General features: G+C 38.9%; 2 protein-coding genes across 4 annotated transcripts; one reads left to right on the top strand and one right to left on the bottom strand.

Moving 5' to 3' along the window:
• The first annotated feature begins 950 nt into the window (after positions 1-950).
• On the top strand, positions 951-12,535 carry LOC130149091 (von Willebrand factor D and EGF domain-containing protein-like). 2 transcript variants are annotated; one of them, XM_056338373.1, is made up of 5 exons: positions 951-2,937; positions 6,493-6,588; positions 9,678-9,782; positions 10,188-10,283; positions 12,095-12,535. In XM_056338373.1, the coding sequence occupies exons 1-5, from the start codon at positions 2,784-2,786 to the stop codon at positions 12,202-12,204; spliced, it is 561 nt and encodes a 186-aa protein (XP_056194348.1). In that variant the 5' UTR covers positions 951-2,783; the 3' UTR covers positions 12,205-12,535. The 2 variants fall into 2 exon arrangements, with proteins under 2 accessions (XP_056194348.1, XP_056194347.1); XM_056338372.1 differs by lacking the exon at positions 951-2,937 and adding an exon at positions 3,406-3,705.
• Positions 12,536-16,227: 3,692 nt separating this feature from the next.
• VWDE (von Willebrand factor D and EGF domains) lies at positions 16,228-60,326 on the bottom strand. Of its 2 annotated transcripts, XM_056338267.1 has the most exons (31): positions 60,194-60,326; positions 54,927-55,111; positions 51,874-52,105; positions 49,820-49,885; positions 48,855-49,114; positions 47,277-47,366; positions 45,801-45,945; positions 44,938-45,152; positions 44,533-44,606; positions 42,258-42,531; positions 40,640-40,848; positions 39,212-40,197; positions 37,867-38,003; positions 34,800-34,955; positions 34,103-34,207; positions 33,628-33,742; positions 29,749-29,999; positions 29,412-29,631; positions 28,731-28,868; positions 28,071-28,133; positions 25,872-26,552; positions 25,449-25,544; positions 25,255-25,350; positions 24,633-24,728; positions 22,843-22,938; positions 22,423-22,518; positions 21,849-21,944; positions 21,654-21,749; positions 20,286-20,381; positions 19,633-19,736; positions 16,228-18,107 (listed from the first exon to the last, which is right to left on the bottom strand). In XM_056338267.1, the coding sequence occupies exons 1-31, from the start codon at positions 60,279-60,281 to the stop codon at positions 18,087-18,089; spliced, it is 5,583 nt and encodes a 1,860-aa protein (XP_056194242.1). In that variant the 5' UTR covers positions 60,282-60,326; the 3' UTR covers positions 16,228-18,086. The 2 variants fall into 2 exon arrangements, with proteins under 2 accessions (XP_056194242.1, XP_056194241.1); XM_056338266.1 differs by lacking the exons at positions 54,927-55,111; positions 60,194-60,326 and having other exon boundaries at positions 51,874-53,930.
• Positions 60,327-121,896: the final 61,570 nt, after the last annotated feature.

The raw sequence follows: 121,896 nt of genomic DNA, 5'->3' as shown, positions 1-121,896 counted from the left end.
TGATGGTTCATCTACACATGGTAGAATGGAAATAAAATTATGCTGAAAAGTACTCATAAATGTGTGTGCTATTGTTTATCAGTGTAGCATCACAAAACTTCAGCTCTGGATCACATGTTATTAGAGGTACTTAAGCACAGCACCGAGTCCAGCTCTAAGAGTGCAGCTATGGTTGTGTCAGAGCTTGGAACCGCACATGCTGCACAGTGCTAGGAAAGAAGTTAGCTCTATACACCTCCTAACATTACCCCCTACCCCAGTAAATCTACTTGATTAATGACATACTGACATTTTATTAGATTATTGTGCATCACCACTGCACAAGCACCCTCTAAAATTTCATATCCAAATTTCTAGGCTTATTATTTTCTTGAAGTCACTACTTTTCAGAGCAGGTTGTGCTGTATTACGCTGGCTGGCTCATAAAATCCCATGGCATGTGAAGATCTGAGCTTGTACTTCTTGCATGTTTTTCACACTGTAATGAAATGTCTTTGAAATAGGCAAGAGACACATGCACATGCTCTAGGGTGGCCAGCCATGGGGTATTCCCATAGGGTTGTGGGAGAGCCACTCCTTGCACCTGCTTTCTTACATGGAGCAGAAGTCCAGACTCCAGGTGAGTATCCTTACTCCCACAATATAACACCAAGTACCTTAGCTCTGATTATAATGCAGGTTTCATTTCTTTCCTGTCTTCTCTGAACTAGACAGTGGTCCCCCTCAAGAAGCTATTGCATATTGCTGTCTATGATACAGCTAGACAGTATGGCAGAAGGATGTTGGCACTCCTTCCTCTACTGTTTCAAGAAGCAAAAAATGAACCTAATCATGTCTGCATTGTTTTGGGTTTAGTTTGAAACTAAGTATCAAATATAACCATTATGACATGAATGAATGAATGATGTGAATTCTGTCTCTCTACTTAGCAACTCCATTAACTGCTGTCTTTTTTTTTTTGTCTTTTTTTTTTTAAAATCAGATTACACTTCTAAGGCTAAAGCATGTCGGATGCCTGGAAGCATTTCTGTTTTCAGTGAGAACCTCTGTTAACATGACACAACCCCTTTAAAATGCAGACATGCACTCAGCGAATTTGATAAGCCCTGAGATGAATTTAGATGCACAAAGATGGTGAAGCAGCCTAATCCTTCCTACAGAAGATAATGTTTAAACAAATTTATTTCATTCAATGAAACACCTGAACAAGCTTATTTAATATAGTCTTTGCATTTAATTATCTCTGCTGAGGGGTACTTGCCATATTTCAAAATATGATTATTTTCTTTTGTATTAATTATTTTAAGATCCTCAAAGGAAACCTGGTGAGAAATAAAAAAAGGGCTCTTAATTAACCTGAGCCACCAGAAGTCATCTTTTTGGAATAGGGAAGCTGAGATATCGGACTGAAAATAAATAGTACTTTAAAAATCAGGCTCTCTACATGAATAATGAAGAAGAGCTGCTAAAACCTGAAAAGAATTCTGTATGAATGAATTGTTGCTAGGCATTAATATCAAAGGCACACTTACACATTAAACTGTCTGGTGGAGAAAAGACAAAAATAGAAAAAAATAATTCTGAGACTAACTCAATACAGTGAAAATTATTGGCAGAAGTCAAGGAAGTGTAAAATTATGATACACCCAGAGAAAAATACAGCCCAGAGTCAGCATCTCAGTTCTTTTCTTCTCTCCTTTTGCTCTTGTGGGGTTAGCATAAAGGAAGCTATTCCTTTTGAAAAGAATTTATTCCCCAATATATTTCTGGCAAGCAGTTTTACCATGAGTGCTCTCACTGCTCAATCCAATTACCCTCGTGCTTGCAGCGGGGAATACTGTACACGAAAACAGGAGACCCTGTTCTCCCTGCCACAAATAGAACTGCAACAGGGCTTGGATGTTTTTACTCTAGATAGCAAACTAACAGACTATGGCAACCTATATATGAGTAACTAGATCACTGCTTTTTTTGCAGCATCAGTATTACATGAAAGGATATTTGCAACATGGGTTTGCACAGAATGAATGTAATTGTATGTATGTATCATCTGAAAGCGGCTTTGTACCTAGGCACAAGCAAGAGGGGAATTGTGCCCATTGCAGGCAATTGTTTAGTATTGCACTTCTAGGCTTCTCTTGTTTAACCATTTAACATGTTGCTGTGCTCCTCCAAAGGCTAAAGAACTTGAAAGGATCACATTATGTGCACACCTTTGCAAGAAGCCAGACAGCACCTCAGTAGGTGTGAAAAGGGATCAAAGCCAGTTTTCCAACAGAAGTACTTTTGCCTTTTATTCTATCAGGCAATTACACAAATTTTAATTTCCAGTCAAAGTGAATGCAGTTACCAGATCATACTACCTAGACAACAAATCAAACTGTTTTGTGCCATTCGTAAAATTAATTCAAAGTCAGCTCTCACCATTGAAGACAGCTTTGTTTTTTCCTTAGTTTTTCAAAAGGCACGAGGTTTACTTCACTTTTCTGCAGACACTTTGTATAGGTATTTATATTACCCTTTTGTCACTACTGGTCAATCAAGCACACCTGAAAAAATTCCCTGGGGCTCGGCTTTGGCATGGGAAGTGTGTGTTTTCTCTGGGAAACATTTAAAATTATAGGAAATGCTTTTGAAAGATGGGAAATAATGAGGGGAAAGGTGTTTTCGTGTTTTCTGATCCTCTGTGTTTGTGTTCTTGCAACTGATTATATTTTCACAAGCGAACTGAAATATATTGCTGTTTTACTTGCCACAGAATTGGATTGAGGCCATTCCCAGCGATGGCATGCTGGACGAGGTGGCAGCATGAAATCCATACTCCTCCCGTTCGCCCATCTGCAAAGCTGCAGTGGGTTCAGCACATCACCTCACTCTCGCATCACCCTTCCAACACTGTCAAGATATTGACATCGCGTGGTGACTTCAAAGATGAAGGTGAATTGGACTCAGTTTGTGAGGTCGCAGGGAGGGAGGGCGGGCAGCTACAGGGCCAGAGCCCTGCAGCCCAGGCAGCGGGTGGCAGGGCCCTCGGGCGGCAGGGCCCACAGCTCGGCTGCACCCACGGCAGCCACCTGGGCCTAGGCCCGGTCCGTGCCCGGCTGGTGGCGGGTCCTCCGCCTGCCGCAGGCTCCGGGCCGGGCTGCGCCCTTCAGAGCCCCCGGGCCCCGTTCGGTTCAGGCGCTGCGGGCGGCCGGGTCCCTGCCCGCACCCGGGTAACCCGCTGGCTGTCACGGACACCCGGGAGGGGCTTCAACCCGCCGTGACCGCAGGGCGCGGGGGGCGGCGAGGCGAGGCGGGGGGAGGCCGCGCCGCAGCGGGGGTGGAGGAGGAGTGGAAGAGCACCGAGAGGGGAAAAGCGCGGGGGGCGTGAAGGAGCGGGGGGTGAAAGGGGAGTGCGCGGAGAGGAGGCGGCGGCGGGGAGCGGAGCGGGGCGGCGGCGAGCTGCCCGAGCCAGCGGGTGAGGCGGCCGGGCCATGGCGCGGCGGGACGGCGGCGGGCTGCCCCGCCTGCTGCTCTGCCTGGCGCTGTGCGGGCTGCTGCGCGGCGCCCAGGCTGGCGCCCTGCCCGCCCGCGGGGCGCCCCGGCCCTTCGGCGCGGCCCCGCCGGCGGCCTGCAGCCCGCGCTGCCAGCACGGCGGCCTCTGCCTCGGCAACGGCACCTGCCTCTGCTCCAAGGGCTACGAGGGCGAGCTCTGCCAGCACGGTAACGGCCCGGCCTCGCACCGCGGCGCCAGGCGGTGCCAGTGGGCGGGAAGGCGGGGGCGGGTTGCGGTGGCATCCCCCCGGCGGGGCGGTGGCGGGCCAGGGGCGGCCGCTCCGCACCTCGCCTCGCCTCGCCTCGCCGCGGGGGACAGGCGGGGAGCGCCCTGCCCGGCGTCGCCTGCCCGCGGCTGTGGGGGTCTCTGCGCTCCGGTGGCCCCTGGGGTCGCGTCTGTGCCTGAGCAGGCGTGGGCGCCATGCTGTGCCAGCCTTCCTGCGAGTGCTCCCTCTGGGAGGTCTGAGGGGCTGGGGTCGGGAGCAGTGAGAGAGGGGAGTGGCTGGGTGCCTGGCAGGACGTAAATAAGGTGCGGTGGGGGAAAGGGGATAAAGACACCCAGGTTCTGGCGAGGCAATGGCAGCAAACTGGTAGCGCACACATCTCCTTCATGAAGACACTCACGTAGGTGGGTTGCCCCAGCCGTTGGAAGTGGCCGCGGTGTCAGTAGATACAGCGCTTTACCAGTTGAGGGTGGGGTAAATGTCAGCTTGTTGGACAGGCTTTTGCATCCACTTCCTTGTATAATTTTTCCTGTGCACGTTTAAATACTTGCCTGAGTGAGGAATGGTGCTTTGAGAGGCTTGACAGCTTTCCAAGCCTCAGCAATGTTAAACTGGTATTTTCTAGGTGCTATTAGTGAGAATAGTGCTAATGAAAAGATCAAAAAAGTGTGTATAAAGTAGGTTATTTTCTGGATCTTTTGTTGGAGTACATTGTGCTTGTAAAAATACTGGAATTTACTTCCTACCTGACCCACAGAGTCATCTGTACATCCCATTTCCATGGTAGGAGGCGTAAAGGTAGGGAACTGAAATCTCTTCCTGGTAATGTTCAACGAGAGACAAAGTATTTTTGAAAGTATCCCAATATGCAGAAGTAAACACTGGGGAGAAGAGTTTAGGTTTAAACACTGTTTAATGTAACATGTCTGATTTCTAATTCCTTTTTTTCAGAAGTGGCTATTGTGGCTATTAATTGCTAAAATTCACTCAATATCAGGAGTTCTTTTGCTTGACATGTTGTCCTGTGCGAAGAGGTGATATAATCTGTACAATATTTGTTCTAGTTTTCAATGCCTTTCATTTAAAATGTGATTTATTTTTTTAAACTCTGAAATGGGATGCTGAAAATTTCATTCAGCACTGTAATCATTCATGAAGTATTGTTTTATTTAGAAGCTAAGGCTAGCAGGTGGTGACAAATGATGTGTAGCTAATGTGCTGTGCATTGGGGATGAGTAACTGCTGTATGCACTGTTCCAAACAACTGTTGGATCCTAGACATTTTGGGGCTTAGGGGAGATGTGAAAGACTGTTGGAGATGCAGATCCATTTTTGAATTAGAGAGGTGAACTGTCTGGAATTGTTAAGGGAACCGCTGAATGCTCGCTCTGATAAGGTCATCAATGTAGAAAAAGATTTGGGTAGATGAAGTTTCATCCCTTGTTCTGTCAAGAAAACTGAACTGGAGACTATGTGAAGTAACAGTTTTTCTTAAATTGAGAGCTCTCGTATGGCATTTCCAATGAACTGAAAGCATCTGGTAAAACAGTTATGCAGAGCTGAGTGCTGAATGGTTCTTTCATACATCTGTGTCCTGTATTTGCATGCAAATACTCATTCTCCAGATACTAATGTGAAAAATCCTCTGTTCTTCAGTTGGGTTGTTTGAGAGTGCTGTAAGATTAGGAGGGCAAAATCAGTGTTCCTCACTGCTCGTCTTTTCCCTTTTCTTCCCTGTTTCAGACTTCTTACCCATCCAGTCAACGATAAGCAATGTGGTGAGAGAACGCATCTCATATCTGCAGTTAGTTCAGATGAGGCTCTGAAACACGTGGGTCTCTAAAATCTGTATGCAAATAAACAAAAGACACCAGGGGTGATTCAGGAATTACTTATGAGTGGCAAGGAGGTCTATTTATTACCAATCTGACTGAACTTACCCAGAATTCTGCAAAATGAAGATTTTTATTTGTGCCTTATCCAACCTGTCCAGGCTGTCAGTAATGAAAAAGTTGCAGAATTTGTGATGATCATAGGTGCTTTTCTCCCAACAGATAATTACAGTTATGACAAAAGTTACAATTATCTTAGATGGTTTCTGAACAAACACTGTTTATTTCAGAATAAATAATATTTCAGAATAAATAATCTGAGAGGGCAGATGAGACAAAAAAAAGAGGGTGGAGGAGAAGGAGGTGGTGACTGACTTCTGGAGACATTTTAGAGAAGCGATATGAGGAAATGAGCATTTAGTTTTACTGGAGACGTATGCAGGAATCCAGTAGAGCGTGAAGTCTAGTATTTCATCTTAAGAATAGAAGATACCCCTCAAGTTGCAACATTTTTTTATTAAATCGTTTCTTCTTATCACTTCTTTCCTCACCTGTCATTTCTTGACTTGTTATCAAAAACTTCTTTGGCAGTCCAGCTTTCTTCCTTTGTTCTTTTTTAATATGACTCGCTTTGCTGCCTGTTCCATCTGGGGTCCAAAAGCTTCCTTAGTTTTGAGTGGTTAAAAGCTTAAAATAGTGGAGCGCTCTCTGTGCAGGGAAACAAACCTTTTCACCTGACTGGTGATGTAGGATGGCAGGGCAGATACATCTTAGGAAATGTGAAGACAAACTGAGTACTCGGAGACTAACATAACGTGAATTTCTTATGTACTTAAGTAGTAATTTTGTTAAGCTTCACCAATATTGATCCAAACTTTGTTTGTTTTCTGTCTTAACAGCAACATGTTATCCAAAATGCAAAAACGGTGGGGAGTGCCTCAGACCTGGGAAATGCAGATGTCCACCTGGCTATGGGGGTAGATACTGTCATAAAGGTGAGTAAGACCCAAACAAATGATAGCTTGGAAAGACAAGGAGTTTGAAAACAGGCAAAATTAATTTGGAACTTCTCAAGTCCAAGATCTAATGCAGTTTGAAATAATGACCTTAAATCCTTAGACCTCTGATCTTGCTGTCAAAAAATGCATGGCCTGGAGGATCTGCATACTTGCAGGAGAATGGGGTGAAGTATATGTACTGAAATGTGTTGTGAGAATCTAGAGAATTCTGTCCCTTGTAAAATACCTTGTTTATGTTACATAAATATTCTGTTTAGCTCTATAACAAACACTTAAGATAATTTAATGACATTAATTTTATAGAGACGTATTTCTACATTAGGTGTTTGGAACTTGTGTAGTATTTGCAAGATGGTGATATTGAGGGCAAGTCGCTAAAGATAAGCATGGCAATGTATTGTTGATAGGTAATGGGAGATGGAGATGAGAAGTGGCACCAATTCTTACGGTTTTATGAAGTGTATTGAATATATGCATGGACTGGAAGAGACAATCTAAGAAAACGTTACATTGTTATGAACTGATCAGGCTACTGATGATAACTTGAGTTCTGGGATAAAAGAAGAAAACTTGAAATAGTTTTGGGGGAAAACGATATCCTTGGGTAGGCAAGATATCCTCAGAGAGTGAAGGAAAATAAAGCATTGCTTTTGTTTCAGAAGAAAAGCCTTGCACTTAAAAAATTCTAGAAGTTCTTTTTGAAAAGATGTTGGTAAATTAGTCGGGCAGTCGTCAGCGTACTAAGAACCTAATAAGCATTCAGTCTGACTGGTCACAGCAGCCAACAACATCTCACAGAATTCTCTGTTTATTCTTGGTGTTTATTCTGCAGGCATTTTCTTTATTTCCTTCAAATATGAAATAGCTACAAGAGTTTACTTGGAGTGTAACTTAATGAGTACTTGGGGAAGGAACTCGGCTACCTTCTGCAGCTCCCTGGAGTCTTGTTGTTAGGTTGTCTGGTGTTTGGCAGGGTTTTTTTGTTTCTTTATTTGTTTCATTTTTTTAATAAAGCTGTATTTGGTGTTTTAGGAAGAAAGAATGTAACATGGTAACATCTGTCTAAGTCTGCAGAAACTTAAACTGTATCTCTGGCTTATTAACTGGACTGAATGGGAATTCAGCTGCCAGTGATAACAATTTGATATCGATATTGCTAACATTATAAAGGAATAAAAAAGATGAGGAAGTGTCTTCTAATGAAGATCTGTATAACACAGTACTGTTGTGTAATGCCTTGGGAAATAACTATGCATTTTGAGTAGGCATAACAGTGTTGACAGCAGTGAGGTAAACTGGAGCATGGGTCAGCATCATTTTCCAGAAAAAGGATTATTTATTTTTTTTTAATCTCTTAAAGGCCATCTGAAAGTGTAGGTTTCTGGGGTCTTGACAGGGAGCTTGACATTCTGAGAAGAGCCTGAATCAGAATAAGGCGAGAAGTACTACTTAAATAGAAAAAGCAGAGCGAGGATTCAGTTTACGCAAATACTACAGTCTAGACTTGGATTTGTATCTGAGTAAAAATCCGACTTGTGCTTTTTACCATGTTATCCCTGTAAGGCAAAGGATGTGCTTGTGCTGACCTTTAAGGTGGACTACCGTGGCGTGTGGAGCCTGGATATACAAAATTGCAGCATGGTGCAATATGCTATTGCAGAATCGCACAGAATCACAGAATGGGTGAAGCTGGAAGGGACCTCTGGAGGTCATCTTGTCCAATCCCTTTGCTCAAGCTGGGCTAGCTAGAGCCAGTTGCCATGGTCCGTGTCCAGACAGCTTTTGAATATCTCCAAGGATGGAGACTCCACAACTTCCCAGGCCAACCTGTGTTTGGTCACCCTCACTGTGAAGCCATGCTGACTATTCCTGATGATTTTCTTGTCCTTAGTATGCCTGGAAATGGTTTCCAGGACCACTTGTTCCATTATCTTACCAGAGATTGAGGTGAGGCTGGCTGATCTGTAGTTCCCCGGCTCCTCCTTGCCCTTCCTGAAGATTGGAGTGATATTTGCTTCCCTTCAGTCTTCAGGCACTTCCCCCTGTCACCACAATCGATGCAATATAATCAATATTAAACACATTAAGTTATACCATGTGACAAAGAAATATGCCAACAGGCTTTGAAGAGCTTTTCTAGCTGTACTGGAGTTCACTTGCGTGTCCTTGCAAGTTCAGCATTTGTGTCAAATCCTCAGCTGAATCATGAGCTGAAATCATATTCAAAGACTGTGGTAGAACAGAGATTTGGACTTTTTTCTACCAAGTATCAAGCAGACATCCCAACTGTCCATCATTCTAATGAAGGATAGTTGTTTCTCTTCAGTGCGGTGAAGGTAGTGTGTACATTTACATTCATGCTTGTGAAAGGATGCGTTTGATTGTACAGAACAGTGATTATGCCATGTTTCCAAGATGGTGTGCACCACGGTTGAATACCAATCATATGTCTGGTATAAATAATGCTTTGTTAATGAGTCCTTCAGGGCTTCAATGCATAGAACAATTCTGGAATGAGGAGGCTGACTTACGTAGTTGGCCTTTGGGGGAAGACACCACTCAACCTGGCTGTAGTTATGGGTTTGTTTGTCAAGGCAATATCCCCTTCTCTTCTTCCTCTTGTTATGTGTAGGTCCTGTCAGGTAAGGAACTGCATGAATCCTTGACCACATGTTACTGGCTCACCAGCTATGATTTGGCAAGATTGATAAGAATATGTATGTTAGTAGTTACTGTGGTGCGGCTGTTGAACAGTTGGTTCACAGTTGGGGAGGGGAGGAGCTATGCCATAGTGATAATTATGTTTGTTTGTTGGTACTCTCAGGCTAAATGCTCAAAAAGTTAAGATCTTTAATCTTAACTGCATTTTGAGTTGGCATTTGCAGACACGGTTTTGTCATCCTCGCTCGCTCCTTACAGAACTGTGCCTTGCTCTGAATAGTTGAAATTTTAGTCTTTGCAGATGTGATAGAACAAGTAGTTGATGGTAGACCAGCTGTTTAAAGATAATTATTTGATATCCTATGCTGCTTCTGAAATGTGCTGCGTATGCTGTTCTTCCGCAGTAAGCTGTGAAGGAGGCTGTCAAAATGGTGGGGAATGCATCTCTGTCAATGGAGTTGTGAAGTGCCTTTGTGCTTCTGGCTGGACAGGATCAAGATGCCAAGAAGGTGGGTATCTACATTCATGAAAATATTGATTAAAAAATATAACTTAAGTTACAAAAACATTTTAAAAGTATTAAGAGGCTAATAACTATGGAAAAGTCATTGTAGGTCCTTCGTTTCTGTAGTAATACATTATTGGTAAACACTCAGATAAAATACTGTGAAATTATTTTGCATTAAACTGTACATCTGTTAACATTTAAACCAAAATTCTTAACAGTACACAGTTATTTTTTTCCATTTCCATGGCCCTGGAAATGCCTTCAGAGTTATACCAGTTGAGTATCTAACCTGGAAGAAAATGTGTTTTGCCATTTTAATTTGTATCATCCTGAATCTTTCATTCTGTCAGGATTCTTTAATATCAGTTTTATAAATCCTGCTGACTTACCCATTCTTTTCTTCTAGCAATTTGTCCTCAAGGTTGCCGGAATAATGGAGCTTGTGTGGCTCCTGGGATTTGTAGCTGTCCAGCTGGATGGGTCGGTGGAGCATGTCACTTAGGTAAATGACTTCTGACATTTTTTGTTTATCCTGTTCTCTAGTTGTTTGATTTACCAGTACAGCGTTCAGATCTTCGGTGCCTAACAAAGCTGCTAGGCAAGTATCTTAGAATAATAAAGAGAGCTGCTTCTGCATACTGAGGGTCTTACAAGTATGCGTAAGTAGTAGGTGGCTTTTCAATTTGGTCAGAAAGACAGAACTTGTCCACTTCAGATAAATTCAGATTTTGGTTGTCACCAAATTCATTACTTGGTATGTCTTGTGAAATATTTTCTATAAATCAACACCCTGGTATAAACACCTGAAAATGGCCATTACAGAAACACTATCACTTCTTACGTGGGTTACAAGCTTCATTAAATTTTATGGGCATGGGAGACTGAAACTTGCTTCTCACTTTGGGGATAAGTTGGCAGAATCAACTCCAGGTGCTCTTAAAAGAGTAAGAGGAAACTGGCTATAGTCAGGATTAGTACTGACTGACACTCTTGCTGAACAACCACATGCATTTTCCCAAATTTTGATTCACAAAAGCAGATGATGGTTACATACAAAAACTGTAAGGTACCCTTCTCTGGCAGGTCCCTGTATGCTCAAACAGCACTGCCCTGGTCCTAAAGCAATAATCCTAAAACTGTAAAAAGAGAAGGTTTTTGTTTGCTTTCTGGGAGACTGAGAGAAAGCTCATTTAAACATTGTTTGTGAATGGGATATCGTGGGTGAAATCCTGTGCATTTGAAAATTTTATGTGGCTGTGGGAATCTAGATCAGCTGGTGTTAGTTCTTCTGCAATATATATGGTCAAGCAAAGAATAACAAATAATCACAGAATGGTCAGAATTGGAAGGGACCTCTGGAGACAATCTAGTCCAACCCCCTGCTAAAGCAGGTTCTCCTAGAGCAGGTTGCGTGGATCACATCCAAGTGGGTTTTGAATGTCTCCAGAGGAGACTCCACAACTTCTTTTTGCAGCCTGTCCAGTGCTTTGTCACCCTCAAACTAAAAAGTTTTTCCTCACATTCAGACGGAAGTTGCTGTGTTACAGTTTGTGCCTGTTGCCCCTTGTACTTTTAGCATTCCTATTTGACCAGCAAAATGCTTACCTTTTGTGTTCATCGGTGTATTGAGATAGAGGGTGGTATTAAAAGGTAAGTGTGGGAGATGCAGAGGAACTTAAAAATGCTTAGCTTCATTCCCTGCACTAGCAATAATGGTAGAAGTGTTCAGGTTCTTAGTGTCAAAATAATCACTGTTACTGAATTAACTAGATCTGCGTCCAGTTTGACTTCTCTTGGTGCAGATGCTCATGAGCAAATTGCAGGCCCTGGCTTGTTAACTGAACTGGTATGTAGCTAGGGGACAACTAAAGCTGTGCCCACTCCTCTGCCCTTCTTGTGGGGGAGCGGAAGGGCACTGTGTGAACAATAGCTAGTGTTTGGTAGCTGTTTCCTCATGGATATGGATCCAAGAGCCGTCTGGAGTAAGTTTCAGCAGGAATTTTTATTGTTCCCTCACTTTCATTGAGACATCCATCTCAAAAACAGCCTGTGCCTTAAACAACAACAGAAATGATAGTATTTTAAAAGGGGAATGAAGCATGAATAAGACTAGACATGCTGTGGCTGTATTCCAGTGAAGGCCACGATGCCATAAATTGAGAGGCATTGCTTTTCAGTTCTTCCATTATGCTTTTATTTATACCGTCCCAGTGTGGTCACCAGGGAACAATTCTGCTAGCACAGTGAGACAAAGAAGAAAAATGAGCCTGTGTTGTGCTGCAGACATAGCATGTATCTGGTCTCTCATTTCAGCTGTATGTAAACTACCTTGTCAACATGGAGGAAAATGCATAGCTCCAAACGTGTGCAGATGTCGACTGCCGTACTCTGGTGTACAGTGTACAAAGAAAAGGAAGGAATGAAGCAACTTCCGCAAAGATAAGCTGCTTTTGCTTCATGTAGCTCTTCCTACAGAGATGAAGTTTGCAGCTGTGGGGAACCTTAAAACAAACATGGTAACTAATTGATTTCAGATAGCTTTTTGTTTTCAGTATATTAAGTAAATGTTTTTCTGTATTGAAGAAAAGTATTGCTGATGACACAGCTGTTGTAAGTGTCCAAGTATGTGTAGTGTATGGCACATTTTCTTCTGTTAGCATTTTCTTTTCTTTGTAAGCAGAAGTGTTATGTCTTGGTTGATACAGCTGACCTTGAAATGAAATTTGCTCTTCAAATAAAGTACTTCAGAATAGATCTGTGCTCTTTTTGATTTTTTTTTTTTTCCCCCTTTGACTAGAATTACTGCGCTATATCAATTATGTGTTTTTAAAAAGCACATGAAACAAAACATCCTTAATTCAGATCATCAGAAGTGGATGTTGGCTCAAGTATAGTGTGCCTTCAAGAAGATTACACACTTGCAAGAGGAAACTTGCAGCGTTTGCATCTTTCTGGAACATCAGCAAACTACAAAGTGTCTTATTAAAATCCTGGTTATTGCTTTATGTATGCTTCCTGCCCCTCCCCCCCAATCAGATTTGGATTGCGATCAGTTAAGCAATATTAAAAAACAACCAAACCACACAGTACTTGTTCAGACAGTTCTGCTGTTACTTTCTAAAATCTTAATCCATAGTGATACTCAAGAGAGTCCTTATCTTGACTACTTCTGCAATTGTATCATCCGATCATCTATCAGCTTCCAGTTATTTCTTTTTCTTACCCCAGTAAGATAGGGAAATGTGTTTATGTCCCTTCTGGAGATGGAGACCTTGATGATTCATTCCTATACAAGGTTGTGTTGTTACAGGAGCAATATAATGGGAGGCTACAGGCTGGCAGTGAGGAAAAGCCGTGCCTGTCACAAATCACCTGTGTGGAGGATGCTGAGGCTTGTCTTCTGGGCATGTTCCAGTTTGGCCTCGTTTAGGTTTTGCAGCCTTTTGCAGATTGGACTGAGACTCCTACGCTCATTGTTCCATGTCTCGTTTATGCTGTTTCTGGAATGCTATAGTTGAGGAAGGTTTTGCCAAAACATGGAAGTTCAATCAGTCAACTTTCTGAATGATGCTCAGATCAATTTTTTTGAGAGACGGATATTAATTGTATTCTAGGTGGTACTGGAAATTTTGGTGGGAAAATTTTAACTATGCATTACTTTAATCTGTTTGCTAATGCGTTATTTTAGTCCGTTTGATGGAGTAACATTGTATGCGTGTGTGAGCTCCCTTACCAGAACACGCAGCTTTCACAGGCAGTGACTCACACGGACACATTTCTCCAGGGATTACAAACCACCAAGCATTCACAAGCAGCAAAGAAATGGGGTCTTCTCAGTTATCAACCTTCTCTAGAAGAGAGAACCCAAGCATACAGGGGGCAAAAGATGACAAGTAGTATATAGTACAGGAGAGTCCCATTTTCTGTTACGAGCAATTGTTGCCCTGTGAGGCTGAGAAGCCTTCCTCTGCCCTTGCTTTGGAGGGCTATTGCACTTTGGTTCAGATGGAACCTGCTATGGATAGGTGGTGTGCAGGTTTTGTTGCTAGGGGTGGGGGACTGAGTGAGAAGCATGTCTGCGTTTTGTGCTGCTTTTGCTGTGATACACGGGGTATTTCAGGCATGCCGGTGAAAAATGTGGTTTGCATGCATGGAACAAGATTTCTTCAACAGTTCCAGAGTAGGCTTTGTTATGATGGCATTCTGTGTCACAGCTCACTACAATAATCGTGCCATAATTTAGAAATTCAGGAGTTAAGTTGAATGCTTTAGATTACATACTCGTTGCAGGAAAGCAAATGGAAAATAATTAATTGCCTCAGACCCAAGATTTCAGAGTAAATGAGCAGAATTATGTAAATGCAAAGAGGCATATTATCTTTGTTCCTGAAAAGCCTGACTTCTACTAATAAAGCCAAAAGTGACAATAACGGTGATTAGAAGCCAAAAGAGATATTAGCAGTTAGGAGCATGAGACCAGGAGTAGTCAGTGAGAGAGACCTGTAATTGGTGGTTTTGAGAAGGCCAGAACAAATGCTAATTTAAATAGTTCTCTGTTTAGAAATGATTGAAGTAAGCAAGCAGTAATTTGAGGGCACACAGAATGTGAAGGCTATTTTAGAAATACTGCTTGAATGTGGCACCATCTACTGGCTACAGGGGTTTTTGTTGGGGTTTCTTGTTTTTAAGAAATACCATTTAAATCTCTGCAATATTGTAAGTGAGTTTAAAAGTGCATTTTCTAGTAGTTATTTTAAAATAGAACAGTCTCAGAATGTGTTACTAATGACAATCCAGGTCCTCAAATTACTGCTTGAACAGTTCCACATATATTTACTAAAAGATCTGTCAGTATTCCTTGTCCTTTGTGTTTCCCACTTATTGGAAGATTGAATGTACCAGTTATAGCTTGCAATTTCTGGAGCTGCCTTCCTGTGACAAGCTAGTTAAAGGTCAAGAAAAACACTACGGAACAGGTTACCTCCCTTATTTGTTAGAGCTAACTCTGATCTTCACTAAAAACAACTGGAAAAATTGTAGGTGTCGCGCACTGGTTGTGTGTTTGATATTCCATCTTTTTAGAGCATGTGTGGAAAGGTGAGGAGTGTTTCTTCTTTTTAATTTACCTATATGCACATTTTATCATTTATATTTTCTCTTCAGTTACTTGGTTTATCTGTAAAATATCCTGTATTAGCTAAAGTGAGCTGTGGGTGGAAGCTGAGTTAAATGACCTGACATTGTCATACGATACCTTTATACAAGAGAAACAACGCAAACATCTTTAGCCATTAGTAACACTTTCTAACCGCTACATTTGGTTTTATATACGTACCCAGGTGTTGTCTTATAGAGAATTGAAACTTTGGATTGTCCCATTTGGGCAAGTAATGGAACGGATATAGCTAATTTGTCGAGTAGCTTAAGCTTTTATACAGATTTACTTTAGGGCTTGCACTGATTCTTCTTCGTGGGTTTGCTTTTGGTAGATGGAAATGTTAACCTGCTTTCTATTATCAGCTATGAGAATATATAATTAACTTCTGTAAAAAAAAAGCCTTGCACAGGAGGCCCACTGTTTTGTTGTGTGGTGTTTTCTTTTTTTAAATCACAGCTAATGTGGATGTAAATGTAGGAAACTGAATCCTTGCAAAAATCTGTGGCATCTTCTGCGATAGGAGTCCTTCCTTCTGAAAACATTCAACTGTGTTTCAGAGAGCTTTTTGAGATCATGGGCAAACATCAGTCTGCACTTGGGAGGATTTCTGCTGGCCTGCAGAACAGCTTTAGTGCAAGCAGGTAATAAATGGATGATGTACATACATACCTTCCAGGACTGTTTAGTATTTCAAGAAATCATGCAAGAAAATTCAGTGAGGATACCTGTATCCTGTATAACGTGCTAAGAATCACTGTAAGATCTTCAGTTTGGCACAAGTTGCCCTTTGTTCCATCAGAGTGGAACCATGGCAACTCCTGCAGTATGCAACCCTTCCCCCCCTTCCAAATCCCCTCACTCTTTTGGCCCTAATTTCAGATTGCAATTTGAGAACAGCTTCCTTAACCTGTGTGCACAAGCCCTCTATATGCTTCTGCCTCTAGTTAAACTGAGCGATTTTACTGCATTGTTGCAATGTGCTTTCCAATTACAGTGAACTGTTTCATGTATATGATGGACAATCTAGTAACAAAATAGTTTCACCTGATCACATAATTACTGGGCAGTTCTGAAGTACCTGCCTGTGTTTATGCGTGTGCTGGTAATTTTTCTGCTTCACCTGTTTGCTGAAAAATAGCACAGCTTAGAGCATTTTTAACTACTGTAGCAAAACTGTGGCAATGCCTTTGTTTGCAAAACTTCTGTTTGGAAAATGTAAAAGAAACGATTTCTGCCTTTATAGCCACTGAAAGTAAATGGGAAACAACGATTAAAAAAACCTCCTTTATTCAGCCTGAAATCCTAGAAAGGCACATGTATATTGATTCAATTTTGTGAATGGAGGGTTGCACAAACTCATTAACCAAAGTACTATTAACAGTGTTCCTGGCAGATGTCACCTCTCCTCTGGCACAATACCTCTGTAACTGACAAGCGGAAGGGGGGTTACAACAGTCTGAGATTCAGATACCGGGGTGTTTGCACTTTAAAGCCATTTTCAGAACCTTCTGTATTCAAAGCATCATCCTGAGGCATCCATTCCAATAGCTAGTCAGGTTTTGTTCACAGAGATCTTTTCAGAGTTGTGAGAAAGGAAACTGTTCCAAGTGGAATAGGTTTTAAATAACAGCCTTATCTTCTGGGAACTGTTCTATCAGCCACTTTGATACTTGATTGAAAGAAACTATAGAAACACGGAAACTTAAAATGCAAGCAGAAAATTGAAAACATTTTTTACAGTTTTTAAATCCATCATTCTGGAATGATGCTGAGCTCTCAAAATGCCAGCTAACTTGGCAAAATAGCTTAAAAGGGCTATCAAAAGGTGAGGCAGAATATAGGCACAGAGCTGCTAGCAGCTATGATTTGGCAATCAGCATCCCCACAGTGGCAGCAAATGGTAAAATGAGCTCTGTTTTCTTCCCATTTGGAATCAGTGTATGCAAATTGAATATTGCTCAGGAGAACAGAAAGTCATGACGTTTATTTTTGGTTTTAAAAAAACCAAAACAAAATAGTAAACTTCAATGGGTTAGCTAAAGAGACATTTGTATCTATTACCAGAGCTCAGCTGGTTGCAGCAGGAACTGAAATGTCTTTTGCAGCTCTAGGGGAAGAAGATGGTGGTGCTCTGTAGGAAATTTCAGAAAAACTGGAATTTTATTTGTTCAAAAACTATCTGGCAGCTGGTATGTGCTAACAGTTCACTGGAGCAATAGGTAACAGAAAAAAACTCCTATGACACTTCTACAAATACTTTCTGATTTGATATATACAGATGGCATGATGTACAGCAAATTCCTCCTCTTATTAGTTCCTATTTTAAGATTCAGCACGGTTAAAAGCATTTCTAAATTTCTCTAAGAGACTCAGGGACAAAATGTCCTCATATTACTGAATGCCATATCAGAACAGGGCACATAAAAGTCTTACAGACACAGGAATCGTTCAGTAGCTGGTGACTCAGCTAAGTGAGCGTAAGTAATGGGGAACTCTGAACAGGGGAGTCGGTATCTGGCTCCAGGCTACTACGGTTTGCCATGGATAAACCTGAATTATTCTGCACCTGGGTGACCGTTAACAGGACGTGCGACCTTGCCTCTGTTGGTAGTAGCCAAGCCTTGATTTAGGTTCCCCTCCTTCCTCACTCATAACTTGTCATTAGAACAGACCGATGCAAAGACAAAGAAGAAAAAAAGTTCTGCTTTTTCTTCTGTATGCAGCCAATGTTTAAATGTTTAAAAACAGAAGGTACTATTCACAAATGCTGCCTTCTCTCCTAGCCACTTGGCAGCTATTACAGTCTTGTTCCCACAAAGGAAATCTCATAGTCCAGCTGACTACATCAACAAACTGCAGAATTCTGAGTTTGCTCATTCATCAAATCTCTGAGCTCCATGAAGTACCAGAAGCTGTGGGGCTTGTGCATGAGGTAGCAAAAAATTACAAAAATATACATACATTTTAATGACTACAAGACTGTAGTTTTGAAGCCCATCAAAATTCATGGCTGTAATACACATCTTTTAAAATAACGCTTCTGGATATTCCTTTCATTTAAATAAACTCTGTAATTGCCTTCAACCCTTCTGCGATTTTCAAGTCTCATACGTCCATGCAGCACTGCAGATTAATTGATACACTTCTTCAACCATGATGCCTTTGTACCTTGGAGGAAAAAAAAAATATGTAAAAACAGACTTTAATGATGCAGCCTGTTTTTATGATAAAGTTTAAGAAACAATTTTATTGAATCTCTGCTTTCCTGATATGCAGAAACACAGTATTAAGTTGAGCTTGTACATATAGCTTGTTTATTTAAGAAAATGAGCCATTTTGTTCAGTGTATGATACACCACTGCCTAACTGATCAACAATATATTTTCTAGATTAAAAATACAGTAATACTTTTGTGGGATATTTTGTAAACATTTGAATAAAATAATTTCCTTTCTTTAGACTGCATTTTGGAAATCCATATTGCAAACATTATAGTCCTACCATCACAGGATATGTAGTTTTCTATTTTCAAAATGTGTATGAGATTTATTATTTCAATTTCTTAAACATACTGCTCTATCTCTAGCAAGTTATCTGCTCTCTGACCACAAATAGTATCAGCATTGTATATAGGACTTGCTAAACTAGAAAAAAGATCGGAACTCCGAGCACTTTTCAACTATTGCTGTCTTCCCTGGTTTTGACCCATTTCTTACTAAAAATGCCTGCACGTCTAGCAGTCACATTATAGGTTTTACATTATACATAACGTGGCAAAGTACTAAAAAGAAAGGAAAGATGAGACGGACAGAATACACTAGTTTGGCTGCAGCAGGAGACCAAATAACTAAATTGTTTTTAAAAGAAACCACAGCACAGGTGTAAACGGTGGCGTGTAATTGAAGACGAATGTAAAGGAACAGCACCACCATGCAGTACTAAAATCAGCTAGGCTACACCCCAACTCCACCAAAGAAATTCTGCTGGCACAAGAAAAGCGTCTAAATATGTTGACATTAAAAGAAGAGAAACATCACAGATGATGCGAGAAGAGCAGAATGCTTTCTACCTCAGCCATCACAAAAAAGTTAGTTGTAATGAAATGTTGAATTAGATCACTTCAGTGAGTGACCGCCAGCACTCAAGCAAAGGAATACAGCAGATTACTGACAAAACAGAGAAATGGCCAGCATTCACTATAATGCAAAAAAGCAAAGCTACTCCCAAAGTTAAACTTGGGGATACAGAACGTTTGTATGCAACAGGGATGAACTGAATGACAACTGTAGTTAGTTGAAAAAAATCAGGGCTTGACTCAATGCAAGCTAAAAAAGTCAGCAGTGGGATACGCTTCCCTAAAATGGGTCCAGATGCTGGAGAACAGTGGATGTTATGAAAAGTATAGTTATTAACTCCTGCTGCTGCTACTTAGGGAACAGCAAGAGAATAATGAGCTTAATCTGAAACAAAGGAAATTTACATTAGGTGTTGAGAACAATTCTATAAGTATCACAGCCTGTAAATTGCTAGAATAGCTCTTAGGAATTTTATGAATTTTCCCACGCTGAAGGCTGAAATGAAGAAATTGGACAAACGCATTTGGTTATTTCATGCTGCTTCATTGGACAAGAATGGACTAGATAATGAGTCCCAAATCGCTGTATCTGTGATGGTGTCTTGACTTTACGTGTACCTGAATTTTCTTCCCACAGAGGACTCCAGTATAACCAGGACGACAAGAGCATATGTTAGGCGATACACACTTGCCTCCAAACAGGCACTTCTGGTTGCACACCGCTAAAACAAGAAAGGAACAATGCGGCTTTATTCATGAGAACAACCTGGTGAAGGAAAAGTGGCTATCTCTATATACTTCTTCTTGCTTATAAGAGCTGAGAACTTGTTAGGTATTTTCGCAGGGCAACAGCCCTCTGTCTAAGGGGACTTCAGTCACGTGGAACCAATGCTGTTCTTACGCCTATCCCATCCCTCTTTGACGTGGTTTTAACAGGGGAACATGCCGAGGGCATGAATGAGACTGAGCAAGGGACAGGAGCGAGGTGGTTTTTAACTCACTGTACTATTTCGAGCTACTGCTATGGCCTCTCAGGACTTTTGCAGCAACATGTGGTGCTACAGCAAGCCACTGCACATGGCCGTGGGCCCAGACTACTCTTGTATTCTGCAGGGCTTCAGGACAGGCAGAACAATCCCTGCTCTTTTATCCTGCTTTTGACGTAGATTTAGGTTAAAATACAACCAAGTATAGGACTTCTAGGCATTATGCACGGCTGAAGCATTCTTAACTGTGCTGAAGCAAGAGGTTTCAGGTCACATCATTCTTACGTGTTTGGCACTGGATTCCTTCCCACTGCGGAGGACAATGGCACGTACTTGGTCCAATACACTCCCCACCATTCTTACATTCCTGCAGACAGATTGCTGCACAAACGTCATTACCAAGTTTGGTTATATCCCAAGGGATTACTTTTACTTAGTATTTACATTTCAGGATGCCCATGAGAGGCTGAGTGCTTTCCATACACGGGTCACATCATTTTCACTGAAAATCCATCTAAGATCAACAGGGTATTAAAGAAGAGAGGCAACCAGAAACAAAAACCCCTACAGCCAACACAGATCTGATGCACTGCAGATTGCTACAGAAGCCTGAAACACTGAAATAAGTCAGCACCACTAAATAGCTCCGCTAAAATCTTTTTTTTTTTTTCCAAATTTACCTTTCTAAAACCCATACCTTAGTGAGAGAACTTTTGTCTGTCATGCAACTTAACACATGGTAAATCAACTCATGAGTATTTAATCCAAAGTTAATTTCTATGACCCACTTTTCTGCACATTTCTCCCTGCTTATTAAGCCATAATCTAAATCGCTATTATTTCTCATTGGTTAACTGACTATGATAATGAAATCTCTCTTCAACAGTGTCCAAAAATATCTCACCCTGTCAATATGGGTGATTTTTTTTTTCAATAAAACTTTCCAATAATTACAGAAACTAATACAGAGAAAATTGTTTTTCCTCTGTGCCATTAGAGAGCTGATTTGCCATATCAGTATCTGAGCCTCGGGTGGGTACTATGACAGACACTAACACTTTGTCTATTGGATTTCTACCACCCATCCTCATGCTGATTTTCATGCAGACTGTGCTTTCATCCATGCTGCCACATTTTATTTATGTACCATCAATATCTTCATTAAGATAGTGTGACCCACAGCTGTGCTACCATCAGTCCTATCTCTACCTTTCCTAAAGAGCTTGTGCACATTGCATCTTCTAGTCCGATCATTTCCCACTCTTTCCAGTTTTCCAATCCTTCACTGTACTTCTTTTTCTATTATATCTGCTTTTATGTCCTACAGCACAAATTGAAACTTTTTCACTTCATTGACTCAGCTCTTTGCAGAAATAGATGTTTCTTATTTAGACAAGAATTAAGAAAGAAACAAGTACTATTTGCTACACAAGAATTTAAAATATTTTGGCCTCATTATTTAGTCTAAGAAATGCATGGTATTAGTTCTCCATCCTGAATTTTGCTGCCAAGTTATAGACCATTATTTTTTAAACGTGTGTATATTCTTGAGGTTTTTGGCACTAACGTCGTATTACTTGTGTGGACAGAGTTGTTGTTTACTCACGTTTTACTTCTAAGGTATGGTTCTCCTGTTAACTACAAGATACTTACGAGTGTTACATCTTTTTCCTCTCCATCCTGAAGGACAAGAGCAAACATTTGGCCCTACGCACCTTCCTCCATTCATGCACCTTGGCTCACAGATACCTTAAAATCAAAAACATCTGCTATTTAATACATTTAACTGATTACAGAATAATTTATTGCTTACTTTCTGATGCTAGAGGGATTTTAACACTGGCTTACTTTTTTCACATCTTCTGCCTGTGTACCCATCACGACAAGCGCAGACATTATTTCTCATGCAATGACCACCATTCTTACATGGGGGGCTGCAGACAGCTAAAAGATACAAACAGGAGGAAAAGGCTGTAGTTTGCATTCTGTTTGACTTAGCAATATACTCAGAGGAAACGAGTGCAACACTAAAATTCTGACAGCTTACATACACATTCAGCACTATCAGGCCTTTCTCATAAAAATCATTGGTGCCTGCATCAATAGTAAAAGACAAAATCAGCTAAAAAGGGGTCAAGGTTAGCAACTGTATGTGTACACAAGTATCCAGGCTACACAGTATACAATGTAAGTGGCTGAACACTGCTCAAACGTTGAATGGAAAACAAGCCAAATTTTGAGTCTCCCTTCTCCTGGGACGTTCACTGAATCAGTCATTAAAATCTAAAAAAAATAACGTAATCTCTGTTTTGCACCACTTCTCAGGTACATGACTTGATTGTGAATTTTGTGGCTTAAGATAACAATGTTTTCTCACAGATTTCCTCATAATGGCAGCTGGGGTGGGAAGAAAAAAAATTACCATTCTGACACTGGGCACCAAAGAATCCATGTGGACAGAGGCAAACATCTGGCTTAGTGCAGGTACCACCATTGAGACACACAGGGTCACACATTGCTGCAGAAAGAGAGTCAGGAACAGTGGGAAGAATGACATCCAAATAAAGTCTGTAAAATACATGCTTCTGTTGTGAGGACAGGAAAACACCTAAGATAACTGTGGCTAAACCGCACCATTCACATAAAATCTCTACCCAGAATTTTAGGATCAGTATTAGACTTCCTAGAGGGGCTGCTGGCAGAAGAACCAACATGCGGAGACAAAAGGGAGGGCAGGGGCAGCCACACATTGCTGCTGCCTGAGCCATGTGATTCCAAATTTCAAACTACGGAAGGTCCTACGGACACTCTCCCAGGAACATGGAAGTTGCCAGAGTGTTACCTGTACTGCATGTAGGTCCATACCACCCAGGTTTACACTGGCAGATGTCTGGAGTAAGACACTCACCACCATTTTCACAGTGTCTGTTGCAAACCACTACCAACCAAGAAGTTGGGCAAAAACAAAGGGGGAGGAGAGAGAGAGAAAGAGATACATTACAAATTATGCTCCATTCATTTTTCAGTTCTTTCCCAAATATTAACACTGGAAATAACACACAATTCCATTAGTTGAAGAGGAAATGCTGAATCCAGTCTCAAAGCCATAAAAAGCTAGCACCAGGCTACACAGGTAAATAAAATGTCTTTCCATGTAATTATCCATGGTCAGCATTAAAAATCTAGAAAATTTCAAATAAATTCTTAAAAAACATGGGAATTTCAATACTAAGAGACAAATGAACTATGTTACATAATGGATTTGATGGGCTCCAAGCAAGTTCACTTAAGTGTCCTCCATCACTTCAGCAAGTGCAGCTGCATGCATAAAGTTACAAGTGACATGAGACTAACAAAGATACTAAAATATCATGGCTGTGGAAAACCATGAATCACTTCTTCAGGCCAACATCTCAACCTCTTTAGCATTGCTCAACAAAGAGTAGAATTTATTTTTTTTTTTGTGTCACAATTGAACAAGAAAAACTGAGAACGAAGAGTCCTGGGATTTGAGGAGGAGACAAAGACTTTCTCAATTTGGGGTCAATAATGCAGTGGCATATTCAGATGAATGATATATAAACAGCATGTCTAAATTTGAACTCTCTGAATAATAAAAATTACCAGTATGAAATCTACACAAAATTTGGAGTTGCCAAATTGCAGCGTATAGAATTCAATATGTAAAAGACAATTTATGCGAGACTAATTCCAAATTTTCAGCTGTGATCACTCCAAGTTTTCAGCTGTGATCACTCCAAATTTTCAGCTGTGATCACTCCAAATTTTCAGCTGTGATCACTCCAAATTTTCAGCTGTGATCACTCCAAATTTTCAGCTGTGATCACTCCAAATTTTCAGCTGTGATCACTCCAAATTTTCAGCTGTGATCACTCCAAATTTTCAGCTGTGATCACTCCAAATTTTCAGCTGTGATCACTCCAAATTTTCAGCTGTGATCACTCCAAATTTTCAGCTGTGATCACTCCAAATTTTCAGCTGTGATCACTCCAAATTTTCAGCTGTGATCACTCCAAATTTTCAGCTGTGATCACTCCAAATTTTCAGCTGTGATCACTCCAAATTTTCAGCTGTGATCACTCCAAATTTTCAGCTGTGATCACTCCAAATTTTCAGCTGTGATCACTCCAAATTTTCAGCTGTGATCACTCCAAATTTTCCAATTTTCATGCCAGGTTAAAAAAAAAAAAAACCAAAAACAAACCCATAACATGGTTCTGATTTCAGTTTCCCTGTACCTCAGTTTTTTCTGACCTGTCATTCGCTGATACAAACTTCTGAATGTACCCCAGCGTTTAAAAAGCCGTAAGGACATAGTAAATATCTGTGTTTGCCCTGAAGGTAGTATCACATGTGCGATGTTTCCACATTCAGGAACCATCAATAATAAACTATTTGCAATTTTTACAGTATGTCATGTTTTCAGAATTACGTGCAAATATTATCTAACTAATCTTCAAACAGGCCAAGTATGGAAGCCTTCAAAGAACAGTATTATGTCATTTGCTATCACTGGAGAGAGTGCATCAAAAATTTAAACCATAATTTGCCTTCCTGCTCCTGAAGAACAGGACAAACGTTCTGTATTCTTCCCTTATAATTTTTGCTTACTTGTATCACATCTTGGTCCCACAAAACCATATGGACAGGTGCAGAGATTTCTGGCCAAGCACGTGCCTCCATTTTGACAGGGTGGTTTACAATGTGCTGCAGATACAGAATTATGTTGTTCAAGAAATCACCTCTAAAAAGATGCATGGATTGGTTATGCTTTAGAAAAAGGGAAATATTAATAACTGACAGTGAACAAAGAACTGGAAATAAAATAAGATGTATGCAATGGTTTTTGACAAGAATAAGTAACAGGAACTTAATTCCAACAGAGTACACAGAGTCTCAACAGTGGTGGTCACCCTGATGAAAAGAAATCTGAGACAATTTCCAGACAGGAATTCCCACTCTCTGAGACTGTTTTGCTTAGAGCCATCTACATTCACTGGTGAACTCCTCTACTTACTGTGAAAGCTAAATTTAGGAATACCCAATCACAAGCAACACTTACAGAGTGTATCAAAAAAAGTAGGGTATATACTAACATGCTACTCAAAGAGTTCTGTTAAAGTAGTAACAGTAAAATCAAAACACCTCTTTGCTGTCAGAATGAACTGTCATGGAAGTTATTTACAGCATCCTTTGGGTTTTTATGGATGCAAAAGTGAAAAATACTGTTTACCTTCCTCACAAGTGGAGCCACTGTATCCTGGTAGACATTCACAGACATTGGGCTTAATGCACTTCCCATGGTTTTTGCAATCAGGCCTGCATAGAGCTGTGCAAAAAATCAACAGTGTCTTCAAATCATTAATCTTCAAATCATTAATTTGTGCATACGAGTTACCACAGGCTAAACCGAAATGCCATACTCACCAGCCTCACAGTTATAACCAGCATAACCAGGTTTGCATTTGCAAATATTAGGTGCCACACACTCCATGTTTTTGCCACATGTTTGTCTACATCTTGCTGAAGGGCAATGAAGAAAACAAAGAAGGGAGGAAGGAAAATCAAAGTGGCATTTCAGCACAACTGTGTCTTGCCTAACATAATAGATGGATCACATAGAACCCATTAGGTCCCTGCCCATAAGTGGGGAGCCCGAGACACATCAGAAAAAATATTAAGTGCATCCGTAACTAAAAGCCTGTAGACCATGCCACTATTAACAACAAAAATAAGAAAATTCAATACTCTATGCATTTCACCGATCACGCAGTGACAGTGTACTTTCAGGTTACAAAGATTTCACAAGATTCTTTTCTGCAAAGCATTTAGTGCAGTTATTTGTAATACCTCTGCAAGTGAAGCCATCTCCGTAATAACCATAAGGACAATGACCACACTTGATGCTTCCATCCTGACTTGACTCACAAGGTACACCAGGAAAACAGGGTAAATCAGTACAGGTTACTGCTTTAGGAATCACCATTTTACTCAGTTCTTCAGGAAGCATTTTTGGTGCGACAGTAACTTCAACAAGGACAAAAGGTAAAGGACTTGTTTTATGCTTGGCTAATTGATGCTGAACCCTGTGAGCATTTCCACCTTTGAATACTTTCCTTGGCAAAGAAAGCCCTTTCCTTGTATTTTTTCTGCTGCCAGCAGAAGTCTTCCTGCTGGTCTCAAAATAACTGGATGCCACAACTTGTGCCCTTGTTTTCTTCTCAGGTGGTACAGCATGGCTCCTTGAAGATGCAGTCACCACAGCATGTACTGAAGAACTCTCTTCTGTGTTAGCAAGGTGACCACTGATGGTGCTGAGAGCATGGGCAATGTTTGCAGTAACAACATGCTGTACAGAAGCACTTCCCTGAGAATAAGGTGACTTCCAAGCAGTGACTGTTTTTACCATGGAGACTGGTAGAGTGCTGCCACTGACCATTTCTGTAGAACTAAATCTCTCGGGGACATCTGTAGAACTTGGAATATAGCCTGAGATGCTTAAAAACTTCTCAATGGATGACTGCTGAAAACCTACAGCATGTTAGAAAGAAAGGGGGGAAAAAGTACAGGAATATTTTGACTTATTCTTCCTTCTGAGGGTGGGGAATGTCTTCTGAACAGAAAAACATACAGCCCATTCGTTCTGCGCTTCAGGAAGTCTCTCCATGTGCTACATCATCATGTATGTACGCAGTAGAATCTAACTCCTAACTGGCAGAACTGAAGATCAAGGTATTCTGGCTACATTCTTTCCCACCCTCACCATGGCTTTTTTTTGGCTGGAAGGTAAGGACAAAGCACCATATATATGAGGTGGACAGCAGAGAATTTCCCTTACTGGGTCAATAAACAGCTTTACTGTCAGAGCAAATTACCAGCTCTATATACTGCTTCCAACTAGGTAACTGAAACAGAGCTTAAAGAAAAGATACTGCTTATAGTTCATCTGTTTAAGGGCTAGTAATAAGCCTAGAGTCTAAGAAGCAGATATTTAATCACATGCGCATACTTATACTTACTGATGCACCATGGACAGTATTTTAGGTGAATAATCCATCACCTTGCAGCAAAAGTATTACCATGTTTTACTCTCCAAACTTTTTAATGACTTTCTTAAAGTGTCTGCATGGGCTTTGTTAGTGGGGTGTTTTATAAACAGGGACTGACTCAAGCCTCCTTGTTGTAAGGAGTGCAAAATGAACGAAAAGTTCATCATAGTCTGCCCAGGAAAGCAGGTGGTCTGGTAGGTTGTGGAAAGGAGTATGGCATTGTAATCCTAGAATAGCAAAATGCCATATATGGGCTTTTAGCATTATGGGGCAGAGGAGGAATGAAACTGGAGGAGATTATCCAACCTATCTTAAGCTCTGTCCCTAACCCTGTGTAGAACAGTACTAGAAAACAGTGTACAAAAGGTTAAACTTCACTGAATCTTACTAAAAAAAGCTGTCTCCCATTGCTGAAAAGCAAACTGTTTTGCAGCTCATGAAGAATTATCCAGCACTTGGTAGCTGAGAGAGAGCGTTTTCCTCCTCCCCCACTAATAACTCAGAGATAAAGGGAAAAGACACATGAGAATTTCCTGCAAATCAAGCCCCAGCAGGCACAGAGCTGGAAATGCCAGCAACACTGTTTACAGAGTTTTGGAATTAAGACATTCACTTGCCATATCCTTCACCTTTCCTTTGAGTTAAAGTAGTAAAATGGCATTCAACATAATGCCATAAACTTTTGCTTACCTCATATAACAGATGTCCCTATCCCCATGTTACCTATTTTGTGTCAGTGGTTAGTCACAAAAACAAAAGGCAACAATAAGATTGCCATATACCACACTGTCAATAAAATGACTTGACTGACCTAAGGGATTTGTTGATATCAACATTTCAGTCTCATTTTTCAGATCAGAATACAATCGCAGTAATGAATTAAATTAAGTCACACTGAAAAATTAAAGTGAATAACATAAAACTGACTAGAACCTTTATTTGCCAGCTATATTCTTATCAGTATGTGAATCAGAAATTCCATTTTCTTCAGAAAAATCACCTTTATTCCCTCCAATTTCTCCTGTGGAATCCTTTCTTTCAACATTGGTGTTTTCAAAGCTTTCTAAAAACAAAAGATATGAAGGCACATTAGTAGTTACTTTTGTTTCTATTGCAAATAAATTACAGAGTTAAAGTTTTAGTACATTAAAATAGCTAAAAATTCAGAAAGCAGATAAAGAGTAAAAATTGTTTCTTAGAAGTTTTCAATAGAGTATTTTTAAAACACAAGTTATTCAGTAATTGCATTGTAAATAATTGTTTGGGCACCTTATTTGTTTGGCAAGTGCTTTGACTTGGGTAAATAGTTCTATGTTAAGCAATGTAACAGAAAAATATTTTGTCAATAATTGCTCATATTATGAAAATAATGCAGAGAAAAAAATACATTTCATTGTCTTTTACTTAGATAGTAAAGAATTGGGGTATTTTTTAATAGTCACCTGAAAAAATGTTTTACAACTACATGACCCTATGCAGTCTGATGTTATCATCCGCTGAGATTCTGTCCCAGCCATCAACAGCCACAGACACAGTCCTGTTTTGCTGTCTACTGAAAAAAGTTCTAAGTTACTGTTAGAAACATGAAGCACAACCAAAGATACTTTATCTGCCATGACAATAAGATAATACCATTCTTCTGAAAAAGAAACCATTTTACCGTAACATGACTTCCCATCTCCTTGAAGATTATTTGGGCATGGACCACAATAGTAAGAACCAAAAGTATTGAAGCAAAATACTCCAGGGAAGCAAGGATTGGATACACATTCATCTACATCATCTTGACAATTTTTACCTGCATTGAAATATGCCGGTTTTTTAATGATATTGTGTCACTAGACTTTGACAGTGTGTTTATAAAAAATAAAAGCAGAATGTGGAAAAAAAAAAAGGGCATCTATCAAATTCAAGAAAGTATTTCAGTACATATAATAAGTACAGCTGACCAGGTTTGCTATTCACATTTTTTCATCTTTTACCAAGTATTTACTTTTTGCGGAATATGGAGAAGATGGGCTATGGGGACTACATGTTTATCTGCAGGCATAGGAGGAATCACACTGTAAATAAACTCATTACTCATCTTATGTTTCACCATGTTGCCGAGTTTACCTCTGCAGAGGAAAACAATGGAAATTTGCTTTCATAATATAAACCACCATTGTATTCATACAAGAAAAATCTTGAAATATATAACTATCATGAGACCATGAAAATTTCCTCATGCTCTAATAGTAAGCTATTTACAGTCAAAATTAAAAAAAAAATGCAGACATAAAATTAGAAACTCCTATTTTTCACTAAACATAATAAATATCTAAATTAACTAGCAATTTACCTTGAAGTTCAGGTGGACATTCACAGTAATAGCTGTTTATTCCATCCACACATCTGCCAGTACCGCAATGGTTAAGTTTACAGTCATCAGTATTCACTTGACAGAGATCACCTTCAAATCCAGCCACACACACACAAAGATATCTTCCACTTCCAGGTGGGAAATTAATGTTTGTCACACATGAGCCATTATTTAGGCAATCACATGATTTTACGCTGACCTACAAGACATGCCCAATAAGACAGTTTTCTTTTTTTAATGAACTAGCAATGAGTTTTGTAATTACATATCTTAAACATCTTACTAGTAGGTGTCATCTTACTGTAATATTCATTACCTCTATTTCTACCTTAGTCTTTGCATTGCAGTCATCTGTCAAAGAAAATGTTAATTTATGGAGATTCATTGATGTAGCTTTCCACAAAAGGAGACCCGATGGGGAAAGACTGGCACCTTCTGGACCAGAATCCAATGTGAAATGAATAGCAGAGCCCTCTGGATCTGAAGCCAAAAACTGATACACAAAATCTTCTCCATAAAAAGTCTGTAGTGCACCCTGGAAAGTTTCAAGCACTGGAGGCTGGTTGTCTGTAACAAAGGAGATATTTTCCTCTTTAAAGCAAAAGTTGCAATATACTTATAAAAATTAAAAGGAGCATATCCTTCTATTAAGGAAGTCACATGTAATTATTTCTCTTAAATTCTAATGTCATTTGAAGGGCACAGGAAAAACACTAGATATTTTCATTATAACTGTTAACAACATAACCAAGAAATTATTAATGCTATGCAAGAGCTTGTAAAGATGCAGTGCATCTATACATACAAAGAGCTCAGAATTTATCAAATTTAATCACTATACTTTAACTATGTAGAGACAGTTTGCAGATGAAAGTACAGGAAGCCATAAAACTCGGAACTGATTGCTGTTTCCTTTAACAAATTATCAGGCATTGCTAAGCAATACTTGGGAATGGGCTGCAGTGACTATCTCTGCAAAACCGAGCGTGAGGTGACAGAATAAGTTATTCACTCATTGTTCCTAGGAAGGGTTTTAACCACACAACAACTGGTAAGTCTTAAGTCTATCCTGCACTGTTGAGCTCTAACCTATTGGCAGGAGTAACTAGATTTCTGGAGACACGGGGTGAAGATAAACAAACAAAACCCCAGCACCAGTCCAAGTTCTGTGAAAGAGAGAAGCAGAAGCCCTGGGGAGAGTGTAGATTTTGAAGTTGGTACATAGGAAGGTGATGAAGATTGCTAAGTTTTGAATTGCAGTGAACTGACCACTCCAAGCAGGAACCCACTACTGTGTCATGAAGGGAGAAGAAGCTGATATCAGTGTCTCAGCAGTTAGATTGTGACACCCTGTTTGTAATGTCATCCCCTCCAGAAAAGAGGTTTTGCTCCCTGGTTTTGGAGAACTGCCTCTGGCTTACATTCTTCTCTCACTTCTGACTTTGGCAATTTTGAATTCCAATCTGTGGCTGTAACATGGAAATCCCTCGATTCCCTGACTGCTGGATGAATTTTATTTCGTTCAGGTTTCGGCTTTTTGGAATATGTATAGCTACCTTGGCCTTCAGCACACATCTGAACCAGGAGAAGATTCAGCAAGACAGGCACCAGAAGTCCCACTCATACAGGACTTCCTAATCCAGGCAGTTTTGCCAGCACATTCACCCATGGGAACAGTGATGCAACACTTGTACTTGAGATGTTATGGACTTCAGTTGATGGGGCAGACTGGATGGCTACTAGTAAAGCCCCAAGAGATGTCCCATTTGGTCAAGGGACCAATATGATTTGTATATCCAAAGACTAAGATCTGAACTAAAAGAACTATGACTTCTAGGCTAGAACTTTGTACTATGGAGAAGGAAAATTAAGGACCTAGATGTGGGTCTTCTTTTCATAATGTGGTTTCTGAGTGGACTGGAGTATAACAGCCTTGGATATACTTTCAAGTATTTGTTTAGGCCGTGTATCTTTGAATCATGGAACCATTTAGGCTGGAAAAGACCCTTAAGATCATCTAGTCCAACTGTAAAACTAACACTGCCAAGCCCACTGATAACCCATGTCCCTAAGTGCCATATCTACACATCTTTTAAAGACCTCAAGGGATGGTGGCTCAAGCACTTTCCTGGGCAGCCTGTTCCAATGCTTGACAACCCCTTCCATGAGGATTTTTTTCCTAATATCCAATCTAAACCTCCTCACTACAATCTCCTTTCAGGTAGTTGCAGAGAGCAATGAGGTCTTCCCTCAGCCTCCTCTTCCCCAGGCTAAAGAACCCCAGTTCCCTCAGCCACCCAAAGCAGAGATCCTTTGTGCTCTGGAATCTCCACTGCTTCCCATTTCAGCTACCAACTGCCAAAATACCTTTGGTAGTTCACCGTTTGCTTGTTTTTTTAAAGCATTCTGGCATTCAGCACACAAACAGCTGAACTATTGCCCAGCAGCAAGACAGAGAAGATCCTACATTAATGGATGCATTAGGCAACTGAAGCAATACCGACAGGAGTCTGTGGGGTCTGAGACCTGGCCAGGGCCAAGATTGCCCTGCTAACAGAAAGCTGAGGAGCTAGCATCAACAACTCTGCTGTTCCTGAAGCACAAGTAAGATGCATAAAATACACCCTTCTTCCATAGCACATCAAACCAGACTTCAGCAGCAGAGGCAGCAGCAGCAAAGGCAGCAGCAGCAAGCCTGGGTTTCAGTGGCTGCAGCAGAGGCAGAAGGGCTATAGATGCCTTGCTGCTCTCAATAACCCTGGTGTCTTTTCTCCTTTACTTCTAGGTAATCACTTAGTTTGCCTATTCTTACAGCTGGCCTTCAGGAAGTTTTAGATCAACAAAACTGTCCTAGGCAAGGGGAGCCAAAACGGCAGCTTTTATTATACTACATGATCAAGAAAGACTCTTTCACTTACCCAAGACCACATTAAATAAAAGTTCCAAATATAACAATGGAGATTGAACATGATTTCTCCTTAATAAAAGGGGTACCTTGGAGAAGGATGGAGAAAAACTGAGAAGAGCTTCCTCCTACAGGCATTACTTTCAGGTAAGAAAGCAGGAAAGGAATTTACAAGAACACCAGTCTGTGTGTTTGGCTCTCAGAAGTTTTAGAAGAATAAAATCATCTATAACCACCAAAACTAGTTTTCTGCTAATTGAAGTTGTAAATTCACCCACACAACATCCATCCATCTCTCACACTGCTGCCCCAATGCTAGGCCAGAAGCAATATGCTCTGCAGGAGGTTTGTACAGCTGACCGGTTTCTGCAATACAGAGCCAAATTAGCAGAGTCTCTTTTGCAGGCTCTCCTTATCCTTACCCTTCATTCAAAAATGTATTTTTATATTCCAGTCCTCTCAATCTCAGAGAAGTCTGACCAAACCTAGCAGGCTGCAGTATTAGAGATCAGGCAGTAACTGCCTAAGCTGCATTTCCTTAGAAAGCAGTAATAAAAAGTTTGAGAAGCACAGCACAGTCTAAGGCTAAGAAGCTTAAAGTATTGCCTACCACTCAGCCTAACAAGTCCAGACCCTTCCCAGCTGAACAACAAATACCACCAATAAAGGATAAAAAAAGGACAAGCTTTGTATCATAAAACATCTCAGCAGATCCCCGAAACTGACAGTTTCTGCATCCATGTGAATAAAATGTGACCAAACCCCTTCAACTCCTTTTTTATTCCATCGACGGAATAAATATTAGGTATAATAAACAAATATTGAGTAGCTAATAAGTACGACAAGCCATTTAATTCATTGTGTGTTTTCCTCCTATTTGGTATCAAGAGTAATTTGTTGGAAAATATCTTTTATTCCTTAATGCTGAAGACAAACATTTGTGGATGTAGCTGTGCAAAATATCAAAAGACTTCAAAGTGCCAATTAGGCTGAGAGTTGTTAATTTTTAGTTATTTGTAATGGCTACTGTGGTGGGGCAGGGCAAGAAAAAAAAGAGCACCCCAGCCTGACTTTTACATGTGTGGTCTGGAAAACAAAATAACATTTTCAAAAATAGGAGAAATATCAGATGAAATCCAAGATCAAATTACAAACTAAAGTAGTGAGTACTAGGCCTTAAATGAAACAGTTAAACTTAAAACTTCACTATTTCCAACAGTTTGAAAACTTAGCAGATTTTCAACTTCTTGCTGTTAAAAAACAAACAAACAAACAAAACTTAGAACTTACTTTCAACAACTGACCAAGTTAACTTTGATATGTCAGGTCTGCAGAGTAAGCAAGGGCTGGTTGGATTTGTGTCACCTTCACCATAACAAAGTCCATCTATGTTGCATGTTTTCTCCTTTTAGAGAAATGACAATGTCATTAATTAATTTTTGGTTATCAAACAGTAAATATGGATGACTTTGTAAAGTATCAAATAAAATTCTGCACTTCCACTAAACAATTAAAGTTGTTTCTAAATCTAAACAATGACAGCATGTTTGGTTTGATGTGGTAATTATATGAAGTGCTTTTGGTTTGATTTTTTAAATTAAAATTGCCTCATCCCAGCTTCTCTTTCTGTGCTTATAATTCCTGTGCATGACAAGTCCCTGTAAGAAAAAAGAACAGGGTACACCCTGCTGATTTTTCTGGATTTTTGTCTGCCTGAAAATATAAATATATTCATAATGAACATAGAGAGTAATGAAATACATACCTTTAATATACATAACCCAGATTCTTGTGGTTCACATGTCTGACAGGCTCCATCATATAAAATCATTGTTTTAGAGTTGCTATAAATGATTCCGTCATTAGAAATCTGCAGGATGTACAGTAAAAATGGATTAACACATCCAGGTATCAACATATCACCAGTGTGGACTTCAACTCATTGACAGACACCTGCATTTAGCTGTTTAAACTCCCGTAATAGCCATCAGAAGTCTAGTCAATCCTGCCAATAAGTCTAGGCAAATACTTGGCTAGCCACATGTAGGTGTCTATTTCACAGTAAATTGAATACTGTGTAGGGTCTATTGACCTTATTGACTCAGTCTGTATGACAGCTCACATATCTACCTCACACAGGGATTCGTACATGTAGACTGGGCTCAATCTGCCCATAAATGTGTCTAATGTCATTTGAAATGCTCTAGGGTAACTACCCGGCCTTTAACTTCTAGTCTTGAACAATGTGTCTCTGTAGGTCCCAGGTCAGATCTACCAGTCCCCTTGCAGGAGAACACGCCCAAATGGCACTCAACACTTCAGCTTAGGTGATGAAACTGAGACCTCAAGTTAAGCAAGCCGAGTTCCACTTCTAGTGTACCATTAAAAAAAATCATAGTATCTACGTAACACATTTTCATTTTATAGGAATATCTGTGAGTATTTGTAATTTCTGTGAGTACCTTTATTTGCCACCTGGCAATGGGTTTATCATCAACTAGATCCATGACATCAGACTGCTGGCCATCATTTGGTAACTGGCAGTCGACAGTCCCGGCATTTTGGAAGGCAGCTGGTATAGTTAGAGGTTCTCCAGGAATCCATTGTCTATCAATATACTAAATGTTAAAACAGAAAATCTGTTTTTCAGTGAAATACGTAACGAAAATATTTTTATCAAATTAAAAAATGTATTGCACCACGTTTGAACAAGTCTAGTGTCTCTGGATTAGAATGCAGTGGGAAATACTAAATGCCATTATCTGCACACACACATTTCTACCTAAGCCTGCTACTATGATATGCTACTATGAAAAGGCACAGAAGTTTTTCCTGCCATAAGGCCCTTTGGCATTGCGTTGCCAAGGCCACAGTTCTTCCAGCTGCAGAGTAACGGGAGGGTTAAGCACTGGGTGATCCTCTAACAGCACTGATCTGATATATAAGCACCTCTGTCCCTCTCCACCTCTGCCCCAAAGAGAGGACAAGCTTTAGTCGAACAGATGAGGTTTTTGGCAGAGCTCAGGTATCATTCTGGGTGCTGGGGGAATACTGGCTGCTGGCCATCAGGCCCTTGCACAAGCCAATAGATTACACCATTAACCCTATAGACTTTTCTTCTAAACTGCAGTGAGGACAAGTCACCCAAAGATCTATCTTGAGGGATCAAGGTAACAGAATAGGGATGATAATACTATCTGACTGAAGCATGTGGAAACATGGATAAGCACACTGAAAATAAAGTTAGATGGAAGTAAGAATCCAAACATACTCAGAATCAAGAGAACAGCAAGACCAAAATAATTTTGAGCGTGACTAGGCTTTACTGAGCTGGTGCATTTTTTTCAGTTATGGGAGCCAATCAAGACACTTATTCAATGCCAGTCCTGACATAGGGAGCAATCTGTTGATAAAGCCTTGCATTTTATTTAAAAAAAAAAAAAAAACAACAGAAAAATAACAGAAAAGTAACAGAAAAATAAAAAACTTCTGCTGAAAAGACATACGAATTATTTTTGCTCCGATCAACCATTTTGTTTTTCTTTCACCCTATACTCAGTTAAGGAATTCACAGTGAGTAAAAGTGTAACAGCTAAATATTTCTAAATATGACATTTTGAGTGCATTTAGTACCATAACCCTTGAAATGTGATGCAGTCCATTTCTCCAGAAACCTTTTGTTACTAGCTGGAGGCAAGTTCAGATAATCTTTTCAGAAACGCACTAACCTTTCAAAAACCAATTAAAAAACCCTTCAGATCTACTAGCATTCTAGCTGGTTAAGTTCATCGAAAAACTAACTTCTGCAATTCAATGTAAATAAGAAGGAACTAAAACTTTATTTTTCATTTTGGGGAAGTTAAACACACTCTCATCCTCTGCAAAAATCTTAGTAAATTCTGAATCTGTGTAATCATAGGTTCCTTGGCCATGTCCTACCCTCTCTATCAAGAGATGTGCAGTAATCCTGCATCTGTGAGGTACTTCAATACAGAATTCCCTGAATCACCTCTTTCAGCATCATGTGCAAGACCTACACCCTTCCTAATATGGTGGGACAGCCATGGACAATGGATTTGATTTAACCTTTCAAAAGTGAAAATATAAAATATAAGAAACTCAGTGTGTATTAGCTCAAAATTCTGTCAAAATGCCTCTTCTATGATATTTTGATCACTTCAGTTTAACCTCAAAATACATGGAGTTCTATCCTGTTTCAAGTCCACTGACATTTGAATAGTCACTATTACTCTGGTCTGAAAATTAAATAAACTGAACTAAAGAAACAAACATCCTTTCTTTTATATATTCAAGGAGAAAATTCTTAGCTTCCTCATTAACTGCAGATAACAGCAATAGTGTTCGTTTTGTAACCCATCTCTTGTCAGTGAGAAGATCACCAATAAAAATGATTAAATAGAAAGCTTTTGTAGTTGGGAGCCAAATACAAAACCACAAAGAGTATTATATCAGAATACCTTGTCATGAGTTAAAACTGAGACATTTCAAACTGTGATAAGTGAACTCCCAATAATTGTCTCACTGTGAGCTTGGTCTAAAAGTCTTTTAACCTAATGGACTGTAAACTTATTCTTGACTTCTATCATTTCAAGCCAACTTGCAGATGAGTGGATACATGCTGTGTTTAAGAAAAATCTATAGCCACCATTGCTTAATCTATCAAAATAATTTCAGCATCTACTGAAACTAGCTACGGAAAACTTTTGCCTGAAAAATAAAATTTTCTCATTGAATGGTTCTCCTTTCACCACCTTGCCTGCCACCAGCATCGTCACATCAATGAAACTCAATGTTACTTTGAAGCCTTTTTTATTTTTGTATCTGATACTACACAAAAACTTGTAATTGCTGATTGTTTATGCCAGGCTAAGACTTGTAAACTGCTTGTAAACTTGCCTTGAGCAAATTGTGGGTCTGAGTTACAACAGTCTCTCTATGCAGATTCCTCTTAGTGCAACATTTTTAATCTCCTGTTCAAACCTGAGGTATAGAGCTGACATATCATTAAATTGCCATGGTATTCCACCTCAGGGAAATGGACAACACGTCAAAAATTCTCTTTTCAGAAGAGATTTATTATGTTTATAAAAGGGCTATTTCAAGCATTAGGCTGGAGGAAAAAAAATCTAGTAATGCCTTTAACCTTGCTGTCCTTTCTCAAAGAAGTGGTACTTGAACTCCTCTACATAAGCACTTAAAACGAACAACGATGTACTGCTTGTTACTAATAGGGCTGCCCTTGCCCTTTTCTGATGGATAGCTGCTCTATGCTGTTATCTCCCTCTCGGCTGCTGAACATTCCCATTATGTTTTGTACTTCTCTTATCATGGAGGAAATTGCGATCTTGCAAAGACTTGAGTGTCTGCTGTAAAGTGCTGAGCGCCTTTGCTTTCAGCTTCCACTACAGCATGGGGTTGTACCCACATCAATGAATAATATGATGGACAATTTTTCCCTTATTCTCTGAGAAGTTTAAAATGTAACTGTTACTATTCAGGGAGACCTACCTGTAATCTGGTAATTTCACATTTCAGATTCAATGACTCCCTGAAGCCACGTCCAAAAGCTCTCACTGATGCGCAGTCGTACTGTCGAATATTGCAGAGCCCAGCATTCTCTAGCTCTGTAATTTCTGGAGCCTGATCTTTGAAGTACATATTAGACAATGAACGTCAAACTCATTCATATGCACTGACATAAAGCAATATGTTTATTTCTCTATCTAACTATGAAAAATATGCAAACAACAAAATCTGGACCCAGCTGAAGAAAGGCATAAATAGAAACAATTTTTATTGTTAAAATGAATCTTAACTTTAAATTACACTTTTGTCTTCAGTTGGAACTTGGATATTATGAAGCAGAGAAAATATTTATCCGATAACCAACATTTGTGGAGATGTGTATTTCTTTCTCATCCACGGTTCTTCGTATCACAGCTGCAGAATAAAATCTAAATGAAATTCCAGCCCTAGTAATAGGAACTGGAAAGGTTACAGTTATGCAATAATTTATAATGGGAAATTTTTTGTTTCAAGACTAAACAAAAGCATGTCAGGTGGAAGTGATTTCAGGAAATAAACTGACACACATTGTAAGACCCAAAAATAGTTTTTATGAAGTAAAATCAGTATTTTGACTTCGAAGAGGAATAAAATATTTCTTATTATTCTCTTACCTCTTTTCTCTATTTGCTTTTAAACAGGTAACAAAAACACTATCACAAAACACAATATTGACAGGTTTTGTTTTGAAAAGGTTTTAACTTTTGTAGTACTTTTTGTATATTTCCAGTGTACCTCCTTAACCAAATTTTTAGTGAATGTCTTTCTTATTTACTGAAAAAAACCACCAACCCTGCCCAGCTCTATTTTCTATACCTCTTCTTTTCTTCACCATCAATTGTGATCCCACCACATCTAACAGTTAGCTTACAGAATGCAGTATCACCAAAACCATCCCACTTACAGTTAATACACAGGATCTCATAGACTATAAAAAATTAGGGGATAGATAGATGTGGCAGATGCTCCCTGAAGAAGGCAGCATGTGGAAACATTGCTAATCACTTGGGGCAATGCGCTGGATGGCAGACTCACCGAGTGGTAAATTTTTTAAATCTGACATACCAGAAACTAAGCCCATGTTTTGTCTTTTGGAAACAAGGTGGCTGAATAGAAAACAATTATGGCTGTATTAAACTGAAACTAAACTGCTGGATAACGAACAGGGCCGCCACAGGGAACCCTCGACAGCACACAAAAGCAGAAGAGAAAGGCAGCAAAATAAACGTATGTTGCACAAACATTGAGAACATTACTTAATTAGATCTTATTTTTCCCCCCCACTTACCAGACAGCATGCTGCAGTCATATGAGCTGTAGCCTTGAAAACATGCACAGCCCCATTCTGTACATTCCCCGTTGCCACTGCAGAGACTGGGACACTTCAGTGCAGCAAGCAGACTCTCAACCAACCCTTCAAATTCCTGTTGGTTGTAATTTATTTCTTCTAAAACTCTTTTCTCACATTCATTCTCTAGAAGGGCTAAGGAAGCTTCTGCCCAACTGAGGTCATCTTTCAGCAGCAAATCTTTAACACACATATTGATTGCATCCTCTATTCGCCGGCCAAGAAAGCCACCACAAGATCTTCCTATACTGGAATTAGCTATTGCCTGCTGGCATAGTAAAAAAGCATCAGACTTGGTGAGGCCAGAAGGTGTGGGCCAAGAAGGAAGAAACTTCTGGTCTGTGTCAGTGGTATGGTCCTCTGGGAAAAAATAACTATAACCCTCTAAGTCTGTTTGACTAAGACTTTGGAACAGAAATACTGGATGGTATTCGTAGTAATTTTGACGCTTCCTCCTACTTGTAACAGATTGACTTTTGTGAAGATGCCTACTATAAGGGTGAAAATTTCTTTTAATGTCTGAGCTTGAAGTTCCTTCTCTTTCTCTACCAGTATTTCCCACTGAGGTTGCAGAGACACGTGTGTTTACTAGTGATGTTTGGTGAAGTTTGGTTTGATTATCCTTCCTCTGCAGAAGTGTAGATGAATCCGTTTCAAGTGCAGACGAACGTTTCTTTAAGCCTCTGACAAGATCAATAGGACCAAGATACTCAGCAGTGATGTCCAGTCCCGGTATCAAAGAAAGAAATCTACCATTTTTACTTTCTTTACAAGATAGAGGAAGCTCTGACTGAGGAGCTATCTCTAATTTATTCACTGATCCATGTAATCCAGCATCTTCAAGTGCGCAGTCACAGAAGGCTATTTTTCTAGAAGATGTTAAAGAAGCAGGTGTCTTGTCAAACAAGCTATCTCCTGGTGAAATTCTAGAGAAGGAAAAAAGATTAAACTGTATCGGAACTATTTTCATCGTTTTAGTAAAGCATTAATGTTTGTTTTGCTTGTTGTTGTTTTGTACTTCTACAGCACAGATCTGCAGCATACAGCTATAATTAGAGACTGGTTAAATCATAAAACCATGAGAGCAATTTTTAACAGAAGAACTGAGAGGAGTGGATACTTTATGTATACCCTGATACTTTGTTCAAAACCTACTCAAACTAATCTTAAATCACACTATTTAAATACTAATTTGGCACTTCATTTTTATTTTTCTCTGAAATTAATTTTGTAATGTCATTATGGCATTCTAACAACTTAAAAATTTAGAAAGGTTTTTATTATTATTATTTTAAGAAGTTTTTGAGTGTGAAGGAAAGGCTGAACCAAAAATAATGACATTTGATTGAAACAGAAATATTTTGTTACCTCCATTCCTTAATAAAAGAAAAAGGAACATTAGCTTGGTTTGGGATTTCCACCCCGCTTGCAGTGTGATAGTCATTCTCTGCAATTCCATCAAAGGTGCCACAGAGTCCCACTGTATGTCTGTAATCTGAACTGGGTGCCCTAAGTGTTATGCTCATTCCCCATTCACTCACATCAGCACGAACAAAAGCTCCAGAAGAAAACAAAACCTGAAAAGAGATTGACGGTATTATCGTGAGAAATATGATTTTTATTTTACCTAAAAAAACCAGGTATGTTTGTTGGCAAGGAACAATTGGAAAAGGCCAGAAATATAAAGACATCGCATTAAATTCTTGCTCTAGCTATTCTGAATTAGACAAATTTCATTTATTCTTCTCATGAAGCCCTGTAAATAAAAACCCTATACACCTCAACCTTAGCAGGAGCTAGATGGTGCACTATAGGTCCATAAACTTCATCCATCATTAGCAAGTACATTGTGGAAGCTCAGTGACTGGACAGCCACACAGAATCAAAGGTCAGCCGGGCTGCTCACTCTTCGCATGCTAACATATGGAAAAGGATAATTCTGGTAATATGAATAGATTCTTTGGCAGCACCTTCCTCAGTTTCCTTTTTCTCAGCTACGTGATTCCTTGTGTTAGTAGCTTAATATAGAGTCACTTTCTACCTGCAAATCTGATCCTACGTGTTCTAGGTAGCTCAGAATAGCGTCAAGCATTTACTATTTAATTTTAGGTAACTTTACAATCTCTTGGAAGAAATACCTGAAATCTCAAGAACAAAATCCACTGCAAGTTCAAATACAGTTTCTATAATTAAGTTGTTGTACAAATCTGAGCAAGTCACTTTAATTTTTCTGGTTCCTCAGTATCCTATTAATTTCTCTACTACCTAATGTCATCTTAATATTTCCTATCTGAGGTCTTCAGATGAAGCGCTTCACATAAAAGTTAAATATTTAAAATAGTGTTATATGAATAGCAATCCAAGTTGAAAAAGTGTATCTGTTTTCATAGCTTGTCTTCCAGACCAACCGAGTGATTAAAGAGCAGTTGAGGGCTTCATTTTACATTCTGCTTCATTTGAAGTTCAGTGGAGTCCTACAGCAACTCTTATCTACAAAAGAAAAGCTACAGAAAATAACAAAAGCAAATGTGAATGTTTTATCTGAGGCTTCCATTCTCCAGAGAAACCATCTACACTTCTGATTCTGTGCATGTCACCTGACATACTTAATTATCTGCATGCACAGCCTACCTATATGACAGTGGCAAGAGTGAAACAGAGCACACAGAGACCTCGATTTGGAACATTAGGGCTGCTAAATAAATGCATATTGAATCCGAAAACTGCACCGTTCATGCAAATGTTGTATACTGCAATTGACAACACTGTTCCAGAAAGGTATGCATGTTGACACATCCTTGGTTTTGAGGACAACATCCTTCACTTATACAAGCAAAACACTGGCCAAAGGACTATACTGTAAAATCAACATTATGCTATTGCTTAACTGCAGAAAATACATGGTTTAGTTCTGAAGTTGATATGAATTGATAAAAATAATGGCTGAGATAACCATTATGTCCACAAGCAATTATTTACTACTTACTGTTACTTTTCTTCCTAGGTAGGATTCAGTGATTCTGACATTGCTTCCTGTTGTGTCTCTATTTATTACAGATAAGTGTGGCTGTGACTCATCTGGCTGACCACTGCACATGTCAAATGCAATTATATCACTTCCTTCTTTGGCAACAAAGCCACAGTTACAGGATGCTGGATAGTGAAGACTTCCACAGTCCCACTGGCGAACATGTACTTCAAAATCTCGAGACGTACTCTTATAGAGAACAAATGTTCCTGTTTTAAAATTGTCATAAAGTCTGAAATCAAAGGAATAGCATGTGATATCACTTTGGTTATAAATAACTGTATCGCCACATGTCAGCAATTTTATCTTAAAACAGACTTCTAATATTTCATGAACTTTGATACTGCAACTCATTTTCCTGCATTGGAAACACCAAAAGTACAACCCACAAACCAACACACAACTCTGTTCTGAATAAACACCATCATATCTTCCTCTGTGCAGCTCTAAATGAAAAAACAACCCAACAAAAAAACCAACCCAACCCACACCCGTTTTATAGCAGAAAAATGCAGAATAAAAGAAGGATCACAAGTGGGGTATATGTAGACAATGGTTGTGAATGGTAACATAACCATGAAGCCACTGCCATTCTTTGATGTCTTTTTTTAATGGTGCTTATGACAGGGAACTGGAGGGTACTTCTTAACCTTTGTGTTTCCACAGCAGTACGCCTATGCAGCAAGAGCAATAAGATGCATAGCAGCGTGCATGTCGGGGGCAGCTCCTAAAAACTGTGTAATTTCCCTTGACAAAATCATTTCTAAAGTCATGTACTTTTAAAAGGTCTGCTTTGTTAAGATAGAGATGGGGAGTGCTTATTCCCAAAGATTTGAAAATTCTGAAGTAATATGAAAATTATTTAAGACAAAACCCATAAATAACGAATTCCTTTTTATTTTTTTCCTTAGGGTTCCCCGAAGCAAGGTTAAAATAGCCAATTTAATGATTCAGTGGTAAGAGGGGGGCAGGGGAGAAAAAAAAGAAAGAAAACGCCCTAAACTTTAGCTGCAAGTTTAATCACCTCTTGGCTATAAATGGCATTTGACAGTTAATTGCAGAGTATTGATTTGCTGTGTGTATAATGGGCCAGCAGACAAACTGCAGCTGGTTACCCTACCAGGACTGCACAGGATTACCCTGTGATTCAGTAAGGACAGTTCCTTTCCGGTTTGTTTCCTCAATTTGTAAAATAGAAGTAGCAACAGGCTTTACCCTTAAAAAGAAAGTTCTTTCCCCACAGCACCATGCTTCCAGCCAGACTGTATCACAGTAACTCATTACTTCATAAGAAGACCAGATCACAATGCATCAATAGTTAAAATGCCCAGTGACGCTACCCCTACAACTTCCACAGAAGGGGGAACCGCAAGCTCAGGATAACCCCAGTGACTTTATTATTATTACTAGCCACAGTGCTATCAGAGAAGCAATCACAACTTGTCTTTTAATTTCCGTTATCAAGTTAACAAGAAGAGTCGGGTTGTGGGCTGAACATCCTTATTTGGAGGCAACATATCCTCTTCTTCCTACCCTTCCACTTGAAGAAATGTGTTTCTACTGAGCAGAGAATATAAAAGTCCCAGGTGTGGAACCTGTGCATGTTTTGACACCTTCCATGAATTGCAAACACTTTGAACGACAGAAACACACCAAAAACATGCCAACTGTGGCCAAGGAAGCTGTCTTCACTTCAGACAGTAATGTGCAAGTGACAGCAGTGAGGTACTTTCAATGCCATTAATGAACTCAGCACAATGTTACACAGACAGGTTCTAGCAACTTGATCCTTACAAGAATTCAGATACTGATACCCAGAAATAGGGAAACTATGCTGTATATTGGAAACACCTTTGCATTGTAGGAGTTTTGCTAATCAATCTTTATCACTGTTCATATTTAATAACTTTTCTATTTCTCATGGTCAACAGATTGTACAGCAACCACTTCCCTAAACAGGAAAACAGTCCATTTGCTTCGCTGTTTTGCCACAACCCCAAAACCTGCATTTAGAAATACAAATACCACAAACATCATCATGACTGGCAAGCTTTTACTAACTAAAACACGTTTATCCTTACTGTCCAAGAAAGAATGTAAAATACAGAGTGCAGCTGTGGAAAACTAGAGGTAACTTCTATCACCAGCACAGATTTTAACTAACTAACTAAGAACAGCCACCCAAAAAACACCCACAAAAGGTCCCAGTTAAGAGCAGCAATCCAGTAATTACCTTCCATCAAACGTAATTATATGAGGGTCAGTAAATGAGTAGCAGTAAGCAGTGGGCAGATCCTTTACTGTAATCTTCAAAACAAAGAAGCACATAGTAAAACCGTATCAGATTAGCAAATAAACAGAATCAGGCATATTATTTATCTTATGATACTAGTTTGTATTCTAATAAATATATTACATTATACTTTTAATCAATCTGAGTAGTTATATCAATATTAAAATGTAAAAAAAAAAAAATAATTCAAATGAAAACACGGCATTTCAATGAAAAGCAAACAATGGAAAATTGACCACTTAGAAATCCTGGCATGAGTCAGCGTGTCACAACTGAAACAGAAGCTTCATTAACATCAGCCATATTTCTGGTCAGTTTACAGAGGTTAACATGAAGATTTTCGACCTGTGCACTTTCTGGAACATAGCCATTCCACAGGAAATTCTCACTGGATATAGGTTCGACTGCAATTCTGGTAATTCTGTCTCCATCCTGCACAAAGTCTGTCACAGCAGTGAAATAAATTACAGCTTGACTACAGATTCCGTTATTGCAGGGTTTCTGGAGAAGATCCACATGACAAGAAGAAAGAGCCAAGTTTAAACCTAACTGCTCTTTACCTGTTTCAATGAAAACAAATCATTAGTGAGTTTTCCTCTAAGTAAGTCACATCTTGTGTACTACTGTTAATATAGATACTAACTTATCCACAAACGTTGCCATAAATTAATTATGCATTTTTTTCTTGTGTTTGGTCATGCAAAACCCCCTCTCTACATCTTCATACACACCCCCAAGAAAATGGTTTTGAATTTTCCAGTTTGATAGACATAATAGGCTTGCTAATGTGACATAAAAATGGTTGTCTGCCTAGGCAAGGCTCCTCCTGGGTTTCACAGGATTTGTGCTTGACAAAGTACTACAGAAAACAGTAATAACAGTAAAAAATAAGGACTTTGTGACGGCATATACGATACTTGCAACACAACAGATCAACAAAATGAACTGAAATATAAATCTGGCAAGTATTACAGTATTCTGTCTATTATCCATAGATGTCAAAAACACCTCCTAACTTCAACAAGCAATGGTTTATGGACACATTCTTCCATACTTTCAGCAGCAGTACATACAGCCTATAAGTATTTTGGTTTAACATTTCAGAAAGCATTTTACAACATAACAGCTTCTCCAAAGGAAACCAGCAGGAACGTTTAGAAAAGCACATTAAACATACAAAATGCAACAAAATTCAGGATCATACTTACCCTCATCAACGCTATTTAATGTTAGTGAGATTTTGCAGTCACTTTCAAGCTGGCTAAACTCAGGACAAGGAATAGGAATGCTACTTTCTATTGCCAGTCTGTATTCCTTCCCATCTTCTGATATATCGTATGTTTCTGGAAGTATCTACCACAGAAGAAATTGTATTTAAAATGCAAGCTTTATGAGTATACTACAGCACTGCTTACTAACCAGCTAGGAGTACCGTATAGAAAGCTGAAGAGATGGAATGGCATGGTGCATGGCCTGCTCTGCTTGATCAGGCTTATTTAGATGGTCTGAAGAGCAGCAGCATACTGGAGAGGTGATATAATAGCAAGTCTTGAAAAGGTGGGAAAAAGTGGCAAGGATAAGGAAAAGGCAAGAGTAAAGGCTAGCTAGAAAGGTAAGAATTAGCAAACCACATTAACACCACAAAAATGTATCCTCTGGGTAACTTCTAGAAGCTAAAATACAAACAGCTTGGTGTATTGTCTGGGGGGAATGGAGGGGGAGGCTACCTTACAGACAACAATGTCCCAAAAGAATTCAGAAGCACCGTATTTCTCCTGGGATTCCTCTCTGTAAACTTACAACACAGCTCACCACAGATGCATAATCAAAAGTGCAACTAGAGATCAGTAACAGAGGCCTACAACCAAGCACTGTACGTTGGGGAAAATCCTGAGTGCAGCCTCGCAGGAAAACAAAAAATAATGCATTCACATTTTGCAGCATACGCTACAGACTGGCACTTGCATGAGATAAATCTGGGCCCTGACCCTGCAGAAACATAAGCACAGGCTTAACTTCATGAAGGGCAAATCCTGAAGTCAACAGGACTATTCCCAACATGTAATGACATGCGGTATGTCTTTCCGGTATTGGGGTCCATTTTCTGGCCAGCAAATGGGTCCCTATAGCTATACCCACAGCAGGAATTAAAATGGGTTTGGAGCTTGGCCTCCATGTCCTGGTTTCCCTCTTTAAGACCAGACCTGGTTGGTCTCACCCTTCCCTCATCCCCACGGCCAGCTGGGAAGAGACCCTGGCCCGGCCACCAGCTGAGCCACACGCTGGGAGACCCTGCTGGTACAGACCAAAATCCTGTCAAATGAGGCAGCAGCAATTAAACACAATGGACAATGGCGCCAGGGCTCAGGTCTGAGCCGCGGCCCTCCCAGTTTACACACACCAGTCAGAGCTGACGCTAGCTGCTGGAAACTGAGGCTTCCACTCTGTGTGTCAGCTGCCGATTCAGCCTTCCTGCACCCAAAGTACACAGGGAGCACAGAAACAACTTTGACTCTTCTGCATTTTGGCAAATTAAACTTCACTGCAGCCAACAACACGGTCTATTTGTCCACAGCTAATACATTTTGAGTGCCTTCCAGTCAGAGGACTGACTATTGCAGTGATACTCAGAAAGATTCCTACCACAATGTAAAGTAAAACATTAAGTTTTCTTTCAAATTTACCTTGATGCCAGCAAAAAATTCCTTGCTCTCAACGGAAGAGCTTTGTATATCTGGCTTCTCCATGAAAAAAGCAGAACTGCTACAGTAGACCTGTAGGGCAAAACCAGCATAATACAATACGTTCTTGATATGAAGTGGTTGTGTGAAGACAAAACCCAGCCGTCATAGGTCAGTTTGATGGATTCATCACACCCAGACTTCTGTTTGCACCAGAAGTTACCAGTTGCCAGTGGTGCTGCTTAAGAAAAACATAAAACCAGATGGAGCCTCCTATGACCTTTTCCTAGCATACTCCACCAGTGGTGCAGAGACTTCAAGGCCAACGTTTAACAAGCACCTAAGCCTCCATGGATTTAAAAAATCCCATCTGCAGCATTTCTGCACCCCACAACATCTTGTGGAAAAGCATTCTATACTTTATTACATGTTATTTACTTCTATTTGTCCATTTCACATTTTTTGCCTTTTAATTTTGTTGAGTGACCATTAGATCTCAGATTATGCAGAACAACTGTCCCCTTCTCCTCCTCCTCTTCTTCTTACTATACTTTTTTCCTGGTATTATGGGCCTGGATATTTGTTTTCAAGCTGAAGAATTTACTGTGATTTCCCTCCACTGAACGAGCTCCATGCTACTAGACACTGTGGTTTTGCTTTTGTTTTGTATTTTTCCTTTGTTTAGTTTCCTTTTGAGATGTGTTGACCACACATGCAGTATTTCAGATCCTGAGAAAACCTAGGATTCATAGCAGCTGCAGGTAGTTTATTACTGTGCCTTTCCTTTTGACTGTGAGCAAACACTGTCAGGCAACTATTCACAAAGTCCCCAAAGGATTTTTGAGGATTAGCAATTGCTGTTGTCCATAAGCCATTCCAGCAGTCTGGCTTTGGCTTGAACACACATGCACATGCACACCAGCCATGTGCTTTTTTGGGTTTTTTTATTCTGACCAGGAAAAATTAACCTGTATTTTGGTATATGCAGGTAGAAAATGTATTGGTTTTCCAATGCTTAATCTTATGAAAGTTACCGTAAAAGCCTACATCTTGACTCTGCTACCATGGAAGTTAATGCAGGTACTCTCACTGCTTCTGATTTTGAGGAAATCAAACCATTTAAATTCAATCTTAGTGACAAAACCATCAAGCAGCAGCTTATTATTGAATCAGGGAAAAGAAATCTAATGAAACAACAACACAGCTTCTCAAAACCTCTGGTTCTTACAGCCTCTCACTTAGATGCAGCTGCATCCAAAAATCCTCTTAAATTTACTATATCAAACAAAATCACAGTAGAGGATGAAGAAGATGCAACTGAATAAACACTTATCTTCTGGAGGCACACTATACTGTACTGAAACAAACAGTCTCAAAACCTTAAAGGCAATGATAATTACTGATATACTCTGTGGTATGTCCACATTCTTATGGCTACTGTTGGTGTAAACAACAAAGGCAGTATGCTTCTGCCAAGAAAAATTATACAACAAAGTGCGGGAACCCCGTCTCTAACAACTGCTAGTGTCTACTGAGTGATGTTTACAAAGATACAGAGATTACAATTAAGTTTTAACATACTCTGTCTCCAAGTCTGACGTTTATCCCATCTAGTTCTAGAAGTGAGAACATACGAACTGCTGTTTCATGTTTCAGTTCTTCTTTGATACCTTCAGGAGAAAGTCTTGACCAAGTTACAATGAATCCAACCGAGTTGTTTGCAAAAGGAACGCCAAAGGTACACCTCAGGTAAATGCTGCCTTTGATTAACTCTGCTACAACTTCAGGAACAGCTGGTAGTGGTGGTGACACAGATGGAGATGGTGTAGGAGTCAGGTTACCTAGTCAAACAGAAGTGTGGGTTTTGCTTTTTATTCTGTGCAAAACCAGTATCAGATGGACTTACATTGACACTTTTTTTTCCAATTAATACACTAATAATATTTATCTTTTTTGTAGAAATATTACATTATTGCTTACAAAATTAGAGAAAATGTGTATGTTCTTTTTATTAATTACTAAAAAGAGAAAAAACTCTTTATCAGCCTTTGATTATATTCTAACCAATAGGAAGGTGCTGAAGGGAGAGGGCGGGAACCAAAACCAAGGGAATAAAACACAATTAATTATTTTACCAGACAGGAGAGAGCAACATGCAAAGGAATTTGCCTGACAGAAGAATATTTTATTTACTTATAAAGAAAGGGGTAAAGGGGGGGGGGGGGGGGGGAAGGACTAGAATAAGCAAAGGTATGATTTGTAGATTCATCTAATATTTTGCTCCCAAAGAATCAAAGTAATCTGTACATCTGCATTATTAAAATTACTCCTTAACATTTTGGTACTTATTCTGAACATTATGCTTAGAAAGTACTCTTGTAATTCAAGCCCTGAAATTCCCTCCGAACTGCTAATTTTGCAACAGACCATGCAATACTGTTGATCTTATGAACATGTTTTTATTCTTAACAGAATATGACTAAATGTTGACATTATTGGGTCACAGATGCACAGAAAATCTTGAAAATCAAAACCAAAATACTCACTGCTACAGACACCTTGAATTTCCATTCCCTCAGGATCACAGGTCTCTGGCTTTCCATCTGAAACAACTATAAATTGTTCTTAATTTGTATTTTCACAAAGAGACAGAGTATCTCACACAGAGACCAATGGTCTTAGATTACTGCCCTTATGTTAAAAATACATCAAATATCAGAAGACGTTAATTGAAGTCTAAATTAGCAGAACAGACACAATCTTGTAATCTGATCCATATACAATTATGGTAGTAGTCCATACAAAGCCTTCTGTTGGAAATCACAGGTAGGTGCTATACCTAGGAGAAAAGGTATAAAACATTTGGCCACCTCTACATCTTTTATGCAGATGTACCCAGCAAATATTTATAGATGTTAGTGAATGAAAAGTAATTATTCTCTTGAATATATATATTTGACTCCCCAAATCCACACAAGCATGCTTATTCATTAACTGTAACCCTGGACAGCCAAAATTCAGTGTGGATCAGCTTTGAAAAAATCATCTTTCCTACAGGACCTAAGAAAAAGTGCTTGTGTACTGCTATTGTTTAGTACTTTTAGTGTTAAAAAAAAATGTGGAACTTTGATTAAACAAGAAAATACCAGTGCATTTGTAACATGAGTAGAAAGAGGTTAGCCACTCCACTCAAATGAAGTCAAAAAGGCAGCAGCAACCCTGAAAACCCCATTCACCAAAAACGATGAAGAGCAGATTCTGATGTTCCATACTTCAGTGATACATTTAATTCCTTAGCACATAGAGAGACTGTTTGAAAATATGCATCACATGTTAACAGCTATCAAGTGTTAATGAAGAAATCATAGTACATGTGGTAACCTGGATACAAAAAGCAGCACAAGAGTACAGTGCACTTTGCAGGTAAACACCACCTTGAAAGAGGGCTTTTAAACTTAAAACATGCTTCAGATTCACAGTATTTAGCAGAGCCAAACCAGACAAGTTTCTTGTCTACATTGTTTTGAGGCAGTAAAATATGCCAGCTCCCCACGTAAGTTTTTTTTAATCCTTCATTTTTATTTTCTTCATGAACCATCATCCAAAGTAAATACAAAGTCCTACAGTGCAAGAGCTCTTCATTGCTTCAGTCACATACATGCTGAAATGTCCCATTTTTGGCATTTTTCTTCTTTCAGTAAGTCTTTGGAAAATATGTCTTAACAATTGTACCTAACGGTATAATCATGGGCCAATAAAGCACCAGAAAACCCACTGACAGTTTTGCTTTGAAAGCAGTCAGTAATAGAGAATATGACAGTACATATAATACAGTAGATGATGTAGAAAAATATTGCTAGTAGTGGTGCAGTACATGAGCTAAGAAGAATTTCTTAGTACAGTAATTTGTCATTACTTCACAGTATTTATAACTGTAAGGATTTAACCATGCCTTCCTCAACTTATCTAAAACATCTGGCATGAACAATGAAGTACTGAAGTTCTGAGCTGTGAACACCAGCACATTTTTGCAGCACAAGGGTCCAAGACAACAGCAGACACTGCAAAAGGACTCCAGTTCTTATAACACTAATAAAGTGTGTATCAGTAGAGCATTTCTATGTTGAATATTCTTCTAGCAATGATGTGTATACTCTCCAGAAAAATGATAGAAGAGATACAGTGAGAAAAATATTCCTAATGACATAAATATATTTTGGTCAAGTTCTTAAAGAAAATTTTCTCTGACATAATTCTATGCATATTCAGTAATGGGTATCTGAGAGTATAACTGCCATTGCAGGTACTCTGAATTTTGACTTCTAGAAGTGTCTTATATACCCACCTCTTTATATGGAAAAATCCAATTCTTAAGTTTCTGGGCTCTGAACAACAGCTGAGCGCTAAATGTAAGTTACAAAGGGGTGGTGGGAACCCACCTTACCGTACCAAACCATTTTTCTATCATATCAATCTTAGAAGTAAGGACTGCAAGAAATTGTAGCTTGTGTAACTATTTCCAGGCATTTCCACCCAGCCAAATACCAGGGAAACACACTTGTAAACACACACAGATGAGTTAGAGCACACATTTTCTCACCTTCTGCACAATACCCCATGCATCCTTGGGTGGGCTGCAGTAAGTAAACAAAGAAATCTCCGCAGTTTCTCACACTGACAGGGATTCGGAAAAGACAGCAGTCTTTTGAAGTGCTGAAGAAAAACTGCCATGTAGCACAAGCTGTTAACTGTTTCATCTCACCAGGTCGAGGCATGGATTCTGACTCTCTCAGAGACAACCAGACAGGGGCTTGAGTACCACAATGATTCATCTTCAGCACCAGAGAAAAACATCAGAAAATGGTTAATGCTATGTCAAATTGTTGCTGTGCTTTAATGCCAGGAGGTAGGTATGTATTCAATTAACTTCCTGCATGAGCTTTTAGCCAAGTTTAGATAGTATAATTGAGGGCTTGCCTACTTTCCTCCTCAAGGTTGAATACAAATACACACAAAAGAGACTAAATCCTTCTTTGAGTCTAATGAATTTGTGTTTCTAAAGACAGGCTATCATTTAGTGCCTGAAGAGCTTAACCGGGAGCCACACCTGAGTGTTTTGCCCCAAAAAGCTAACAGTTTTGTTATGGCTTAGTGAGTTACTCTACACCCATTAACCTACAGTAACTGTGTGAATGCTATCAGAGCACAGCAAATACAGCACAGAACATACATACACGGAATATCAACTAAAGGTGCTAAAGCTGACGCGTTTTATTTGCCCTTTGACATGGACTGAAGGCTCATCTAACCTCCTGGATTTCTTCTGAGATGTGGCCAGATGATGCAAGGTTACCGACTTGCAGCCCTAGCTGAAAATGCAAGACACCTGAAAAGCCCTGCCTTTCAGTTCCCCACCTTTAGAAATAGATAGGCTTGTAGCATCCCCTGTAACAAACACAGCAACCCTAAATCATTTGGTGTTCACAAAGCAGTGGGTTTCACAACGTCTGTAATTGACATGCTGATTCAACGGGTGATTTAAGAGGACTGTTGTACCCTCTCTGGCAAACAAAAGCCTTGTTCAGTGCTTTTCCTTATGGAGTGGGAACAGTCATTCACCCCTCATCACTGTGCCTATGTGAGGTCTTCAGGTAACAACGCTGCCATACAGGTCACAACTCAACAGTAGTACCAATCGTGGTAACCGAAGTGTAAGTCTGATTTAGTAGACACCAGATTTACCAGTTGGATACAGAAAAATGAATCCTGAGAAAAGAAGACAGAGAAGGAATCTGGTTCATGGGTTACCAGAATGAGTTAAAGATCACCTCCTGTCTTTCACGTGCTGCAGAAAGCAAACTGAAGAGAAAGAACAGAACACAGTGTGTTAAAGCAAGCATTCAGAAAATACTTACATGAAATTACAAATTTGAAATTGTGAGATTTTGAGAACCTCTTCTCCTTCATACATCGCCTGAAGTATTCCTTTCTTTAACTTGATAGTGAAACAAGTATACCAAGAGGTCTAAAGACTACTGCGGACTTATTGAGCAATTACTCTTCTCAAAAATACACTTTTCTCTCTTAATCTAGAATACTTGAGCCCACCACCAATACACCAGAAAGAATTAATGAGAAGTAGACAGAAACGAGATGGATTGTTTGATAGTCTGAATCTTTGACAAGGATTAAATAGCTATAATAAAAGTTCTCCTAAAGGGAAAGAAAGGAGGAAACTTCCCAAACAAGAAGACATCCATTTTAGTTTGCTTTTAATGTTCTGACTTTGAGATTTCAAAATAAATGTCTCTGTTTTGTCAACAGATGCAAAGAAGCATATGTCACTGCGTAAGTTTAATTTGCTGAAGTTTTGATTCAATCTCTTTCCAACTGTAATCACCTGAACTCTTCTGTGTTAGGATGGTAGCCTATTTTTACCAAATATTTACTAAGCACCGGGAACTTCTGTCAGATTTCTAAAAGCTTCCTAGATAATCTGAGGGGGTATTTTGCTAGTCTAACCTGTCTAACCTCTGTTCTGAAAAACTTCCCCCGCCCCTGGTTTATCATGCTGGTTCTTTGCATTAAATTATCCATTTCGAAAAAAATACAACTAGTTAATTCATTTGTTTGTATTAAATCTAATGAAAAGCAAGTTCTTTGGGAATCATACATTTTGCTAGGTTTTTGCAGTATAAAAGCCTGGATAACAGTAGCCTCTGCAGTACAGCCTGCAGTGAGCCTTTGACTCAGCTGCACATTAAAGGTATTTCAGTGACTTTACACTGCTATAAAGATTTAATAAAAAATAAAATAAATAATTTTAAAAACAAGAGTGGCTGCTATAAACTCAATTTCACTTGATTAGTATGTTTTAACTGTTTGTATTATTTTAAAAGTGTTTTGTTGTTGGGCTTTTCTTTTTCCTTTTTAAAGAGACTGTGACCAGGCAATTTCAATTCATTAGAAAAATCACGGGTAAAATATTCTCATTACTTTTTTTTTTTTTTTTGAAACCAAGGATATGTCTTAAAATGGGAAACTACAGTGCTGTATCTCCTTAGAATATTACAATTACAGCAATACTGGTGCACTCCAAAATAAAGCATTACAAGTCTAAGGTATAAATTTTGCAGGTAACTCTTGTGTCCTAGGGGACCTGCAGATGACAAGGCAACTAATCGTCAGCTCTGTTAGTTGAAGTCATTTTTGAAGTAATCTCTTCCCTCAAACAGAAATCACTTTAAAAGCTCCACAATTACTGGATGCATGTGGCTGCAAGACTTTATACCTTTTTCACATGGCCTTCCTAACAGACTGACAGTCACAAAGTTGCAGCTTTACAACACTATATCCCTGCTACACTGCCACTGGGAAAATCTTCTTTAGCACAGTGACTACACACGGTAGTACTCTAAAAGGGATGTAATTTATCATCCTCTCCTATTGCCCACTCAGCATACAATTTTCAATGCTTAAGACTTAATTATCCAGCTAACACATTTTAATATACTCAAGTATTTAGAGAGAATAGGTACTCAGTATTCCTCCACATCAGTCTCCCTAACGGTATTCTTTTTTTTATACCTATCCTACTGAAAAATTCTGAAGAAAAATATGTATTTCTCATAATAAAATTAGTTGTAACAATACCTCCACACACTTGGTTGGCATCTCAGCAGGCTTATCAAAAATCAAAAAGCGATACCATCCTGGTGTTAGGGAATGGTCACATATTAAATCCTGAATAGCTGATTGTTGGAGGTGGGATGAATCAAACTCAGTGCTTCGGTAAGGGCTCTGCAGGATCTGATGTCCACCAGGAGAGCATTCAAGAACTGTGGAACAAGAGTATTGTGAGTATCAAGATGGAATGCCTAACAAGTATGTTAGAAAAGATGTTGAGAATTTTTAATAGGAAAATAAGGATGTATCGCAATATGATGTGAAGCTACTTTTACTGAAAAAAATACCGAAGTCTTAGCAACAACAAATAGGTATATTAACACTCTAAATTTAAAAGACTTCATCATGTGGAAACTTCCACTTCTTAAAGTGGACAAAAAATGCAAAGTAATAACCACATCAGGCATTTACTCTAGATTAAAAACAGTGGCAAGGAATATGTTTATACTTTCTCTCCAGATTTTGACTTTCTAGTTCTACTGATGTTTATGAAACCTAACAACCTGATTAAAAATGGGGTGTCAGATATATGAGAGGATCAAAATCTTACCACAAAAGAAGTAAGTATTATCCAAAGGCCTTTTGTAAATAGGCTACCACTTTACAGGGTTCCTATGCGTGAGATTAAGAAAACCCTCAAACAGATGAGAAGTAACTGCATACAGTTTGCATGTATATGTGCAGATCACAGCAAAAGTGTGTCTGGAAATGGGTAGGTATTTAGTTACGCATTTTAAGTCAATTTGCAGGACTCAGATGCTAAATTTTAATAAAGTAAATACAAATTATCAAACACATTTTTGGACATCTAGGTGACTATGTGGCCTCAAAAGAAAATAAATCTCAAAACGGATGATAGATAAAACAAAGGATCAGAATCTGAAGAGGTCTTTATGACTTTTTTTTTTTTAAAAAAAATGGAGACTCATTCAGAAATAAAGTAGCAAATACCAGTATTTCTGAGTCTGATCTGGCAACTGAAATGACTCCTGTCAAAGACAGTGACAATAGAAGTTCTGGCTGATGGCATATTTGCGTGCAACGTAGTGAAATACTGAAATACTTCAGTATTTTCTTGCTCAGGAAAATGCTTGGGAAGTGAAAGTAGGGGAAAATAAAAGTAGGAGAATGTTTATAAATAAATGGCATTTAAAATGTATCTATCCATCTACCTTGCTTTTAAAAATGGATACCAGCTGATGCTGACTGTGAACAGAATTTCAGGTTATATTAAATGACACAGTTAATGCTTGCCTCTACTATGCTACTAATGAATTTTAAAAATGCAGCTGTAAGCAAAGCTCTATAATCTTACATTTTGAATATTAATACTCTGATATTCAGGTTTCGCTCCCAGGTTTTTTGTCCTGTTATTTTGCCTGGTGTAATTATGTCACTTATAAAAACATATATTGGTTCAAAACCTGCAATAATGCACCATATTCCACATTTTTAATGTCATTGTCCAAATTACCACAATTATAAAACAGTTTCAAAATCAGGTAACTGCCCTCCTTTAAATGGAGAAGATGCCCCAGTGAAAGAATAGACCTCCTCTCTTTCAAGCACTGTGTAAGAATCCTGCAGTCTTTCAAAACCGCAAGATTTAATCTGATATGGCTTTAGGCTACCCAGGCGGGTAACAATAGCTTTATCTTCTATCCTCTAAGGGCAGATGGAAGTCAATGTGATTGACTGTGCCACCGCTGTGCTTCTGAGTTGCTTGTAGTAGTAGCCTGTAGGCTATTCGTGTCCCTACAAGTTGACCTTATTGAGAATTTATCCTTCATTGGAATTTGAAGAAAAGCCCTTGAAGAATCACAAGTCAGCCATGTGTGTTATTGAAATGTTTTCTAAGCAAGCTACACCACAAGCAGTTTATGAACCATGGTAAAAGTTTCCTCCTGTCTTCTATTTTTTATTGGAATTCTCCCTTTCATAGAGCACCCTTGTCAGTTTTCTCTACTGTAACTAAATCATTCCTGAAACTATTAATATCTGTTACCTTTTCCATTAATAAATCAAGGCAGACATGAAACAAATCTTTATTTTCTTTTCCTTCACAGTTTATTTAGATCATCATTTGACAGATCTTTAAAACAGCTGACTGTACTCACTTGTAATAGGGTTATAAAACCTACTAAAGATCAAATTATAAGTTTCTTACTATTACGCACATCACTTTAAAATGTCACCCAGCTCTTTGTGTATTCTTTCTTCCTTTTCAGAAGTATGCTAAAACCTCATGTTGCGTAACACTGGTTGATTATTTTTTTTTCTTTTCCTTACCCATTCTGCAAGACTACTGAAAATAACTGCCATCATCAATAACACAAATTAAAATATTTTATTACACATCTGAGTGTAACTGATGTGCTGACTAACTCTAGCAACACCAGAAACAAATAGAAATGTCATATTTATGGGCACATACACAAGAAATGAATGTTGTGTTCTCTGTGAAAAAGTTACTCCTGCAGACCAGATGTGATCAAATCACAGGCATTTAAGAGGGGAGTTGGCTAAATCTTCCCCTGAAATCATTATATCCTTATTCAAAATGTATTAAAAAACCAACGTTGATATAAGCATTCTTTCAAACTTCATTCTCAGAATGACAAATACCAGTTTTGCCGTAATGCTTCAGATAAGCTTTGCCTGTGTCTAATACCCAGCGATTTTCAACCCAATGAGTCAATTCAGTCAAATCAGGAACTGAAAACCGGGTCTAATAACTTGAAAGTGCTAAGGAGGCTTACCTATAGAGCAAGCTTACCCAACAACTCTGCCTAGTATAGCAGGAACATTAAAGTATGGGAAGATGTATGTGCTACTGTTGACTTGACTTCATCCACAGTCTCAAAATATTCTGACATGTTCTGACACAAAATGGAAAAAACATGCTAGTTTTAACAGAATTTATCATTTAAGCATGATTACTCTTGATAGAATTTTTTCCATATATATGGGAGTATTCTTTTTAATTACTTCTTTTTGGACCTTCAAATGTATTAGTGATTTAATAACTTCAATTTAAAATACTTAGAATACTAAAATTCTAAGTAAATAATACACAAGTGAATACTTGAGAATTAAGACCATGAAATTCAGCCTCCTTTGTAGATAGTGCACCACTGGTTTAACTTAGCGGAAACACACACGACAGGCTATGAGGAGAGACTTATTTCTAAAAAGTGAAACTCTCCCATTTTATTTGGGGGTCCAGACACTACATACTGTCTGCTGAAAAAGCAATCTGTCTTGGGAAAATACGCAGGTGTTTCTCTAGAATTTGAGTTTACTTATCACATTCTGTGCTTCCTTCCACAGACACCCTATATACTGTATATGGCGCTCTACATGCCAGGAAGAATTTGATGCTGTATTTGCTTTTTCCTGAACGTCTTCGGGATTAATGCAGTGAGCTTTGCCTGGATCCATCTAAGACCTATTTGGTCCTGCCAGAGAGTGAGAAATGTGATCCTAAGCCAGAAAACAATTGGACTTCTGCAACATCTTAAACACAAGGATAGCTCTCTGCCAGAAGACAAGCCTTCTGGGAGAGATAAAGACAAAAAAAATCTCTGCCAACACATTGGGATTTGTATCATGACTACCACAAAGTAGGTCAGGTAACAAGTACTCTGAACACCACACCTTAACCAAAAGTCAACGAGTTTCTTGAAATCAACACAGGAGGTCATTTTCCACAAAGAGATATTGAAGTGGCTCCTGACGACTGCCTCAGAGTCACCAAGGTGGAAAACAAGTTCCACAAAGGAAGGACTTTTCAATTCCCTGTTCACATCTCTGTTCCAATCCATGTGCAGAGAGAAGTCGATAATTTTCCACCTGTCCATAGTGTTTCCAGCACTATGGAGCAGTCAGGGACTGAGGACTGCTGGGTGCAACCCTGAGTAGAGACGGGAAAAGGAGCCACTCGCAGAATACAGGTGGGCAAGGGCCGAGTGGCAGGGCAGGCAGCTCAGTTCCTCAGGTACCAAGAGCTTATCCATTTGTATCTCCGGCTGCCCAAAGGCCAAGGTCTGGCAAATGACTACAGATAAACAAATAGTGCCATCAGTCAGCGCCCACTCTGATCCTGAACGTGCTTTTTCTTGCATCTACTGACTGCCAAGGATGCGGCGTATGAACATCCCAAGGCAGAAATTAGAACTAGGGCTGCATTTAATAGAAGTGCTCAGGTGCATCTGTGGATTTAAATTCTTCCAAAATACTGAAACATAAAGAAGTTCACTTTTTGGAAGAAGCTATCCTGAAATAATTATTTAGGGTAACACTTTTAAAGCAAAATGCAAAAAATTACTGCAACTATTTGCCTAAAAGATACCATTTACTTGGATGAGACATATAAAAGAACACGATCACGAGCGTAGTGACGACAGCATTGCAGTGCAATTGGACACATGAACACTCCTACACACGGCGCAACGAAGAAAACAAAATCAACATGCACACACTAAGAAGTCTTTATTACAAACCTTATCTGAGCAGGTCTTAAAATAGTTTTTTAACCACTCACGTCCACACCCTCAGGGGTGATTTGTAAAGGCAGTAAATAGCTGCGTAACCTTTAAAAACCCGTAAAATAGATGCTTATAGAAAATTTTCTAGTAGTTGTCAATGTAATACGCTGTTACCGACTCCTTATGTGTTACTTCTCCCAGAAATCGGAAACGACGCAGACACGGCTTTTGCGGAGGTTCTGCACAGCGTTTGGCAGCGCTGCCCGGCGAGGGGCGCCGGGGCACTCCCAGCCGGGGCACTCCCTCCCAGCCGGGGCACTCACGCACTCCCTCCCAGCCGGGGCACTCACGCACTCCCTCCCAGCCGGGGCAGCGGGCGCGCCACCCGCCCTGCGCTGAGCTGCGCACCGCGCGGGTCCCCCCGCAGGTGCCGCCACAGCCGCAGCGCTGCCCGTGCAGGCAGCGAAGCCTCTTCCGGGGGGAACAGCTCCGTGTAACGACCGGGCTGGAAAGCCGGGGGCACCGGGGCGGCACCGGCCCCGAGCCGCTGCCCAGCATCCGACCCGGCGAGCGCTGCCGGCCCGGGGCCTGCGCCAGCCCCCGGCGAGACTGGGGGCGAGCGCTGCCCTCCCTGCGCCGCCCGCCCGGAGCAGCCAGCCGCCCGCCCCCGCGCCCTCCCCTCAGCGGCCGGCGGCGATCCCCCGCCCGCAGCCGCTCTCCCCCCGGTGCCGGCCCGGCGCCGCTTACCTCGCTGGCGGGGCCTCGCCGCCGCCAGGCACGCCAGCACGGCCGCGCAGAGCCAGAGGCGGCGGGCTCCGGGGGCGGCCCCCGGCATGGCCCCGCCGCGCCGCTCCGCTGGCTCCGCGCCCCTCTGGCGGCTCCGGGCGCCCACCCGCGCCTTAGTGCAGCCCCTCCCTCGGGGGTCCTCGCCGGGGCCCGGCCCTCCGCCCTCCGCCCGCCTCCCTGCCGGCCCCGGCCCGGCCCCGCCGGGGGTCGCGGTGGGGGCTCCGCGCCCGGCGCATGGCGCTTGGCCGGCGGCTGCGGCATGTGCCCGCGCACGGCGAGAGGGGCTTGGGCCCCGGGCACCCCCCGCCCCGCTGCTCCGCCGGGGAGGCGTTCTGCAAGAAAGCGAACGACACGCTCGGTGGTTCTTGCCTCGGTGAAGAGGATGCTTTTCGGTGCCCCTGACGGACCCAGATCTGTCCCGTGTGGTGGAAGAGCAATGCCCTTCTGTCCTCTGGCCCTGGATTGTATTTATTTTCTAATGTGCGGTAAAATGCAGATTCAAATAGTTTCACATTGTTTGCTGTGAATCCTTTGGTCATTTCCTTAGATCACCAAGAGCATTTTATACTTCAGCTTTAGAAACAATTGCAGCCTGCCATGTTTGATACAATTAATGCAGAAGGAGCTTAGCAAATACTTAAAAAGAGTTTCAAGCACGCAGTTTTCAAGGCTTGCTGGGAGATGCTCCTCTCCAAAAGTATCTAGCAGAGGACAAAGAGGTAAAACCACAGTATTTACAATTTGGTAGTGCCGGTAATTTTCTTTGTAGGCCTGAGGTTGTGCACACGCTGACCTTCGCACACACTAAGGTGTACATCGGTCCACAGAAATGTTTCACATTCTCTGTAGGATCTGTAGACCGAAATAAAAAAAATGAAAGTTGCAGACACTAAAACACAGCCTACTGCCATCCACTGAACAGCTGCAAGGGTAAAATGTTCAGTGAGGCCTGCTTCCAGGAGGTACTGCCCTGGGCGGCTCTTTGCAGAGCAGGTTTCCCTGCAGAAGGAGGTATCAGGGCTTGGAGTCAAGGCAGAGACACAGCAGCCTTGTGTGGGTGACCTCAGCCCTCTTTTGCTCACACACCCCCAGCTTCTTTATTGCAAGTAGTTCAGCTCCATGATGACAGTTTTTAAAAGGAATTGCTGGCACAGCTTGAGTGTTTATAAAGAAGACAAAAAGAAAGAGGTATTTTACAAAACAAGTTACAAAATAAGGCCCTAGAAAGAGGGATGTGAGAAGCTTTGACAAAATTTAAACACCAAGCTACTTCTTTGACCCCTGCTAGTCATGATGGAGTGGTATTTACAGCAGGATTAACACCTTTCATCATGGATCATGCAGGAGGCTGAAAGAGGTGGCAATAACAGCTGTTGGAGTAGAGATACTTTTCATCTTTTCTGCACTGGTTCTCCTCTACCAGCTCCCTCTGCTACTATCAGCCTTGTAGCCTCTTACGGTGCCAGCAGAGCAAGAGCATCTTGTGGTTAAAAGAGCTGCCAGCTTGCCAAAAGTAGTACTCAGTGCTCACGGTGACAGAGTTGTGTCAGCAAGAGTGGATTTATGAAAAATGAAAGTAATTCTAGGGTAGCCTCATGCTTATAGTAGAAGTATAGGTCTTTCCATCATGTTCCTTTTCAGAAAGTGTTAGACAGTAATTTACATAGTTTTAATTAAGTAAATCATAGGCTATGTAAAATCCGTTTGCACTACTGAAAACACCTCATTCACTTACGATGGAATATGAAGTCAAACTACAATTTTGTATGTGCATATTATTAAGTAGCAGGATGCTTGGGAGAAAAAAACAAGACTCTCAAATGGAGGAAGAATTTAAGGTACTGTAAATGATTATGAAGTTTAAGTCATCACTTTGTGACTAGTTTAAAGTTCAACTAAAAACATGACACAGGGAACATTGTTTTCAGTACTAGACATTGCAGCACAGAGCAGAATTTCCCAGAGTGGATTTTATGAATAACAGTGAAGAAAGACAGATGCAAGTTTCATTTTGAAAATTATTGCAAGGCTAACTTCCAGTTTAGTAATCTCAGTCTGTTCAGTAAAGCTTTTAAATATTTTAAGATGGATTCTTAAATTTTGTCTATGAATTATCTAAATGGGGTTTTTTGAACAAAGCCTAAGTAGAAGTGCTTTTGCTGACTCAGAACTGACTTATTAGGGAGGGAAGAGCATAGTGATAACTCAGAGAAAACAGACGTGTTGGATGACAAGGAACAGGGATTTGGGCAATGCTGAAAATAGGGTAATTGCAGAAGTTTAAAAAATCAGGTAAAAGTAAAGGTGGCTCTGCTTGGTGCTGCAGCTAGCTTGTTCTGGTTTAATGGTTATCTGCTTAAGTTTGTGACTGTGCAGTTCTAGTGTGTGTTTAACAGGAATGCCAGGAAAAATGTGAAAGAGAGGAAAGGGAACTTTCAGGAGCACAGCCAATGTAGCAACTTCTTACTTTGTCTGTCACTTCTATTGCCAGCATGCTAGTGTGATCCCTGTAACAGTGCACCTTATACCATGGACTTATTATATATATTAAATACATGTCTTATACAGTATTTAACAAGGTGGTGTTAAATTACATTTGGGGGAAGAGTCTAGAGTGGGCAGCAGGCAAGTGGATAGCAGGCTGATTAAAGACAAAGGTGTAATATAGCCTTATGTATTTTAGGTAACTGAGTCAGGAGGAGCAATCTGCAGTGTTTGCCAAAATGTGTACATTAACAAATATGTGTGTGTCGCTCTTCAGGTATGAACTGGAAATGAGAAATCACCTTTGAGTTTTAGAAGTATTTGGCTTCAGACAAAGCCATGAATGTTTTTTGTAGTTGTATCCAAGCCCTAAACATAAAGGTAAATAAGGGGATCACCTAGAGAAAAGGCAGTGCTTGTGGTAGGTTACTTTGAATAACAAGTAATTAGTGTGAATGCTGGCCCACGAGAGAGGAAGCAGGGGTTGAGGGCTGGGAGCAGCAGCTGGGTGGGTGGATGCTGTCCTGAACAATGAATCCCTAGCTCTGACAGTTAGAGGTTCTTAGCAATATTTTGTAAACTAAACATTTAGAGACGATTCTGATTAAGCTAAATTTGCCCAAAATATCCGATTTATTATATGCCTTTTCTTGCAAACTGTGTAGCTAAGAGTATGAATAATTATTTCTTTAGCTGAATCCTCTGTGTTGTACCATTAAGCCTCTCTGTATTGTAGGCAAGGTAAATCTGAATAAGCCCTTTAAACCTATGTTGCTGTATTTGTTATCTGTGCAGAGACAGAACACGGATGATAACTCCAAATAAAGCTGCGAGCAGAACTTGGAAGCTGGGAGAAATTTCCCTGCAAAGCTTCAAAGGGTTATTGTAGTAATGCCAAGTGCTGAATCCTTGGAAAGAGTTGCCTTCAGCAGATAACACCCTTCCTGTAAGGAGCAGATGGCTGAGAGAGAGCCCACGGCTCTGGGCAGATCCAAAAGCATCAGAGATGGATGAGTTCTCTGGCACTTGCCTTTTAATGTTTTTAGTTCTTTCTGTTTGTGTAAATAATTTCTTTTCTATTGTGCCTGTTCATGTATGTGAATGGTAAGTGAACTCCTTTTTGAAACAACAAATTGTTAACATTCTTTGTCTAATCTAATCAATTCTGTCCTTAAAGTCAAATTCCAATCTTCCTTTCAAATTGCGGGTTGTGTGACTTTTAACATAGCTAAGGTTCATTTGATTTAAAAACATGGTTTAACAGCTCTGAAACGAATATCCTGAAACATCACTAGGAAGACACTCTAAGACACATTGCTAGTTCCAGTTCAGAGTGAGATATTTGATTCTATCCCCCATTCCTATCTTTGACACCAAATATATAGAAACAAAGAACTAGTAATGATCATATGCATTTATTTATTTCAGTCATTCTGTGGCCAACATTACAGCATTACAAGAGGTTAAATTTACTCGTGTTTATTATACTGGTGGCTTTTTCTGAAAACTGCATGGCTTTTGAGTGGCATTTGTTTTGCACAATGCTTTTAAAATTTGTAGAGGGTATTTTTTAAACTGCCATGTAAATGTACTCAGCGTTGACAGTCTGTTTAGCTTTCAGAAGTAATGACATCTTGAGTATGTTTTAGCTCCTAATTCTCTTTCATAATTGACCTCTTGTATATACTATATTTGACTTATGTGGTAAAGGACTTCAGTGTAAAAACCTAATGTAATTTGGCTTGGATAAGCAGCATGAATTTTAATATAAATCGTAGGAAATCTATCTCCAGGAGTTATTAACAGCCAAATAAAATCAGTGGTAGGCTTTCCATTACCTTCAATTGTCTTTGGATCAACCCCTTACACTCTTATGATTCTCTGTATTACATTGTGACTTGAAACTTAACTCAAAGGTCTATCAGCTGTATTTACTCAGAATATTTTGAAGTCTGGAAAGTCCCTTGGCTAGTGGAATATTGATGGAATAATCTTTGTTTTACCATACTGAACTGTGGCACTGACACGTAATTACATTGCTCAGTTGCCTGTGCTACAGCTCTCAACTATTTATTTGTTCTGTCTCCCATGCTGTTTCCCTTTGCGTGTGTACAGCTTGCTTAGTTGCAATTCTAAAAAGTAGGAAAATATAGACTTCATTCTTTAGCCTATATAGAATAAATGCTACTTGAGTAAGGTCCAAAGCACTGATCTTATGGGTAACCATGTACTTCATACTCTTAGTCTTACTGACATTAGCCTATTTGTATTTGCACTGCTATTTTTTTATATTTGTGAAATAAAAATTAACATTACTAAGTGAAAGTCTTGACCAAATTATGTGCTCTTCTAAAATGCAGATGAGAAAATACATTCTTAAAATATATAACTTATTCAGATGATGAAAAACAATGGAATTTTTTTCTCAAATTCTCCGATTACCTTTGTTAGCATCAAAGCTTTTGGTCATGTAAAGACTAAAATGTGTTTTAGTGAAATACCTCAAGAAGAAATGGGATTTACGATCAAACCTTCCACACCCTAGTGCTGAGAACTATGTTCTTTCTTTCTGGGCCTATTATTTCTCCTCCTTGCTTTTACCCTATATGTGGGACCAGCTTACCGGGTCGCGAGTCAGTAAGATCACTGAGCAGCCAAATCTGGCTGTGTCCATTTGGACAGACATGGCACCCCTGATAAGAGGTACAGTCTATCCATATTCAGTAGCTATCTGATAACACTGAATATACAAATAGATAAACTGTGGCTAGCTTTGCAAAAAAAGGATGCATTCACCAAAGCAGAAAAAGCACATTCGTTGGCTTTGTTTTATGAAAAAGTCTGGTCCTTGACTCAAGGAGAGTTCACAGCTGAGATTCATAATAGGAGGGAAGCACGTAAATAGTGTTTCTTGGGCTTTTACCCCTGCGCTAAGTTAGGCTGTGTCTTTCCTTAAGCCTTTGCCTGCACTGTAGAGAAAGGAAATATTTGTTTATTTGATAAAGGGTGGGGTGGTAAAAGCAAGATGTACTCTAAAGAAGCAGAAGCACAGATCATCAATTAGCTTTAGCTGGGTGGAGTTGCACTGATTTTTGCTGAGGCTTTCACCCAGAATTCCTGTTTTCATGTGTATTTTTATACAAAAGAAGAAACTGAGAAGTGTCCTCACAGACAGCAATGTGATTTTTCCCCTCCTCTCCATTTTTCCATTGGGCTTTGTTGATGCTTTAAACAAGTATTTAGAGGAATACGGATTCCCCCTGCCTCACACCAATGGAAAATAAGTTTCCTATCTGTTCCCCAGATAAAATTGTATCTTTTTCTTGGATAGGAGTAGGATAACTCACTGCAGATAGCACTTTCTTGGCACAGCAAATTATGAAAATGTTTTTTATCATCTGTAATTTGAAGAAACTGGGAGGACAATCTCTGCCTGGTGCCCTGTTAACTTCTCACTCTTTGGGTGAGGGTTTGGCCATCTGAATTTTTAGGTTAACACCATTGGGTTTTATAATACTTAAAAGAACAGATCATGACTTGATCTGACAGAAATCTATTGACACAGAAAAAAGGCACAGACCTCCTTTTGAAGTAGTAATAAACAAAATGTTCAAAAACTATTTTACAAAATTATGCAAGATAGCATTGCTAGTTGGATTTCTAAAAAAACAAACAATGTGAAAATCCACTACAATATTATTTCAGTATAACACCAGATTTAAAAACCTGGTGCTAAATTAATTACACTGAATTATTCTGAGGGCTATTAATTTCAAGAAGTGTTAAACATGATGCATTGTCTGGCTCAGGAAGCCCTAAATATCAGCCTGGAGAAAATTGAGAACAAGACAAGGAATCATTTAAATTGTGTGTTCTGTTTCTTTAACCAATATGGTATTGGTCACTCTCAGGCACTGGTACTGAGCCATATGGTTTGAGTTTTCTTATGTTCTTAATCTTCAGCAAGTGGTGAAAGTATAGAAAAAGGGATACATAAAATAACAAGGCAAGCAGCTACCTAACCATTGCCAGATTTACATGGGAAACTTCAGATGGCTTGTGAATCCATACCTTTTCTCTCTCTTGTTGCCCTTATCTTGTAAGAAATTGATGGCTTAGTTGATAAATAATTTAATTGACTTCTGGCAGACACTGAATTTAAGATTAAATGTGCTTATGGACCCTTACAACTTTGGAGTTGTAAAAATGCATCCTAAAATGAAAAGGTGGAGTAAGTGCAAGGCTGAGAGAAGCTGAGATGTAAATAGTATGGGAAAAGAATTCTGCCCAGGTAATTCTAGGAAGCAGTACAGGGGGGAAATGGAGATAAGTTGCAAGCCAACATCAACTAAAGTGGGAGTCAGCCTGAAAATTTCAGATTAGTATTTCTGAATCAGATCAGTCATGGGCATCTGAAGGGAGAAAAAGCCAAGCTACTAACAACATATCCAATCACACCAATGCAGGTTGGGATCAACATATGTAGTTCCTATGGCTTGTTTCAGTGCCCCTGGACACACTTCTGTATCCAAGGAAAGGAGGACCATTCAACTGCCAGGCACTGAAATCACAGCAAAGCTTCCAGCATCAGGTCTGTTAATCATTTTACAGGTTTATCAGATTTATACTTTATTTCCTTTCCCACATTTTCTGACTGAAGTGGACAAGTTTATCAGTGTAAAGTGTTTCCTAAACAAAACTAATAATAATAATAATAATAATAATAATAATAATAAATAATAATAATGATAATGATAATAATAATAATAATAATTAAAAAAAATTACAACATATAGATTCCGTAAACACTCTGCACAGAAACTTTATTTACTAGAATCTCTGTAGAAACTGACGATAAAGAGGCAAGGTGGTACTACTATCTCTGAGATCTAGGTTGTGGTGTTTTCCTCATACTTTCAATGTTAAACCACAATATTTGAGGTGAGGAAAGATTTTTCTTCAAGTCCCATTGTTAATGAGATACCCTGCAGTACAGACATGACCCACAAAATAGAGAGCGAGCGAGCAATGGTCTCAACCGGTTCCCTGCTGCAAGGAAATTATTAACTGCTTTCATTTGGTTTGGTTTGGTTTGGTTTGGTTTCTGTCTGATTCATTATCTCCTCATACCTTCCTGTGGATAGTTTTGGCTATCACTACAGATCGTAAGCTTGTTAGCAGGGACTGAAAACAGTCCCTTGAGTGCTTAGTGGATCCCTCTGGACCTCTTTCATGGTTGCCTGATCTTCCTGTCAGCAAGTTTGTTCAGGACAGTGGCTTTATTTTTTGCACACCTATTTCAACAACTGAAGTGAGTAGATCTGAATTGTCAATGTGCATTTAACATTTCAAAAGAACCTCAGGTTTTGAATCTAACAGTAGGAAGAAATAGAAATCTTGAGAAAGGAAAGCTCTATAGAGAGGTTCTGAAAGGGAGGGCAAAAAAAATCTAGAAAAAGTGTGAAAGCCTCATTTAAGTAATTTAAATAAGTATCTGAAACTGCACTCAGGAATCTGTTGCAAGGAAAATCTTATTTTGGAGAAAAAAAAGAGATAGTATGGTTTCCCTATATGATGTAAAATTTTATAAATAAATTTATAAAGAAAATTTTAAAAGGTAGCTTTTCTTAATGAGGTGTCAACATTTGTATGAATTAAGTGCCAGAAGGCGATCTGCTTTATAGTTAATGGATCAAATCTTAAACCTACACACAATAGCACGTGTATTGATAACAATGCAGATATGTAAGCTTCAGTTACCTACAGGTGACAATTGGAAAGAGAAGGGATAAAATAATCTAACTCAGTTAGATCTGTTTACAATATTCATTCTTATTTTATTGGTAGCATAAGGAACTGCAGTAAATGCTGTGTAATTTTTTTAATTGAATGTCTTTCTGGCATAATGTTGATTGAAGTACTTTCAGTTTTACTGAATGGAGTTTTGGCTCCATGACCTCTCTTCCTCTGTGGTTAGGAATTTTGATATAAATTGTATGAGATCATGAGATATGGAGGCAGAGCCTTCAGTTGGATTAAATAAAATGTAACTTCTGTATTCTGACTTCTAATGCTGTTAATTGTCTCGGTTCTGTCATTTTAGAAATAGATCGTAAGTAGATCTGAGAATTAAAGCCAGATGGTCAGTGGGGAAAAAATAAATCCTTGTAGCATCTTTATTTATGACATGTTTTGTTCCAATGACTATGTAGGTCAAGAATGAATAAAATAACTTCAGCAATAAAATTTAGACAGAGATAGTACTGCTGGTTAAAAAAACCAACCAACCAGCTACTTCATGTCTCCAGCTAGCACAACACTGTAGTGTGTCAGCTTCCTCCAAGTTGCCTCTCCTACACAGACTATCTGTAGACATTTGTCTCTGCCTTAATCCTTCCCCAAACCCCATGATTATAACATAATTTCTTATTTTCTCCCGTTAAAAATGCACCCTTTCTGTATCACAGCTGTCTGGCGTCAGAGCTGCTATGTTTATATCTACGGTCCTGACAAAGGGAAATCTTGACTAACTTGTTACATTTAGTAGGGTATTATTTGTGTTTGAGGAAACAGGTAAGGTGGTGAGTTAAGAGTTAACTCCTTCTTTGCATTCCTTAAGGAAAGATTTATTATTCTAACCTATTGGGGCAATTTATCTCCTTTGCAGTAAAGAAGTTATTATCTTTAATGTGACTTCATAGATGTTCATACACCAGATATTTTATAGGGATATAAACCCCTCTGTTTTCCATCTAGAAATAGCCAAGTATTAAATAAAACTAATCATAAATAAATGAATTTATTAAACAATATACATGTGTAGAAATACAACTGATAAAGAGAAAATTGAGTGTCACTGCTAGAACTGTAATACTTTATTTTACAGTATGGATGTCCTTGGCATAATTACCAATGTCAAGTCCTCATCTACTTAGTAATATAAACTCTCCTTTAAACTTGAAAATATTCAGAAGATGTGTCAGCAGCTTATGCTCTTTCTGATGAAAAAATGTGATTTTGACAAATACCTGAAGGTTTTGATAGGTGAACAGAATGAAGCCATGAACCTCCCTGTCTTTTCTGTCAGCAGCAGAAAGGCTAGTGCTGGTAAAATTCCTTGTGCTATTTCCTTGCTGTATCTCAATTTTCATTTAAGTGAAATTCATCAGCTGGAAGAGCTCTGAGCTGCTGGGTGTTAAGAACTACGGAATACTTGCTACTGTCAGTAGTAGAGCATCCTACTACTACTGGAATTCTAAGTGTTCTTCTTTATAAGCCTGATGTAAGAAAACGGAAAAACAGAGTAAATGTATCTTATTATTAATAAACTCCTGTTAGGCCTATTGGTCTTTAAGACTATTCAGTTTTCAAATCCTTTGTTGTATCGTTCAGAGGAGGCCAGCCATGGGCTTGGAGAATGCTTTCAGCAGAACATTGCTGAAAGTATCAGATGAAATCGACGTAAAAGATACCAGATAAAAATGTAAAAAGCAGAGCCAAATTATACTGTTATACTACAGCAATGTCTGAATGCACGTTGGGAGAGAAACGATCTGAAGAATAGAAAATGTTGGATGTTGTAATAGAACCAGTTACACTGGTGGGGCCCTGCTGAATAACATGACTTTGTGCTGGTAAATGTTAGTCATAGGGTTCATATTATTTTAATATAGTTCCAGTAATTAGGGAGCAAAGGCTTTGCATTTAAGTGGGTTTTCTTTCAGTCCTGCCTGTGTGTTTTCAGTTTTCCCTTTCATATAATACTTTTGCAGGATCTACTGTCATGAATTCAAAACGCAGTCCACAAATGTAAAATCAGAACCAGAGCTAATGAAAAACACTGGGTAATAAAACTCTTCAATAGTCCTCAAACACCTGTTAAATATTTGTTTTGTAACCTTCCCTGAAATGTAATAGAGATTAATGTTTATGAGTCCCTTGTGAAAATGTAAGATATGACAGTTTAAAACTGCACATACGGATTGACAGATAACATGTATCTCAAGCACATCTACTGTGTCCCACTAGGACTATTCCATACTGATGTCCTCTGCATTCAGATTAAAAGAATAATTATCCTGGTCAATGCTGTTCTTTAACTGTTGAAATGTGTTCTGTTTAGTTACTAACCTAAAGTGATTATTGCTCTGAAGTGAAGATATTTAGAAGTAATGGTAATTAATACAATTAAACATTTCCTTTCTTTCATTCAGCTCTATTTAGACTAGTCTGAGTTTACATATATTACAAAGGAACAGGCTGTTTAAAATCTGTTAATTTTTGTCTATGTAGTAATATAGGCTTGTTCATAGGAAAAGGGACTGTCAATGAAGAATAAGAAAAATAATGTAGGGGAGGAAAAAGATGAATATTTGCCTTGTGTATAATGACAGCCTTAGAACTAAAACCTTGTTTTTAATCAGCAGATATCCTCTGTAGCATTTCTTTCCTTCGCAGTCCTTGATAACCTCCTTGGCTTCTCTTTTTAAAGTACCCCCCATATGCAGAAGCCAGCTCATCTGTATTTTGAAGGATGAAGGGTCATTTTAAACTCCACAACCCATTAAAAACAGGTTTACTGAAGTTAAAACATTCAGTCTTTAAGCCCTCTGCAAAGGCAATATAATCAGTCAGACCTTATTTCACATCTTTCCTCTTTGATGATACACATTTAATCTAGAGATACTGAATTTGCTGATCTGTAAAACTAGAAATTCCCCTTCTATAGATCTGTGACTCTTTGTGATACTCTTACCTCTCTGTTTCTAGATGTGCTGCTACATTAAGAACAGACGTCCTACTGTTTGACTGGAGCCTTAGCATTGTGTATTTGAAAATAATCCCTAGACCACCAGCACCTTTTCAGCATCTGTGAACATAATGGTTATGACAGTTGCCCTTTCTGAGTGTAATCTTTGGTTTTACGAGGATTCTGCTAAAAGATTTTCAAGCTGTGGTTATCTCTTCCTGCTTTGTGTGGTATTGCTAAGGAAAAAACATACTGGAAGTTTTAAAAGCAATTCGTTCTGCAGAATTTTAAGACCTTCAATTTGCAACTAAATTATGTACTTTACACACTTGACTTCTTTGGACTATTTAACAGCTTGCACTGCAGCACATGTTTTAATGTTTGCAGGATCAAGATCCACATCTTCTCTGCACCATCAAATGTTTTGCAAATGAAGAGTGGTGAGATTCCTCAAGGAGTTGTCTTTTACTTATAAATGGAGAATATCCATGGTTTGCCTCTGGGATTTCTCATCTTGTTTGAGTGATCTAATCTCCTTATTGCGTATGTGCGTACTCATGCACTTAAATATGTAGACATGGTAATGACCAGAACAAGCTTGCTGAGGGGAAAAAGCAAGCAGCAAGCAGAGGAAGGAATTGCAAACATAATCCTTAGAACATTTCCCCCGATTCTGTGGAAATTTTAAAATATTTTGGTTTCTGGCCAGCTCTGTAAATTATCCACTGCTTCCCTGTATTCTGTCTGCCTAGCAAAACACAGAGTAATTTTCAATATTCTAGACCATTGACTAGCATTTAGTGTACAAACTACACAACAGTTAAACCCACTGAATATTCCTTTTCCTTTTTTCTTCTCATATTAAATTTCATCTCTGCTTCTCAGGGCCTCCCTTCAGTGCTGGTCTGAAGCAGTTCATCATAACCTCTGTGTGCGTGTGTGTGTATGTTTATATGTTTATATGTATGTGTATATACACATATATGTTTATAGATGCATATGAAGAGTATACATGTGTGTGTCTCTGTGTGAGTGCGTAAAAACATACACATGTGCCTTTCACATATAAAGGATACATAAAGATCTTGGTGGATATAAGAGGTTTATTGTTTTGTCTGATGGTTTAAACTGTAAAACTGCCTAAAGCATCTATGCACAATTTCTACCGCATGATGCCATGCAATTTTGTGTTCAGTGTAAGTCCCATTAGAGATAGCAAAATTTAATATATAGGGTTGGGGGTTTTTTTGAGTTCATGACATAAATCATCTGATACTATCATTTCTTTACAAAGATCTTTTAAGCCCTGCATAAGAAAATTGCAGGTTTTTTCTCTGTGTAGCCTTTGTGGAATCACCAAAAGGTTACATTGATTGCTCTGGAGTTATTGTCCAGCATCTCAGACCTCACCCGTATTACAGAACAGAGATAGCACCATGGAACCAGTTCGGTCTTCCTCTCCTTACTATCTGCAGTCCTGCAGGTTGTCTGCTCTGGAAAGATTCCCAGATCCTTGGGTCTGAAGGGGATAATGCTCAGCTGAATGCCTCAGCAGAAAGCAAAGGCCTTCTGAAGTGGCCACACTGAGCAAAGGAGAGAAATAGGTCTTTCAGTACTGTTTCAGTGTTTGACCACTGTCAGCGTCCTGTACGTCAGTTTGTGCCCATTACTTCTTGTCCTTTAAATGAGCACCATTGAAAAGAGTCTGGTTCTGTTGTCTTTACTCCCCACCAGCAGGTATCTCTACACATGGAGATCCTCCCTGAGCTTTCCCTTCTCCCAGCTGAACTGTCCCAGCTCTCCCAGCCTCTCCTCATATGTCAGATGCACTAATTATCCCTTAATCACCTTCCTGTCCTTTCACTGGACTCAATGCGGTATGCCCACATCTCTGTTGCACCAGCAAACCCAGAACTGGACCCAGCACTCCAGATGTGTCTCACTGGTTCTAAGTAGCAGGGAAAGATCACCTCCCTCAACATGCTGGTAAGACTTCACCTAATGTGGCCCAGAGGCTGTTGGCTGCTTTTGCGGCATGGGCACATTGCTGGCTCATGTCCAACTTTTTGTCCATCAGGACCCTCCAGGTCCTTGCTGCAAAGCTGCTTTTCAGCCAGTTGTCCCCACCCTGCATCCCCTGCATGGGATTATTTCTCCCAGTGTACAGTAAACATTAAGGCTGCTTTTCCAATCTAATAGATCTTGAAATTTATCTAAGTAAAAATAAAATGTAGTTGAAAAGATATTGCCAGTCTAATAGGGCATGTTAGTGAATTAAAATGGTGAAAAACATTGTTATGTGTAGATACAATAATCAGGTTTCACATATGAGACCTTGTGTCTTGTTCCATGGCAAAAGTAGCATCTTTCAATGAACAGAAGAAATTACTTACAGTTTATTGTGAACTTAATGTGTAAGTGTAAATTCATTAGTTTTTACAATGTTTATAAAATTGATCATTTTTTCTTAAAGCTTGCAGAATAGCAATAAATGTCCAGGCATAGCTCCATGAATGGAGACAAAGTACTGGAATATACCTGCAAAGTGCTTGTTTTTCAATAAACTGATCATAAATCGGTGGAACAGTTTTATAGATTTTCACTAATACAGCCACAAAGAATATACTGTTCTACCTTCTCATGAAGTTTTTGTAACTGTAACTTACAGGTTCTAGAGGAGTCAAGTGATTAATAGAAATCACCAGTACTATTTAGAGACGTATTTTTCAGCTGCTTAGGAACAGCATGTTTTGTCAGCAGTTCAGTATGAGGACGTACTTGCTCTCTCATCTTCGCTCTGCATTAACCTTACACTCTGTAGCATGCCCCACACTATAACTCTGCAGGATTGAGGGTTGCATGTGTGGATGTATGCATGTTTGTGGTTATTTCAGTGGTAGTTCTAATAGTAGTTTTCAGTAAAAAGAGTTTCATAAAAGCTTACTGAATTAACATTAAAGCCATTTAAAAAAACCTAAATGAGATATCTGTAAGCCACTGGGACTCATTTACACTAGAAAATAAAAACATCTGTTTATTTTTTATGAAGGTCTGCTATCATTGGTTTTTCAAACATAAACTCCAGAAACCAAACCAAAACAATAGAAACAAAAAACTGAATGTATGCCATGGCTCATAACAGTATAATGAAGTAAAAGCCACATTTTTGTTATTAGCAGGATAGGGATTTCCCCCTATTAAAATGTTGGTCTCTTATGTATATTCCTCTGTAAAAATGTAGAAGACAAGAGAACCTTTCAGACAGAAAGGTTAGTTGTCTCTTGAAGAAGTTGGAAACAAAATATCTCAAGGACAAATTCTGTCATGTTTTCTCAAGTAGGCAGAGTGCTTTAGGCCCAAATTCTACAAAAACGCAAGATCAAACATTTTGATTACAAACTTTCCATTTCATATAAATCATGTGTACAGAGATGCAGCAGCATCCCACCATGAAATAATTCTTCCTCCCTTCTAAACAGCATCTCTTGGAGGATCCTCAGGCTCTTTGAAGAGCTGCCACAAACCTGGAACATTAGCAACACGTTTCACACATGCATCTTTAGATTATTTCACTATAAGCAATTACGGAGTAAAGTATTGCCATCATTTAAAGAATGGTATATTTGAAAGAATCTTGAAGACTATGAATCCCATTAAATAAAAATGCCACATGTAATATGAGATGTGAGACAACACATTAACTTTTTTTAATTTTATGACTCCATTTAAAGACAGGTTTTTTAAAGTCACTCAGACAAGATCTCTTTTGTCATATGTATAGGAATAACTCTAATTTTGTGTGACTTTCTAAACTAGATCTAGGTGAAAGCAATGACTGGACGTAGAGGTCACCCCATATAGTTATTTCATTTTCCTAGAAAACAAAAATGTAATATACTGAATTGCTATAATTGGAATTGACTTTAATGAAAGTCTGATTACTGGGTAGATGTGAAAACCATTTCTTACATATTATAGCATTCTTTTACTAAGATGTCAGTCTTTAACTAGTTGAGGACCTTATACTTAAAAAAAATAATCAAAGTTCTATGACAAGTTTCACATATCTCAAAAAGCCTTTCTAAAAATTGGACTAAGGAGAAATGTAGAAAGCATGAAGAATGTGGTAAGGATTTGGAGCACAAGTCGCTTCTTGTGAAGGATGCAATTTAGAAAACAGCTTTAATGATAATCTTTAGACAATAACAATGGCTTTGAAACTGGCTTGTTTTCTTGACCAAGTCAAATGCAGAATGTTGCTCCAGGGTACATGTTTTCCTAATCATCTTTTCTTTCAGCCATGAGCACAAACAGACTGAGTGTTGGTTTGCTTCCAGTACTGATGAAAAAGTGTGTGGATGAAGGATTCTAACACAGGGCTCAGCAAATGGGTAAACCTGCTTACTAAATAAAGCAATGTGATACTTCACAGCGTATCTTGCTGTTCAGCTCTTATTATTCAAAAGGAAGTGCATATCCTAGTCACTGCTCGACTTTAGGACACCACCAGCAGCAACTGAATTTTCCGGGGACAAAATTTTGTTCAGCTTCTGGTGCCCCTCTAAAAGGATTCTACACATTGTAGTGATGTTTGCCTCTACCTTTTATGGAGTCCCTTATAAAAGAAAATTGTTCTCCTGTTGTGCCTTTTATGGACATGATAGGCTTGATTTGAATACTGCAGCAAATAAAACCCTGGAAATATCAATGGTCAAGTTGCGTCCTTTATCTGCTATATGAGTCTAAGAATAGCTTTATATACAAGATGAGGCAGAAGCACACAGACACATACATATAAGAAAAGACAAAGTTGTACAAAATACATCTTCACACTTTTATATATGCAAAAAAATAGCTTTGAGGGGAAACTGAAAATAGCTGTAGGGCTTACTGTCCCTTTGGGATAAAATGCACAGCTAGCTAACATAGATATCTTTCAGCAAGGATTGACTGACTCCATGTATTATCTTTTAACTTGTTAATATGCCACAAAGAACAGTTTCATTGTGGAAGTTTTGTGTTGTATTTAAGTTGGACTTCCAGAGAAAATCTAAAACATTGGTTAAAACCTCACAATTAAGTGTGAAAATTTTAAAATGCTTTGATATTATATAAAATATTTGCAATTCCCCAGTTGTTGGATGAAAGGCAGAAAAAAAGATTTCAAAGGGCTCTTCTAGACGAAGAAAACTATATCCTAATCTTACAGGCTTATACACTTTTATATCTACTTTGACATACTCTCGTTTGTGAAGGAATTATTTTAAATTTAACAACAAATTTTTAAGAGGATTCAAGATTTGTAAACTCTTACTTCTTTTTCGAATTGATTATTTTTGTAGTGTCTTGGTTAGGCAATACTGTGAATGTACCACTGACTTCTCCATTACTTAAAAATAGTCTTCTGTCTATGTTAAGATTAATGGTAACTTTGGTATTACCTTTGATGAGAACAAGAACAGATTTTTACCTTTTGAAAAATATTAGTACTAAACCACACTGTTATGAGTTTTTCACAAACATTATCACAAGAGTTTATCTCTCCAGCAGACCTTGAGGTCATGGTCCCTTGGTTATTGGTCTCTAATTCATGGTCCCCCCATGGTTATTGTTGCTAGGGGTTGTACCTATGAGATAGCACATCTAGCAGATCTAAGAACAAAGCTCAGATCTTCCAATGAGTATTACTGCATCTGGAGTACTTTGGGGCTAGAAGCCACTGTCAAGTTTTCTGTTGCCTCTGCTCAGTCATAACTTCTCTCTCTGATTTTGAGTTGCATGGTAGAATAAAATATCTTTATGGAAACCTGATTTGTTACCTTTGTTTGTAGATAGCTGTATACTCCTCTGTCTGTGAAATCTTTTGGTTATATCCCTGACTTCAACTTTGGATATACATATTTTAATTCCACTTGATCATCTTAAACATGCATCTATTGCCATGTTCATTAGTAATGAATGCATATTCTTATGTGCATTTCTGTTTGAAAAGGAGCTTCATTAAATGCAATCACATTAATTGTATGTGATTCATGAGGAGATGCATAATATGTAGTGAGTCCTCTGTTGGAACTGTTATTACCTTTCAGATCCAGAAATATATGGAAGGGTAAAAATCAGACCACAGAACATCACTGTGTGCTCCTTCATATCTGGTGTGGCCAGGATGGCAGTGGGCTCAGGATATTATTGGCCAAAAATCCAGATGAAATATTCTGAGGGAATGACATAAAATTCCAGTGTGGTACAGATAACTATGTTGTATTCATTTTAAGGCTTCCCAAAATATCAACACGAACAGGTCTGCAATTATGCTGTAATTAGGTCCCCAACTGTGACTGTTTTCAGCTCCTTCCTTTTCCTACCAGGAGGTCTGTGAATGCATGGCACAAGAAGAATCTAGTCCAAATTAGAGAAGGTTGGCAAAACTTCCAACAAAACAGTTTGTCCTGATGAAAAATACCTTAATTCCTGTGAAATTTTAGTGAAGCAATAATCTGGTTCTTTGCTTGGCAGGCTGCTTGCAAGACCACGTTTCCCAGGTTTCACAAGTCTGTGGCGCCTGCCAGCTTCAGCATGACTTCTTCCGAGGCTGAGAATTTTGAACAATAAAACAGGGAAGCTAGAAGTACGGAAGAATTTTAGCGAAGTTGTGAGTTGGCCCCAGCTGGCAGCTAAACTCCCACCCATTTGTTCACTCAGTCCTCCCTCAGTGGGATGGGGGAGAGAATCAGAAAAGCAAAAGCAAGAAAACTCGTGGGTCAAGATAAAGACAGTTTAATAAGCAAAGGGGAAAAAGGGGGAAAAAAGCAAGTGATGCATAAGCAATCTCTCACCACTAGCTGAGTGATGTCCAGACAGTCTCTGAGTGAAGGCTACTTTGGAAAAACTCCCCGCAAGTTTAACTGCTAAACATGCCATTACATTGACCCTCTGGCCGGCTGGGGTCAGCTGTCCCAGCTGTGTCCACCCCGAACCTCTTGCCCACCCCCAGCCTACTGGCCTTTGGTGAGGTAGTTGGAGAGAGAGCTTTGATGCTATGCAAGCAATGTTCAGCAACAGCCAAAACACTGAGGTGTTAACAACTCTGTCTTGATCACAAATCTAAGACATAGCACCATATGGGCTGTTATGAAGAAAATCAACCCCATCCCGATGAGCCCCCACACAATAAGTTTTTTAATAAGTGGCCCTGCATTCCACAAAACAATGCTGTGTCAGTTGTAGCTGTTTTCTAGGGGAGACAGAATATTTTTGCTCTGTACTAACATCACTTCCTAGGAAAATGCTAGGGTATTACATCAAAACGCTTTTGCCAGTTTGCCCATTTTTCGCTAGGAAGTGCTGACTGCTCACAGACAGTAAAGGTTTCATATTTGCAAATTGCCTGTTTGTCAGTCATAACTTCTCCTCCTCATGCATGTTTCTCAAAGAAGGGAGAAGTTAGGAAAAGGATCCTATATGTACAGCTTTTAGATTTAGATGTTGTTTGCTATTCGCTGTTTTCCCCCTGCCTGAGTTTCCAAAACACTTTTATGCATATTTGCTGTGTACCTGCATAACTTGGTAGTGTAGAAAGAGGAGGAATGCAGCATGAGAGTAATTTCTGCAGAAGTCAGCATGATGAGGCTTGTGCATCATTAAAGTTACAGATGGATGGTTTAATAGAACTTAAATGATGCACTAGCTTTGTACTGACTCGCACAGTGTGGACTGTGGCCCAGACTCTTAAATTTTGAATCTCTAGCAAAATATAAATACCTGGCTGTTCACTGGAATTTAAACAGCTTTTGGGGATTGTTGGCATCTTGTTTGGTTTTGTATGTCTTAAAACATCTGGTACTATGTGGCTTTCAGCATTGGGATGTTAAGATTATTGTGTTCTTATCTTAAAGCAGAATCAATCCCACTTGAAATCTACTGAAGGCAATGGTGGTCATCTAATTTGTAGTTAATTGTCCTGTAGGGTCAGTCCTTAAAGGTTCTTTTAGTTTCCTGAATTAGGGGTTATTGCACCCTTTTAAAGTATGTACTAATAACATCTTCTATCAGGAACAAATCTATGGGTTATTATTTTTTTAAGATTTTTTTGTTAGGGAAATAAAGTGCACACAAGTGTCACAAATACAGCCTGCAGCTTAAAAACTCTGTATCAACCACAGACGCATTGCCAATTGCTCGGGTGAGCAGCCAACGACATGGGAAGAGCTGGTGGGTGGTGAAGTTAGCTTGCTTCCTCATACACCAGCTTAGCTTTTCATTCTTTGTATAATTATATATGAGAACACATTATGCAAGCAATCAGGCTCAGGGGAACTCCTCTTATTTATTATCTGAATAAAGTACATTGACATTAAATAACTATCATGAAGAAGTAAGTCATTATCTCCCACAGGGAAGCTGTTCTTTTATCTTGTCTTGGAGATTGATAATTTTAGAGCCCACAGACAGGTCTCATCTTCTTTTCCATGTTTTTCCATTTACATATGCTAATGGCTATTCTGTCTGTAGATGGTACCTGTATCCTAAAGCCATTGTTACAGAAAATTAAATTTCTCAGAATTGATTGATGACACAGTTAAAATTTTAACTTAATTAAAAAGTATAATTAGTAGCATACGAACTAACCTTGACAGAAAAAATACAACATGAGAAGTAGACTTAAACAAGTACTATCACAAAAATAAGCTAATATTATACATAGAATGACATTTATTATGATCCCTCAGATCCCTTACTGGGTGAACAAAACAGCTATTTCATCACTATAAACATTATCAGCGTTATTCTCCTCAAGGAAAATAAAATTACTTCTTCACTCTCATAAGTGGAAAGATGACTGTCTACCTCAAGCTTTATAAAAGTATTTTAATCCTTCTAGTGTACTAGTCATAGATGCCAGTACAGTTCCTGTTGTTGAATGAGGAGGAAAGAAACACACCACACAGAAATACCTCCTTCACTATTGTGTAATTTAATGTCATGCATATTTTCTGTGGAAAGTGCTGTGCATCAGGGCTTATCTTTCTCACATACACATTAAAGAGGGAGGAAAGAGGAAAGTAGGGTCTCACTTTTACAAGGAATTGCCCGTGTGTACAGCTGAATCTTCTACTGAAACTTGTGTTGCACATATTTGAATTTCCAGAGTCCCAAGAAGGTGTTGGCATGGAGAAGACAATGTGTTTTCATGGCTCTAATACTCTTCAATCTGTGACATGTTGCTGTCTACAGTTCTTATATTCAAAGCTCTCAAGTTGCCCAGCTCTACAGCTGAGCAGAACCAAGGGGTAAACAGAAGATACAGCAGTTTCCCTGTTGACTTTGCCAAGTGCCAGCCTGGTGGCAAACAACAATCTTATTTTATGCACAAAAGCTGAGGCTGCATTTAGAAACAAGCTACCAAATCCCAAGACACAGGGAAGAGAGGGTTCTCAGGAACAGCTAGATAGCACCGGGTATGACATCTGCAGTGTGGCTAGGAGGAAGAAGGGACAGGTTTTAACTTACGCCTAGGGCTTCTACCAATCGAACATTACATCTACATGTATATGGTGTAAACACATCAGAATTAATTAGTCCTGAATGGAGTCTCCCAGACAAGGTTCTTAACAGGCTGGACTTCATGTTCTAAAGGAGGATGTCTGTAGGTTTTAATATAATATTCCATATCCTCTTTTTCACTGCATACATAATAGATATAACATTATCAATTCTGGGTGTTTGAAGAAATATGAAAACATTTTTTATGGACATTAAATATGAAATGAGGACATTACTTCAACTGGTGCCTCAACCAAATACTTCTGAGTTCCTTTTTGGTTAGGACTTACTGACTTGCAGTATTTAGAACACATGGCTTTTAGGGCTCACAGAGTGGGCTTCTTTCTTTAGGACAGAGTTCCCTTACAGGTCTAATAGCTGCAGAGAAAGTGTGGCTTAAATACTTCATTAGGTTGCCAAACTAGAGATAAAGAAAACTTGGCTGTCTCCCTAGGTATTAAAGTCTTGGACTTTTTCTTCATTGCTGATTTGTTCTAGCTCTTCGGGAGGAAAATAAGTTCCCAGATCTTAAGGTCACCTTCCACTTCTTATTAAGGATATTTCTATCATTTCTCTGTGTCTAGGTCTGCAAGTGTATTGTGTATCTTGCTAAAAAAATTTCATTTCCTGCAGAAAGAAACTAGAGACAAAAAAGTTAACCTTCAGGACCTGAGGTTTAGAGTCCTATCTCACAAATAATGTAGAAAAGCTGTTAAATGGGACATTTGGAGGGGCCAAATTCCAACAGTACTTATATGGAACCAGATTTTTTGCAGCAGCTTTGCTCATGCAATCTGAGGCAATTAAAGCTCTAACACTTCAATGCATGACAAATTCCCTTTTGTCTATAGAGAAATACAGACATATCTAAGAGTATTTTTTGGTTGCTGTGTTTTTTGCCTTGATGCAGCTATTTGGATTTCAATAATAAAGTAGTGTTCACTCAAGCTTTCAATGCTGCTGTGATTTCCTTCAGAATGATCCTAACAAAGCAATTAATATAAAATTGGCCCTATCTAGTCTGGATCTAGTCTGGATCTAATTTGAGAGTAAATGTCAGACTACATTGCTAGTTAAAGGAGGAGGGAGACTCGGACAGGGCCCAGTGAGTTACAACTGTTCCCAGATGCTGCATGTTGGCAGGTAAAATTTGTCTTAGGAGCTTAAAGCACTTTCTTGGTTATGCCTTTATCTTTTGTACTGACATAGCAGCAGCAGGAGGAGGGACACTAAGGGACACTAGCTTTTAAAATAGCTTTTCACAGAGGTATTTTTGTGGTGTTTTCTTCAAAAATTAGTGTCAAAAGTACTAAGGTTTGACAATGCAGGAGTACAAGTGACATTGTTCAAAAAGATCAAGCCAAAGCACTTTACAAAATGAGTTAAAGTTCAGCCCTAATATACCCTATCCTAGGACAAAAAGCATGTTGCAGGTGAAAGTACATGAGACATAGTTTTACATCAGCATGGTAGTGTGTCTATTCAAAAGTTTATACTCTTCAAGCACAACAAATAATTTCCCAGATAAAAAAATTCAAAACAGCCAAGAACTTGGTTACTCCAGAGTGGAGCCACATATTTGGTAGCCATGTTGAAAGCTATGTGAAAACTATGGCTCTTTTCACTGTTCAGCAGACTTTCCCCCTTCTGGTTATGTTGGTACAATTAATGTTGAGCGCTGTCACTAAAAGAAGTTTAATCCTTTTGCTGCATTGTAGTCATATGGTAAATTTTTATAGCTATAACTACTCCTGCTTTATTTGTTATCCCAGCAGGGAATGGCTGAGATATAACAATATTGCACAGCAGGACTGTCTCTTTTCACAAAACATTTCATTGAGGCTTTTGAGCTATCTCCTACTAATCAGATTTCTCACCAAGGTGCCCACCCACCCAAATCAAGTGTGGTCAGCAGACCTGGCAGTTTACCACATTCTGAACAGTTTAATGAATATCTACCCATTTAATTTTGTTTAAGAAGAACCAGCAGGGTAGCTTCATAGGGTGGGATTATTGCCTCTGCATCCTGATGTTCTTGACTGTGGGTTTAATTCCTGCTTCTGCAATATGAGTTGGTAATTGTAATCCAAGATAGTACATTTGATCTTGCTGCTCCTGGCAATGGAATCCCATTGAGCCACCTATTCCAAATCAATGTGTGGAGGTTTCTTATAAACCTAAATATTGCCTGACATAAAATAACATATCTAACTGCAGAGCAACAGCTGGCATGCTAAGGATATATTCATTTGCACCCTTCTGCACTGCCTCAAGCAGACATTGCTATACATAAAAGAATTGGAAGATGACATTAAAAATATTATTTGTAGAGATGGTATTTGTTTCCACAGCTGTTTTCAGTCCTCTTTTCTTGTTCCTAACGTTTTGCAATTTTCTTTTTATTCATGTTTCTCCAGTGGTACCTGTGATGCAATTTTGAAACTTTAATAAATTATATTCTTTGCAGAATATTCCATGTAGAATTTTAATTTGTTTTATAACTGTTACAGTATAGATTTTTACTTATTTTTTAGGTATATTATCAGACAGCTTTCTGGTCCAAAGGATTAAGGAATTAAACCAAAAGCAGATGAAAACCTAATAGCCGATAACTTGGATAGGTTCTGAAATTTCCATTATGTTGCTGTCTGGTTTATGCCTTACACAGTACAAGGCAGCCCAGAATTCAGTCTCAGCTTTGTACATAACTGTAATGTTTTTGCTAGCTGTGTTCCAACTTTATCATTTGGGACTTAATTCTGCAATTGCTAATGAACAGATTTCCCATTAAAGTCCCTGAACATGCATTCAAATTACAGAAGGGAAAAAATGGTCTGTAGAAATATGATTGCAAATGCAGCTATAAACAAGTGGGTTGCTAAAAGTGTCATACAAAAGAAGACACTTACCCTACAGGTTTTTATCTGATCCCAGGTCCCTGTAAAACAGTAAGAAAGATATAGCTCTCTGGAAGACAACTGTGTTTTCTCTAAAATGAAGTGCATCTGTAAGACAGAAAATGAAAGTTTAAGCAGTCTTCTTGTTTGTTTCTGTCTTTCTTTTTTTCCCCAGTTTATATGGTTCAATTACATTTGTCTCCACTGTACCTCTTATTGTGGGATTTGCAGAATGTTACTTTACAAGCATAGCTCACAGGCATTCCTCAACACATTGGCTCATGGAGACAGCTTGCTTTGTTTGTGGCTAAATGATTATATTAAATTTTTCAATGTGACTACCCTGACACAGGGTCTTGGACTTTTCAGAATGGAAGTGGCTTAAACACAGAACAGGCAAAAAATAGAAGGTGTTGATGGGATACTATTTTAGAAACTTCAGAGCTGCATTAAACATTTACCTTTTAACTGCCACAAGCAGCCCTGAAGCCCTGATGCAAGAAATACTGAAGCTGCATGGAGAAAACCATCTACACGCTGGTAAGATCTGCCTGAGTTTCTTCTCCAGGCTAAACAGTCCCAGCTCAGCTCTCAGCCTCTTCTCATATCAGTGATGCTCCAGTTCCTTAATCATCATAGCCCTTCACAGGACTTGCTCCAGCGTATCCATGTCTATCCTGTATTGAGGAGCTCAGAAGTGGACACTGTATTTTTATATCACTAATAACTAGAAGGCATATAGGAAGGAAAATACAACAGAAGCTCCAAAGCAACTTTTCAAAATGATTGTGTGTGACCACCAAAATTAATGTACCAGAGCTGTGGGTTTCAAGGGCTTCAAAACTTACACAAAAGCGACTCTTAAAAAGTGTGAAATAACTGTTTAAGAGTAATCAGCGCAAATCAGAAATTTGCATTGGACAGTCTGGATCATCTTTGCAACAGAAAGGTTTAGAAATTATATTGTACTGTTGTGGTGCTGCAAAAGGAATATTTCAATCAATCTTTTTACTCAATATTTTCCCTTTTCCAGATGCAGTGGCTGGCAGGAGAAGACAATGGCTAACCTACTGTACTCCAGGAAGCAAAACCCTGAGAGAGGAATAAAATGGAGTTATTCAACTAGTTAAGGCATATGCTGAAAGCATCTGTCTTTTCCTTCTGTTTATAATTTTTCAAAAGAATGCTAATATATTTTGACATAACAGAATGAATGAACAGGAAAAACAGCAACACTAGTGCACTGGGAAAAAAGGAAACTAAAATTTCAAGAGGAATGGGAAATGAGAAATTTTCACGTTCTTCCGTAAAGAGAATCACTCTTTATCTAAATTCCTAAAGTCCATGCTGAAAAGCATAAAGTAATGTATTCAGTTTCCTGGCTCTAGGTAGTTCCTTATAAGAGACCATCATGGGGTGTATTTCCTGTTCATGTAAATGCTGAGCTTCTGGAACAGATCAATAATAAATTTTCCCCGCTTCCAGGACAAATTTAAAAGAACACTATTGAGAGAAACTGTCAAATTTGAATGTGTGGTTTCTCAGAACTTAAAAATGAAACCCTTTATAACTGTATATATAATCAGGGGGTTAAAAATAATGAATGCCAACTTTCTTTTCCCTCTGTTCCTTAAGAATTAAGACTGAATATTTCCAAAGTCTGGAAGCTTTATAGCTACATGCATGAATGTTCTGTTCAGCATCAAGTCAAATCCCAAGTTAAGCTATCAGAGACGAAAAACAACAATACTACCGCCTTATCTAAAGCTTTCCTTCAGAGGATTCAAAAACATTCAGTAAACAGTGGTGTATTTAAGTAATTCTCTGTCAAGCAGATAGTCAGAATTTTCAAAAGCCTTGTAAGTGCCAGGAAATCCATTAACTCTCTGCTATCAAAGGGCATCCCAGAGTAAGCCAATGAAAAATTGAGTATGTTAGAAGAAAGTCAGTCACAGATTACACAGACTGTTACTGTCAAAAGAGTATAACTTGAGAAAGAGCTGATGTATGCAGTTAGTTTCCTTTCCTTTTGGGTTCTGATTAAGTGCTCATTAGTTTTGATAAGAATTCTCTTATTCATTTTCATGGGACTTGACTCCCATGTTTGAAAGAGTTCTGAAATTTGGTCTAACTGTTACAATAAGAGTAATACAATAAGAAGCGGTGGAATTTTTTTAATCTAACACTGGAATCTCAGCCTTGGTCATGTACAGTGGAGTAACGACTATAAGGCCTTTCAAAGTTTTGAGGTCTCTGGGTCATGTGCCAAGCCTTTGCTGAACTCTGGTCTTTACACTATGATCAGATACTGGTTAAGACAGAAATTCAAAGATCAAACACCCATCAAATCTCACTATGTATATAAAATCAATAAACATCTTTTTAGCCTAGAAACTAAACTAAGTCTCAAGTCTTTTAACTTACTCCTTTTAACTTCTACTCCACACTTCCTTGGTGGGTGGCTGTTTAAAGTCAGCATCTGAAATCTTTCGGTACAGCATAAATAACCTCTCTAGTGAGCTGTCATTACACATATTGGTTTTACTCTCCCTCTGTACCTGGTTGGTATAAAATAACACCATCAATCTTGTAAAAAGGACCCCTTGTTTTCCTCCCCCAGCCCAGTTACCACTGCTGTCTTTCCATAAGTCATGAATACTCCTAGCACAGCAGGAACACATTAATGATTTATTTTTTCTAGGGAATACCCTTATTACAAATGATTTTGTTACCTTGCCGGGTACACTCCCTGCAGGACATTGTTGCTAATAGATCCCCTCGAGCATTTGCAGTCTACATTCCTCATTTAACGGGATCCCAGGTGCTATGCATGTTAAATACTTCATCTGTAATCTCTTTAAGCATAAGATTTCTGTCACAATCTCTTTTGTTGGCTAGCAAGTTTCTTGCAGCAACAGTAAAAACAGTGCAAGGCTTTTCTAAAATTCATGGGAGAAGTTGCTAGTCCTAGTTATTCACAGCTGCACACAGCGATGGGCTCATATTTAGGGAAAACATCAGCTCCAGTACCCCATATCTTTACCCTTATCTGTATGACTTCTCAACTTTCTGAAATCTTGGATCACTTCAGCCACTCCTGTTACTTTCTTATAAGTCTCTCAAACTGTGGCAATATAAATTTAAGTGCGTTAAAATCCAAATGACTTTTACCATAGACTGCAGCAGGGACAGTACTGAGTGCCAGGCCAGGAATGAATGTTTTTTTAAAAAAAGTCTTCATTTTCACACCTTCTGCAAGATTTTAATAGATCCCTACTGACAGACAGAGGAAGTCCTTAGTTAGCTGAAGGAAAGGTTTCAGAGGTAAAAGGATGTACAAAAAAGCTCTGAATGGATGGTAGGTCTTGCATGGACACAGTCCTACAAGTGTGGGGTGTTCTAGGCTATGCAAGATGGAGACTGTCTCTGACATGTGGAGAGACAAGACTGAAAAATAGTAAGATGTGATTTGGTCTGGGAACAAAGAATGCAACTGCTGGGAGGAGTGGCTCTGTTGCAGGAGGAAAGACTGATGTCTGCCTAGCAGACTTGGAAGTTGTTATATCTTTTATTGGTTATATAGCAGGTATGTGGAAAGTATCTAACTAGTAGTGAAGTGGTATGTAGCATGTATATGGAACAAGTACATGGAGCACGCAAGCCTCTTGGATTGCATCTTATGTAGGTTGCAAACCCAAAGGGCAGTAATGTTGTGAAAGACCTGTGCTTCATGTCATCATCTTTTAATAAATACATCTAGAGCAATTTATTTTTTTTTTGGAGAGGCATGAGGACTTACTTTATAATTTTTCCTTGAGTATTTGTTGTCCATTTTCTCTCATGCTTTTGCACATACTCCTTTGTAACTTAATTGTAGATGATGCTTGTGTGTGATTAGTCAGTCATGAAGAACCAGGTTCTGCTATTTTTTTAATGTACATTCTTCCAAAATAAGATCTTACTAAATCTAAGTAAAGGTGTTGGAACATGGGTCTATACTGTTGGATATGTGGATGCTTTGCACCTTTTATTCCTCTTTACAAAGATTCAGAAAATATAAGATTAATTCATAACAGTTACAGGAAGGGGGTATGTGTAGACAAAGAAATACAGTTTAATAGTATATTGGCACTATTTATAAATAGAAATTGAATGATATTCCTTCTTTCTTTCCAAGTAAATGTTAATTCACCTAAGTGACCTACTGTAGTGTTTAAACTGTTAACACATCTGTTCATATAAGGAGAATAAACCATGAGGTACAATATTTCATTTACAGTATAAATGTGGAATATTATAAAGACATTTCCTCAGCTTTGCAGTTGCCACTAAGAAATTGCTTTTGAGGTTGTCTGGAAATTTTAGTCTGTTTCTGAAGTCCTTATACTCCTAGTTTTGTCTTGCAGAGACAAGAAAAAAAAAACAACCAAAAGGCGACTGGATTGTGGAACTATGGAAAACTGCCTAGGAGGAAGTCTTTTTGGTTTTATGCATAATTTACAGGTTTTACACATTCCTTTAGAACATATCTGTAGAGTATATGGCAGATGGGCCTCATATGCCCTGCTGAGCATTTTCTCTCACCTGCCACTCTGATCAGATAATGTGGGCAGGAATGGCCGGCAAGGGAATGCACTGCTGCTCAGCCTGGCAGCTTGCAATGGGCAGCCACAGCTGATGGCAGAGCAGCTGAGTCAGCCACAGCTCTGTCTCTTCATGCTGCACGACACACAGACTGCAGAGCTAGGTGGCCTCTGTAGATGGAGAGGTAATGGGCAGCCAGGCTGCTGCTGCAGGGAAGGGAGGTAGGGGCCATTGTATTTTTTTGAAAATAAAGGTAGGGGACAAGGTGGCAAGCAGGTACTGTGGTAAGGATGGTGGCTAGAGACATGGGAAAGAAACCCCATCAAATTACTGTATCAGGTCACTGCTGACCTGTGGACTTTTCTGACTGCAGAATAGCAGCTGATTAAGGCCTGTTACTCAATAATTGCTTGTCTGAGTCAGAAACGCCTAACCTAGAATAATTTCCTTTATGGCTGGATTTCTGCAGCATTAATTGTCCAGCTTTCTTTTCCAACAGACAATATTTTCCTATAGCTAATAAATGTGCAATATATTTACTTGATACATGCTAATATTCAGTTTTTGAAATGCAACATAATCTTATGACATCACAAGCTGTAACCACAGAGAAGCTATAATGTCATTTATGCACCATCTTTATAATGAGATACATTGTGGAACAAGATGTGTCACTGACTGTAAAGCAGTGAGAATCACAGTCATGCAGAAGCAGTAAGTAATGAGACACATTTGCAGCCTTCAGCCTCCAGAGGTAAATAATATACCACTGGCCTCTTGTCAGCAAGAATGGAGCAGCACCTCCCTCTGCACCTTCTTTGTCACCACTAAGGAAAGAAAATACACATTTTTTCCACTCACCAGGATTATAGGTCAAGATTGGTCAAAGAGATATACTGGTTTCCTTTTAGACCCGTAGCACCTTATCTTTGAATCTTTGTTGTTTGGTACTGATCTGTAAGTTCTCTAAAGCTTCTGCAATATTTGTCGGTTCTCCCACATTTAAGAAAAACTGATCTACAAATTGCATATATTATCTACAAACTGAAGAGTTTTGGTAGTGCCTCAGGTATATAGCACAGCTTAGCTCCTCAGCTCCAACAGTTTAGTTGGAAAAATTGTACTGAAATAAGGTGCAGAATAAGTTTCTTTTCTGAGATGCCAAATACATGGGCTTTATTGAAAACATTTCTGCAGTTCTGCACTTACCCTATATAAGTGATATCTAATCTTTATTTCGTGAAAACAGCCATTGACACCAATGGCAGGAAGGAATTTGATGGAGTAAAAATATTTGGTTTGGATTAAGGTGGGTTTTTTCCTTTTGTATAATCTCTCTCCCAAATAAAAGGCTCATTGAATGAATTCCCTTTGGTTGAAGACAAAAGAACAAGGGATTAGCAGAGTAGATGGATGTAGTAGATGAGTAGACTCAGATAACGGGTCTGTTTTACTAGAACACTTTACAAAAGGAATCTCCATCCTGTTAGATGGACAGTGTTTGTTCCACTGAACCAGGCTCATCCAATGCAAAATGTAAACATTTGAAATGGAAATGCGATTTTTAACATTTTTTTGAACATTTAATAAAAAACAGCCCCTTGAAACTCTGACAATCTCTATCCCTTATCACTTCAGTATTAGTTTCATGTTTTGTTTAGTGTGATGCCAGCAGGAGAGCAAATGTTTGCCCAGGAATGTCTCTACTTCCATCAGAAATGTTTCCCTTTCATATTGGAATACAGGGAGAAGGTATAGTCTAAACTGCTGGAAATCAGTGGAGTAATGATAGAGGTAGCCCTGGCAACTGAATACTGTTACAGTGCTGACTGTGCAGCTGTGCCCGAAGTACCTAAAATAAAAAAAAGGCATGTTGACTATTCTACATGGGAGAAGTGCATTGACATTAGAGACACTGAGAAACACTGAAAACCCGACTTTATCTGGAAAATCTTATGATTCTAGGGATTAGGTCCAAGCCTGGGTTTACTGCTGATGCTTATGTGAACACTCAGTTGAAAGCACCTAGTCCTTGCCCTGGTCCTTGTACTATTTTTTGTCCAGTGGCATACATATAATCCACATATCAACTAAAAAGGAAAGTGCAAGAATATCTTCATTTCTTCCTTTGGCCACACACTAAAGGAAAGTGGAACTATAGACTTATACCATTCTTTCACTTTTTTTTTTAATTTATTTTTTTAATACAAATTCTTATTCCTGCTAGAAACAAGACTTTTCTACATATACCCCTAATTTGGCTGAAAACTCACTTTAGGCTTAACCTCAGTGTATGCTTCTAGTTACATTATCTGACCAAGACATTCTGTGTCTCAAATGCTTTTGCATAAAATGTAGGCAGTTATACCCTGACTCTGGGGCACCTTATGACAATAAGGTGTAAGACAGTCAGACACTACAGATGGAAACACCAAAGAGTGAATTAGTGACCGCATATGGCTGCTGTTATGGTTTTATGCTAATGGAGATCCAGGCTTTGCTTGAGATGTGCTTTGGTGAGAAAGTGCAGATTTTAGTCTCAACAACATTTGATATTAGATGTCTTACTGAGGCATTAGAAATGTCTATGTGTTGAAATACTAGAGAGAATTGAAAACTAGTGAGTCTACTTCTGGAAATCCTGCAGTGGCATTAGTGTGATGCACTGCTCAATCTGGCTATTTGTGCTGGTAAGTCAGGCACCTGCGCTCCCTCTAAAATGTGCCATTTATTCTTAAAAGCAAACAGCTGCTTTCATCTTGAAGACTAAATTTAAAATTCCCTGTTCTTTGTCAGACTTGCTACATGAATTTGTTAGTCTGTATTGTATTTATTTTATTATAAAGGTGGATACTACATTTTTTAAGGCAGCTCACCTTATAGTAAACACCAAAATTCTCTAACAGAAAATTACAAGCAGTGTTAAAAGTTTTATTAACCTTTAGCTTTAACAGGTGTTAAGAAAACAAAGAAGTTCTTGAGACCTATTTATGTAACAGGTCAAATCAGAGTGGCTTCTCCTTGTGTTAAATACACACATGGATAAATCTTGTAAACAAAGTTAGAAAAACAGCCGTTAGAAAAAGCAAAGTATATTGTTACACTACTTAATTAAGATCAAATTAGGATATAACAAAGACTATTTTCCTGTAAATTACTCATTCTTTTATACAAAACTAAGTATGACTATTTTATATCTTAAACTGTATTCTTCTTCGCGTGCTGTCTGCAACTAACTTGGTTAACAAATCAAAATGTGGCCTCAGGAAGTTGAAAAAGCAAATCACAGATACATCATTATCATTACAAACTAAGTTCATTTCCACAGGTGTTCCAGGTCAGAACAGGCAGGGTTGTTGGTTACTGAGAACTAATTTTTGAAGTGCCCTTTGCCACGGAGCTGTAAAAAGCTTTCTGATGTTCACAAGGCTTAGTTATGTGGATTTCAGCTGTGTACACAGATATGCAAGAACAGGAACTATTCAGCTGTGAACTGAAGTCAGTTGTGAATGAGTGACCTGTCATAAATCTTTTAACAAAATTAATTGATTGTAAGGTCCTTGACATAGGGAAACTTTGAATATCCCAGTGATCATGATATACCTAGAAGACTTTCTAACTTCGAATGGGGGACAGATAGTTGATCTAGTTCAAAATTCTCAATTAAATCCACATACTGTAAACCCTGTAGTGAATTTAAAAGAAACATAAGGATTGTATTGTGATTTCCAGCTTGTTTAATATATCTTTCAAAATTTGAGTTTTGCCACATAACTGAAGAGCGTAGTCCTGCCCAGCTGTATGCATATAACTTGTCCATGTGAGTATTCAACCGAAATACATTCTGTGTGAAATTCTGGATTTATTAGTCAACAGAATGGAAACTACAAGACCTGTGTGACAGGAAACAAGTTGTGCTCTTTTTTTAGAGTAATCCTATTATTTCCGGATGTGGTAAACCATAATTTCATGATATGCTGACTTAAGATGTTCCTGTCTATTCAGTTGTGTCAACAGAGATGTTTGTGGGATCTGATGGACTGTCTTGTTTGATTCCTGTCTGTCACCAAGTAATCATGGAGAAAGCATATTTGACTTAGATGTAACACAAAGTCTTAAGCCTTGGGCCAGGAAAAAACTGGGTTTGCTTAAGCACAAACCTGTAAAGAGCTTCAGTTACCTATCCCATGTTCTTTTGACTGTACTTGCATGCCTGGTTGGGATAGGCACAACAGGAAGAGCACGGGGGAAGTTGTGCCCTCAAGTGAGGCTGAGTAATAGGCATAGGAAAAAGACATTGCCAATGACTCACACAGAGAAATGGTCTCCATAAGAGGATCCACAACTCCATCTCCCAGGACAGTCACCTTCAGCAAGTGATGGAGTCAGCTCACTACTTGTTCATTCTCTGATTCCTGGTTCTTCCATTCCTGATTTCTCAGTGGTCCAGCTTCACTAGGAGAAGTGAAAGAGAGCTCTTCTGCTACCTTCCCATGAAGCACTTCTCTAAGAATTAGAAACTGTGGCTTCAGCTCTACCCTTCTCCCCTCCCTTCCAAATGAAGAGCATGTGTCAAAAGTTCTGTGGTGGATTCTGCATTTGCTCTTCATCTGCAGAGTGTGTCTGTAGAGAGAGTTGGCTAAAAAAAGCTGTGAATATGGCCATGTGGATAAGTTTTGACAGAACAAATATTAGTACCTGAAAGCCTCATTTTTACTTTTAATTTAGCACAGCTCATAAAAAAGCACTTCAACCTTTGCTAACTTAGACTCTGTCTTTTACTTTGACGGTGATAGTGAGTGTTTCCATTCCATTTCAGTGAGTGTTTTCACTCTTTTCAGTGGTGCCCAGCGACAGGACAAGGGGCAACAGGCACAAACTGCAACCCAGGAAGGTTCACCTGAATGTGAGGAAATAATTCTTTACTTTGAGGGAGACCGATCACTGGACCAGGCTACCCAGAGAGGTTGTGGAGTCTCCTTCTCTGGAGACATTCAAAACCTGCCTGCACGCTGCAACCTATAGGTGAACCTGCTTTAGCAGGGGGCTGAACTAGATGATCTCCAGAGGTCCCTTCCAATCCTGACCATTCTGTGATTCAACTGTCCTGATTCAAAGTAATTTGAACTCAGGGAGGATTTGGGCAGCATCCTCTGCCATACCAATCACAGTTACAGAAGCTCTGCGTAAAGCCTGTCACAAATTTCCAGATGATTATTGATAAGTAGTGACTCCGTCCTTTCCTAGTTTTACCATCTATTTTTTCAAGATGTGGCATTGGGGAAATATTCCAGAATATCTTCTAACTGGGCAACATCATTTGAAGCCTCCCAGAACAGGAATTGTTTGCCTTTTAAAGAGAAGGATATTTGTAGCTGATCTCTTGCTTAAAGAACAGCAGCTCAAATTATGTCTAGTGAGGGATATACACCTGGAAAAGCCTCACCTGCCAGATAACAGATCCCAGTTTGTATTTAGGACTTACTCTCTGTGTTTCACTCTAAGCTTTCACTGACCTCTGCTGTGCTGCTCTGGCTTTTAACATTTAACCCTCTGCATCAGCCCTTATTAAAGGGAGTTTGTCTGTCAGTCAGCTGTAGAAGATCTAAATCTTCTTGCTACAAAAAATTATTGACTTTTATTTGACTCTATTAGTATGAGCATGTATCGCTACTTAGTTTGCAGTGGAAAATTTGAACTTCACCTTTTGGAGTATAAATATGCAGTATTGTGAGTGCCAAAGATGATATCCTAGTTTATTTTTATTTAAATGGCTTTCATAAAATTGTAGCAATAAAGGTGTTCACTGGATAGCTTTTTCTTCTGAATTTTTCCATACCTTTTGGCCAAGACGGTTAAGAGTCAAGCTCTGATGTATGTTGTTACACTTCCATTACAAGAGTTTATTTAGAACCAGAGCATGTACTGCTACCATGTACAGATTGCTCTTATCAGATTTGGCACTGGTTTTAATCATGTACCACGCAGGTTCATGTTTTAGGGCAAGTAACTCAATTCAGTAAGGCTCTTACCCATGTAATTAAACTTGTATTTATTCATAGAAAGTTTTAAATACATGATTACATTTCACCAAGCAAGTGGGTTGACATCTCCTTTCTCAAATTAATGATTAATTGCTGAATGACCCTTAGATAAAACAGTGGATAGTAACAAAGGTTTTTGAGTGTGTTGCTGCTACAATCAAATTGCAGATCATTCCAATAGGTGGCACCTCCTTTCGGTGAGAACTGTGCAGCTAACATGAGACATTTGAAAGAGCAAATCATGAGGACAGAAATGCAACATGAAGGTGTAGTAGGTGCACAGCTTTGTGCATGAAGCAGTATGTACCAGTTCCATGTGACATCATCATCTTTGAGATGATACAAAAAAGGATCAGAATCAAATAGTTTCAGTCAGAGAACAAAGTTCACTTGGGACAATTGTAGAAGCTGGGATTTCCATTGAAAAAAATGTGTTGAATAGGACAAAGTATAAATGTGTTATAAAGGATGGCTTCCTGAAACTCGCTTTCCCTTCCTACATCTGCAATAGACCCATACAGTGGGCCATAAAGACATGCACTGAGGAGCAGTCCACTGAACAAACCTGTGTATCTAATTTCTCAACGTTCAGCTTAGCCAACATAAAAGGTGCCTAACCTCTGCACAGCCACCAACAGATGCTACGCCATCCTACCAGCCCTGTGGTGGGAGAGGATAAACTAAAAGGAGAAAAAAACAAGGACCTAAAACTAAGACAGGAGAAAGAAAAACATAAAGAATGAACAGAGAAACAGGTCAAAACTGGCTCAGCAACAGATGGTAGAGGCTATCTGTTTTCACGGTTCTGTCACAAGGGAACTCCAATATAAAAGTCTACTTCATAAGTGTGAGGGTGCTTTCACCAAACACTTTTCACAAGAAAAAAGATTGTGAGTATAAGGCAAAGACATAATTAAGAGAACAAAAAGAACATTTGAGTGTTGTTACATAGGCATTTTCTTTTTAAATTTATTTTATTGCTGAATAAATAAAAGCCAGACTTCTTCATGCACTGATCTACCTACATCAATCTGACTCATTATTGCTTTCCATTTATTTTTTGGGGGTAAGCATATTGAATAATGAAAGCAAACTCCATCCACCTTCATGTGAATATATTGTAAATCCTACAATGTGACACATTATTGTAATCTAGTGGTTGAATTAATGATTTCAATTTATAAATGAATCAGTGATTTAGAGCTGCGCATATACGCAGTCTGTTTGAGTTGATATTAAGCCTTTGGAAGCAGTGTATATTTATTAGCACCTTTGTAGTAATGCAAATTATCCTTGATTTGGCTTCTGAAACACTGAACAAAGGATCTTGGGAATTCAGAACTTTTAACTCCTTATTGTACAGTTTACAACTGACTGTGTTAGTATATGATTAGTCAATTTACCTGAAAGGATCTTGGCTCATTGAAATAATATCCAGCCTCTAATGGTAGAATTTTGTGATTAAACTATAAAGCATTCAGGATTGCTGCTCTTCATTGCAAAGACAGTGTCCATTTGGCTGTTTCATAAAACTATGGTTAGCTAAAGGAATGTAATGGCTTAAGGTTATTCAGCAGTGTCAATATAATTATTCTTGTCTGTTAGAGAAATACGGGGATTACTGGAAAATTAATTTGAAAGAGGAAAGGACTTATTATATAATTAAAGAATTGTCTTTATTAAGCAATTATTGAAATCTAGTAAATTTTGTCTGCTGTTTAAGAAATGACTTTCCTCCTAGGGAAAACATCCTGCAGAAAATTACTTTCATCTGTATTTAGCAAATGAGGACAAGCTAATGATTTGAAACTGTCTTTGAAAGGCGATTTGCAGAGAACATTTATTAGGTCCCTACTTATTCACAGTGGACAGAACACAGTATGTTTTCTCTTGTGCACCATCTGCAAGAAGTCTGACTGCACTGCTAATCAAGACTGGTCCCAGTTCTTCCTTCTATACCATATGTCTATGCCTGTGATGCTCTCTGGGACTAGTCTCCCTTCTCTTCCCTCCCTTCTCCTGCAATTCACTCTTTCTTTTCCTCAGTTTACAGCCTGTTAAAGATATTGGTAAGGACACCATTGTGTGTCCCTGCCACCGGACTTGGTATTCAGATACCCCTCTATCAAAACTGCATACCTTTGTAATGTAGAAAAATACTATTATATATGTTTTATGAATATTGAAGAGTCAGTAGGATGTATCCAAAATAATATTTTAGGAACTGTATTGCCTCGTGCAGCTCTAATGGCTCCAGGTTAGGTACCTGGCTATAAAAGTAATTCACAAGACTGAGATAGAGCTTATTGAATGAGGAGATTTAGATACCCAGGATTCAGTTAGCACAACAACCGGTGGGTTGTATGAACACCTAATTCAAGAAACAGGATTACCTTGTTTCTTCTGGTGTGTTGTTTCATCTTTGTAAAGAAAATACCATTCTTGGATATATTTCCATGAGGTTATGGAATTGTCGAAAAGCATTGCTCTTGATTAGTAGAAGTAGGCCTGAATCATAAAGCTCTGATACAGACATATACTTCTGTAAAGTTTGAAGAAACCAAAGTCTGGAAAGAGGGTAGGCCCTTGTATTCCTGTGTACTTAAGTATGTTATTTCCCACCCTTCCTCTGCTTTGTTTGGGGGGAAAAATGACATTATGATTTTCATTAACATATAACCCTCATAGAGTAGCAGGGTTTCAGAGCATTTGTCATGTTTTACACACAGTTCATATGTTGTACTTGAACTTGTTAAACTATTTGTTGCATATGAATGTTGCAATGAAGCTTGAATCCTTATCTTTCATTCATCAAGTGGTCCTCTATGAACAGAAATGTGGAAACTGCAGGACCCAAAATTTATGGTACTGATTAATTTATGGTAGATACTCTGCAGTGTATGACTGAGACAGAGCACAGACTTTCTATGCTGTCTTAATGCAAAAATTATCTACCTGAGTTCAGCTTATGGCTTGCTAGCATTACCTCACTACGTTACTAGCATTCCTACAAGAGAGTCTTTTTGTGTGTTGGTGTACTGGATAACATTGTGCATTTTACTGTTAGGCCCGAGATCATTAGAACATGAGTGGTTTTACGTAGGAAGCTGTACGGGGTGTTGGTGGCCAGGCGCCGACAGCGGGGCAGTAGGGCGGCCTCACTGAGGGGAGGCTGGGCCGCCCTGTGCTGGCACAGCCGGTTCCAGCCGGTTCCGCAGCCACCCCACCTGAGCCCCTCAGCCCAGATGGTGGTGCCTCTGGGAAAGCATATTTAAGAGAGGGCAGAAAAACCAGACTGGCAAAGGCATGAGGGGGAAAAAGTGAGAAACAGCAGCATGAATTTTCCTAGGACACACTATTAAGAACAAATTGCAATATTTTACCTTTAGTCCTCTTCTTTTCCTGAAATAAACCATTTCCAGGGTTTTCTTCCTGTGTCTCTGTGAAACCTTCTTCCTCAGTCGAGATCTCTTCCTAAGTGAACTCTTCCAGCACTTCTTTAATGAAAACCATCTCCAGATGGTTTCCACTGACTGAATAATCTGACTTGGTAACTTCAGATAGGTAACTATAAATGTTTCAGTTTCCTACTTCTCTGCTAGTGCGAGAGAGGTATTTGCCTGTGAGGTAGCAAAGCATAAAAGCTGCAGTGCTGAAGCAGGTTTTTTTTGGTAGGAACTGTACAAGTACAGAATAAAAAGGCATGTCCTTGTTGGCAGAATTTATGCGCCCCAGCTGGAAGCCTGAAATAGTTTAAACAAGACAGCAATAAACAGCTAATGGTAAATGTTTCTTTTTAGGTATCATTTGTATGACTTTTTGACTCCAAACTACATTATCAGTGTAATAAAATGGAATTACAGCCACTCAAAATTGTCATTCATGACAGAAACAGCCTTGTAAAGGTATTTAGAAAATAATTTGTGAATCTCCTTTATTTCCCTTAGCAAACGTATGTGTCAGTGCCTTCAACTGAGATACTTTATTCCTCTTATATCATCTACAAGGATGTAAGGAGCCTAGTTCTGGTGGTTGTTTTCCAGACCTTTGGGTAGATGGTTTCCAGCCTTATGGAGATCATGGAAATGTCTGACAAAGGCTGGCTGATTTCAGAAAAAGCAGGACTAAAACTAAAAACTCAACCACTCTCAACCTTGTGACTCAATGGGAAGATATCCTTACCTTTTTACATTTTTAGTCTCTGTGTAGATCATTCCAGGGTAATTTTAATTTGATTCTTCTTTGTGTATTTTTTCTGTGGACTAAGTAATAGAGTGAACCTTGCTATCAAACTTTGTGAAGTCAAACTCCCACAAATTCCAGTTAAAACATTTTTGCTCATATCTTTGATGGTGATTCGTTAAGTGACTTAACCTAAATTACTTGTTCATGACACTAGCTCATTTCAACGAGAAATGTTGAAACATTTAACCAAATAAATGTAATCTATATAGATTGGGCCACTGTGGCTATCTGTTATAGTTTCTAGGTTTTGATTAGTTGAAAATCCAGGGAACCCAATCCCACTGGACTCAAACACGGAAAAGAGAACATCATTACTTCAGCAACTGATGTAATGACTCAAATCCACAGCAATGTAGATTCCCTGTTTTAGTTATGTCAGCAATTTGGGTAAATTAAATCCTGTTAGTGAGGGATTTACAGCTTGGTGATAAAGGCTAAGGCCTTAACTTGGCTTAAATCGAGACTATGGGGTGATAACTATTTTAAGGTGTAAGAATATCAAATATTTACAAGCTGATTTTATACACGTATGCACACTTACATTTGTGTCTTACTGGAAAACAAGACATATGAGGGGCAGAAAATTGCTATCTGGCTTAATTTTACTTTAGAAAGACATTGCAAATCATAAGAGAGCTTTGTGCTACAATTTCTGCTGATGACTACTCTTTGTTGTGTGTTTATCTTCTCTTCAGTTCTATTTGGTTTTGAAACAGCAGAATGAAAGACTGCTGTCAGAATGGATGAGAAAAGACAAAATAATTTTTCTTATGATTTTATTTTTAATCAGACACTTTCTAAATTTCCATTAAACATAATTTTGTGGTAATTCTCACAGGTAAAACAGGTGAGGCTTTTAGTTTTGTGTCATACAATATCTTAAAGTATAATGGAGGTGTTTGAAGGCATAACGGATAAAAGGAGACATTCTTAAGGGCTCAAATTTGACAAGTGTGGGAGCTAGTTTTATGGTTTAGGTTTAGGTTTTAGCTTAGGGTTTTGTTTGTTTTGTTATTCTAGGTATCCCAGTTGGTTTTCCTCTCTATTGCATTATTAAGAAATACGAATTGCCCCTACCTAGTCTTTGATGATGTTCTCTTTTTTTTCTATACCTCTGTGGAAGGAACAATGATAAGGAATTATCGTCAAAACTCCTTGTGTAGTGCAGAGAAGCCTAAAACAGCTGAGCTGGCTTTCATTTCTTAACTCCAGCACTTGAATGCAATAGAGTTCTGTTCATGTGAGGCTGAATACAAAGACTAATTAGTGGCAATGGATGTGTCACCTTGACCTGGACCTGTAGGCATTGATCCTGGAGTTAGCTGGGATATTTCAGAGATGCACTGCATGGGGTAGACATGCCTCTAATTCCTGTGCTTGATGGACAACTACCCAGCATAAGGGAAATTAAATAGTTATTTTAGTGTAAACCAGGATTCATTCTACTCAGTCTGTAATATGATTTCAGAAGTGAACTTATGAAATCTGTAGGCTTGTTCCTTACTTACATGAGTTACAGCAAGGGAACACTAAGCCACCATTTGCCCACAAACATCACTCTATAAACTAGTTAAAGAAAAATTAAAGTTTACCTGGTTATCACATACTGATCAGCCTTTTACATAGTAATGCAAACTTCTATAATTTAATCTTTTTTTCCATTGCTTCAGCGATGGTTTAAAATAGTTAATTCTGATTCACACTGCTTTTACACTGACTTCAGTGGACATACTCAGATTCTGCATAAATGTCAGAACTACATCAGAACTACAAATAGCTAGTGACAACTTCTTGATTTTCTTGAGTTATCAATGGAACATTGCTATGATATACCCCACTTAAGACCCTTGAACCTATTTGGGTTAGATGCCACAAAAATACAGGAAAAACTAAGGTCACTATCCCAAAAAGCTGAGGGCCTAAGGAAAGGAAAGATTTTATTTCTAACAGAAGCTGGAAACTGGTGATAAGAATCGTTGTCTGTTTTCAAAATAAAAAATAAATCTTTTTTTTTTTCTTTTTTTTTTTGACTCTCCAGTATCAATACAGCATAGAAAAAATTTAAAAAACCCTAAAAAATACTAAGAACACAACATGACAACATGCTCAAAAGGTTATGCTAATATTCCTGCCAGATGATATGTTTTTCTCATAGTCTGGGTTTTGACTGATTATGCTTTTGTATGATATGGTGATTGAAGAAAATATTTTTCATCCCTCTTCTTTACTATTTATAAATAATGAGTGGGCAGGTTTTCTTTTTACTTTTTTTTCTTTTTATTTTTTCCCCTGAAGTACCTTCTTTCAGGGTAGAAAGTATAGATACCATTGGCTACTGTTTTCAAGGTTCAGTCTGGGTGTGATATTCCATCTGTGCTTGCTTGTTCCCTAAGAAGATTCTGCAGCTCAGACTAGGATCCTGACAAGCTTTGCTGCTTTTTCCAGCTTGTACTCTTAAGGTCTCGATAATCTTATTTAAGTCTACAAAGGGCTTATATTTAGCTAAAAACATGAGGTGGCTTTGTGTAGGAAATTTTCAAGCTCTCTTGCTACGCTGCAGTAGAGCAAAAAGACTTACTCCTTAGCTTTCCTGGGGTTTAAAACACATTTATGTTGTAAAGTAAGTAACATGCTGCCATCTCCTGGCAACGCAAAATTATTTTATTTCTTCAAGTGGTTTTATGGAATTTTGTTTGATGATATTTTCTCTTCAGTAAAACTGTAGGTATCTCAGCAACATAAATTTGCAAAGGATCATCTAATTTTGTCTTATCATTTACTTATAATTTAATTGAACTAACTCTAAGTCCTTTTACAAATCTCAGCTACAACCGCCAACATCCTTTTCAGCTGAAAGCCTGAAGAAATGTTAATTTGCTTAAAAATACAGAAAAATGTATTGTATTGGTGTACAGTGTACCCTCTCAAAGTGTTCTGAATGTCAATCAAAACCAAACAAACAAAAAGCAAAGGTATTTTCCCAGAACCTCTTTTGGCCCTGACTCTTGAGAAATTGCAACAATATAAATGTTGAAGGAACTGCACGGAGGTGCTGCAAAGTTAGAAACATTTAAAGTAGAAAGCTTTTTTTCTTTTCTTTGTTTTGGAAGTAGCATACTTATAAAAATAAAAACAAGGAAAAATTGATGTGAAAACTGTTCAGGTGGCTCTAGGTGATTCATCACCACTGAATTTTGCTTCCTCCCTCATCTCCAGTTAAAGCTACTACGTACACAGTCATATCACATAGCTGAAGAATACCTCTTTATGATTTTATGACGAAACATCAAAAGACAAAAAAACAAACAACTAAGCTCTGTTTGCTCAGCTGAGATCTATAACTCAGTTCAAACTTGGCCTCCTCTGCTGGAGAGCCAGCCAAAGTTTCAGCTGTGTAATGAAGTTCTGCAACCAGGGGGAACAGATTTTACAATGAAATAGCTGATTGAAGTAATGTAATTTCCAACAGCACATAATGACTGTTTGTTAAGGTGGAAGGGCACTGTAATGTATTTATAATTTTATATGTGTGCTGTGTTGTTATTTATACCTCATTTGCACATAAACAAGTATAGCGTGTGTGGTTAAGTAAATGCTGCCGGTTATACAATCCATGCCATTTTAAGACTGATCATTTCAAGGCATGTGTAGCAACTATTGAATTCTTCTGTTGGCAGAGTGCTTGAAAACTCGAATACAAACTGGAAATTAATTCTGCTATCTTGAATCTTGTGTTGTCACTTATACTGCACAAGCTGAATATTCAGAAAATGCTGATGTAAATACTGATGCTGCTTTGCATTTACTTGTTATAGTAAATATAAACCTGCCTAAAGCACAGGGTAGCAAAGCATCAGATGTTACAGGTCATAAAAGTATGTTTAGCAAAAGATAGTTCCATCCCTTAGGATAATTGGTGATACAATAGCTCTGTTTTGTTTTCAGATTACTGTTTCCTTTTCTTCAGTCGTATTTTCCTTCTAATACCCTTGTTTTCTAACATGTAAGAGAAACACATTGAACTTGTGGCCCTGTTGCTAGGTTTCAAGCTGCATTTATGCAGTCTACTGAGACACTATTTTCGGGTTTGAATTCTGAATCAAGTCCCAAGGCAACAGCGCCCTGTTTCTTAGCAACACAGATGGGTAGACTGTATATTCCAGCTCTTTTCTGACAATGGAAGAATAAACAATTCCCTGAATAAGAGTGTGCTGCAAGTTCATCCTTTTGCTTAACTTCCCCTAGAAGAGAGGGAAGAGAAGCCTTCTGTGATACAGCAAATCAGGATTGTCAGGACGTCCCTGTTTTTGCAGAGTGGTGAGTAGTATCTCTCTCTTTTCTGTTTACTGCATCTCTTTGCAGTCCTTATTAATCACTGTGCATATGGATCTGTAGGTACTTTGGATCAGTGAGTTTCAGTTTCTAGGATACAAACACATGCATGGAAAATCAATGGTAACAAAACTGGTAGAGGTGGGACGTCTGAATATACACAGACTTTTTGCTTTGGTGTAATTAATGGAGAATCATAGAATTGCACCACTTTAGAAACTTCCTATGGATGCAAAACCTCGGGTTTAGGAAGAAAACTGGAGCTGAAGAAAATAGATGGAAACCTGAGAGATAAGGAAATTGGTATTCACATGGCTAGTAAATTAGTGGCGTATGTTACCCAGTATATGAAACAGAGAAGAATTGCCCTTTCAACGCAGTGTCTGAAAAGGACTGCTCAGCTTTGAGACTTGGCAATATAGGCAAAATCTGAATTTTGCTGCCTCCAGACTGTGGGACTGACATTGCCATGGAGAGGGAGGAGTGCTAGGAAGAGTGAGGGGGACAGAGAAGGATGCACAGCTCCTCAGAGCTGAACATTTCTGTTCCTGACACCTGTGGAGGAGCAAGTGTATATGTAGTCTTTTCATCATGGCAACAGCAGCAGCAATGCAAAGTCTAATTTATTACAGTTTTGGCACAGACTAGAAAAGCAGAAGTGCCTTTGCTATTTATCCAGCTGACCTTGGCATCTCCCTATTTTACCCATACCTAAAGTTGGCCTGGTGAGTCTGCCAGTATCTCTGTTTAATTGCAAAGGGTGCTTTAAATTTAAAAATAAGCAAAAAAAAATCTCCCCAGTTTATTAAATGATCAGATAAACACAGCAGTTTATCGTGGTGGGACAGCTGGCTTGCCTGTAGACTGCCTCCCACACACACACTTGATAGGAAGCCTGGACCGCCTTAGAGGACAAAAGCTGAGTGCCCACCCTTACACCGCCTCCCAAGCAGGAACAGGGCCAGGCTGTGCTTCAGTGTTTGGATAGCCTGAGAATAATCCGTGGAGTGCAGACTGTGAGTTTTGGCCTCTTCCTAGAGGCTGTCCTGCAGCGGGGCCCTACTGCAGCTGGGAGTGCTCCAGCTAATGGGGTCCTGGACTGGAAGAAGCCTGGCTTGACAGCACAGCATAGCTGAGCACGGCTTGGGAAGCAAAATTATCTGAAAAAGAGAGCACAGAAATGTGACCTTCCAAAAAGAGTTTATCTGCAGTAAAATTCTCGTTCAGAAAAAGTTTTCTTGGTAAGGACATATTTTCACTTGCCCTTATCCTTCAATGGACCACCATCTTCTCTTAGAAATAAAACATCCTGTTCTCAGAATGAATAAGTACAAAGAAGAGAAAGCTGTAAGGTTATAGCTTTCCTTAAGGTTTCCTATGGGGTGAATATTTAAGGAAGTAGGAAACAATGGTTTGTATTGTGTTGAGGCCTGTTGCAATACCCTTATGATCTACATCTTTTGGATTTTGCAGGACATATAAGGAGCTCTTTAAGGCTGCTGTGACAGATCTAGTGGAAGAAAGGTAACAGAGTCTGGGAGTGTCTTTAAGATCAGCAAGAGACGGAACAGAGACAGCATAGTACCTAGCTCGTGCACAGAGCTAAATATTTTACTGCCTGTTAGGGTGTTAATGCTGCTCCAGTGGTCATTCACCCTGCCCAGAGGCATCCTTGGGTATACGAAAGGGCCTCCCTCTGCCTCTGGGCAAAAAAGTGAAGCTCGAGTGGCACTGACTGATGAGATAGCCCATGGCAGGACATAACACCTGGGCAATGGGGCAGCTCTGGGTGGGCCCAGGAATGTGAAGAAACATGAAAATGCATTAGGAACGGCACAGACTGGAGATTCAATGTTTCCCTGATTTGAGTTTTGCTTTGTCACTCTTACTTGTGCAAAGCGAGGCTAGTGTGCATCCAGCACTGCCCAGCTAACACCAAATCCCCACTGTGCTGTTGCTGCATGTGCACAGATTTAGTCTCCCTTCAAGGACATACTGTTTAATAAGACAAGAATAAAAATGTGGAGAGGATGCATTTATATCCTTTTTAGTGATGGGTATTTCAGGCAAAATAAAAGTCAGAGCTCCTGTTCCTGCAGGCTGTGTAGATTCCTGAACATCCATGCTTTTGGCTTCAGAAGGGCCTTCTCTAGGGTTAGGAGTTTGCTTCTTGAAGTTACTTTACAGAACTGAGAGAAAGAGGGAATCAAGAAGCAATAGTTCTTTATCTAACCACAGGTACAAAATAACATTAAAATATAAATACACATTTATCTTCAATGAATTTACTAGGTTATACAGACAGGGCTAGCCAGACTGCAAGTAACAATCAATAATGGAAGTTCTGTTGTCTATGTGTGTGTGTTGGGTGTTTTCCTTTTACTTTTTGCCAGGAATTACAATACCTGAGAAGAAAAAATCAGACCATTATGTTCACCCTCCACCAAGACAAGAGACAATTTTTATTTCAAAGTCAAACCAAATTTTCTGTGATCCTTGATTGGTCTTTCTCCTGGCCGATACAGATGTATGGCTGAAGCTGCCTCCTGATTTTAGCTACTGGCTCTACAGATCGTCCAACCCGTCTCAGAAACCACAAAGGAAGGGAAAAGGGGAACTGAAGCCAAAAACGACCTCTGAGTCTATAGTCATGCAACACCTTTCCAGGCTTAGATCCAGCCTCCTTCCTCTCTCAGAAAAGAAAAAGGTCTCGCCTCAGCTTGTCAGTCATTTTCCGCGGATCAGCTCAAAAATCCTGTTTGTGAAGAATGGCAGCTATAAGACTGGTGTGTATGAAGATCCTAAACCGCATGATTATAGGCAGGTAAAACGTCTGGCTCCCACACTTTATAAAGCAAACACGCTGAAATAGAGGATGCCTGGGGATCAGTAAATGAAGCCACTAGATGGCAGCCTCACTAGCCAAAAAAAAATCCCCCAAAACCGGAAAAGCAGTTAGTACTACAGTTGGGATCTAACTTTGATAGATAACTCTGTTGCAGTCATGCATTATTTGCCAAAAAGATTTCCATAGTGAATACTGATGAGTACAAGTTTGGAGCTCTGTGTTTTAATGTGCTTTGCTGCTGACAAGATGGTTTTCATTTTGGCAGAGCAGATTGAAGTTAGGACATCAGAGCTCATCAGTTCATTTTTACACTGCTCTCTGTGACACATCTGCCTGTACTTCTTGCTTTCCCCAGATTAATAGCTAGCAGCTGAATTGCTTGAACATGCTGGATGGAAGTATTTTTCCACTTAGCAGCCCTGAGACCAGCATCTCATGGTGCTAGCTAGCTGTTGTTCATAATGTACAGCAAGAAACTGCCCTTTTTTTCACAACAGTTGAAAAGCAAATTATGTACAAAAAGTTGCAAGGAAAATTAAGAAATCCAAGATTCAACTGGTCTCAGTGCATTCCCCCAAAATCAGTGTGCTTAACATTAAAACTAATAAGAAAGAGAAATTCTAAATTGATTTTGTTCAGATTTTTTTTTTTTTTTTTTTTTTTTTTATTTCAGGGACTCATTCTTTGGTTTGGTTTTTTTGGGGGGGGTTGTTTGTGAGTATGTTTGTTTGTTTTAAATATATTTTAAAATCAGATATCATAAAATCAGAGAGAAGAATAATCTTGTATTAAGATTCAGTATTATATCCATATTCAATTGATTTTTAAGTAGAAATTTTCCTATCTCCTCTCCTCTGAACTCTGAAGAATCTTGTCCAAAGAACAATTCAACAAACTTACTATTTCGAAAACAAGAAACAAAACTGAGACAGTAAACAAACCCCCTTCTGTTCTGTAAAGCAAACATTCATAACTATACACGTAGTTTATTGAAGAACCACATAAATGGTGTATAGCCAATGTTACTTTTCCATGGAAAACAATATTTTTTTCCTTCTTCTGTTTTCATGAGAGTATAAATCATGTCTTCATTTATTTACCAAGCTGCTACAGCAGGAATTTAACTTCCCTGTTTTTGAGTTTACCTAAGGTAATTAAAAGCAAATGTCTAGTTAGCTATTACAGCCAGAAGAAATTTGTCCAATAATATTCTTTATTTCAAGATGGTCAAGTTTCCATAATAGTAATGAAATGCTAATTTCTCTTAAAACTTGCTAAACAAAAGCTTTCTCTTTAAGTAAATGCATCTTATTTTTTTCTCAAGTCTTGACCAGCAATGTAGATTTACAAAACCAGGGGAAGGGGAAGGGGAAAAAAAAAAAGCATGTTTGTCCTGCAGCTCTAATGTTGTGCTGTCTAAAGTGACCACTTCAGAGGGCCTGACTATAGCAAGATAACCGATAGCGTCTGTATCTTAGGAAATGTTCTCAAGGTTTCAGAACCTTCCCTATTCTATATCAGGAAAAAAACTATGCTTTAATAATTTGACTGGCTCCAAAAGCTAATTCCTTGCAGAATGTCTGATAACTACATGACCAAGGTATTTAGCCATGAGTGTGAAATCAGATTTCAGGTCCTTGTTGTGAATCAGGCACTTTGGAAACTTCTGTGTCACCAGTCAGTGCTCTAATCTCAGGACCAATAGCTTTCTTTGGTGAAATTCTACCTGAGTGAAACAAGTAATTACAAGTCAGCATATCTGAAAAGAAATAAGGAAAAAGCAAAAAAGCAAGTTGCAATCAAAAATTCCTGATTAAGTTCCTGATAGCAACAAAATGTTCTCAGACTCTGTTCAGGACTTGGTCCAGAGGTAGAAGGGATATTCACTCTGAGGTCTGGAGGAAAATAGTGCATATTGTCTAATTGCTTTGACATATCATTGACTTTTCAGCCAGCTGAAACTTCAGGCTACTTAGTTCTAGCAGGCTGTAGGCTGTACAGTGATGCAAATTCAATAGACCTAAGGGCTTGCCTCTACATGGAATTTTACTAATTTTTCTTTTTTTTTCTCCACTAAAATGTCCCCTGGGGAGAACCGTTAATGATATATTGTCAGGAGTTTAAAAGGAATGAGCATTCTCAGTGCAAGATCTCTAAATAAAAAATGTACCGAAGGACTAGCTGCTCAGTGTCCAAAATTCTTTAAGTATAGACTTGATCTTACACACAGAAAAAGGGGCAATTCCTATATTCACTTTGGTGTGGAGTCCCTTTTTCATGATTCAGGCCAATGGGAAATGCTTCCTTAAATGGAAATCAGAACCATGTCAGAAAAAAATTAGAAAAAGGGGTGTATTAAGAGAAAGGCAACAAGTAAGATATGTAAATTACTAGCATAGAGTGTTTCCTTCTCCTTTTGGCATTCTCTCCTATACACTGCTGATGTGCATCATACCCATCAATCCATAGTTAAACATGCATTACCATCAAGTTTCAGTATGTAATTTCATGCACCATTTATGTTCCCTGATTTCAGAGGGTACTCATCCTGCTGCATAATCCCACAATTTTGATTTTATATTGTTCAATTAATCAAAGAAATATATCTTCCTATTCATACAGATGATACTGATACCTCCAGAACATCATGGCTATCAATTTCCTACGTTGTAACTCACAAGAAAACAACTGTTTTGTGATACCTATTTCAATCTGTGAAGGCCAGGGAAAATTGTCAGTCGAATCTGTGTACATAGCAATGTAATCTAATAAGTGACCTACATGAATCAGCAAATTGCTTTTCAAGAGGCTGATGGAACAAACTCACCCCTTTTTTTAAGACGCCTTGTCTCAGAAAGATTTTAAGACCAATGTGATGGTGTTGTATCTGGTCCTACACTTACCTGATTCTGCAAAATGTGGTTTGGTGAAAAGCAGCACTACCAGCAGCCAAACTCACAATTTCTTTTTGCAACTGGCAGAAAGCATTTCCAGTTATTTATAATCCTATCCACTTTGAATGCAAAATCACTTTTGCTGCCGAACAATGACAATACGTATCTAAAAATGTCATAAATGTTAAATGACCCCCTTGTTTCAGCCTTCCTTTTAGCTCTCTCATAAGTGCCCCAGCAACAGAAAGCTCTTAAGTTTATTGTAATGCAGATGGCTGCAGGGTATGTTAATGATTAATTAAAGTCACTGGAAAGGTTTGAAAAATAATGCAAATAACTCCAAAGTATGCAACATATTTATTTGCAAAAAAATGTGTCCCCTGTGTTTTTAGTATCACGGCTCCTTTCTCCAGAAGAGTATTCTGTTTCTGTTGTTATTCGTCATCTGTCTTGTAACAGGAGGCCACTGGACTCCCTTGAGATCAGGACTATGGTGATAGGAGCTGTGTCAATAAAGAACTTTAGGGTAATGGAAACCAGTAACCGGTCAGCTCAACAGCTTGACTTGTTAGTGAGTTAAATAACAGTCAATTAACTCTCCTAAATCTTGCATTTTTTTGAACAGCAATGTTACAAGTATATTTTTTACCTTACCTAGATCCAACATGTAAAGTTTACTCTACTGTTCGACCTTCTTGGTTCTTGGCAGGATGGCTTATCTGATGTTACAATGTATTTTCCTTTTTAAGTGCAGTATGAAGTTAATTTACCAAATAACTGTGACAAGGTACTCCAGAGACCCTTTAAATCTGAAGTTAAAATTACAACTTTTAAACATAGGTAAATCCTTGACAACATGCACGTTCATTTTGTTAAAGAAATTAGGAATCAGTATGTGAACAGTAGAGAGCAGGAGTAAGAGCATAGAACCCCTCTCCTGCCATGTAGCTTCCTTAAGTGGCCTCAGATGAAGCTTGAAGACCAAACAGCAATGTTTTCCCCTAACCAGTATCAGAGAAAGTCTGCTTCCTAAAGTCTGCTCTAAATAAGAGACTCAGATCACAGAAAATACACTAGTTCACTCATGCAAAGACACTCAGTTTTAAGGATATCTGACACCAACAGGATTATTATCTTAAAAACCTGCTTGCCAATGTAGATTTGCTGATAAGACTGCAATTTCATCCTTGTAATGGTGGTTTATTCCCAGGCAACTGAATCAAGTCCAATGTCTGCTCTCCACATTGTGGATACGATAGTCCATATCTGCATTCCTACTGTGGTGGATAGTCCACAGTGGGATGTCGGCCCTTTAGTGTGGTTTCTATAGCTACACCTCTTATAAGGATAGCTTATTTAAAATAAACTACACATTAGTTACAGCACACACACATACCTACCATCTAGGGTAAAACACTACTTTCTTTTTATATTCACAGTAAGGCCATGGGCAGAATATTTTTTTTGGTTATAATCTTTACCATGTATGTCTGGGTGCTTCTTTTTTGAATCCTATCTGATTAACAATAAACATAGCTTTTCACATCCTAGAGTCCAAACAGTTTTTCCTATAACTTGTAAATACTCTTTGCTTAATGTTTTCAGATCCTGCACTTGAACCACTGGAAGGAAAGCAAAAGGACTCTGACATTTCTTACACACAAGCCTTGTGAAAGCAAATAGGATCTACAGCTGCTACTGCCAAAGAATCCCTGGCCACCTAAATCTGCTTCATTTACAGTTAGTCAGATTAAAAGACAACTTCCTGCTTTCTCTGCATCAAAAGCTTTTACCAATTACATTATTATTATTATTGTTGCCACTACTATTACTACTACTAGTACTACTTCTGAATTACATTGATTTCAGTGTTTTGGATCATGCAGTAGCTGAACATGAGGGGACAGCTGGCCTGTCCTAAGGGAAGTGTCAGTGTATTGGAGATCTAGGGACATAGACCACCAATTTCCTTTAGCTTTTCAAGAATATAATTCTTTTTCCAGTTCTTGTTGACTTTGATGGAATCTGGAAAGATAATCTTTTGGGGAACATGTTCTTATTTCAGCCTTTAGCAGAAAATTATACAGCACTGCACATGGCAATTCATTTGTAGGAATTGAGATGTCTATATTAGACTGTTTGAAGACACAGAGTATTTCAGAATGTGCAGATACTGGGTGGATGCTTTGATGGTTTATGTATATATACATATATATACACACACATACAAACACTTAAATGTAGAGATCTCCAAAAAGAGAATGTTTCTATTTTCATTATTAAACGTCTCCCATTAATGTAACTGAAGATTAGCTAATAGTGGGTCGAGGGGAAAAGAAATTGTTTAGGGAACTGGTGTAGGTGATGACAGATTCCGTGTTGTGAACATAACTACTGAATAGTGGCAAGTCAATATGCAGATTTGTAAAACACATGAATTGGCTGAACACAAATGCCTCTAGGCATTCCAACATGTTGTGCTCTGATTCAAGTCTGAAACACATCTGAGAATGAGTTCTTTGATGAACCTGTCAAAGATCATTCTCATGACAGCCACTCCTGTTTCATTTTGTAGCTCTGATGTACCTTTCTTCCTCTGCTCTCAGAGGCACAGACGGCAGCATGGTGCTCACACTGCATTCTTGGATCGTGCGGTGGGAAATCTGCGCCGGCTGCAACAAGGAGATGCAGGCAGAGATATGAGTGTTCATTCTGCTAGAGGAGGGACGCTGGATCTAGTCTCATCCAGAGTGCTTTCCTGTGGTCTTAGATGAGAAAGTATGAACAGGTGCTGGCAGAAGCCATAATTCCATTGGTTTGGGAGGGTCAGGAGGACAGTGAAACCCAATTAAACTGAATAGACCCAAGCCTTTCTTTGAGTCCAGCACAAAAAAATGCAGATGGCTTGGCTGGCCTTTCCTCATGCTAGCTTGTACTAGTGAAAGGTTACTATCAGGTGAGATCCTTGCAACATCCAGGACGACCCTGGCTTGCATGGGCCCAGTGAATCCATGCAGACAATGTAGTATTGTCTCAGAGTCTGAGTTGCAGTGTTGATAATCTGAGTGAGATGAAGCAATGAAAATGTCCTGGTAACAACACCGACCTTAGCTGGAATAGCTTGTGCTTCTTGGAATAACGCACTCGTCTGAGCAGAGTCCTCTGCTGCTACAGCCAGGATCTGTATTTCCACTTGTCAAATCTCTTGAAAGAGATTACTCTTGAGGAGCAACCCCCTCTCAGCACAGGGTCCTGGTGGGTGGCTTTCTAAGGCAGGTAGAAAGTAGGACTGTGGGATCCATTTTTTAAGCTTCCCACATGCCTATCCTTCAGTGTTACTGGGCTGATGACACTTTACAGTGCCCTACAACAGTTTCCATGCCTGGCTGCCAAAGTCCCAGGAAGAAGATAAAAAAGTCCATGAAGTACACCATTTTCTGCTTCCATCTTGTCTAGAACACACTTCTCATGGGGGAAAATCTTGATCTTCTCACTAATTAAACCAGTTTGCTATAAAACTGCATTTTCTCCCATCATGTTTGATACTAGCCCGATGTGACCTTATAGGATGATGACTGTATTTAAATGACAATATTTTTCCTTTCACAGAAACCCCAGCCTAAACAGCATGGTGCTGAGGAGAAAGCAATGTGATAGGAACTCCACACTATTATCCACACTAATGTACCAGCCTTCTGGTCCCAAGAAATGTGTTCATTGACACATGTGTGGAAGACACTAGTGGTCCTGAACTATGTCTTGTGTATATTCTGCAAGTTCAGGTATGAGCTTTCACAGAGCCTTGGCCCACTGTAACAATGAAGGCCTAGATCCTTCAAATAGTACGAAACCTGGCACAGAGAGCCCCCTTTATCAATGATGTTCAAATATTTTAGCAAAATACCTTTTTTAAAATGTAAATACCAGCATGGAACAGAAACACACTAAATGTGCTTTGTCTGGTTTATTAGTGAGTATTTGACCTCCTTCCCTGAGGTCCTGATTGCTGAAATAACATGGAAGACAGCATTATTATCTCTTTCTATTAACAAATTCCTCTCTCTATATATGTATCTCTGTGTATTGCTAAAAGTTACTCACTGACTCTTCCAATTCATTAATTCTTTTCTGTAACCAGCCCCTCAGTCATCTGGAGGTAAAAGAAATGGCATAGTCCATCACACTCCTGGGAACTAGAGAGGCTGAGTGTCTTCATGAGCTTACTTTGGAAACTCCCTGTCTTCTCCATCCAAGAGCTGGTGATCAGCAGACTGTGCCAATATGAACCCTCTCACACTTCCTCTTCCTTTGATAGGAACAGCTGCTTTGTTCTTGAATCTAATTACCAGGGATTCACTGCTGAAAGCTCAAACACAGTCAGGTAGTTTCAATTCCTTTTAGAAACAGTGAGTGGGAGTGCTGAGTGTAACAGCACTTTTTAGTCACAGTCTGCATTGCTGAGGGCTTTGGAGGCATATCCAGAGCTAGATTTGAACTCCAATCTCTACATTTAAATTGTAAGTAAACTGCATTACAAATGCACCCCAGATAGTGATTTAGCATAAGAAAATTGCATATTGGATTGTTTTGCCCTTTCCAAAAGTCAGTGAGCTACACACCACTGTGGAAATCTTGGGACACTCGTAAAAATGCCTTACGCAATGATCTCATAGCTCAGTGTATACTGCTGTGGAGCTCAGCATTTCTCTAGGATTTCCCAAATGCAACCCTTAGTGAAAAGAAAAAGTGTCTAAGATGCTAACACTAAAAAAAGTAGTATTTTTTGTTAAAGAGAGCTTCCTACCAGTCAGGGAGCAATTGAATTGCATCTCCAGACACTTGTTTGAAACTTGAGGTTCCCCACGTTTGGGTTTGGAAAGAATAAAGTCCCAAGTCTGCCCGGAAATTTCCAGTTTTCTGAATGCCAGGCAAATCCAGCCCAGAAAATGATGCTTTCTCTGTGCATGGCAAATGAAAGATAGGACAAATTCAGTTTCAGATGTTGTCAAGATCTGGACTGGTTTTTGTTAGACATAATCATAATATAATAGCATTGTATCTATGCTAATAATGGATAATGATAAAATTTTAGCTGGGCCTTCCCATAGTAATAGGGGTGATGGTGTAATGAAGTAATGCACGCAGCAGTCCTTTGAAGGAAAGATATTGACTTTGTCTTTTTACAGATGTGAAGAAAGAGGCACAGAGCAGATAAATTATTTGCCCCAGAAGCCTGAGGGAAGAGTTGGTTTCAGGCAAACTCCCACAGGTAAACTTGATCTCTTATATGTGGAAGCATTTTTAGTGTTCCTGAGGAAAAGAGAAATGAACTTGTCTTTAACCTCTGAGCATGACACCTCATCTTTAAAAATGTAGGTGATAGAGGTATATCTTTATTCTGACCCACATGATGGGGGCAGCCCCTTGTGCTTCCTTGCAGTGGGAAGTGAGACACACAGGCATGTTACAGACACTCATTTCCTGGGTTGGGCAACTTCACTCTTTCATTAGAGGAGCCAAGGAAAGCTGCTCTGCAGTGAGGAGAGTGCAAGTTGCTAAAACCTCTGGGGTACAAAGGCTATTAAGGAAACTAAGGTACCTGCAATAAATCTGTGCATGGATTTACTGCCAAGTACACAGTAAGAGATATCATAAGAATCTAAACTAAGAGTTGTGAATGTAAGAGTTCCTTGAAAATGCTGGCTTAGTTTGTTCACCTCCTTTGATATAATTGTTACATATACTATACACTATACACTATTGTTACATATACTATATACATATACCATATGCAATAAATATACGTAAGGAAAAAACTGTTCCTGTTAAGAAAAATTTGAAGAAGCATGAACTTTTCTTTTTCTCCAACACTACAGCCTTGCTAGGAAGTAGCTTAAAGAGCATTACTGCTACTGACAGGACAGATATCTTCCTTCCAAATTCCCACAGGGATGTGACACCCAGCTGTTTTGTGAAAGGTAGACATAGCACTGCTGGCCAGCTGTGCAGCTAGAAGCCCCTGTTACCTTGCCAGGCTTAGCAGTACAATGCAGTGGCTTAATCTGAAGGAGCTGGCGATGGTGCCATACAATATGGAGGTACAGGTGCTCCCTGGAAAGCAGTTCTGCCTCTGCTGCAATGTTGGCTTGGTGCACTCCAGCATCCAGCAGAGCCCAGCAGAAGTGCAGTGTCACTGGCCTTTTGTTGTGTCTCTGTGTACCATTGCCCATGGCAATGTTTGGAAGTGAACATGGAAGAAGCACAGCACCCAGGCAGAGTACTGTGGCAGCTTTTCATGCTGGCCCCAGCTTAGTATCTCCTTGTCCCTCTGTTGCACATTCGAGTTCTTTCAGAATCCAACGGGCCTGAGATTCCCCCTCAGACATATTTGCTGTTCAGGATGTTCTCCATCTCCTATGACATGCTTTACAAAGCTCTTAAACTTCAGAGAAGGCAGAGTGTGGTTTTTGTATCAAGGACTAGCTAAAGTGGTGTTATCATGCCTCAGCAGTTGGAGATATATGCAAAATCTCTTCATCCTTTTTACTTTTGCATTCTCATTGTTGGGGTACAAATGCACTGTAAATCTTGCTGACAGCTATGTCAGCCATTGGGCACACAGTCAACTGTGGCATGGACACCTCTTAGCCCAGCATATGAGAAATGACCAGTATCCGTTACCCAAAACAACACTGATCTAAAATCTGTTCCAGTCAGTCAGTATTTTTCCATTGACTTTGGTATACTTTGGGAAAGGCTTATCGAGATGAATTCTTTTGTTTTAGGAAGCACTATTTTTCCTTTAGAATTGCTTTATGAAAACCTCTACAGCTTATATAAATGCAGAGACTGAATGTGGATACTTTCTGTAAAAGAAGCAGGCTTACAGGTTAACTGTAAATACTGTGATCTCATAAATGACCAGAAGATGCAAGTGTTACACAAAGGTATATTCAGATCTGCCATCCATGCATACCGACTCTATGAAGACAATCATTAGATTCTGAAAATTATTAATACCAATGTTTCGCATATGTATAGAACTTATCCTACATATCTTTATTATAAAACAGACAGGAAGATTTCAAGCTCTCTGTTTAGGATCTCCTTTGCTTTCCCACTCCCCCATATACTTCAAACTCAATGTTATCTGTACTTTGGGCTAGATTTAGCCATGTGTCCTGTAATTTCTTGAACTGAGATCCTACTAATGTGAATGATAATGACGCAGATTAAAACCAGTGTTTGAATCATACACAGGACTCCTAATTCTAATCTAAGCTCTGTCAACATTTCGATTACTTTTTTAATATTTTATTTGCCATGAATTTATGTGCAAGTTCAACTAAAAGACACTTCCCTATATCCTCCCTCCATCACAAACCTGTACATTTGAAATATAAAGCATATACACATGGAGTACTCAGTTGGTCAGGAAATTTTAGGGACTGTAAATGATCCCAGGATCATACTGGTCATGCTGAAAGTGTTAATATCCTTGTCACGCTAAGCCTTTGAAATACCAAATTTCATGCCTTTCCTGTGGAACACAATCATTAAAAAGACATGAAACAATCAACCTGACTAAAAAAAGACTAGCAATCTAAAGTTTAAAGAATTACGATTAATTTATTAAGGTCTTTCTGAGACCTGATTTACAAAAGCTAGTAAAGAGAACAGATTTGTTTGCAATAAAAAATACCTCATATTGCCCACAATTAAAATTAGCATACTGGAAAAAATTTAAAGAATAATTTTCTGCCAGATACTTCTCTGCTCCATTAAACATTGCTTTGAGCATTTCATTATACCTTATCATGTTATGGTGATAACAGTAGGGTAATTTTATTACCTTAATAACACAACTGCAGTTAGCTAGCACTGTGCTGTTTAGCTCATGTAAGGAAGAAAAATAATAGTTTGTTTTAAATAAGATACTTTTTAAAAAGGCATTAATTGCATCCACAAAGGCACCTAGGACAGCTGTGTCATACTAGATAAAGGAGTGAAGCCTAAATGAAAAATATTCTGGCATGCCTCTTTTCATTTAGATCAGACTAATACCCTCTTTTAGTTTGCCACCAACTGCTGTAACAGCTCAGGAAGTGCTGCGAATGTTCCGGGTGAATTTTGTGCACACCATGGCAAAGGACAAAAGTAGAGGCGAGACCAGAGAGAAGGGGGGGTAGAGGGAGCCATGAGGAGAGGGCTTCATAGGGGGCAGTGGGAAGCATACAGCTGGAAAGACTGCTGTCACTGCAGAATGCCTGTACATGGCTCTTTTAATAAAGAGTCAGTTTAGTTTTAGTACTAAGGGATTTCCTCAAGTTACAAGCCAACAGGCAGTGTGTGAAACACACAAGGTCTGTTCTGTAACTGTACGAAACATAAAGCTTTATAAACATTGAAGTGCTACTTTTCCTCCACAGTGGCCTTTTCTTAGTTGGAAAAATAAAACAAGGAAGTGCTTGTCATGTAGGTCGTACTAAAATTATACTTAGCACAATAAATGTATCTGTAATAGCATGTTCCTCAGCTGACTACCTATCTTGTACTTTGTAAAGAGAAACAGTTTATTTCCACTTGCTTCCTACACAGCTGAAGAAGACAGTTGCTAAGTAGTGATGATATTTCTTGAATATTCATCTGAAGAGATGGATAGGAAAACAGCAATCACCTGGCAGCCAGTGGAAAGTCGAAACATGGAGCCATAAACAGATGTATTCCTGTACGTGTTTTCCTGAGAGGCTAATTGTTCTTGTTGATGGTTATGTACCTTTTAAAGTAAATAACAAACATTGTTACTAGTGAAAATAGCTAGAAATAGAGAAAGTCAAAGGATACCAAAGGGATTTTTCTTTTTCCAATAGTGGAAATCTTCTGACCTTATGAAAAAGCCAAGGAAGGAAAGGGAATATAATGGCCTGGCATATTTTAAAATAATATATCAATATACACCCTTCCCTCTGATCTTGTCTTTAAAAGCTGGCTGGCATGCCCTGTGTGAAACATGAGCCCAAGCACACAGGGGCTGTGTAATCACATAATGTTGGCTACCTTGCATTGAGCAAGTAAAATGCTTCTCTTGAATACAGGAAGAGTTGGACAAAGCCTTAAGTCACTTCCAGATCTGGAATTTCAAGCACACAGTCCATGCACATAGTGCTGTGTTGCTGTGTCTTTGAAGAAAAAAGAGCATGAAATTTATAAATAAATGTATTGACTTTATTGCACTGGGGGTTTCTTGGGTTTTGATTTTTTTTTTTTCTGGCACCAAACAGTTTATCAGTTTCACAACATTTTAGGTGCTGTAAAAGCAGGCATCCCCCAGTCTTTTGTGGTGCAGTTCAGGATTTTATTTTTGAAGTTAAAAATTTAGGAAATGAACTCACAGAAGTCATATAGGAAGAGGGAATGGTTGGGATAGAGATAACATTTCTGTTTGGCTTCTAGTCAGATCTAGTCAAGAAGGCTCAGGAGCACGGCTTGGAAGCATGGGACAGGAGAGTGCCAGAGACCTCAGAGCGTTGCACCAGGATGGTGGGATGGAGTTTATGTTAGCAGGATAAACTGGAGACCCAGGCAAAAGAGGTACCTAAACTACTGATTTAGGGGGAGAAGCTAAAGGGTGCTTTATAGCTGTACAACTGTTTTATTCTGGAAGGAGTGAATGCTGTAGTTGTTTGAGAGCACACGTATATACATTATTATCAACATGAAGAAAATGAGGCGATGATAAATATTGGAGAAAGTAGCTCTTTTTTTTTACAGTCAGAGGATTAATTTTTCTGGGAACTATGCCTAATGCTAGCTGGGCTTGAGGGTGTGTGAATAATCTGTGCACTTCGCTGTCTCACATCAATTATACATTTTACCTCACACTTTATCTGGTATCTGCCCTTTGTCAGTAGACAAACTGGAAAAGGAGTCAAGGGGACAGGGTCTGCAAAGATAATAATACACTTGTGTCCCTGAGGATATGCCTTCTCTGAATAATAGGCTCCTTAAAAAAAGACACTAAAAAACCTTAGATTCCCATAAGATTAATTTTTGCTTTGGAGTCTAGGGCTGAGGGAGTTATATGATTTGCTAATCAGACTTCAGTTGATATGAAATGTGGGTTCTTCAGACAGACTCACAAAAAAAACTTGCTCTTGATGAGTGGTAAAAAACCCTAACAAAATATTGCTCTGCATCTTTCCTTGTCACTCAGATTTATGAAATCAACTTTGAAATAAATGTTACATTGGCAGTACAGCTTTCAATGTTGGGGCACCTCCATGCTTTCTATGCATAGTGCTAATCAGAAAACAGAGCTTGGGTCCTTTTCCAGTAAGTATGTCTCAGTCTTGAAACAGGAATTAGTCCCAAGCTTTGATTTAAAATAGATCTTTCTGTAGATCTCTTGAGCAACATCAAGACCCCATCTTGAACACGTGCTAACAAAAGATATCTATTTTAGAAGCCGCCTTCAGCAGGTTTTCAGATGTCAGCAGCTTTTAGCAAATTAGCGTACTTTCAATACTTCAGCAAAAAGGAAGATACTTTCAATATTTCAGTGAAAAGGAAGAAGTTCATTTTATAAATATGGTGACAGTGATGTAGAAATAAATTTGTGGATGCCTTTGTTCTCCTTCAGACATTTTTGCTTTTAGATCTGCTAAACTCAATGGGCTGATCCCCAATAAATGTCAGTGGTCCTAGAAACTACTCACTTAATTTGGGAAGGCTGATCAAGGAAATTTTCCTGTTCTCTTAAAACTGAAGCAATGCTGAAAGTAATAATTTTAAAATGCTGAGGCAGGACTCTTGTTAGTGATCTCAGTGTTTTGTGCTGGTATAATTAAACTTGGCTAATACTTAAAAGCGACACAGTAACAAAATTCATAATTCTCAAATGTGTTATTCTCAGAGAGTTTAAAACCACCTTAGCCTTTCATTAGTTGTAGTATAACAATACACCTGTGCTTTAAGAAAACAAGTGGGAGGCATAAATACTCTCCTATATGAGCTTGGTAAGAACTGGATGTTTTGAACAATCTAGAAAATGTTTATTTTCCCAGGTTGGTGTACCAAATTTAGGACACCTTCAAACAGACTTTTTTTCAGAAAGCCAGAAAACAGAAAGTCTTCCTCTTCTTTCCCACATTTCCCTCCCCTTCTTTTCTATTTCGGATGTTTGAGTGAATTAGGTAACTGTTCAGAGTCAGTGAATTAAAAACAGGAAGAATTGTTAAAGGTGTTTCAAATTTTATGTGAAGGTCAATGAATGTTTTGGAAAAAATAGCTTGAATACATGGTTTCTGAATCCAGAATAAATTCATATGTGAGATTTGATGGAAAATGTAACTTTAAGTACTCAGCTCAATACTTGCAGATATCTATTGATGAGAAGCTACTCTGTATTTAAAAAACAGCCACATCATCACAGTGATCTGTGTTATTCTGAAAATGTGAAGAAGCTTAAATTCTAAATTTTTATTCATAGTTAAATTTTACAACATTTTCATAGTTAAATCTTACAACTGTTTTGACCTGAATGGAGAATCTGGCCTAATTCATGGACATCCACCACTGAAATCAGCTGCAATGAATGAGTTTATTCCTTCTCTGAGAATTCAAGGGCCCTAATTGTTAAATGGGGGTAGAAGATGCACATGCTTTGAATACTCTGTTCTTCACACACAATGCCTTTAAACATGTAAAGGCATTGACATCTTACCTTCATTGAAGAGAAAAAGCTATCTCAGAATAATTTCATTTCAAAATACACCTGCAATTAGAATCTTGGCAAAAATAGCCTTTCCTTAGGATCTAAGTTTAATGTCTCACAAAGATTGTTCTTTTTTTTATTAAATTTAGTAACCCTCTCAGACAAATTAGTATTGAGGAATAAATGAAGGAAACATTTACCATTTGAAGAATGCAATGAAATAGACTGAAAACCTAGCTCAGTTTAGATAACTCCCAGCAGTTTTGTGTTTTACGACTTTTCTACATATTTGGTTGCTCCCCCTTCTGCCTTTGTGAGTAGATGTCTAGAAGAGTCACTGGTTTATGCAGATGGAGAAGGCTGTTTTCCCTGGGTCCCCTCCACTTCCCTGCTCACCATATCAAATACTTCATGGCACTCCTTCCACACATTTAAGGATTTCTTGTTGGAGAGTTGATCTATGAGCTTAATGGATGATGCATATTTAATTAATGGGTCCAGAAGATGATTGTGTTTTCTTCAAATTGTTGCTGATTGATTTCTTGTGATTGGGTAAACCTCTTTTCCTTGGTTTTACTTAACTGCTTTTAACTTTAATTATTGCACTGATGGTAAATGTGAATGTGGCAGTTTTCTTGTCCCTCTTTTCCAAGTATTCAAAAATAACTTAAACCATCATCAAAACCTGTGTGCTGCAATGTACAAATAACAAACCTCACTTATCAATTCTTGGCACTCAAAAGATCATTCTGAATTATAGGGAGACTAAAATTACTGTATTTTCAAATTCAAATTGGATAAACACCACTCTTTGACACTTACAGAATGTCAGTCTATGAAGACAAATTCTGTAACTATCTCACACATAGCCCTTTTAGACTAGATATTTGAACTTTACACCATAAATAAATAAATAAATCAGGGTTTAATTCCCTACTGCCTTCTATCCTCTGTAATGTAAAGTGATGTCACTTCATCTTTTGTAATGGAAAAAAAAGTCACTAATCCAACACATTGCCATTTCCGTTCATGCAAAATAAATGCATGAGCTGAAGCAATCAGCTGATATTGACTTGTGCATTATGAGAGGGTACAACCTTTAGTGCACCATGTTAGTGACATGAATGGAACCAACCATTTTTATGGGGCTACTTGTTTCAAAAAGCAGTTGAATCTCAGCAGTACTGTGGAAATTGATAAAAGAGAGTGGAAGAGGTTTTGTAGCAATAATCAAAGTTATCAACTGATACGAAGGATCTTGTTTTAATTAAACTTTCTGAGGAATAATTTCTGGCCAATACCTCTGAATCTTTCTTAATAGAGAATGGCCT

Source organism: Falco biarmicus, chromosome 4, assembly GCF_023638135.1.
Source record: "Falco biarmicus isolate bFalBia1 chromosome 4, bFalBia1.pri, whole genome shotgun sequence".
Taxonomy (NCBI): domain Eukaryota; kingdom Metazoa; phylum Chordata; class Aves; order Falconiformes; family Falconidae; genus Falco; species Falco biarmicus.
This window is presented reverse-complemented; position numbering and strand designations above follow the sequence as displayed.

Excerpts from the sequence above, each read along its gene's own strand:
- LOC130149091 (XM_056338372.1), top strand. The coding sequence starts at position 3,477 with ATGGCGCGGCGGGACGGCGGCGGGCTGCCCCGCCTGCTGCTCTGCCTG. Across the intron at positions 6,589-9,677 it reads GGGTAGATACTGTCATAAAG|TAAGCTGTGAAGGAGGCTGT; the intron begins GTGAGTAAGACC and ends GTTCTTCCGCAG. Across the intron at positions 9,783-10,187 it reads AGGATCAAGATGCCAAGAAG|CAATTTGTCCTCAAGGTTGC; the intron begins GTGGGTATCTAC and ends CTTTTCTTCTAG.
- VWDE (XM_056338267.1), bottom strand. The coding sequence starts at position 60,281 with ATGCCGGGGGCCGCCCCCGGAGCCCGCCGCCTCTGGCTCTGCGCGGCC. Across the intron at positions 29,632-29,748 it reads AGACTAAGGTAGAAATAGAG|GTCAGCGTAAAATCATGTGA; the intron begins GTAATGAATATT and ends CATGTCTTGTAG. Across the intron at positions 20,382-21,653 it reads AGGAAAAAGATGTAACACTC|CAATCTGTCTGCAGGAATGT; the intron begins GTAAGTATCTTG and ends ACGTTTGTGCAG.